The 104,778-nt window shown below is 40.1% G+C and overlaps 1 protein-coding gene across 12 annotated transcripts; it reads left to right on the top strand.

The window, feature by feature from the left end:
* The first annotated feature begins 19,573 nt into the window (after positions 1 to 19,573).
* LOC138203013 (adhesion G protein-coupled receptor L2-like) lies at positions 19,574 to 103,192 on the top strand. Of its 12 annotated transcripts, none has more exons than XM_069157489.1 (24): positions 19,574 to 20,205; positions 39,890 to 40,102; positions 54,948 to 55,161; positions 59,537 to 59,646; positions 62,108 to 62,122; positions 63,315 to 64,115; positions 72,101 to 72,400; positions 74,932 to 75,032; positions 76,636 to 76,821; positions 78,859 to 78,897; positions 82,237 to 82,420; positions 84,078 to 84,200; positions 84,947 to 85,152; positions 85,725 to 85,898; positions 87,402 to 87,611; positions 89,128 to 89,348; positions 90,110 to 90,176; positions 92,413 to 92,504; positions 93,948 to 94,116; positions 94,869 to 94,997; positions 96,067 to 96,163; positions 97,242 to 97,367; positions 100,489 to 100,542; positions 101,142 to 101,233. In XM_069157489.1, the coding sequence occupies exons 2-23, from the start codon at positions 40,027 to 40,029 to the stop codon at positions 100,524 to 100,526; spliced, it is 3,678 nt and encodes a 1,225-aa protein (XP_069013590.1). In that variant the 5' UTR covers positions 19,574 to 20,205; positions 39,890 to 40,026; the 3' UTR covers positions 100,527 to 100,542; positions 101,142 to 101,233. The 12 variants fall into 12 exon arrangements, with proteins under 12 accessions (XP_069013590.1, XP_069013591.1, XP_069013589.1 ...); XM_069157490.1 differs by having other exon boundaries at positions 100,489 to 100,527; positions 101,142 to 101,232; XM_069157488.1 differs by lacking the exon at positions 100,489 to 100,542 and having other exon boundaries at positions 101,147 to 101,327.
* The last annotated feature ends 1,586 nt before the right edge of the window (positions 103,193 to 104,778 follow it).

Here is a 104,778-nt window from a genome sequence, read left to right as displayed (position 1 = left end):
GCAATTGAATTGTAGTATCATAAACACAGGCTCTCTGGGCTTGCAGTCTGTATAAATGGGCAGAGTATAGCTTGACTGTGCTGATGATTTGGCAGGAAACAGCAGCATCAGGCAGAGGGTGGCTGAAAGACAAGTCTTCCAATGAGTGGAAAATTAAGAAACTAATTACGTTTCTGGAGAGTGGAGACCGTGAATAAAATATATTTAGAATGACTTTATGACTATCACACCAATCCTGCCATTTTATGAATACAGTAGAATTCACATGTATAACGACCCAAAGAAAAGAAAAGAATACGCAGGGTTTTGTTTTTTTTCATACATTTACTTCCGGTACAACTTATATTTCTTTCCTTAATTTATCTTGGTTCAAACAAAGACACTTGAAATCTACTGAGGTAACAACTCACAAACATTTTGCATACATTTCTTCTGTAATAGATACAAAACAAAGACGCATCAAGCAGTTATTGTTTTATATATTTGTCTAAGTCTCTGGAGGCTTCAGGAGGACTTTGCTTGGAGTCTCAGTATGGTGAGGCCGAAGTCATCCAGCAGTGGCCTCCGTCTGGCATTTTACCCAGAGCACATCCTGTGGGAGCGGGAGCTTTGGAGCCGGCTGCAAGACCACATCAAACAATGGCTTTTTGTTGTAAACAAAGCCAGGGCAGCTTGCCGGGGGCCCACTCTCTCTCTCTCTCTCTGTGTTTCCCTCTCACTCTCCTCCTGCTCACGGCCCGTATCCAGTCTGCCTACCATAATTCTGGACTGTCAGACAAATGTGCGCCAATGCACCACAAGTCTCTTTATTCTATTTGTATTTGTACACAAAGACCACAGACCTGGCAGTGCAACAGACAAATTCAAATTCATTGAAAATAGTTGAGCAAGATGAAAAGCAAAACTAGAGGTTTGCCTCAAGAGGATAGTTAAAACAAAATCACCTGAACAGTTGTTTGACTGCGCGGCATGAAACATAATGTCCTTATGTTGGTTTATTGGTAAATGTAATCGCTCCTATTGCTGCTTTTGTCCAGGGGATAGAGCACCAGTTGTGCATAAAACATTTTATGTGGCATTGTTTTCCTCAAACTTACACTTACTTATTTGAAAGATCCATGCGTAGTATCTAAGAGTTCACAGGTTCATATATATTTTCATGAGACCACAAATGTTCGTTGAGCTATTTCAGAGTTTGAACTTTTCTTAATTCTTGCAAATGACAGGCGAACCACTTTATTTCAGGAAAGCTTAAATAAAACATTTACATACACAATACTGTCAAACAGAAACACACAGCAGTATCTAAAGGAGCCGTTGAGTTGAAAAGAAAGGGGATTTAAAGTTTGAAGGTTGGCTGGAAAACTGTGTAGCATATAGAAAAGTTGTAATGCTGATTATTTTAACTATTTAATTATGTAAATCTATATATTGCTATTGAAATCTATACCCAAAATACAAACTTTCAGAAAACAAACTTTATTTTGAGTCCAGTAGTTTACAGAGTAAATGTATCTCTGTTTTGCTTGGTAAAACTTTGTCCACATGCTATTACAATTAATTCAATCTAGTATATGAGTTTACATTTGAATATTTTTGAAATATATGATTCAGTGGAGGATTAAACCCACAATATCATCTGGATTCCATTAGAGTTACGGAGAATAGCTGCTACTCGGTGTTAGCTTCAGCGACAGTTTGGCCATATAATTTCCTCCATAATAACTGGCTCTCCTGATTTGTATTGAATAGCCAAGAGCTGCCAACCCTCTCTGACATCCACACCTACAGTCTACAGAACTTTATTTCTACGGTATGCTGTGAATGGACTTTGTTTGGGGAGAGGCAGGTGAAATGACACAAAATATTGAATCTTGAAGATGTCAGTTCATGTATATTCATATTCAAATGACTCCTTTCTATGATATTTTCACACTAAAAACCAGATGTCAAAACGTCATTCTCGGGTCATAACTTGGTTTTGCTCAAATATGTTGACACAGCACTTTGCCTTTGTAGGGCAGAAAAGGTTTCCAGGTCGGGAGTTCAGTTGGCACACTGACCAGTATACTGTAACTAATAAGCCACACTCACCACGAAATTACAATTAATAGGTGCCCAAAGGTGCTGCACTACAATGTCACATAGAAAACCCATTTCAGGATAAGGAATGATTAAAAACACTACCTAATGCTGCAACACTCTGCAACCCCTGCTGTTTCATGTTAGAGCCATTACCTCTCATGCATCTAGCCTGCACTTGATCAAAGGTGACAATGCAGAGTGTTGTCACAGTAGGATTTGTGCTTTTCCCACTGATTAGCACCACGTTATCCTCAGGAGTGTTGACTTGGGTTGATATAAACCAGTGATCACACTTTAGCTATGATAATGAAAGATTTTAAACACCCTGCTAATTGAAATGCTAGTGTAAGGCGGCAGCTGCAATGCGTGCTTAGCTATTATCACTACGAATAGTTTTGATCTGAAAGGGAAACAGGAAAGGGAAAGGGACGCCTGTCTCCATGTCCCAGGAGCCCCGGAAACCCATCGAGGCTATTACAGTCTGTGTTGTTCTATTATGGCACCTATGTATATATTTTACTCAAACTGATAGTCTGTCAGCAAATCATGCAGAGTGGAATTTGGAGAGCTGGCTAATTGCAAGGTTTGCCGATAATTGTTTCATTAATTCTAGCTGGCTCCCATTGTTCCTGGCCAGGCACATGGGTCCATGCCTACGCAGAGCTTGGCAGTAGTTTTTAAACGAAGGGGAAATGGAACAACCTGCTTCACTGCCCCGGCTGATCCCTCGGGTTTCAGCTAGTCTTTTTTTCCTCATACCTGGTGTGTCAAGGGTATTCCCCATTTCCAGGCTTCTGGAAACATGCAGAGGTCAATCATTCTAAAAGCGAGTGGAGGCGCGTAGCAGGGGCCCAGATTTACGCATTCTCTCTATATTCTCTTTGACAGAATGACCAGGACGTTTGTTCTTAATAAACAGCTTTAACAGTCCTGTAAAAAAAAAAATCTCCCCTTTAAAGAAAACGTGCACTGCAATGTTCAGGCATCATTTGTTTTGTTTCTGACAAAAGGCGGATTAGCATCCTGTTAACATTTATGTTCTGATTCTGTTTCATATGAAGTGGAAATTATAATGGATTGAATTCTAACCAAGTATGTGCATACTAATCACAGGGCTTTAGCTATTTGAGATCCACATGCTGCCTGCTGAAGGGGAAAGAGGCTCCTATTGACTCTATTTGAATCTATTGGTGAGCACATGTTCCAATCTCAACACTGAGAAGTGGGGTTATAAAGTGTGGAGATGGGGAGTATACCAGAGAGCAGAGGCCAGTGGCTTTATTGCTATTTGGAGCACTGCTGTGTGTCTTTGAGGTTTGAAAAGTTTAAATTAGATTTGCTTCAGTACATCTCCAGCTGGGAACGATGTAAATTGACAGTAAGGGACCTTATCTGTGCAAGAAAAGTTAAAGCCTTAACCATTGGCTCTACAGCCATGGGGCAAGCATTTCATATCCTACACACTGAATGGGTAGTCTATAAATTGTCATGTACCAATGATTGAATAGTTTCCTCTTCTTATCTGGTGGCCATCGATAGCAAGAATGCAACCATAAGAGCATATCCTGCTGATAAAATCTATTTCTGGTCCTGTTCTTCAGGACTGAACCTTTTTTCATTTGAGGGAATTAACCCTGCATGAAAATATTTTTCAGCATCTTTTTGTTCTTGAAGAAAAACAGGATGCCCGGGCTTTTCAATGCATGGTAGTTACTCAAAATAATAGAAGACTTCAATCCCTTCAGTGTGAGGCTTAGAAGAATACATTTCAGCTTTGAATCACAGAGTAAATTCTGTGTGTGCGCTGCCACCGGGTTCATAATAGTCAGTGTGCTGGTGTAGCCTGTAGACCCTGGGCAGGGCTTTACAGTGAGACAACAATCCTCCATTAAGGCTGGTGGCCGTATTTTTCCTTGAACCACAAAAGCATGTGAGGAGCTGAAGCGCCTCTGTGTAGCAGAGAAAAAAAAAAGGGCTATCATTTATTATTCAAATGAAATGAGGTCCGGCAGATGGTGGAAGAGGGGCCGTGGGCTTGCGGCAGAAAACCTCCTGCTCTCTACCTCTGTGATTTCAGTCAGCCCGTGACGAAATAAAAAGTTCAAAGGGAATCAGCAATCGTGACGAATCTCATTAGCATATTTCCAATGAGCAACATTAGAAGCAGAGATGGGGGAGTCGGGGGTGTATCCCTTGCAGGAACTAATCAATGTATGCTGTGTATACATGATACTGCAAACTTCGCTTGCATATACATTTACTACTGAATGTACTAGAAACGTAAAACGTTACCCCATTTCAGACTGGCCTTGGTTTGAAACTAGTAAAGGCAGTGTTAGATGAATGTAAATACTCAACAAAAACAAGAAATGTCCAGATTTTTTGTGTCCGTTGCTCTTCAAAACTTTTCGCCTGAGTGATCCAGAACTGCTCCTGACCTTTAAAGTACTTTCTGCCCCCACCGGTCATAGGCTGAATTGCATGTCACAACCAAAGCTCCCAAGGCACACAGGGCATGCAAGGTGGCCATGACGGAAACACAAATGTGGAGTTAAAAACAAGTGTATCTGCGGCCAAAGTGTAAACGTTATAAAAACTTCTATTCTATTCTATTCTATTCTTTTTTTTTTTTTTTTTTTTTTTTAACTGTTTAAACATTTTGGGATAAGTGAATAGAGCCTCGAGGTTTCTGAGAAGGCAAATGATAACACATATACAGTGCAAGTGATGCTGTTACTTCCACAAAGCCAGAGTGGCTCTGTTCATTCTCGGGGCCTGATAGCATTATGGAGTGCCGTTGTGTTGTGCCATTTGCCTGAGCACTATAAAACACCACCATGTGTGGGGTGAACCAACCACGGCTGGGCTTGTAAAAGGCAGAAAACTTTTAAGCTGCCCTTCAGACACATAAGACTTCAGCACCTGTCAAGGGGTTACTTAAGTGTCAGCCTGTAACCACGTGCGCCCAGCAACACGCAGCTAACCTATCCTACATGGCGCTTCGTGTTATTTAGTGCTTTATTCAGCGAGAGGCCATTCTCCCTTCCATTCAGAACAGAGTACCACTCCATCTATGATTTGAAATATTGGGCTGGGAGATGCTCTCGCCCCCTCAGGCTCGACTGTATTTCAAAAACTGAAATTTGAGTGAGTTTTTCTGAAGTTCCCTGTGGTGCTGTTCTTTTGGACCACAACAGGCCACAAATCTGGCAGCAGTGTATTTTTCTCAGTGAAAATACAGAGAAACATCTAGCCATTAAAGCGCAAGAGGAATTTGGTTAGAGAAGGAATGCAATAAAACGTATTAAAAAAGCCAAATTTGACTTTACACAAAGGATCAGAGTACGCCGCGGAACCAAACGAGGCATATAAAGAAACAAATAGATCACAATCTTTTTTATTTATGGGATATAAAGAAAGGGGCAGTCACATCCTGCAGTAGGGTTTTGGTTATCACATAACATAGGAATGTTCTGTCTCCAGAGAAGAAAGAAATGTGCGGCACACAAAATCATGCAATTTGTTAATCCTAATTTGGAATTGATTGTGGAAACAGTAATATGTTGGCAGTTTTACCACTTGTTATTTGCATATTAGTTGATAGGATATAAAATTGTAATGTAATACCCTCCTTTTTGAAACTCTGTTATGTTAAAAGAGAATCAAAATGTAAGAAACATTTGGACATTTGGCTTGGCATCGCTTTGCTCTTTCGTTCAGCACAGATGAAAAATGGCTTTAATACATGCAGATTAATATAACAAAAATCACATTGCTGGGAAAAACTCAAATCTTGTGTTATTTGCAACAATCATGCTTATGAATGTCTGTTTTGAATATTATTGACTCAAGATTTTTAAAAGAGAAACATAGACCAAACAATAGGGTCTGGAGAAATGTGTGTCTTGATTTAGATGGGAGATCAGTGGAGGAGACATTGACTTACTTAGACCCACTTCCTGCTGCCAAATAACCCAAAGCCCTCACTGAGGCTTTTTGCAGTACACATGACATTCCAACAATATCAGTTTGTGAATCCCGTTCCTTAAACGGAAAGCACTTTGCAGTGTCACCTTGTAAATTTCTCCGCTCGTGCTTTGAATGCATTTTAGTGCTTTGAAAATCAAGGGACCACCATGTGCTTGGAGCATACCTTCGCTCACAACAGGTTCTTCTTTTTTCTGACTCCCACCCAAACACCCACTTACTCCTCTCAACTTGGTGACCAGAATAGAAGCAGCAAAGTGACATTGACGAGCCCACTGGGCCTGCAGGCTGACGTTAGCCCACCCTGGGATGGAGCTGGTGGAGGACCACCCCAGCAGTCAGCTAAGCCCAGGGTGCCTAAAACAATTTATGACACCTACACGGGGATATTGCACTGTAGACACTTTAGAAAGCAAGTGGCCAAGTCATGAACCTGCTCCACTGCTTGCTGCTTCCATTCTTCATTTTTGATAGTTTATTACTCTAACACGTCTTTGTTACCAACACCTGTGATTTTATTGCTACAGCAATCACACTTGTATTGTCTGTCATACTTATTGTTTTTGTCTGCCTTTTCTAGTCACTTCTATCTCAAAAAACTTTGATGCTACAAATAATGTTCATATTGATGCATTGAGCAATTTTAAGTAGTTTCTCTTCATTAAAGGTGCATAAAAAGCTTTGTATCTTCTGCTACAACTAAGATTATTTTCTTATTGATGACTCTGTTATAAACTATCCAGTATTGTCATACACTATATTTAAATCTTAGATATTGTAAACAGTACAAAAACCACTGATATTTCAAATATGATACACAAACTCATTATAAATACAGACAGTTTATGAGATATTGATAAAATACAATGCATTAAATAATATGAATGCCCAATCATGCCCAGTTCCATTGTATTTGTAAATATATAAATTACATTCAAATTTGAAATGACTTATGATTGCTCACTGATTAAACAGCACATCACTTTGCTCCTGTCATCCTCCTGATGAGATGTATACTGTTGACCGGTTAAATAACGCATTACTGTCTGGAGTCTGTTTGACCTCAGTTACATTCACATCTCTGTCACTGTAATTAGTGCTCACTGCGTTCACATTTAAAAACGCTCAGTGCTGCGCTGTAATCAAGGTTAATAAGGCCATTGTGATGACATGTACAGTTTATAAACATTTTTTATTATGAGTTACATAGCATGTCAGAGGCCCATGCTTTTCAAGTGTATTTGGAACTCAGCACTTGTATACAGTAGAAATAACATTTATGTCACACACTAAATTAATATGAATAAGCTCCTTATGATGGCAGCTTATGAGTAATATACAGTTTTACATTTAAGCCTAATGCTTCAGTCATTTATTGTCTCCATTGACTCCAATTGTTTCTGTAACCCAGCTGATACATTTAGGTCAATGAAATTTCAAATCATCATAAATGCTTTAAGATATAATGCCATTATTATTATTATTATTATTATTATTATTATTGTCGACTCCTGAAATTTATCAAATTGCAGCGAGCCTTCAAAGGTACAGACGGTAATCAGAAGCACCCCTCCAGTCTGACTTCACAAAAGGAGTGAAATTACGACCAGACCAGACTGTGGATGAGACTTAATCCACAGCAGATTCCCCCCTCAGCTTGAATAAAGCTTTGCAGCGTGGCTCTCCACTAGGCCTGCTTGCTCTGGTAACAAGCCTCTTCTGTGACCGGGGAAGAAAAAAACACTTCATAAGCAAGGCGAAAGGAATAGGATAACCTCCCTCCTCTTTCTCTTCAAATAGAGGCATGCTGAGCTTCACTGGAAATGCTGGTGGTAGAGGGGCACTGGGGAGCCCTTCTCCCTCTCAATCCTCAGTTTGTAACGAGCCTTTTCCACAAGCTAGTGTGCACGCAAGGCAAGCCAAAATAGATAATGAGGAATGTCTGCCTAGAAACCGAAAATCACCTCTACCAAGACCAAACTGTTCCAGAGGACTGGCTTGCATTCCACAGCAACTCTTAGTGATTTATTGCTCCCAAAAAAAAAAATTAAAAAAAATAACAAGTCAGACATCTAGCTACACAGCTGGTTAATGCCAACTGGTTGTGACTTGTGATGAGTAATGACATCCTTTTGAGTCAGTAACTTTGTTCTGCCATGTCTGGATGATGGATCATTCCTTTTAAACTCGTTCTCAAGATGTGCAGATTATTCATTTCATAATGATAATTTTTTTTTCTAACAGAGCCAAGAACTGCAAGAAGTCATTTACCCCTCCGCTAGGTCAGTTGTGTTATCACGTTTCTGCGGAGCTTGAGTTGGAGCGGTAGTTGTCCACTTTCAATGTGCTCATCAACAGTAGATCCTGGGTCCATACAAACCCAATTAAGAATCAATTTGAGCCAGTGTTAGACAGTCTGGCGCCTGGAGAGGGGTAAATGCTTTTAATATGAACATTTTATCGTTGTCTCACAGTCTTCCATCGTCTAACAGTCTGGCATGTGTAAAGTATCTGTCATGAAGCCTTATGCCTGAGTACTACCACAGTAGTGCATCCACAGACCTCAACACATGGTGTGCACATGAAAGGAAAGGTAGAAAAACTGATATGTGAAACAATCCCTCTTGAAAGGCATATATCACAAAAAACTCATGAACAACAACATTTTGTCAGTAGCCGTGATTGGCATATTTATTCCGCCTGCTGTTCAGTCTCTATTTAGTCCCAAGACAAATGTCATGGCATGAAATGTGTGCTTGAATAATGTCAAATGTGTTTGACGTGGGCCCAAATTGATGTGGTTGCCATGAAAGCTTTAAACAGCTGACACCTTAGCCACTCTTATCTTGCAAAGTAAATCCCTCCTGTGCTTCCTCCCACTTCACATCTATCACAGCACTACCATCAGTGAGACTAATAGAGTTGAGTAAACATGGATCTGCATATCTTAGCATTTGTTTGTTGTTGTTATATCGCTGTCTGAACCTTTGTCGCAAACATAATAACATAAATTTCCAGAAGCGTGTTTTATGGCTGTAGTAGGAGTCAAAAAAAAAAAATGCAGAAATGCATTATATGAGGCCAGGCAGCCATGTTGAGTGTATTTTTTACAACAGACATATGCCATAGTGGAGCTATCAGATTGGCATCATATGTAAGTTTCAATCAGTTTGCAGCATTTCAGATAACAAGAGCCTGTAATAGAGCACACAAAGCCTGAAACCTATGCTACGACAGCCTCTTTTCGCTGACATACCTGTGGCTCTGAAATGCTGTGATTATCACCTAAGGTAGCGCAGAGCACAAAGGAGCTGTGCAGAGATGATGGCTTTCTAAGAGCTGAGTGGCAGTCAACAAATGAGTGGTGTTTTCTGAACACGTTCACCTGAGCGTGAGAGTAATGTTTACACAAAGGTTCTCAAACCTTCACAGACAGTTATTGATTGAACAATTAGGGTCAGATATTGACTCGATGCATATTTTTTAGCATTATAGGTGGTCCGTGTGGTGACAGATACAACAATGGGATGACATATTTTACCCATTGTGAAATATTGATATTTCTTACATGGTGTTTACTGACATTGTTCTGAAATGTTGGTCATGTGGGAGATTCTTGATGGGTAGATACTGACAACACATTTTTGAGAATCAACATCCCAATTAACTCATTCTCCAGTAGTTTTTATTTAATAGAACTTAATCCTCTATTGAAAACTAAAGCATGATACTGGGGTTTTATGTCCATATTTAACACCAAAAAGGAGGCAATTTACTAGCGATTCAAGCTATCTACAAAAAAGAACCATTCACAAAAATTCAAAACATATTATTATGTTATCATTCAACAGCAACAACTCTGATACGAGTTTGTACCTTTTTCACAAAAGTAATTTTTGTCACATCCATGTCATAAATTAAACTGTAATTATGAGCACCTCTGTTTGGTAATTTTCTGAGGCGAAGATAGCCTACTGAACATTTCTGACAGAGATGATGTCTTGTTAAAAAGATCTACAGATATGAACACAACATGTTGGCAGAATGGCCGTCAGTCCTAACAGTTATTAATAATGCTCTGCAGCTCGGAGTTTTTACTGTCGCATTTAAAATTGAGCTGGTTAAGTCCCTTTAAAAAAAAGTATAGATCCATCTACACCCAGTAGCTACAGACCAATGTCTACTCTTCTTTTTGCCGGAAAACCTGAGATAAACTGGTACACACACTGTGTACAATAGTTACATAAACAAGAAGTTAGCTTTGTTTTTGCTTTGACATGACTCTATTTGAACTCAGATTTTGACACAACTAATGGCAAAAGTCATTTAAATAGACTGAGGTATCATAATGAACTGTCTGGAATTATTTTTAATTTTTGGCATCTTATCTTTCTGGCTGAGAGTTCTTAATCGCAATTCTTTAAGCACTCTTAACTAACTTGTGGTGTTCCTCAAGGTTCAGTTGTAGAGCCTTTACTTTTTGTTTTATACTGTTTATTTTACCTCCCTGGTGTTGTCCTCGGGAGACCTGGCATCTCTTTCCAGTTAGACAGGCTGTGTCTGCCGATGAAACGGGTCCAGTTGAATCTTAATTTAGATGTACGGATATCGCAAAACATTTTACAACCTAACCCAGATAGGTTCAGGCTCAGAGAGAAAAACTGTCACGAAGTGCAGCCATTTCTCTCTCTGAGCGACACAGAGAGATTAATGTATCCTTTTATTTCTCGAAGGCTCGACTTTTGTAAAGCTCTCCTATCTGGTCTACCCAAAAAAGATATAAATCATTTACAATTGATTCAGAACACTGCTGCCCGAGTGCTGACGAGGACCAGAAGGGGAGAACACATTGCACCTGTTCTAAAGTCCTTACATTGGTTGCCTGTCAGTTTCCGTATTGATTTTCAAATACTATACTTGTCATAACAGCAAGTTTTAGACCAGCCTACTTGTCTGACATGCCTCCAGCATATGAACAAGAACAGTGTTTCGGGTCTTCTGGCACGAGTGCTTTAGTTGTTCCAGAGCGCAGGACAAAAATATTTTTGTCCTGCTTTTAGCCTTTAGTTTTTTATTGTCTAAGCTGTTGGAACAGTCTGCCTGAGCATCTGAGAGCAGCTCAAAATGTTGAAGAAATATTTTTATATTTTAATTTTAATATTTATTTAATTCAGGTAATTCATAATATTCCCTGTCACTTGTTTTATTTATCATTATTTTATCTAATTTTTTTAATTTTTAATTTTAATTGATTCCTTTTTCATTTTTATTATTTGAGTTTGATTACTTTTTCATAATTTTTATTTCTTTTATGCATTAGGTTTAAATTGGTAGTTTAATTTTATGGTCCTATTATAAGCATCATTTTGAATTACCCCAACGTCTACAAAAGGGTCTGTACCAATAAAGCAGCTGATTGAACTGCATCAATATTAACACTTATACAATCAATTCAGCTAAATTAGAAAGTGCTGTGCACTGTTTGTATCTGGATTGACTTGGTAATGAATTGCTACAAAGATACAATACAACAAAAGATGCTAATTTAGACTATATCTTCAATGGCTTCAAGGTTAGCGCACGGGCCAATCACCATGGAATAATGTGTGAATAATGTGGAACAATGTGGGTGTGAGTAAAGAAGGAATTGTGAGGCATCCTTAAGGGTGGTATACACTACCCTTCAAATAATCACTGTCTCCTATTCACATCAGCTGAAGGCTGTTGATGAACAAATTCATGTCTCCTTATTCATTGTCATGTTTTGTGCAATATTACATCACCAGACAACAAAGGGCAGCATTGCTTTCACACACTGTTTGCAGCCTCTACTCCGATTTTGTTTCGACAAAAGGCTAATTTTATTGCATTTGTTGTAACTAGTCCCACCTCAATAGTTGCAAGAAATCTTAGCAGGAGAGTGAGGAAGATTGAAAACACCTGTGTGGGGCTTTTTGGGATTTATTTTTTATTTTTTTATCTTGATTTAAATGACAGGGTGTTGCGATTTATTCCATGCTGCCACTTTTTAAATAGATTTACAAAAGCAACCCATTTCAAGAAGTAAATTGTGGACGCTAATTGAACCGAAGCTAGCCTGGAAAGGGGGTGGATGTAGCCTCAAAGTCCCACCTCACTTCAAGGCTAGCTGTGTTCTTCTCACATCTATTCCACCATGTATTTTTGCATAATGGGTTTATTGCACCCAATTTCCCCTGTGAGCTGCTTTACAAATTATTGACTTCCAACCAACCATTGAGTGGATAATATCTTCCTGTTTGGTGGAATTATTATTTATTGCGTCTGTGTTTGTGTCAGGTTTAAAGTGTATGGTATGCGTCTCTGCTGCTGGGGACTAAAAATAGAGGCAGCCCCAGAACTCCTGCTTGAGTGACAGGATTCCTTCCACTGGCACGCAAATATGACCCATTTCCTTTTTTTCCTAAAAAGTCATAGTGCATAAAGGTATTTCAATGAATTTACTACTTTGATGGTATATAAATGATGCTGTAGCTGAATAGATTGCCTTTAGTCAGAGCAGTTATTTAAATGATTTTTTTTGTTGTATTATATAGTTTATTTTGCCGTCGGTATTTTTCCAAAGAAGTGAAAAGCTCAACAAGAAAACTCAGCTTTAATCTGCTACTGTTGAATGGAATCATTAGATGTTGTAAATCGTTTTTTTCTTCCCGTCCTTTTTTTCTCTGTCTTTTCACACTGGAACAATGAGCATCTGTTTCCATTTTTCTGTGTTTGAGCCTCTATGTGAACGAGCATCAAGTGGCTGCACAACAACATGGCAGCAACACTTACAACTACACACAAGATAAACATTCACCATTGGAAACTAAATTAAAACAAGTCTTCCCAAGTGTTCTACCAAGTGCTCAAAAATGCTTGACTGTAGGATGAGATGGCGTTTTCAGATAAGCTTGTTTTGGGGCTGAGACACAATGATATTTTTAGAGCAAATCACACAGCTGGAAAGCACTGACTCTGGTACATTACATTTATTTGTTCACTGCTTTTCCCCATATAAGAGCATTTCTACTGACGTCCCAAGGACAGAGCAATGGCACATTTCTGTGAGCCAATAAGATCTAGAGAGGACATAAGACTGGATCCATGTTGCTTGTCAGATTTGATCTATTGTGGAGAGCTGAATTTGCTTTCTATGCTTGATCTAACTTCTGTTGGCGGAGCCTCCAGTTGTCACAACTCTCATGGGGGGGGGGGGGGGGGGGGGGGGAACTGAGGACTATATGCCGTGGTTCCATCAAGAATATAACATAGTTCTGAAATTCAGAACTCCCTCCACAGCAACTTTAAGTTGATGATATATAAATGAATAGTTGTGTATGCAGTTCATATGATGACTCACAGGATGTAGCTACCAAACTGTTCTTTTTACACAAGATGCCCCAATTTTCAAGTTCAAACTTAGCATAGTTATAATATAATAAGTGTTCTCGTGGAAATTTACATAAACTAAATTGAACGTGGAGATAAGCGGTTACTAAATATTTAAACCCAATAACTGCCAGGTGTTACAAGTAGTTAGCTAATATATTGAGATAAAATGTGATCAACATATATTACCTAACAATTGCTGAAAAGCTTATAAAATATAAACTGGGACATTTTTATTTCCTTTTTTCATTTATTTATTTATGATTATTACTATTTTGGGACATTGTCATGCCTTTATTTGACAGTGGTCAGAAAATGAGGGGGAAATGACAACCAGCAAAGGTCCGCCGAGTTCAGGAATCATACCTGTGAGTTGCTGCTCAGGGCCCACTCAGTTACGTGTTATGCATCCTTATCAATCGGCCATATCTGCTTACCCAAAATTAAGGCCACTTTTAACAAAGATACTACCATAAAACAATATGCTAATAATGTCACAAATGTTGCAATATACTAAAAACAGTCACTGTTCCAAACTGCTTGAAAAGTACAAACTTGGAATGTAAATAATAAGAAGAGATACCTACATTTGTAGTCTGTAATGAAATTTACTATTTTTGCTTGATCTTTAAAAACTTATTGTTGGAAGTTGTGTAGCAAATTACTGGTGACATTTCTCAAGTCTTGGTGCAATTTCATTTAGTGGTTGTTAGAAACTTATGACTGTGCGCTCAATCTAATTAATGGATTTACAAATGTGTTGTGCAAACCAATCATTCTGGTCCTATAGTATCCACTCATGGTTGAGCCCTTTACATCACAGAAACACAACATTATCATCAAGATCACAATAATTCCCACCCGTTTTTGAAGCTGCCCTATGATTACTAAACTATAGATGGCTACTCTACCCAATAAGTGGGGAAATGGATGCCGCAAAGAATTAGTTTCTTCTCAATGCAGAAAGAACAGAGAGTGTTTCTGTCTGCATGGAAGAAAAGCATTTAACAAATCCTATTGAAAAATCCTCAAAAACTCAATTTAGATCCTTTGATTTTTCTTTTTTTCAACACATAGTTTTTCCTTTTAAGGTTTGTGATCGCCTTTGAGTTTGTGGTTTTTGATCTTAATGAGTAAAACCATCTAATAATGACTCAAGACATATCACACCACAGCATTCCCCAACTACCCTCTTATTTACCGCATGACTGTTTGTTGAAACGCCCCACATTATTACATGAGGTTTTACCCCATAATGTGAGTGGCACATTTGGAGAGGGAACACACACAATGCATGAAAGGACAAAATCAAAGACAACATGTAGAGGTGAAGGAACTTAAAGTCACAGACTGTGTCTCTCTGTGGGGTCGCTGCGGCTGCAAAACCCACAAAAACTCTACCACCAATTTTTGTTTTTATTATCACTCCTATGATCTAAAGTGACTTCTGAAGTTGGAATTCACAAGAAGTGGATATGTGTTTTAACGCATGTTGGCTGCTGTTTTCTTGAGTGTCTGCACCTAATTTCCAAGTAAATGAATCAGAAACACAAGTCAAATTTCAAAGCTGTTTACTCATTGCAGTGTGTTAGATACAGAAATTAGCTCACAACTAATTCCCCCTCCCCTCCCCCACATGTACGCAACATAACGAAAATGTATTCGTGCAAATTTTGCATGTGTTGCTGATAACTGTAAGCCAGAAGGGTGCTTGTTTCTGTCTTTGTGTTCAGCTGTATTCGACAGAAAAGCTGTAACCTAGTGATCGTGAGCAAAAGGTGATGTAATGTGTATGAATGGCTGGTAGTTATTCTCCCCGTTGCTAATTAACAAAAATTGAGCAAGCTAAATCCATGGTCAAATGTGGGAGTTAAGTTATGGCAAAAAGTGAGGGGAGTACACAGGAAAAACAACCATGTTGTTTAGGCGCTGCTACAATTTCCATGTGGCTTTCAACAGAAAGTTCATAAAGACCTATAATTTACAGCACAGACTCTGTTCTTATAATAAAGTCCGATCTCTCACAGTGAAATTTATTTGCTCACTTTAGATGAGTCAGCAGCAGCACAACTGAGTCTTACTGTTAGTCCTTTTTGTTCTATTACTTGGGGTTTTGATTGCACGCTGAACGCAAGCAAGAATGACAGGCTGCAGCGAAAATGCAAAGACAAGCATTTTCTGACAACTTCATCAGTCCTCAAAAAGAAAAAAAAAAAAAAGGAAGAGAAAACAGAGACAAGGGCCGGCTGCGTGTATTTACATATATACTGCGTTGACCACAATGAATAAAACACCAGCACGCCAAGCTCTCCTGGGTCACTTCAAATGAAATGGAGAGTTTACACTTCCAGTAGTAGTCCATACATAAACATTGTTTCTCTCAAAAAGAATATATGCCAGTGGATCAGCATCATTACATCTGTTTTCTTTTACTCGGCTATTCTTTATTATGTAAAACTACGCCTCGGAAAACATGCGAGCTCTGCACTAATCCTCTCACTTTCCACCTGGTGAATTTGACCCAAATTCACATTTCCCCTGTGCGACTGGGGGACTATTTTTTATTGAAGCCACGTGTAACGGAGACCACTGACCTGGCTATGTACTTTGGCTGCTGAGAAGAAGAGAAGAGATGTGGTATTTAGGATATTAATAATTCCATACTTGGCGATGAAATGTTTGTTCTTCGACAGACTTTTTCTCCGGCAAATATGTCCTTTGCTTGATTTTTTTTGCCATGGAGGTAGCTCTTTTATTACAATGCTGCAAAGTCAGGATCTAAAAATAGGAGTAGTGTTAGAGAGGAATGAAAGCTCCTACTAACAGTATAATATCAAGTTCAAAAGAAAGCCGCATGGGGCTGAACTTTAGAAACCTGAGGAAAATGTTACCATAAACCTGCTTCCAGCTGGGCAGATCATTTTCCTTCCAGTATATCGATTGTTGAGAAATGACAACAACACAAACTTCACATGGTATTTAGATGGAAAATGACAGAGCTCATACAGCATTTCAAAAATGGTATGTTGCCTAAGCAGAAAGGTTGCTGTGCAGAGACACCTTTGCTCACATGGAGGACACAGCTGCTAGCAGAGCACAGGTAGACATTATACAGTATATCTCATGAACCATCAGTGTGCTGTGTTGCTTTGGCTTAACATGGGTGTAATGGGCTCCTATGATAGCCTTAGTTTGGTGACTGAATAAATCGGAACATTATGAAATACATTTATGTCTTCTTTTTTTTGTTCCTGTTTTTGCGAGACAAAAATATGTAGCCTGCGGCTGGCACATCCAGACCAGTCAACAAATCAGCTCTTTCTAATTGGGGATCTGCTGTGCACAAACACACTGTTGTCCAGTTTGTCATTAAGATTATATCATTTTTGTCGGCATATGGCAGTTTAATGCTTATGTTTTGCAGTTTACTGTAAAATCCTAATGGGCTTTCAGCTTTGAAGTGTAATTTCATCGACAAAGCCGAATCATTTCCAGCCAACTCAGTCATAGTTTCATGTTTTTGGGGTGCCAAGTCAGTTACAATTCTGGTCCACATTCACGACTGTAAAATCAGGATTCAATTGGCCCCCTCTCCATTGTAACCAACAGAGTAGGCATGGTGTGCTTTAAAATATGAAGGCAGGACCAATGCAACAGAAAATTCCTGGATAATGAATAATTCTGACTTTCAGCCATGTGTCTGTGGAAACCGTCAAAATAAAACATAATATATGCATCTTCCTTTCAATTAAGGACACAATGAGAAAAGACCCAAAACATCTTTCCTAAATATTCCATGGAGGACTTGTGCTGTACTTGCAGGACAAGCTACAGAGTAAATATTCTCATTTTAGCAGCCTGAGGTGGGTTTATTTATTTATTTATTTTTTATCTCTGCTTACAATAATATAGTTACAGCATTCAAAAATGTTATTGTGCATTTTATAGACACAGTTGTTACAGACATAGTTGATCAACATAGTTGATACTTCATGCTGATACTGGCCTCTATTTAAAAAACAAATTTCAACCACTGGACATCACCCAGCTCCAGTTTCAATCCATATGATGCTTGCTGATTCAGTACATATAAAAGAGTTTGGAATGAATAGAAGCCCCAAAGAGAGGAATGTTTCTATATTTTAAATACAATAAATACTAAAGTCCAAAAAAATAGAAAACCAAGTTTCATAGTCAAAGTTTTAGTCCTTCATTGTGGACAGCAAAATTCATAACAAGAACATTTAAGAGAAACCAGATATTAATAATGAAATGATATCTTGTACAAGGATTTTGAGACAAAGTTGGCAAAAATTACTTAAACACGTTCAAATGAAACAGCCATTCTGATTTTGTTTATTAATGTGTAACGTGATGTAACACGTTTACATGTATAAATTCACATTTCACAGGTGAATATTAGGCGGTAAATATTTACCGGGCTGTAAGTTGTTTTTTCATTTGAAATTAAAGGACACCACACCAGTGCTTTTGCACTATTTGCACTATTCTACTGCAGACACAGCCTACTTTACATCAAGCCAATCAATTTGCAAACCCTACAGCTGAATGTTTGAAAATCTAAATGAATTCATATAACTGGTCGAGGCAGCCACTGACTTTCATTCAGCTCTGATAAACTCCCGTGTTATTTAAGGCTTTGCAGGCAAATTTGCATTTATTTTTCTTGCTGTAATATTGATTTTTATGCTGCAGAGAGATTATTTGAAAACATTGGCTGATTAGGACAAATACATTACAACATACCCTGGAAAATTGTCAGCAAAATTGTGAAATAAACATAACTTGTGTTTGTAAAATTAAACACACCTTTAAATTCCCATATCTAAAACAGTAAATATGTATAAAAATGAAACTGAATTGATTATTTTTGAGGAATACAAATGGCAGAAAAAATGATTTGCATATAAAAGGCTACAAAACTGAATTTAACAAGGGACGTTTTTGTAAGTGAATGTAAATTAAATTAAATAGATATGGCCATGAAGATGTTTTCATTAGTGTTATAACTCTAGCCCACGTGGAGCATTGTAACATCTCAAGGTCTGAATCCTGTTTCAGAGGTTTTTCCAATGTCAACAGGAAGAAGGGAGGCGCTGAACTGTAATTTATTTCTGTGAACATGTGGATGGATATTGAATGTTTGCACACAACGTCTGCTCTGAAGGACTGATTGAATATTGTCCAGGTGCATACCTCTAGGTGCATGTTTTTATGATTGTGGGAAGACAGGATTTATTTATTGCATGGTTGAAGGTTAAGCTAACCTCTCCTTCAGGGAGTATGTTTAAGTTTAATAATTTTGTCATATTTATTTGCACTTTACATACCTGCCTGGTGGTTATACTGCACGCAACGTAGCTAGGCATGGAGAGAACAGATAACAACTGACATATCATAGGTGCAATCATTTGTTCTGCACATTTCTTGCAAGTGGTTTATTGTCGTTTTGTGGTCTAAAAATTTCAGTTGAATTTCAGCAATAAAATCTTAAAGAACAGGTACGAGAAGAGTAGAGAGGTGCTGAAATGAGGATTTTCCTCTGAAAAAGGTGATTTTCTTCCCACTGTGGTGCATTTTGCTTTCTTATTCATTAAGTCTTTGGCCTCATCCAATTATAACAAATCTTGCTTCAGCCTCATTATTTTTGTTTTGTTGTGTTGTTTTTATTAATACCAATGATCCAGGTGAAAACTCCTGCCCACATTACTGAATTTCTAATAGGATTAAAAATAGTTTGTTATTTTTATGAACAGCTTTGACTAGCATAGATTTTGGTAATGAATGGCCGTGTACATTTTTCTTCTTTTTTTTTTTGCTTCTCTTCTCCTGGATAAACCTGGTAATGCTGATTAAAATATTGAGCTATATGGATTGTTAACCTCCACAAAATACAGCAGAACTTGTTTGTGATCTAAGACGCATGAAATCTGCACAAACACGAGATGAAGGTTTAATCAGAGCCCTAATTAGCATTGGGATCCGATCCGCGTCTTGCTGGTGATCCGCTCCAGGTTTTGCGTGCCACCTTCCAGAGCCAGCTGCTGCAGAGCAGGGGACCGGTGCGCCGTTTCTCCTCGCCTTGTTTGCTTCCAGTCCGGCTGTAGCTCCGACTGTCTGCACGGCGTGTGGATGAGGCACAGAGGGAACAACCGGGAGCGCAACGAAAGCTAGCCTAAACAAGTCCTATTATCCCTCTCCTGGCTTTCTGTGAACTGCACCGCTGAAGACTTCCAGACAGACTGCGCACTGGGGGAGACGTGCTCGGAGTTTCATTTTCCAACGAGACTGGGGCGCATCTCGTCTCCTTGAAGTGATCTTTTTTTATGCAGTCTATCCGTAGCGCTCCCGTCGGAAGGAGCCTGGGTGCACGCACAAGAGGAAAAGGAGGAGGAGGAGGAGGCGGAGGGAGTAACGATCATTACTTTTGAACAGACCCTTCGCCATGGAGCTATTCGTCCGGTCCCGGACGCCTTGGCTTGAAAAAGAACAGATACCTGCCACAGGAAACCCCGCCATCTGTCCGCTGTGAAGAAAGTGGAGCATGCAGCCGAGTCCCAGCCGTCTTTGTGCGACCCGCCGCTTAGTTTCTGGGGGCCTCTTCTGAAAAAAGGAGAGGAGAGGAGAAGAAGGGGGCTCCTGGTGTTGAGCTGAAATTCACACTCCACGCCGGGATCCATATTTTGGCACGGCGTACCCACTGTAAGTAGCCCTTTAAAGCGGATGTTTGAGTCTTTCAGGGGAGATGCTGGGTTATGCCTCACTCAATCAATACCATTTATTTACACTCCCAGGATATAGCATGAGGCAAATGTCAGAAAACGGGCCCACGGGCTCCTCGGGCAGTTTAAAACTGTTGTGATGAGATCAATACATCCCATAGCATGGTATTTTGTAGCAAGCGGAACATCAAGACTTATAATTAATATGAAGTTGCTTGGATCACTAGGACTTCACTGTCTATATTAAATGTAATTTAAATGAAGGATGCATTATATTAGTGCATTTTAAATTTAGTGAATATTTTCTTATGTTTTCACATGTTTTTAATGAGATTTTTTTTATTTATTTAAGATACACACCATGACAAGGAATTCCCTTAAAATGAACCAAAAGCCTGTAAAAAAAAACACAAACAAATGGGAGTTGGATTATTAGATATTCAGCAATAATAATCGGTGTGAAAACAGCTCACACAAACATCCCCACCCAGTCCAGGACACCATGGAGCTGAGTAGTTGGATGTCAGTTACTGTCTCCATTTACTTCTCCATTTTGCGGCTATAAAATAAGATCATTTCACAGGACATGTATAATTCACAGACCTGAGCCAGCCATGTGTGATGATGGGATACACTCACACAAACACACTAACACAGACACACACAAAGAGTTTTTACAGGCTGAAGGAACCATATCTCATTCTCACGTGAAGCTTTTAGAGATAGGGCTGCAAAGACTTCCGCAAGAAAAACACATGAGCGCACGACTGTGCTGGATTAAGTTTAAATAACATTTACACAGAATCCATACTGTCTGTGCCAAATCAGAATAGTGGTGCAACATTATATAAGCCATACTGACAAGTTAGGAAACTGAGAGCTTCCCTGGTATGTGCTTATATAACAGCTCCATGCAGGGAAGTATGGATGACTTCTAAATTCCAGCTGTTTTTGGGCATAAACACAAAGCAACAAATTTCAGTTTTGAGATAAAAAAATTTTTTTACAAAAATGCAGCATGATAAAAGCTCTATGCACAGTGCCACTAGACAAACCCACTATCCTGACCGTGGTGGAGAAGTTTTTGTGTCGTACCAGCCATTTTGGAGGACTAGACAAAAAGTCTCCTGGGCTGGGAGGATGTTCAGTGTGTGCTCACTGCTGACATACACATCGGTGGCTCCTGGAAATGAAAAGGTCACTTCACCTCCCCTGCCAATAGACTATCATAGGAGGCTTTCCTGATCAATATAGTTATTACACATATATAAAGAAAAACCTTAATTTCAGTTCTGAGTGGAACTATTTCTTGAAACAAGTGCTGGGACAGTGAATTCAAAGAGGGGGAACAAATGGTCTGTTGCCTCCCCCCTCCCTCCCCCCTCTCTCTACCTCCACTCCATCTCTCACCCACCCCAGACATGCTGGTTTGGTCCATTTGTCTGTGTTGTCTTGGGAGGAAGTGTCATCTCATCTCACATTGCGCAAATGGTTTCAGTGTATGCTAGTGTGAATTCTAGCGGGTTTTTGTAACTGCCAATTTCCATATCAAAGTGTCTGCATTTCAATAGGGAGAACTTGAGCTACCAGCCCCCTTCCTCTAAGCAGTTTTGTTCTGATAGAGCAGTGCTGCTGCTGCCGCCGCTGGTGGAGGCTTCTGACGGGATTGCTGGACACTGCAGTTGGTTATGTGTGTGTGTGTGTGTGTGTGTGTGTGTGTGTGTGTGTGTGTGTGTGTGTGTGTGTGTGTGTGTGTGTGTGTGAGAAGCAAGTGTTTGTGTTGGAAACAGATTTAGTGTGGATCGGGAGAATTTGTTGGCCATAATCTAAAACACCAAAAGCCATGTATTTAGTGGAAATTTTGGACGGCGTTCAGAGACGTGGTCATGTTAAAAAGATTTAGTCTGTTAAAACAGTTTCTCCAGTATTTCTCAGTGCGAGAGTAAAACATCAGCAAAGGTTGGTGTTTTATTTTCTAGGAGAAAGATAACCCACAGCGTTCATGGTGCGAGAGAAGAAAAAAAATGCATACATAAGTTGCTGTAAATCTATTTGCACATTTTACCTGTTTTTTTCAGCCACAGCAGTCTACATTTCAAATGCTCCAAAATATATATATATATTTAAGTGCTTTCTTGCAACATAAATGGTTTAATTCTCCATTCAGTGTGTGTAGACATGAAGACACGGAGCATTCAAGCTTTGTGTAAGACTCTTGAGTACCTAGTGATGTCTGATTGTTTTTCTGTCGCAGAGATAATATTTATTTCCAATTCTGTGCAGCTGTTGTTTGTCAGAGAAAGAATGCGGCAAGACACTGTTTATTTTGATGGATCTCTTTTTTTTTTTTCTCCTCCGTCTTTGTCTGGTGATACATGGCCTAATGTTCGCTGCAATTTTAGGCAGCTTAAATAGGTGAAAATAAACACTCTCAAATACATTTGCAGCTTGCACAAAGAGAAACAAAAAAGTGTTTTCTAGCCTTTGTGCATGCCCTTACTTTGAAAATAGGATCAGCATAGGTTAATAGTGAAAGAAGGTGCAGCGTGTGAGATGCTATTACACAGAGACAGGGAATGTAAATGCCATTGGAAGCACAGTAGGGGTCGGTGGCCCCTTCATGGTCATCGTGCTCCTGGGTAATAACATGAGCCAACTGCTCCCCAACCTGTCGGAGAGGAGAGCCCGCTCCTTCCTCCACTTCCTTTGTTCTGACAAAATAACATCACAAAACTTAGAAAGAGTGGGAGGGCAGTTTTCCGTTTTGAACCCAAAAAACAGGATGGAGGGGGGAGAAAAAAAAGCAGGACTTCACCTGCCATCTTCACTCTCAGCAGGCGGGTTTGACAGCTGTCTTGTTCAATTCTTCTGACTGGCTCGCTGTGAAAAGTTGGACGAACAAATGGACAGAGAGAGGAAAGAGGGAGTGATGAGAAATGGTAGATGAGACACTTCTGATTATATAGATCCTGGAGGAGACATACTCTTTACGTGCATGTAATGTTCTGCTTTTTCTTGTGAATGGTGTAATTCTCTTTTCCTGTTATACTGACTTCACATTCGCCTGCTTCTCCTCCCGTTAGTCATTTTTTCATGTTTCCTACAATGACTTCTGACAAAATCCAGAGAACAGGGCTCCTTGCATTGTGTATGTGTAGGAGGATAGGGCAAGAGTGATTGCACTAGCAACCGTGGTAAGTTTGTGGAGTCAAGAAAAAAGTGAGAGTGGAAAGGAAACCATGCTGTGGTGTGCTGAGCGGAGCCCGGTTGTTCAAATTATTAAAAAGCTGCTGAAGAGGAGAGGTACATACATTGTGCTCTGTTGAGGCTGCCATCACTGGAGGAGTTGGCATCAGTGCTCGAACTAAAGATGGATTTCTTCCCCGGATGAGTGTTCCTGCAAAACGGTCGAGAAACTAAGCGGTGTCTAAATCTGAGGGGATGACACCAAACCTGACACTTACTGGTGATGCTCTGAAGAGACCTCGCTTTTTTCATTTTTCTTTTGGAAACAACAATGAAGCTGCACTCTTGCTGTTCACATTTGGCCTGTTAAACGGAGGAGAAAGAAAAAAATACACAACAGAAGAGTGGGTTTAAAACAGAAAAAAAATAAAACGGCATTTTATTTATTTAGCAAAGTGCTTTGGGGTGAGTTTCTCATTCACTGCAAAAGCCCATCATTGCCATTTTGTGGCTTGCCTCAAAAATAAAGAGACAGATGACTGGAACGAATGATTATGTGTTAGGGTAGTTAACCCGATGGATGGATATACGGTCTCGCTCCTTTTTGCTAAGAAAATACATCTGAAGGAGAAAAATCCTCTCCCATGCTACCACCTCCTGCGTTTAAAATGACAGTTAACTTTTCCCCACTGGTTTAAAATGGATGTTTAATGATCAACAGAGGCTCGCTGCTCAGGTCGAGCAGTAGTCATGCTGGCTCTATATGCACTCACCGCCGAGCATCCCTCTGCTAAGAAAGCTCCCCCCTCGGTGTTGTTAAGGGACGCACCGCTCAAAAAGAAGCTACTTCTTGAGTGATGGATCATCAGAGGTCTCTTTTGGGTGTGTGTTAACCCTTTGGAGTGTGCAGATCTCTCCCAGTTGGGGAGCCGTCGGCGGCGTGTGATGGATGTGTCCCGGGTCTTTAGGCTCCATATATCAGGAGATTAGCACTGACCTGTGAGTTGTCCGGGCCGCCCTCGGAGCTTCTTCTCCAACACTGACTGACATTAGCATATGAGGACACTGCTCTGTCTCAGGGGCATACAAAGATAGTGTTCTTTATTTGGTTCTATCATAGCATAGGTCACAGGAAGTGTGCAGATTAAAGGCTGAAGGATTTGTCTTGGTATTAGGTGTGTCTGACAGGTGATCTGTCTTCAGCTGAGGAAATGCTTCTCTCTTCTTCAAATTCCTAAATAGCATCATGTAATTATCCTGGAAATGGAAGCTCGAGCCATGCTCCACTGCAGAAAAAAAATCTCTCCCCCCTGTTCCTCCTTCATGGTATTCATGAATCATATAAAAATGTAAATCAGTTGGCTGATGTGGGGTAACATTGTTATTTCTCATTGCATTGAAAAGAAAGAAATTGGAACAGGTACACACCCACATCCATGTTTTATTTTCCAAATGAGCAATCTGCAGGGCCGCCATGTGTGATGGACAGCTTAAATTCTTCTATTAAGTGCTTTCACATGAACAGAAACTTGTTATTCGGAGTATTCAAAGGCTAAATTAAATATTATACTGAGGTTCTTTCACTTACCTCACTTCTGCTGCAGATTCTCTTAAATGATCATAAAAGCCGTCCACATTTAGTGCTCATGTGTACTCTTATTTTCTGTCCAATCCTTAAATGTCACCTCCCACAGTATTGATGGCATTTGTTTTTGTTGTCTCTTTATATATGGAATGAATGCTTTAAATGCCAATTTTTCTGGGAGCTGTTTTACATGTTAAAAAAAGGCGGTGCGGGATCACCTCTGGGCCACCGTGTCTTTGTCTGCCATGTGTAATGGCTATTTGATGCCTACTTGGTGTCAATCTGCGTTTTCTCTGCCTATTTTCAAGGTGAGGAGATATTGTCAAAGCCCTTGAACATTCCCTGGGCTTTGATTGGCAGGCGTTGTCACAGAAGATGAGGAGTGGTGGGAGTCGCACAGCAAAGAGAATCTATTACCCAGGATGGCACGGCGTGCTTTCACTATGTGTCAGTGCAGTCAGCCATCTTGCTCTCTCTGTGTCTGGAATAGTCTCTCCTCGGTGCAACGAGGGACCAGGTTTCAAGTTTAATTTTAGTAGTTGCCATAAGTAATATTATTGATGTTTTATACTTGGGTTTCATACTTTGATGAAATATCTTGTAAAACCCCAAAACATTTAGCATTTATCAGTGTCAGTGAGTAATCCATTTTATGTTCATTGGCAGTCAACATAAAAAAAAAGTATTGCAATGTAAATGGCATTCTGATAATACAAAAAAGCAATATAGAATTGAAACTTCAGCTGAGCCCTTTCTTGTGGAGTTGTGCTTATTTCCGCCATTTCAAAAGCCTCCCTAATACAGAGAGAGAGGGGAGGTAGGGGGTAGGGGGAGGGTGTACAGGTTCTGTGAGTTTCAGTGAGAGAAAAAAGCTTGTTGTTGATCAGCCAAGCAAATCAGATCTTGATATTTGAAGAGTGGAGTTGTGATTGCTAATCACTTCACTGCTGAGTTTTAATTAGGAGACTCATAAGCTTTCTGTCATTTCTCAGCAGAACATAGTCAAGCATCAGTTGTACTTAAGAGAACAAATAATTAGTTGTCCTTGTATTTAGGGCCACAAAAACAATCTGTTTTTTTTCTCTTTCATTTTGTAGTACAGATTATTAAGTTTTTTTATTTTATGTAATTCCATTGATTAAACATTTCACAGTAAAACTGTTTTGTGAGAGTTTGCTTGATTTAGACATCTTCAAACATATCTTGACCTTGGTGAGGGCAAAATGGACTTGTTTTGAGCCAGACAGCCATGCAGAGACGCTTTGTGCATGTGATTATTACCAAAAGAAGCCTAAATATAATCTTAAACTATTTTCTCTGGGATATTGCTATAGATTGGACTGGGCTTGTTTTGAATGGGTAGGTTTCTGTCCTGTGCTCCTAAGACCTTTGTTAGGACATTTTAATTACAGCAGAGCTGGATGTAATTGATCTAGGCTTAGAGGGATTTCACTGTCAATGAGAATGAGCCTGGGCGTTAATACAGCCGAGCAAATGCTTCCACCTCTGTGCCGCACTAACACACACACGCCCTTACACACACTCGCAGAGGACTGGTTGAGAAGAGAGGAGATACGTCTTCTCTTTGGCTATCCCTTAATTCAGCGAGGCGTCTGTCTCTTAGGTGTAACGGTTAAATCAGCCTCGCAAGAGCGGCTGAAATGACGGTGCACACGAGTCTGCCTCCCCTTTAACATATCTGTTGCCAACATTGTTGCCACCTGGAGTGTCCTCTTACGATGCACTTTCTTCATGGTTCCATGTTGTCACCCACAATCCTTAAATTTTTATAAGGCTGTTAGATAATGCTTCCCGATGAGGGTGAATTATTGATGGTCTTGTTCGTATGAGTGGGACAGGGCATGCTTTTAACTCTCTGAGCTGCTGGTCTCTTATCCGGTAACTAAGGGACACCGCACAAACACCCAAAGGAATGATGTACTGGAGGAGGAAAAAAAGAAAGGAGGCAGGGGGCTGAAAATAAAATAAAAGAAGCATGCATCCTCTACTCTACTGTTGGACTAAGCTACAGCACAAGGGAAACTTGGCAGCAGAGAAAAGCATTGCATCTACAGAAGCCTTCTGTGTTTTTGAAGCATTGAGATATGGTATGGTGGCTGTGCATTGTTGCTTATATGTGTTGGTTTATATGGGAGGATACGCTGCACTCTGGCTGCATTTTGTCACATATGTTCAAGTTTGGTACTATTATTAACACGGGATGCTCAGACAGTCATGTGAAGATGTCAGGGGAGTGACCGATTAGGTTTTGGAGTTTATGTGGAAAAATAAAATTGAGCTGAAACAATTAGCTAATCAAAACAAAATTAATCTAACTGCAGCTATGGATTTTCTGCTTTTCGCTTCCATAGATTCAGATTTTGGATGGTTAGTTCAAACAAACAAACAAGGTCTCAATCGGCTCTGGAATTTTAGGACAAGCAGTTTTCGATATATTCTGTTGTTTTATAGAAAACAAAATTTAATCAAATAATTGGTTAAATGGACAACATATAAATCGATAATTAAATTAAAATTTAGTCATTGAAACAACACTTAACTGGCCAGATTATAATTTAGAGTCCATGTGGATTGTTTGCCTGTCGTTAAAAGGGAAGCAGATATGTCCTTTAAAGATAAGTTATTGTGGTTATATAAACTCGGTCCAAAACAGCATCAATAGAATTTATGCACATTTCTTGGAGGAAAACCACACAGCCTCGAGTCGAATGTGTTTTTCTAGTGAAACTGAGGTTTGAGCAGCTACTTTGACCCTGAATGAGAAACTTTATAACGTGCTGCACACAGATTGCTCATCTACGTCTGTGTCTGTTGCAAATGTAGCTGCATTTTAATAAAATCAGTCATTCCCTGCTAATTGTACACCCGCACACCCTGACAGCTGTCCTGATTCTTATACTACGCACTTTCATCATTGTTCCAATTCATTCTCTCTGCACTCGTATGGCCCTTGTGTTTGCATTACAATGGAGCAAGCAGAACAAACTCGTGGAAATACTGGTAGAGCGTATAATTTAGCATACAGAAATTCAGCGGTTTTGTCCTTTAAGCTACATGTTGGTTTCAACATCTATATGGAGATGATGTTCAGCCAAAAACATTACTTAGGCTACTTTGACCCTGAAACAGTCAAATGTCTCAGATTTGTTGCATTTAGGCATGAAATCTGGCCAGAGGTGCTTGTTAAATTTTGTGAAGGGCTCATTCTGAGTGGAATCTAATCTCAATCAGAAAATGTAAAATGCAGGTCTTATCCAGTTGTTTCGATGCTGTACTGTGCAATTATGCCGTATTTTTTGTCTATTCTGATGTGTTGAAGGTCACATTGCAACCTTGATGAAAAGCTGTTTTTCAGTGTAACTGCTCTGAAGGAAGAGATATTTTTGGCTCACCTGCCAACCTGCAGTGGTCCATCTTTCAAAATGAAAACGCGATGTCATTTGCAGCCAAATAAGGGATAGTTACTCTTAAATAATAACCCCGAGACACTGAGACAGTCTCAGCCAAGACCGGAAAAGCACAAGAAAGCAATTATGTACAAAGAAACAAGAAAAACAAGTTCAACCCATTCCATTTCCCACTGGAAATGCTGTAGATTGATGCCTGTGTCTTGGTTTCCAAAAGCAGAGTGTGTGGACAAATTAATAGAAACCAATACTGAGAAAAACAAACAAAACAAAACAAAAAAAACGTCCAGGCCTACAGTGTGTATGTGCATATTAAATCCGTGGCTAATTTGTAACTCGGTACAGCCAAATGGTGTGTCTGGGCAATATGGCTAAAAGATATTAAGTTGATTTTTTATTGAAGGGTGGGTGAAATACTGTATCCCTACAAAAATATTTCTCGAATCAGTGCTGTGATTCAGACTAATCAGCCTTTAATAGATGCTATTAGATCTGAACAGACCACAACAGTTCAGGATTATTAAGCATTTTAAATACATTTTCTAGACAAATTGAATTAAAATACAAATTTTGAGACAGAATAATCAAAACTGTCCCTCTGGGACATGCAGCACGTCTATGAACTTAATATTATTGTCCTGCTTTCTCACAACACTGATCGACTGTGTTTAAAACAGGACACACACCCTGACATTAGATTAAAAAAAACTAACATATCATCAATCATTATCCAGTTGTCTCTCTTGCTCTTTTGGTTTTAAACTAAAATTCAACTGAATTTCAGTTGCGTCTCTGGGACTTAAGTCACCAGTTATGGTTCAGCTTCTCAACTTCCAAGCAACTAATTTCCACAAATTAACACCAATTTAAGATACAGAGTTTAGTTACAGATCTGAACAGTCATTACCTAAATTACCATATGTTGGCCACCAAAACAAAAAAAATATTTAAATTCCTTCCAACATTAGTTGATCATTGTGCCAGGTATTTTTTTTAAATTTTTGTTATGGTAGTGAAATTATAATAACTCATTTGTGATACCAATACTCTTTTTTGATATTTTAAGGAATATAAACCTTTTTTTTAATTCAAGAAAGCCAAACAAATAAGAAATACAGGTGGCAAAATAGCTAAATTATGATTTAAACTTGCAATACTTACAAATGTCCCATTACAGCAGATAAATACATGCAATGTGCAGACAAAAACCCAAATCTTCACTTCCATTAAACTCTGCAGAGCGTTGAGCCTCTTCTAGGTGTTTACTTTGGATTCTGGGCCTGCAACTTTACTGTTTTAGTCCACTCGCACTGCTCTCGCAGCGTAATTTAAAGCTGCAGCAGACAATTGTTTTCAGCCCAAAAAAGAGTTATAAAACCAACTGCCACCACCTGCCTATCGCCAAACAGCACACAGTCAAATTTAGCGACTAGTTAATATTGGAGCATTTAGCATCTTAAGAGCTGTATATTTCCCTCAGGAGTTTTGGAGACCGCAGCAGAGCTAGAGGAGAATATCTCCTGACCAGAACTGCGACTCCAAATTAATGATAATACTGATCTTTAACTGCTGGGTGTGTAATTAGGCAGTTGTTTGCTAACGGATTGGCTGAAACAACTTGGTGATAATATGTCATTGTTGTGTTTAGAGCCTACTCTGCTGGCCCTAATCCTAAAATCGACCCGATTGAAAGAAAAATCGATGAATCTGAGCGAGTATTTGATTCAAACTTTTAATAACCGGTGCTCTGGATAGATTTTGGATGGTAACAAAAAAGCACTGAGGCTCAGTACCAGTGGAAAGTGGATTTGAATCAAAGCTCAGTGACACAGATACACAGAAATCTACACGCATATCTGGCAAATGCATTAAAGCTGTAACCTCCATAACGTATATATATGAATCACATTATATTTGAACTGATACCTCAGAAAAACATCCTCAGCTAAACACCATTGCGGTTACAAAGCAGGCATTAACGATCGTGATGTTCTTTTAGAAAACACTTTTATCCAAGGCTGAATCATAAACATGCAGTTAGTTACCTCGCACCGGGACTATGAAAAAATAAAATGGCATTAAACGTTTCTCTTGGATTCTGATGGGTTTACCTGCAGAGAAAGCCAGTGGGTGTCTGCTGTCGACTGTTAAACATGGTGGTGGGTCCCTAATAGTATTGGCAGTCTTCTCGTGGGACTCATTAGGACTGACGATTACTCCACACAGTGGTGTAATGGCCAAGGTGTATGAGGCCGTTTTACAGGACTACTGTAGCTGCACCCCGTGTTGCAGTGGTTATATGAATTAAATCAAATTCCCGGTATGGTTTCCCCTGTCACCACATCTAAAGTTCCTTTAACATCATGGAAAGTCCTGCAGAGAAGAGTGTGGAGTCAGTTTCCACTTTCTTTAGCTCTCACACACCGTGAGACTCTGCTTTTGTCAAAAAAATTACACAATTGAGGGCTTGTAGATACCCTAATCTTATTGCTCTTACTAGAATCTTGATATCTTTTCATATCAGCAGATGTTTATGTCTTCATTCACTGCAGCTCTCACTGATTTTCTTTTACAGTCTTCAATACACACCTTGAAAGGTGTTTCAATTATTTAACTCGTCTTATTTTCTTTTCCATGTAGTATTTGAGTTATATAAAATAAAATAAAACTGAAAAATCAGTCAGATTAATATTACAGGATAGCAATATAATCGGTTGACAATCTTGAGTTGCCCAAATTAATTACATCAAGCAACTTCTAATTAAAATAACAAAGAGCTGAACGGCGTTTTAATTTTCATCTGAAATTTTAGAGCTTAAAAAAATATTTCAGGGCTGCAGCTAACAATTATTTTCATCATTCTTTAATTTGCTTTTATTTTCTTGATTCATGATTTAACTGTTAATGATACAAAATAGAGGAAAATGGCATGCATGGTGAGATCTTTGTGTTTCCGCTGTTTTGTTTGACCAACTTTATAAAACCCAAAGATGACAGTTTACAGTGACATAAAATGAGCGTTTAATCCATTATTAAAATTGATGCTGCTGAGTTTTCTGCCTACCGACTCCTTGTTTCATTATTTTACATCTCATTTGACCTTTTTCACACTGAGTTGCCAGTTATTTGCCATGAATGTAGTTAACTACATTGACCCTGCTATAAATGTCACCTTCATAAAGGTTATAATGTTCAGTGTTTGTTGAAAGAAGAGCTAATTTAACTTTGTGGTCATTTTAGAGGATGAAGTATCTGCTGCAGTTTATACTGACAGCAGAAAAATATTATTGTCAATATTGTGATACTGATTTTAGCTCAATTGTTAAATTATTTGTACCTTTGTGACTGTGACATGTCTATTTTAAAATTGCACATACTAAACGTTTGCTTCAACTTTATTTAACAAAATCTGATAATGACGTGTTTCAACACTGAGGCAAAAATTCAATGTTCCTATGAAGACACATTACAGACCAGAATTAAGGTGGATTAATACATTTGAGTCACTGAAACACTGAATTAATGGAGACCACACAGTGTCCACACTCACAGACCCCAAAAGTTCACGTGAAGCAGACAGAATTTTAGGCGAAAATGCGCTAGAAATGGACAAACATGACAGTGAATCCACTTCTGGAACATGATGAAACCAGGAGGATGGATGTATCTGTGTACGTGAAGTGAGCCATGAATTTGTCATTGTGACAAAGCAGTGACTGCATTAAATTGTTCCCATGCTGAAAGCATGCATATAACTTTAAATAGCTTCAAAAATCTGTACGAACATGCAGTGAGCGCAAAGTGTAAACCAGGATGTCAGGAGAGAAGCAGCAGCTTGTTTTACTGATGTAGATTATCTGATTAACAGTTATGATCCTGTGAATAAAATAAAGTCTTACTACATGGAAACAATATACCAACTGTATAGCTAAAATACAAGAAGGGAGTGATTGCACTACTAGTCGATGTTACATGAGGTTTATTTAAAGAATGGGAACAACTTTAGAAATGGTCTGTGTTCAGTATTAATTAAACAAAATATTTAACTAGTGTAACTTAGCTAGATGACAAGGAGACATAAAATCAATGGTGTAATTTCTGTTATGCTTCTCAAAATCCTAACTCCTTCCTTTTTTATAATTTTTGCTCTCAGTCAACTCAACTACTTTCTAATTAGTGGACGTTGCACCTCAAGTACTGAAGGTACTACTTGAGGCTGGAAAAAATATTGCCATCCCCTCTGGCCAGTTTACAATACATTTTTTCTTTTACAGTCATTATTTTCCTTAAATATACTAGAATTGACCAAAGTCAAGGGAAGGTGCAAATAGTAATACTAATAAAAGTCTATATCTGTTTACCATAAATATTACATGGGGGCTGCAACTGATGATTATTTTCATTATTAATTGATCAGCACATTATTTTTTTTAATTGATCAATCACTTGGCCCACAAAATTTCCTTGAGTTATTCATGAATTAATAATGCTGGGATTTATAGAGAACTACAAACAACCAATTTTAAAATACGGCAGTGTTTTTTATTTGTGTAAATATAAAAATCCTGGAAAGCACCATTGATTTCACGTGACCCCTCAATCCTGAAACCCAAACTACGCCCTTGCTGTCATTTCAAATTCGTTTTTTCAGTTACAGCATCTACTCCTTGCTCCCCTCAAGCATTATTGGTGTTTGTTAAATTTGCATGTATTTTGCATGAAACTGCTCTTCACTTTTTGCTACAAGCGTGCCACTTCGTCATTATACCACATTGTCAGATGTCCCATTTGGATGGGATTAGTGTTAACAGTGGGGAGGTGGAGAAATGTAATCTAAAATGGAGCTTGTCTGGAAATTTTAGCCCCATCTGAATCTTGCCATGTCAGTAACTTGTGTGGATTTTAGCGCTCGGCCAAATCTGGGACCTCCCGTGCCCAGCAGAAATAACCTCCGATAAAACCTCAGCTAGTGCCATCCGAAATGACAACCCTAAATGAATAGTTTGTAAATAATGTGTCATTTCCTTTGGGGGAAGAAGGACTCTGCAGGCTTTTCTGGCTTTTACCCTAAAAGTGAGATCACTCCGGTCCAGATGCAACATTTATTCTCCTTTTCTCTTCTGTCATTGTTTAAGCACGTTGCTGTCAATTGTGGAAATTATGTTTGATTGTTATGACACAGTTTTGGTGCGATGGCAGCACATAAATGGAGCTCTGTAATGCTGGAGACTGATTACACAGATTTCTCCTCGCCTGCATGTTGTTCATTAACATCACAGATGTTATGTATTAGTAGTTACTTTACATACATTCTCCTCCAAACTAAGCAAGTGTGAATGGGACTATAGTGTGTACAAATTTAACATCGTGTCAGTGCATTTTTTTTCCCCGTAAGGTGTGAAGATCAACATATCACCCACTGGAAATGTGTTGAAAGTGAATTAATCTGTTGTGTGTGTGTGTGTGTGTGTGTGTGTGTGTGTGTGTGTGGCTCGTGTTCAGTGAGTTCAGGTGGGGCTGGCATTGCCAAGCCAATCATGGTTTCCCTTGTAAAAATGCAGTTAAACATTGGAGTGAGCTGGAGGTGAGTAGTGGTGCATGTGTGGGTGTGTTTGTGGATAAAGAGAATGCAGGGGAGTGCGAGAATTATGCGAGGAGGAGGTGAGAATTGAGGCTTTCAGTAAATTTATGAAGAGACTGATTTAAAGGAGAAACCTCTCTTTTCCATGTCAGAGTCAAGCTGCTCTCTGCTCCTCTCTGGTGACCCTACTGCTTAACCAACTGCTCTGAGGTCAGTCTGTTCATTGACGTGCCAAGGAGAAACAGCTAACGGGCTCAGAGTAGCCTGAACATTAGTGAATGAAACTGACATTTGAGTCATTTTGTCCTTGTTTCCTTTTTTTACCTTTAGTTCTTTTTTTTTTTAAATATGTTTTCATTTAATACAATGTTCAAAAATATCCAAGTCAAAACAGCCACACTCAAACAAAAAGGCCAAACACGAGCTCTTTGTAGCTTCTCCTACACCAACATGAAATATGACACACACACACACTGTCCCATAATAACCATTTCAAAGCAAATCCCCCCCCCAAAAAAAAATCACGTTGTGATTGTGTGAACACACAGTCCCCCAAACCACCCAAACAAACCATGCAATATGCAGGCAGACGAGAGCAAAACACAATTTTCTGTTACTTTTTGATGCCCTGAAATCATTCATCAAAAATAAAATGGTTTGCACTCGATATTGAAACACAGAAATGCTCTTAAGTCTATTCAGGACATGTAGAAGTCCTGACTCCTCCTGTGCATCCTGCTCCAACTCACTTGCTGCCACTTCTGTTTCATATCACTGTAAATTCAATATCTTTGTGTTTTTGTTGATCAGAACAAAAGGGCTCTTTAAAGATGTCTACTTGAACTCTGGAAGGTGTTATTTTATGGTTTTGTGGTATTTATAGACTACTAATCTGTGGATTGTACAGATATTTGACCGATGAATCAATCATGAGGAACATTTTAGTTGTTGTTATTTTTTGCCTTTGACAGAAACAGACTGAGTTCCATTAATTATTTAAGGTCGGTTTCATTATTCCGTTGACAGATGATTTCAACTACCAACACCAACAGACGCATCCACTTTTACCCTTTTTCCAAGTGTCTGTTCCCCCCTGCACGGCTCTTTTTAAAGACTACACACCGTCCTTTCTTCATTTCGCGTGACACTAACCTGGTTGTTCAGCATGGTTCGTCTTTGTTCTCTTCACTTTACTAAGCTTCTTTGCTCACCCCTCTCTGTTTCACTATGTCCATTTGCCCGCTGGCACTCTATCTTATCTCCCGCCTCAATCTTTTGGCCAAGAGCTGCTGAACACACCAACTGTTGTACGCCCTCAATAAAATAGTGAAGCATTGCACCTTTCAGGGGGTTTTCTGTTTGGGCTTTTTGAGCAGCTGAACATTTCAACTTAAAAGCATGCTTTTTCTCTAAAGTCTCCTTGTAATCTAGAGCCATTTATCCCGAAGAGAAAACAAGACATAAAAGCTGCAGCTGCCTTGAATTACAGTTTTGCATATTTGAATGTTACAGGAACACATTTTGACCCACACCTAAATGTTGTTAAAATTTCTGTGATCTACCAACATCTTAAAAAAAATACCTGTTGACATATTAATTATTTATAGGCACTGAATCAGGAAGTAAATATGATGGGATAAGTAGCGCATGCTGGCTCACAGAACCTCATCCAAAGATTGTGTTTTCCTAAAAAGAGAGAACATTTTCCCCAAAATATTCAAACACCAACCTTTTAATGTGCAAAATGGAGCAGAGCCACATAACTTTTCATTTCTATACCTTTCTTTTTATAGGTGAAAATGCCTCAAATTTTTCAAAGTCCAAGTTCAAATTGACAAATTCCCTGTTTTGTCCAACCAACAGTCAAAGTTTCAAACACATTATTTAGAAAAGAAAACAAGCAAGCGGTCACATTTAACATTCTTTAACCAGTGCAGTTTAAACTAAGTATTCTTATTACCTCAAAAGATAATAAGAATTATTGACTATTGATTAATTGATTTACTGATTCAACTCTGTTTTTTGTCATAAAACCATGAACACATTTAGGTATGGTGTTAAACTGCTCTTAAACTTAAGAAGTCCAAGTTTACATCTTTAAATATCTTGAGTTTTTTTCAAGCAGGAGTCATAAAAGACAATGAAAACCAGCAAATATCCATATTTGAAAATCTGGAACTAGTAAGGTTTTGGTGTATTTGCTCACAGAATGACTTCATTTCCTGTCAGTCCTGTAATCAATTAATCTAAGAAAGAATTAGATTCTAGTTTAGACCTCTTCTTGAGATTTGGTTTTATTATTTCAGTGTGTGGAACTGTGAACCACAGTTAACAGGCTGTTAATCCTAATAGTAGTCTATCTTATCAGCTAAGTGTTGATAAAGCACACTCGGCAGACGGCGCTCGGTGCCGGCGCATCTCTGTTTCTGGCAGTTGATGGCAACATCACTGGTGGAGCCAAGGAAATGACATCATGTCCCTGCAGGGCCTGAAAGCGCAGCCCTGACAGGACTGTCATGACAAAAGAGTTTCTTGGGAACATCAGGGTGCACCAAGGACAGAAAAAAAGTGTCTGGAGGCTGTGTTTTCTTAGTTCCTGTAGTTCCCCTCTCCCACTTCTACCCCATCAACCATTTTCTGATGTTTGAAATTCCCCTCTCACATGTGTGTCTTTTTTTGTCCTGAATGTAGGGCATGGGGGCGGGGCATAAAGTTCTCCAAATTAGTAGTTATTCAAAGAGTGGAAGACAAATCATTGTGTTGGCAAGATCCAGCTCTACAGAGCCACATCTCTATTTCACTTGTAGGTTTTCAGCTTACACTTGGACTTGCGCATTAGTTTTGTTCCAGTCTCACTTGATATGTATGTATGCGCTCTTTATCTCTCTCTTCTCCATATTGACAATTGAAAATAAATTAACATTCCTGGGCTTTATTTTTGTCTTCTCTAAGCCTGTGGAGAAAACTTGGAGGCGAACCCAGGAGGTCAGGCCATACTCACAGGCTGTCAATCCTCTGCGGTGACCCCACCGCCCCTTTCTTTCTCCCCCTTCCATTCTTCTCCTTCTCTGCTCCCCCTCTCCCATCCATTTAGTCCCTCCCGGCTTAGAAACTCTCAAACTCCCCCCTTCTCTCACTCTCTCTTTCACTGGACGCCTCTCCAGCTTGAGTGAGGCAGACACAAGCTTTGTCACAGGAGCCTCACATTCATTCAGCCGGCTGTTGCACACAGTCTTGCATTTCATGTTAAGACATGTGGGCTGTCTCCTTCTATCCATTTATTTTAATTACATTTTAATTGCATGCCGTCCTTTTTTAAATGCTTGCTTATTATTTCTATCAGGCTAATGTGAAAAATTTGCTGTGGACTGTGATTTTCTCCATTATCTTAACTGATGATAGATTTCTCTTCTTGGGTTTCCACAGTGTATGCATAGGAGACAAAAGTAAAACAGATGTCGTGAATGTTTGCGTATCATTTTTCATTTTATTGGTGGAGTTTTTGTCTCGTTTCCAGAAAGATATACTGTTAATAGAGAGAGAAAACCTGAGGGAATATATAGCCTTGAATTTTTTTCTAGAAAGAGACGCTCAAACGCAGATGAAAATGAATAACTTTTTAGTCAGTTATATTCTGGTGTGTATTAAAGGTTTGAGCTCATTAGATTTAGTGTAGGTGGTGACAGTTAGTCATAACTGTGTGCACCTTTTTTTTCTGCCTCAGTGGAACATGATGATCATTATGCACAAATCGCTGGCCAAGTAACAAGTAACCTCAATCCCGAGGCTTCAGGGGGGGTTCGGTGTAGATAATTCCTCAGCACAATCTCTGAGGGGTTAACGATGCCTCACTTACCTCTTAAAATCATTTTCTGCTTGAGAACATCTTAGCCCCCCCCACCAATCTTCACCCCCCCCGTTCCCTGATGTGAAATTATGATACGTCTGTCAGTACTTGTGTAAAGCATCTCAAATGTTAATCGCCTAATCCTTTTATCTCAAGTCCAGACCGATTCACTGCTAAAATCCCACCAAACAAAACAGCGTTTTTAGGAAGATGAGCATGGCTGTGTCCTGCATCAGCTTAAGGGAGAAAGGAGATGTTACTCAGCAGGGTGACGGCTGATCAGGAGAAAGAACCCCGGGGTGGTGAGGGCAAGACTTCATCCACGACGCCTGGCAGGCTCTCGCCCCCTGGTGTCTGGAGGGGCTGAGTGGCTCAGCAGGCCCAGCAGGCCAGAAGGGCAGGGGATGTCCCCCCAAAGAGTTTCCAATCTCCTCCTGTCAACCACCATTACGCCTCCCCCGTGGCCCTAGGGCCTCATATTTGGTGATGATAAATGGCTGCGGAAGACGTCACGTGCTCTGCCCAGTATTGAACTTGTGGCAGTCTTGTTGGAAGATTATGAGCAGCCTCAGTAGACATGGTATGAGGCTTCCCATGCAGCGCAAGTCCCCTCCAGTTTGTTCTTATCTGATCTGGTTCGGTGCCACTGGCAGATAAACAACTGGAAGACAAATAAAACCACAATTCCAATGAAGCCACCCAAGTTTAACTGATAAATTATAAGTTAGCTATATGTGTGTTTCCCTGGCACGGCCCGTGCTGCACCGCTGTTCGGCCAGAGTGACCTCAAATGAAAATAAATACTCTCAGGCTTCAACAGGCGAGGTGGAGATCCAGTGGGCTCTGATTCAAGCGTTATCCCCCCAGCAGCCATCGGTCATGTATAGAATGAATCTAATAGTGACTTAAATTATTGCTCAGTATGCTAATGTGAAAGCTTTCCATGTTTTGTGGGTTTTCATGTTGCCAAAAATATCCAGGCGCATTAGTCAGGCCCAGAGAGCGATCAGAGCTGACTGCTGTGCTGCTCAAATTTAGGTTCATTATAAAATAATCAGGGCGGTTGACGGGTGGCTCTGAAGGAGCAGCAGTCAGAAACAGGAAACATTCACTCTCCCCTGCATAGCGACGGCTACTAAGTGACCGAACCTGTGTGTGTGGATCCGTCTGTGTGTGCACCGGGGAGATGCTGGATGGCAACCACAAGGGAATAAACAAGATGCATTATCTGTGTGTGTGTGTGTGTGTGTGTGTGCGCATGCTTGAGTGGGAGTATGGATGCTTTCTCTCTGCATGTGTGTCCACATCAGAAGGAATGTGTGTGTCCTTGACTATATGTTTGTGCAGGAATGCATATATGTGTGTGTGTGTGTGTGTGTGTGTGTGTTTGTGGCATTTCACATGTGACACAACACATCCCTTCTCAGTGCTTGACTTTGGTAAGCAGCTTATCTGTCTGGTGTGTTAGTCTGTCTTAGGCGCTAACCTTTTGCTGCTTTTGCAGACAAAGGATTGTTTTTGCCACCCCTTGATAAGGAGGGACACAAAAGTAGCTCACAAAGCAGCCGTGTCTCTAATGGCGTCCTGTGTGAACGTGTTGCCGGAGCGACAGGCTTTCTCCCGCCGGGATCCAAGAGTAAATGGGGAAGGTGGAACAGGGAAAAGTGGGAGAATAAGGCAGTGTAAACATTCAGTTGTAACACGCCGCCAAGTGCTAAATGAGTGCTCAGCACCAGGCACGCTATCTCCTTTGTTTTCATGTCGGTGGCCTCATAAACACTTGAGAACAAAGTCTCAAAATTCCCGTAAAACTCGCGTTCCTAACAAAGCATTTGTTTACTCAATCAGAACACAGTCAGGGATTTTCTTTTCATGTTGTTCAGGTATTTGTTTGACTATGTTTCATAAGCAACTCGCACATGAATGCAGATTTAAAAATTACACCAATTAATCCAGCAAAGCCAAAATGATGATGATGACAATAATCCATTTCCTCCAATTTTACACTGTTTACCCTCTTCTTTTTTTTTGTTCCAGATGAAAAGATGACTGGTGACACTTCTCCGAGAACTACTGATCGTTGACATCGTTCCAGCTTTCATCTCTCCAGCTGCAATACGTTGAACCACTATTATCACCAACAGGCTCCTGCATCATTTGCATACAGCGACACAATGGCCTCTGCTCTGTTGAAGTGTCCAGTGTTTCACTGCCTCTTGCTTCTTCTCGTTTGCGTTCACTGTTCACAAGGTGAGTTACCATGGAGTTGCACAGCAAAAAGTAGCGTTAATGTGATTCGAGCCAACCTTTCAAGAAGCCACTTATTATTCAGCTTTTAAATGCGTTGAATTTATTAGCACACATTGTTGTGGCCACACTAGAGAAGTGAAGAGCTGTTATGAAGCAAGGATGCCGAGTTCTTCTTCTTTGGTTTTACCCTTGAAGTTTGAAAGAGGTGTTTCAAACACTTCGTGCTGAACTCACTGAATACTCCTCGCAACCCATGAACACCTTGAGTGACACATTTCTTCACTTTCAGAGCAACACTCAAATGGTATGTCACAGTCCTTCCCCTAAAGGCTCATAGCTTCACCTTTTCTTCACGATGAGCTTCATAATAGATTATTTGAGTGTACTTTGAGGTGCTGGAGCCGCAGAGGATATATGCATTTTTTATTCGCGCCTTAACAGGATTGTTCTGAGCAGCCAGTATACCTGTAGCCATCAAAGGCAGGGCTCTTGATTCTGCAGTGTCGAACTGGGAAACAATGTGTCAGTGTTTTTAATTGTCTGCGATGACATCTGAGGACTCTTTTTTTTTGTGGTTGCTTCCCTCACTTTTGATTAGGACATTTGGCTATAATTACAAGTATTGTCACAAAACACTCCCGTCAGTTACATGCCCATCAAAACCACTGATGTTGGTATGTCTGCCTAATGATGATCATTAAATTTTTTTCCCCTTTCAGTCCCATTGTACCAGGAAACAAAGTAACCCAAAATCACATGCTTGTGTGCCAAGCATTGATTACAGATTGATGTTGAAGCATATTATTTTGGGGGCTTCCTTTTCAATTTGCATTTTGCCTTTTTTCTCTCTCTTGCTGTTTTGTTCTGTGATAGATTTCTCTTCCAATTTTAGTTTCAGGTCTTGCTGTGGAGTACAATTTATTAACAAAGGCAGGCTGCTATGGAGCAGGCTTCCCCAGCAGTGTTTCAAGCACAGATGCATTTTTTTGTAGATTAGCAATTTTAGATAATATGGAAGAGAGTCCTACTGAGGTACTTGAAGAATAGCCCTCTGATTTGGCCTGGCTTAGAAACTGAGTTGAATAGTGCTGTTGAATATCTTAAAGAGGAATACTGCTTTGGTATGCAGAAAGTGCAGGTTTTGGGTTTCAGTTGATGTGAGGGCTCTCAAGCCTAAGAATGCATATTTGCCCATCCGTCAATAGAGGAGTGTGCGTGTGCGTGTGTGTGTGTGTGTGTGTGTGTGTGTGTGTGTGTGTGTGTGTGTGTGGTGTGTGTGTGTGTGTGTGCGTGCGCGTGCGCATGTGGGCCCATCTGAAAACAATATCTGATTCTATCCACATGCCACTCACCTTCAGCCTGTCCAGCCCTGAGGGCCTGCATCCCATCGCTTATGATCTATGTTTCCATCGGAGTCCCTGCAACGAAAACTCTACTTGATAATTGCCTCCTGTCCCTCACCGGGAGAGTGTATAATCAGGTTATGATTTTCACCTAAAACATTCCTCACGCTTTGAAATGCTCATCGACATAACCGAGAAGAAAGTTATTTCTTTCTCTCCTGGTATTGACTTTCCCGGCCAGTGGGAAGAATGAACACCAGTTGGGCTTTTGTTTTGACAAACCTTGTGCAAAATCGAATGGAATTGAAAGCTAGCAGGGATATAGTTGGAAATGCACATTGTCATCCTCAGAGGATTTCAGTATTTTCTATAAAGTGACTCTCGGTTAAAGTTATCCTTTAAAGGGGCTATAAACTATATTTTTACGATATCAATGTATCAGATGACGTGTTTAAGGTGTTTGCTCATGATAAATATAGAGAATTACCATGTGAATCTACAGCTCTGCTCTGCTTTACAGAGCTTTTATAGCAAGTTGCAAGTCATTGTTTAGCTTCGGCCACAACTTTACTGTTTTGGGTTCCCTCTCACTGCTCTCGTAGAGTCATCTTAATTTGCAGCAGGCAGCTGTTTCCAGTGAAGAAACCCTGATAAATTCACTTGTTCAGCTCCAAACAGTAAACAGGCACAGTTAGCAGTTAGTTGGTGAACATAGTGGAGCATTTAGCAGCTAAAGAGCCAGATAATTCTCAGAGGAGTAGGCAGGAACCAAAAACAGACCTAAAAGGAGAGGCAATCTTGGACTTTCGTTCTTCAGATGAGGAGGTGAGGAGATAAAATTAAAAACAGTAATGCTGGATTACATGCATGCATGCATCATTTCCTGCAAATCCTTTGTGTGTGGGAAAGCAATTTGAATCATGTGCTGGAATGGCAGACTCTCCTATTGACAATGAAAGCCACTGTACAGAGGTAATTATAGCCAATGTGAATACAAAAAAATTCCATTTGATTGATTTGATTATAAGTAATTTAAATTTGAAAAAAATCTTTTTAATGTTTAAAATGTTGTATAAAGGAGCAAAGAAAACACTGACATGTTTCTGAATTCATTCTATGCTCTTCTTTGCTATCATTGTTTGCACTTTATTTTCTCCACATCTTTGTTACATTATATAACAGATCTATAAAATTACACTCCTGCTCGAGTAAAGTAGGTCATGCAGGTATCAGATTTGTTTTAGAAGTCTCAGACCGCCCAGTCTACAGATATAAAAGAAGACGACCAGATTCAAAGGGAGCAGCCACGAAGGCGGGGCAAATGCATGGGCACATACCTGCTGTGACTGAATGGGAGTGGTTATCTGAGTCTTTAAAGTAAACAAATATAGATTTAGGGGGGTATTATGTCATGCAGTCAGTGTCAACACTTTTAGTTAGCTGCTGTGTTTGAATGCCAAAAGGAGAGCAGGCACCTTAGCGTTCATATCTGGATATTGCACAGAAGGGAAATGTAAAACATGAAGTGTTTTTTGTTTGAGAGCTGTTTCATATCTGTTGTCATATCTATCTCAGAGTAAAGAGGCAGTGTTTGTTTAGGTCCTAGAAATTGTTGCAGCATGGCCAGAGTGTGTTAATTGCAGACATTCATATGGGTTTTTTAATAATCAAGTCAGCAGACACAAGAATCATGTGTAAGCAAAATGCAAAATGGAGCGCTCGATTCCTGAAAAGAACAGTATTTCTGTTGGCTTGGAGCCCCTGCTGCTCTGCATAACACACTGTTCCCTTCTCTCTAAAGGAGATTTTTTTATGATTGTGAAATATTCCTTGGTCAAACATACCAGCATGCTTGTGTTTCTCCCCAAAAGGTTGTAAAGGTTAACATTACGTCTCAGCACAATATTTGTCTCAAGTAGTGCCATACATTGTGCTGATGGAAGATCCTCCCTCGTGCCACACTGGTATTTCCAGTCCTGGGGTTGACTGAATGGGGGAAGCTATTGTGCTCTAACTCCTCTCTGGCCCCGGGCCATAGACATCCAGTCTGTCATCCATTGATATGCTTGGCTTGCCATTTTATAATTCATATTGAATGCTGTGGGTCCATGGTAGGGCGATCATGAATTATCAGCTAAACCATGGGAGATTCACAGATGACTGGTCAATCTGTGTGGTGAGAACAAGCACAGAGGAAGAAAAAAAAAAATCAGATATATCAGTCTTGAATAAAAATTCTGCCCTACTGGAAGCATTTCAAAATAAGGCAGGGGTTCATCATCTGCATTGAATGGACTTTCCTGCATACTGGGAGCCATGCAGAGACAGATAAATTGTCACGTTTCTCAGTTTTTTCAAATTTTTTTTTTTCTAATTTACTAATGCAGTTTTTCAGCATTTTGCCACAATCCCTGCCTGCTGTGTGCAGTTTCTCAGTGTCTGTGCAGTGCACTAGATATATGTCTATGTAACATTGCGATACAGTATACTGTTTTAATAATAACTGAGGGCCTGGAAAGTTTTGAATCATAAGAGAACATGAAATTTAAATGAGCCAGAGTCACATGAATCTCTAGGATCAGGATTTCACTCAGAGGAAATGAAATACAATATCACCCTTGATGGGGTCATCCTAGATTTATTGCAACAATGATTTCCTGAGTGCGTTTTTTGGTAAAGCAGCAAGAAATGTTTCCATCCAATATGCGTATGTGAGAGCAAGTCTCCGTTCCTTCAGGAGCGAGGCATGTGTTTTATAGTGTGTTTAGACATGATTGTAAAAGTCGCTGTTATACGGCCGGCTGATGAACAAACCCTTAATTTAATGGGCTAGAAGCTACAGGTTTCTGACAGTTTGATTTCATTTGGTAAGCATGCCTTAAATCTCACTCGCTCGCAGCATCTCAGAGCTATTCAATTTACACCCCTTATGGTAACAAGTTGTATAAACATTTGACCAGATGCCTACCCCACTCTTTCCTTTCTTAAATGCTGTCTGCACATGTTTTTTTTTTTTTTAATCCCTCCAAGCAGCCTAATTCAAATAATAGATGAGTCCGGCTTACAACCACAAAGTAGTTTGCCTCAGAATCTAAACTTTTGGATTAGCTCGGTGTAAGTCGTTGCTTCACAGGAGGGTTCAGCTGCCATAACAAAGTAATTCTTTTGATCTTGAAAGGAAGCAGAAGGGTTTCAAATAAAATCAAGTCTACAATATAGAAAGCTGCAGAGGTTGTTTTTTTTTGTTCTTGCTTTTCTTGTGTGTGTGGAGGTGTGTGCCAACAATGTACAGTAAATCAGGTTTGGAACAGAGAGACAAAAAGTATTTACAGCGGCAACAAGAACCTGTCGGATTTCAGTGTGGTTCAATGTTCCCAATACTTTTAAATAGCTTGGAGGCATGTCACAAGTAATTAATTTGAACAAAAAGCACAGGAGCTAAACAAAAATGCAAAAACAAAAGCTGGCATTTTACATTTAACACCAAAGGGACATTGTGTCAAGGCAATCAAAGCATGTTGCTTCTCTGAATACCTGCAACATTTATTTTTTATTTTTTTTTAGCTCTGCCACTTCAACTGTTTTTTTCTTTAATCATGACATATTTTAAGCATTCATTTGTTAAGGAGAGCTAGATTATGTAAACACATAATGTGTGTAAAAGAACACAATGGCCATTTGAACAAAAAGCTGATCGCTGTTAGAAAAAGAAAAAGAGAGGGAGGCTACAATTATATTTACTCTTTGTGAAAATTGTTCCAGAATGATGCATTTGTCTCTACCTGTCCTCCTCGTTCCATATCAGAATTGTCATAACAGCTCAGGTGTCACATTTTTGTTGCTGCTGTTTGTGATTTACAAAGTAAGTGCTGGTGTTAAAACTGATGTTGACAGTGGGGAAAGGATAGCAATCAATAAAAGAAATTATGATGGATTCGGTAAATGTGCTTTTTGTGACTCAAATTTTCATACGTGTCCTCTGAAGTCAGATGCAGAGGGACTGATGTCTAAATATAAGATGAAACTGGTCCCACTGTGGTTTGGCTACCACTGGTTTCTATTTCACTTGCTTTTGCATGGCTAATGGAGATATAGGATGTGCATCAGTGTAATGATGTGTGTTGGGTCTCTGTATCTCTGTGTCTGCCGGCTAGCTCTCACTACAGGCCATGAATGCGGCTCTGTTGCATTCACTGTATTAGTAATCTCCTCAGGCTGAGACTCTGGGCCATAGAGCATGAACCACACATTTTTTTTGTCTTGGAATTAAATGTCACCTCAGGGTGGGTCACCTGCAAACAAAAGGCCACCAGCCGATTTGCAGGTATAAACAGTCTAAGATAAGGAGGCCCTCTCCTGCCGTGCAGGAAATTGAATATGTACGCAGCAAGAAAAAAAGTCCGAGAAACAGCGAAGCACAAAGAACGTTTTTGTTTGCCTTACGCTATCAGTATTGACCCCCTCTTGTAGCGTGTATCCCCATAGAATGTGCAGGGCACAATGGCCTCATCGAAGATGAGGGGCAGGAAACTGTCTGTCATCAAGATCTCCCCATCTCCGCATCTCTTATCAGTGCTCCTGTTTTCTGCTCACGTTGACCGGAATGCTGGTGGAAGGGAATGGGGCAAGGTCATCACGCTGAAGTCAATCAAAGTGGTCAGTGTTCCAGAGATAGCAGGGGGTTATTGCCAAGGAATGTAGTTTTTTTTTTCATTGACTTTCCTGGTAAATCTTCGAAAACAGCTGTATAAAAGCCAACAAAGGCTTTTCCCCATCGACCAGTACAGTATGTACAGTGTATGCCGATCCACTGGCTCTGTTCAAAACGTTTGTCTGGGGAAATGACAGATCACAAAGAGGTCAAAGCTCGTCATTGTATTAAATTCACAGAAAAACATATTCATCATTCGATAATTTGTACTAAAATATGTCCATTGTAACCTTTTTTTTGTTTTTGATAGATACTAATGAAACAAAGTCACTCAATCTGCAGACTGCGCAATTTATTACAGAACATTGTAATAGCTGCAATAGCAATGGTTGTCTCATGCCAGCAGATTAGCTTTGTTCTAAATTTGCTAGCTCAGCTACCCTTGTCATTTGACCCTTGTTTGGCAAATTGTAGAGGTCTGTTGAGAGTAATCCTGTATGCAAATGTCAGCTGAATTTTCCTCAAACTGGACACAAATGCAGGCACATATGGGTGTGATCAACACATTTTTTTAAATGATGCAAGTCCAGTCCTGGTGCAGAGTACACAGTCTGGAAAAAGGGCTCCTGGAGGAAGAACATTGGTAGCTGGAGCTCAGGATGTGTCCTGAAGACATGACTGATAAAAAATCATCCATTAATCTAAGCCAGCACAGAATCTGCTTTAATTGCATGAAAAAAAAAAAATTGCATTTTAATGTTCAATGAAATGTGCACTAGATGAGAAACATATGTTAAAATGAAAGAGGCTATACAAAACATGCATGAAAGGATTTTTGCGTGCATCAACAAAAGCCACAATAAATCCATGTGTTGGAATCAAACACAGAAGCACAATTTTATGCCAAAACGAGTACCAAAACTGCACTGGGGAATCTCATCTACATAAATGCAACCTCAGTTACCGCTCCATTCTTTTTGCCGCAAGTGGGTTTGTTTAGAGACATGGAAACACTGGACTTGTGACCAATGGAAGTGGCAGTGTGACGATGCGAGACTCTGCCTCTGCATTAAGATAAAGTCTGTGTCTCTTATCAGAGTTGTCTCTTCATTATCATCTCAAGGCCCTGATCTCTTTTTCCTAGTCATTGTTGTAGTCTCTGGCTCATTAGTCATGTAATCCGTGTTCCAGTTGCAGCTTCTCCTGACACCCTGTCTCCTTAACGTAACAGTAACAATAACAGTAACAGTCCTGGACTCAGCTTCAGATTCGGAGGATGAAATGGGGGAGAGTCTGCCTCAGCAAACTAGAACAGAGACACAAACATGTGATGTGATGGAGACAAATCCACATCCTCCTCCTCTCTTTTTTCCTCTCTATCCCTACCCTCAGGGAGGCACCTGACTTTTTCTTGAGACATTTCCCTGAGTGGAAAATCCAGCTGGGGTTTAAGTGCTGGGGTAAAATATGGGCTTTAAGGGGAGTTAAGCATCACTCAGGGTAGATCAAACCTGTGAAACTGTAACCCTGCTGCACTCGGGAGCGTTGCTTTAACTCACCTCTTTCTATGTGTTTCATCAACTCCCCTGAAGAGATGCAACAGTGTGTTAGACATTGAACACGCAATGAACTAATTCTGTCAAAGTAGCACTCTCTCGGGAGCATATATGTTTTTTTCATCTTCCAAGTCAAACATTTCTTTTTCATATGTTTAGCCTCAGTGACAGTTATTTGTATCTTTATGAAAAATATGTTTCTCAGTAGACTATACAAGGTGTCGAATTATACTTTTTCTTTAATCCAAGTGATGTGTCCATGGACCAAACAAAAGAAGACATTATATCTAGCAACGTCTTTTCAGCGGAACTATTCCTGTCGTGATTTATATTAAGCACTGACCCTTTGCATTTAGAGGATTATATGTATTAGTAATGTAATGATGCTCCCTCTTTCCGTGCTGGTTTTCTTTGATGTGCGCCCACAGGGTCAGGGATCATCCTACCAATCGACAGAGAAGAAAACTTTGATTTTCTTGGCCAAATTAAGACACAGTCATTATAGCCTTCACTTTCTGGCTTTTTTTTTTTTTTTTTTTTTTTTTTTTCTCTTCAGTTCTTCCTCTCATGGGAGAAATTCTTCATCTGCAGCCTTTTGCAGCTGAGCTGGCTGTTCTGGAGAGCCAAAATAATCCACCGTGTCGACTCTGCATCACTTGTGGCAAAACTTAAACATTTTCTGTGCGTTGTGTAATTCCTGAGAGGTTTCCTCAGAGATTTCAGCAGCATCAAAACAAAGCAGTCTGTTCATTTCAAGTATTTTGTGTACATAGAAGGATTGTTTGATAAAGGGGCTTGCACATTGAAAGGAAACATCCTGTGTTTTTCAATTAAATTATGGCTTTTCTGACTAATAGGGCGAATTTTGCTCTTGCTGATCAGAAAACACGAGTGCAGCAAAACAGCTTGCGGACAGTGCGAGGCCGCTACAGCTTTCCAAATAGATTTCAATTTTACACAAGATCTTTTCAAACACTTTTCTTTTAGTCCAACAGAAACACAGAAAGGAGCTCCCGAGATTAGCTGTTGTACCATCTGGCTAAGCAAACTAGCTGTTGGGGGGAAAACTACCTGCAGTACCAACAAACATGAGCCCACTTATTCTCTCATGATTCTACTGTAGGTAGGCTAAATAGAAATTACAAAAAAATGTCATACCGACTTCTGTTTTTGCTTCCAGTTATTTTGTCGAGTTAATATTTAAATAGCAAGAGCAGTTGTTTTATTAGGCGACGGTTTCCCCTAGAACTAACTACAATATCCACTTTCGGTTGGTCTCGGAGACGAGCACTTCAAGGAGTAGTTTTTGGGAAATGTTTGTTTGCTGTCATTAAACTTAAAAGGACAGAATCGACTCCACTCGTTATATATACACGATACATTGGTAGCATGGAGTCAGCAGCCATTTAGCTTAGCTATAATTATAACCACGTACATCAAATAAATAGCATCAATTAGTCACATTTGTGTTCCGTTATTAGTATCAGGTCATTTCCATATGAGGGCAGATAAAAGACTCATATAACATATTGCTGCATGGATTGTATTAGTGTTATCGGATTATGATCTTAACACATCTTCTTTTCATAAAGAGGCCACTACCATCAGTGTCGTCATCAAACATTCCAGATATCTACAACTTGGAATCAACAAGTCAGAGAGAGGCTGGCGTGAATGTTTTATCCAACTCAGCTGTTTGCAATTGTGATTTAAGCTACAAGACATGAACGCTGCGTATTTCTTGCATTTACTTGGCAATGCAGACACTTTGTGGAGTCTATTTTGCTCAGCAACCTCATAGGAATGCAAATGTAAAAAGAATTGTCAGGAAATGTCATTTTGTATGAATGTATGAATTAAGCAAATTGTCATATAGCAAAGTTATACGACGCTCATGTTTTATTGTTTTAGAGCAGGTAGGCAGATTTTGTTGTTGCACAGAGCAAGGCTTGCTGTTTTCCCCCGTTTCCAGTATTTGTACTAATTAAGCTGACTGGCTCCTAGCTTTAGAGCTTCAAAGCAGATTTACCATACACGCAAGATAGTAATCTAACTCTGAGCTTGACAGGGAATGAGTGTATCTCCAAAGTGTTGAAAATATATTGACTAACAATTTGTTTTTGTTTACTTGGAAACCTTTAGCATGCTTGTGCAGCTAGCATCAGTATACATTGTTTTGAATGAGCTGCCTTTCCAAAATCTTTACAAGGGTGGTATGTGCAAATTTTAAGAATAACTCGGTTGTCAGACTGGCCACAATTATGAGAATAAGACTCAAGTTAAAAAAAAAAATAGCACACTTTCCATCTAAGGTTTTGCTGTTCCCTCAACAGAGAAAATATTACATGCCTGCATCAGGTGTGATAGGATCTAGCTCTCTCCAAATGGACCCACCTGAGGAGTTAAGAGGTGGCAGCAGGGTCTGTCACGATTAGCCTCAGCAATATGATAAATCCTTCTCCTTAAACCCCTTCAACGAGATGTGTCAACGGGGGAGTGTGTCATTCTCTCCACCTATATACTGTTTTTTCAAGGTAAGAAAACATTTAGGAGATGAATTAGAGAAAAACCAATGGCCATGAATACAAATGACAGCTTTGGAATTTGAAGTGGCAACGATGAATTCATGTATCATTAAAGAGAAAAAGGATACGACTGAGAGCGCTTCATCTAACCACAAATGGACTCGGTCCTATATTGCCAGTTTCTATTTTAGAATACTTATATGGGAATCAAGAGTGTCTGATAGCAGTTGTCTGGGAAAGGCGGGTGTAGCCCCGGGGTTTGTGGTCTTGTCTGACACTGTCTTTAGAAACAATTCCCAGCAAAGTGGAGGAGAGCGGGGACTAAAGTGTCACGGGACATGGTGCCATATGTCCAACTTGATTTTCAGTGTTTCACCACATTTCGACAGTTGAAATGAAATGTGAGCTGTTGTGGCATAGTGAAGAGTTCTGTAGTCTATATTTGAAAAGCAGGTGTTACTTTGTAAATCCCAAATCTCATTTCTCATCTCCCACCTCACTTCGTTGTGTCTCTCACATCTGATGGGTGGCCGTGCTCTGCATTTGTGAACATTTTAGGTAGCAGCATTGGGTGCTTCACAAATTTGGGGATGTGGACATAGACATTTTGTTTGTTGTCTTTGCTGAATTCGAATTTTTACTTTTTAGTTTGCCAGTTTAGAGAAATATGTCCAGACTGAAGTGTGCTTATGTTTTATTTAATACATAAAAGGTTTACCGTAGTGCTCTTTTGATTTTTTAAGCTCATTTTTCTACTTGGCCAGCAATCAGAAAGTTCCACTGAACAGATTAGAAAAGCTGCTGTAAAGAACAAAGAGGCTGGGGGGAAAAAAAGACAAAACATTGATGAAGCTTTGTTCCTTAATGCTTAGAAATCAAATATGTTTATTATATTTTTTTTGTCCTACTTTATGAGTTCCCATTGAAAATCTTTCCTCCACTAGAGCAAAACATGCTGTATGACCAGTCAGTCACTCCGGATATTGGATTATGGAGGCATCTCCCGCTGTTGGAGGAAAAGCTTGACTCTAAGATTTGCTCATTCTTCCAAAGATGTTCGCTACCAGTAGTATAGGGAATAAAACAACATAAAAAGACAAACAATCTTGAAGTACTCCTGCTGTGACCACGGTGGGGGCACTCTTATTTGACTAAAGGCTACACCCTCCTTTATGCTGCAGAGAAAGCGTCCCTGTCAAACCAAAGCCCAGAACAATGGGGGCCAGCCTTGGGGAAACAGGGCCATTTGCATGCAGCTGTTTGCCGTTTCCAGGACCACAAAGGCCAATCAAAGGAACCTTAATGGAGGATGACAAGCGTCAACCAACGCCTTTACTTTCTGTCTGTGCCAGCCCTCGCCACTCTGTCTACCCTCCAAAAATGGCCCACTTTTTTTTTGGGGGGGGGGGATCAAACATTCCTACAGTTTTTTTCTCCCACCGTCTGATGTCCTGATGCTGTGGAGGTTGACGGGTTAAAGGTTGGTCACGACTGCACTCTTGAGCGCTAACACGCAGAGCAGCAAAGATGAACCCGAACATGTGTGTTATGGTCCACCGCTTGCAGTTGCCAAATGGCAATATCTCAACACCAAACCTCCATTATCTTTTCGTTTCATCTCCTGGGTTTTAAAAGCCACAGAGTGTAACTCTGGATGGTTTCAGATGCACCCATCTGAGCCACAGTACCACTTCCAATTTCAAGGGTGTTGATAGAAAACAAAATATGTATTATGAGGGGGATTGTCACCAGTGAATTATAGGCTGTCAACTGGAGAAGAAGAAGAAAAAGCTCCCAGAATGCAACACATTGAGAAGCGGTCCCAGCCCTTGCTTTGCTCTCTTGAGCTCAATAGACGGCTTAGCAGGCAGGTCAGGGGGAGGAATCTGAAAAGCTACTTTCCTCGCAGTCACTCACTGACCAGAATGCCTGATAAGGCTTCATGTCAACAAGGCCAGGAATAGAGATCAGAGCCAATTATAGCTAAATCAAAGTGGTTACCGTGGCAATTTGACTATATGTTCTATATAAAGCATTATTGAATTCCCTCACTGATTTTGTGATTCAATGTTCATCTGAGGTAGCTACAACTGGAACACCCTATTCTCTACACACACACACACACACACACACACACACACACACACACACACACACACACACACACACACACACACACACACACACGCAGACGGTTTATGATATGTATTTTTTCCTGCAGTTTTCTTGACACCGTTTTCCATGCAGCTGGTGCCCTTCTGTCGCAATCTTCAACTGCTGCAAAGTTGAACAGTCAAACAAAGCACAGAACGTGAGATGAAAAGCTTTTCATACCTCCCTAAGACATTGACATTTGTGCACACAAACAATCTTCCCCTCTTTCCAAAATCTCCCAAAACTTGTTTAAACTGAGAAAATCAACAGAGAAGAAAACCGGCGTCCAGAAACCTTTGTTGTCACAAGCTTTTCCTTCTTAGCATTTCCTTCTCCAGTTAAGTCGACCAAAATATATATTCCTTTGAATTCAGCACTTCTCCTCCCACTACATGGTGGAAACAAATCGCCCTTATATATGTTTTAACTTTTTAGAGAGATTTGTCATTACTTGGCCAATTACAAGTTGACAAAACAGTCATTAATGAGGCAGAGACTATCCACAGTTCAGAGAAGAAGCAATTTGTTCCTTAGGCCGCCAGTACTGTCTAGATACTCCCCCTAATTGATGTAGTGTTAGCCTATGACCAGAAAGATCTATACAGGCAAGGGAGGAGGAGACCATCAAGGCACCACCCTAATCAATCGCTAGGCTTCTGTTGACAACAGTATGCCATCATGCCATAGTGGTCTGATAGATTGCAGAATCGCGAGTCGACAGTCAGAGACAAGAGGTTACGAAATGCAGATGGCGTGCTCTTGTGTGTGTGTTCCATGAGGGTGTTTTACCGGAAAGATGGTCTCTCCGCTCAGAATTTTAAAACCCCATGAAATGCATTCTTTCTGTCTGTTCTCTGTAGCTGCCGTGATAAACCCGTCACTCCTTCCATGAGGAATGGCAGGCGGGACGATCATTAGTCTTCGCTGTAAAGCCGGCGACTTCTCTCTGTGTTTTATCATCCACCATTCTGGACAGGTTTTCTGAAAGGTTTGGGTAATTGTAGTGGTTATTGGAAAAGATGGAGTGACCCCACAGCTCTCCACTTATGGTTTGGCTACGTTGACGTCTCCTAATGAGGTGATAAACAGTCCAGCTAAGCAGAATCTACTGGCCATTAGATAGATCATGGTATTATAATGAAATGTCTAGTGGCCAAATGCCAGAGAATTTATACCATTAGTTTCATATTTTGTTCTCCTGCTACCACTACTAGTGAGTACAGAAGTGTGTCCTAATATGCAATGACTTTAACATTATATTCTCAACAGTGTATGTTTTACAGATGTTATTTTTTTTCCATTTGCCGGTATGACATGTGCAGACTGACATAGAATATCATTATGACTGAGCCAGGCACAGCGGGCTGAAATGACTAGCAGACATGTGGGTCGAGGTTTAAGGGTAGGAATTTCAAGCCGGAATCACTTCAGCTTCGAGCAGTTCAAACAATGCTAATTGCGTCAGGCCCTGACTGTCAAAAGTGTGAGGATAATTAGAGTGAGGGGGCAAAGTGAACCCGGGGTGGTAAGTGTTAGTACATGACAATGCTCGCAAGCCAATGGGAGCATGGAAAAGGTAACATGCTGAAAGGAGGGCTAATTAGGAGAGAGCAGAGCAGAAAATACAAATGGTAGCTGCCCCCTCAGGGCCCCACCATTGCCGCAAACAACGGCGATTATTGACAGTTCATGCAGCGCTCTGCTTGCACTTCTTAAATGGAACACATTTCCATGTTCTACTTAGATTTTATCTAATTGTTTTCTCAGAATTGCAGGCAGTTACATTGTTTTAGTTAGGATCATTTTATCCTCACATAATGGATTTCTCTTTCCTTCTTTCTTCAGTTTCTTTTCCCTCTATTTATAAATCATATCTGTAGTTCTACTCCAGTTGTGACATTGCATTTTATTACTTATAAAAAAAAGGACATGCAGAGGAATAACCTGTTCCAATGTAATTTGCTGAAATGGGGCACAGATTTGACTGAAATAGTTCATTTTCCTCCAAAGTAGAGCTATTTGGCTGCGCCCCCATCTGCTGTGTTCCATCTATAGATTTTTCCTCCTGTTGGACTCCAGACTGTCCCCTGTTCGATCGTCGGCACTGTAAAATGGATTATATTACACTCCATTCTGCCGGGATTCTGCTTTTTTCTCGGCCTTTCTTTACAGAGCAAGTAAAGCAAAAGAAACAAATGAGGGGGTTCGTACGACTGTAAAGCAAACTATTCTCAGTCCAGATAGGTTTGGCTTTCCGGTGGATGTCCTCTATAGGTGGAGGCCTTCCTGATCCACTGGAGCCTCTGTATTTGCTCAAGAATTTATGAGGTTACCATTGGTCTCTGCTGACTGAAGATTTGATGTCTTAGCCAACATCCAAGACCACAGAGATGGAGAGATGAATTGTTTCGTCTTTCCCCATTCCTGTATCGCGTGTAATGGCCCGTCTGTTTAAAACTGTGGTAAACATTGGACTGCTGTTGCCTATTTATTTAGTGCCAGCGGATTTTTACTGCATGATGTGTGGTCTTATTGTATCGAAGCAGTGATCCTTCTAACTCATTAATTTTTTTGTGTGCTTAAAGTTTCTTCTCTGTGTGTCTCCCCCTCCGTCAGGGTTTAGCCGTGCGGCCTTGCCTTTCGGCCTGGTCAGGAGAGAACTCTCATGCGAAGGATATGCAATTGATCTCCGCTGCCCAGGGAGTGATGTCATTATGATCGAGACGGCCAACTACGGCCGGACTGACGACAAGATCTGTGACGCTGACCCGTTCCAGATGGAGAACATCAACTGCTACCTCCCTGATGCCTACAAGATTATATCACAAAGGTAAACCGCTGGGGAGAGGAGGGATCTTATTTCACAAACATAACCAGGAGCTGGGGTGGAAAAGTATGGACCTTGTTTTTTTTCTCCGCACACAAAAGAACAGTTGAAAATATCACCCTGCTTGCTCAACCACCTACACACCGGACAATCGACATCTCGCACCTTTTAAATTTGACTTATTCCTTCATTGACTAGATTATGTAGGCGGCATTTGAAATTCAGAAAACTGGGGTGCATATTCCTTCTTGATGGGCAGGAATTGACATCCATGTGGCAGAGCTCTTCACACCAGCTGCGCGTTGTTGCTTCTGTTTGAGTCATAATTAGCGTAGCTCAGAGAGACTGGGAGTCTCATGAACACCCTCTTAATTCCCTATCTGGAACATTGGGCTTGCTTTGTTCAAACACTTGTCGTGCATTGAAGTGGCTGTGCTGCAGGTAGTGAGCAATGCCCATCATCATGCCTTTTATCCTGGTTACCCTCTCACAGGATGCTGCCTCGCTGTCAAACGACAGCACGGCAACACTTCAGCTCGACTGCTACTTACCCCAGAGCTGTGTGTATTTTTTAAAGGGCAATAGATGAACTATTCATAAATAGTAACAAGCACAGTTTATCTTCTAATGCACTGCTCCATCCTAACCGAGGGGATAGGAAAGCTGGGGGGAGGGCCTTAAACTCGCCTCCGAGCATCATCGCCCACCATCTCAGACCTCTGGGATTTCCCCTGTTTCATTCTCCTCTGTACTTTCTCCCATGAGATGCAGCACCACAGAATAGTTTCAGGAATAGATATCTAGTCCTGCTGTCTTACTCTGTCTTTCTAAATTTACACCACAGTCCCAGTGCACTCATACAGTAACACGTTGCTGACAGTGTCCATGCCCCTCGGTTTGACTCCAACCAGCTACATTGCGCACCACATCTGTTGACAAGTCAGAGTCTCACTTGCTGGAGCTGCACTTCAAACTTATCTCCATCTAAGATTCCCTGGGGGCAGTGTGCGAATGAAGGCTTTGAGAAGAGTCTGCACCACAAGCCCTTAACAAAAATTATTCTAATGATTCAGATCAGAGGAAATGGGCTCCTGACCGTAATTAAAGTCGATGTGATAACCAGGGATGTTAAAGCAGTCACAAAGCTTTGGGAGACCCTGATCAGTCCTCCTTCCCTCTGCAGCAAACTAGAACAAGGGTGTTTAAACTGCGTCACATTAAGACTGAATGCCTTGCCAATTTCGTCAAGATTAACAAAAGGAGATGGCACCACAGACGGCTAAGCAAACATATTAAACAAGATTGGGGAGACAGAAACAGTGGGACGTCTGCTGCTCAGAGTGGCACTTTTGTTGGTTTGGAAATTGCGAAAGAAAGTATTCATCAGTGGCCCGTTTTTCACAACAAAAACAACTAGACAGGAATCAAATGGCTTGATTTTCAACATTGTCTACATCAAAGTGATTTGTCAAGTAAAATGTTTGGTTGTTGACAAAAAAAAAAAGTGGCTGGATGAAATATGTATTAAGGAACTGATGGAAAGTTCAGGTTAGTGGGCCCGTTTAATATTCAGGTGATCATTCCCTCAGACCTGTACTGTAAATGGAAGATACGTCTGACTTTCTCTCTGCCTGCTTTCTTTCCTTCACTTCTGTTTTCAACTAGCGCAGGTACAAAAACTATTCACACACAAAAAAAGATCATTTAAATGCGGCTGTTCGGCTGACTTCCATTACCTTATTTCAATGGCCACATGTTACCTGACCCAGTAAAACTAACAGATGCAGCTCTTTGATAGATGCCAAGCAGGATTCAAACACTTCATTACCATGGGATAGTGTTCAGTGCAATAGAGATTACATGCAGTGATTTCAGCTGCCATTTAAAACAGAGGAAGACTGTCAAAGGGCTTAGCAACACCTCCCATTTCTCCAACGCAGGAGCGTCTAAAATAACAGCAGAATATAAGCAACAGGGATTTCTTACAGCTTGAAAGAAATGACCAGTAGTTGAATATATATTTAGATCATTTACTTGAAGGGTGTGCTTATCAATATTTTGCACTGACAATGGATCCATCATGTAGTGATGAACCCATTGAGAATCATCTTGTGACTCTCCAACTCTCCTCAGTTCTGCAAAACATCTTTTAAGTAATTGCTTTCATTTTCCAGCTTGTATCTTAAATGTTTTGATCAAGTTTCATCAAACTAGCTGCACACTACCTGCTCAACAACAGCAGACAACTATCCACTATTTATCTGGCTATTTATTTCCTCAATAGACAGATATTTCCCTCTGGAGTGGTGGAGACCAAAAACAGAGCTAAAAAAGGAGAGAGACTAATCTTCAGGTTCCCAAAAACACGACTCCCAATGAGCTCCATTATTTCTGTAGCATGTAAAGAAACTACTGTTTGCCATAGCAACTTTATAAGGTGTTTGTGTGTCGATGTTGTATTTACAGGTTGTTCTTCTGCTCACATATTACCAAAAAGATTTTAGTTTAGTTTAGTAAAAACACTTAACACCATAATGTATACAAGCATTGAAAATAAAAAAAAATAAAAAACGTATAATGAAATATGGCCCCATTTAGAGACTATATTATTCTCTGTATGTTAATAATGGATTTTTATTACTAATGCATTCATGTGTAAGCAGCACTTTATTATTGTCACTGCTAGAGGTGAAGCTAATTCTACTTATTTGATTTATTGTTGTATACTTACATCCATACCAATGCACTATATCAAATAAAGCTAATTATACTGCATATTTTGTATGTTAAATGGTAATCTTCAACGAGCTGCCATAAGTGACACCTGACCCAGGTAGAGTACATTCTGTTCCTTTGAAAATGAGTAGAAGCACAAAATGAAATATACAAGTCTATTATAAGTATGTCAAAACATTGGTACAGCACTTGACTAAATGTACTTTCCACCACTTCAAGCTGATGTCAGTCATACGTATAAACTCTTAACACTGAATTAAATAAAATATCTTGGGTGCATTTGAAGCCATTCTGTTTCTCTCGTCTGCTGTCAGTCAGTTCACATTTTGATGCAGTGACCCTTCTCCCTCACGGCAGCTCTCCTAAGTCCTCACTGCAGTGAAGCTACTAAAGCGGATCTCTTAAGTGCAGCTGGCATCGTATTGTCAATGATGTTTAAACCATTGCTGATGACGCTGATGCTGTTTGTTGTGTCCGTAACGGACTTTGCACCTTTTTCATTCATATATAATACTTAATAATCCATTAGTTTTAAGAGAAGTTTTTTTTTTTTTTTAATCAAAAGACATGGCTGGATTTTGAGTGTGGCTTTAAAAGTCAATTCTGGTTAACGTATATACATTTACCTTTGTATTCATTACTATAAAAACCCTCATAAGTGCACAGTCATGGTTTTGTGTGGTTCTTGTACAGCAGTGACAGAAAGCCTCTTGAATGTCTAATGGTTCTTTGAACAACCCTGAAATGTATGTCCAACTTGCATCTCTGCCACTGACTTTCTGAAATATTTATCTCAGGCTTGCAAATTGTTGAATGTCCTATTTCAGTGCCATTTTTTTTCTTGTTTACCTCTGTTACCACTGATATTATTCTCAATCCCTCGGCCTCAAGAGAGCTTGATTGAAGTGGAGCCAATTTCACCCTATACAGTATTTACACAAACTCAGTCCTCTGCTGGTCTTTTTTTCCCCCTCTCTTTCTTCGCTTGAACTTTTTTAGCACCCAGAAACATCTGCGGACACACACACACACACACACACACACACACACACACACACACACACACACACACACACACACACACACACACACACACACACACACACACGTACAAGTGAAGACATGCAAGCTATCTTTGCAGTTCACACATCACACTCTTAATTCACTGAGGGACACCATTTCATACTGGAAGGCAAATAACCTGTCATAGAAATGACACAGTCATGTCTTGTTTGTTGCGTACATGCAGAGGAGCCGCTCCGTTTCACTAGAGGCCACCCATTCCAGTCCACTGCGTGTCACCGCCACCTGTCGCACGTGTGTGTGTGTTTTAATGAATGTCTTCTTTTTCAATAGCGGTATGAAGACACTAATACCTAACATGCCTTTAGCTGCCCTCTCTCACTCTCTCATTCAGCACATCACATTCGTTTACTCTTCCTTAATGTTTTCATTCCTCTCTCTGTTTGCAAAGGCTTAAACTAGAATGCATATGTGACAGTCCGGGCTGGGATTTCATCAATTTCAGTGTAGCTGTAACGATGAACTTTTCCCCCCTCTGTGTTATTAATGTTGTCTTTGCGGAGTACTCTTGCTGTGGGTAGTCATGATGAAATCTCTGGTCAATCTTTTTTTTTTCTAGGTGCAACAACCGTACGCAGTGTGTGGTTGTCACTGGCTCTGATGTCTTTCCTGATCCATGCCCTGGCACCTACAAGTACTTAGAGGTCCAGTATGAGTGTGTTCCCTATAGTAAGTATCACCATACAAATCTCATACTGAAATCTTATTGTATGTCATTAAAGTGTGTGATGCAACTGCAGTCTCTCTTGATTTGCAAGTACTTTGCAGTTTGTCTTACAGATGATACTCCAACTCTTGTATTTGTAACAAGATTGCAGCATTAATAATTATACATTCTGTTGAAATGTGAAGTGTTTCAGTCATTTAAAGGTTCAGTTCACCCCTATTATGAAAAAAAAAAAAAAAAAAACAGGCAACATATTTTTTCAATCACCTCTAATGGAATCCAGCCATGCAGAACATTTTAGCGGTTTTATTTGCTCTATTTGAGATATCTGTGTTTAGGGTTTGGTTCTATTATGGAAAACAAACAAACAAACAAATATCTTAGTGAACTATTTATCTCTCTTTGCTCTTATTTCGAAAACATTCAGCTAACATTCTTTGCATTTTTAGGTGATGCTGCCCACCCACTGCAGTGAAAATGCCAAATGTGATTGGTGATAGATTAGCTTTAACTAATTAATTTAAAATCTCTGCTGCTCTCCATTTACTGTGCTTTCTGTGTGTAAATGTATTTGTAATTCAACAAGATACATTTTGATACATATCAGCATTTTAAACTCATCAGCCAACTTCTGTTACGGGGTCAACATCACCATTTATGTCTCTTCAGGTTGTTGTGAACATTAATTGCCTATAAATAAAAACTGTAGTGTTTTTTAGTTTACTTTAGTTATTTGCTGATATAAATCTTTCAGTTTTAGGTATCTACAGTATAATTTTGGATACAAATACTGAAAAAACGAATTAGATTCAAAAAGATTACAAATGATTTGAATTCTACAAGCAGATTGGATTCTGGATTTGATCTGATATATTGGCTGTTAAACCCCATCCCTGTCTGTCTGAGTCTTCTGCCACAACAGCAGTAAATATATCTTTGGTTGGTAGTTTGTCGTGCTCACAGCATTGACATTTTTTTTTAGAGTGTCTCAAAAGCAAAATCTTTTTCAGAAACAGAATTGCTGTTTCTCTAGATAATTTACAGGCCTCTAAACAGGTTTCATAGAAACTACTTTCTACAGAACAAATAGACCACATAAAATGTTTTTTTCTTTTAACTGTCTTGTATGTGGGTGGTAGCAGAGATAGATATTTCCACACCTAGGCAAATAAAACCAAAACTATCTGCATGCTTAAATACAATGAGGAAGGGTAAAGGAGAAAATATGTTTTGTGAACTGAGCTTTTAATTTTTTCTGTAAGCTTTAACTTCAAATTTACTGTCCCTCTGAAATATTGCAAAACAATGGGGTACACTAGTTTAAAATAAGTAGAGTGCATTCACTTATTTATTGTGGAAAATATTAAAGAAGATATTGGTGTAGAAATCCAAAGATTTTGAGACAATTCTGTATTTTTTCTTAGATTAAACAAATTCCTGTATTCAGTCATAGATTGTCTCTGGTCCTGCAGTGTAAATATGGTTTAATTAAATGTACTGCAGAGTTGGTTAAGTCTAGCAATATCACAAACTGTGTCTGGCATCTGATTTGAATTCATCTACCTTAAAAGGGTGTTTTAGATTAGTTTATAAAATCAGCTGCAGGGTTTATCCCTGCCTGTGAAAGTACTTAGTATTTAAATTGATGAAATGTAAACATTTTCAGAAATGGTCACTCTTTTTTCTTCTTCTTTCAAACAGACCTTCCTTTCACCTCTGGTCTCATTCCCTCCCGACTAAACTCTTTGCTCTCACTTTTTTTTAACTTCCAATCTTTCACATATTGTCTCCAGCCTCTCCCCTCCTCCGCCCAGTTTATGCAGCTTCAACAGTCGACTAAAGAAACTCCATATTAGACCGACTACCCATCAGTCATCTCATGTGCTGTTGCTCTCTTCGGCTCATTTAAGAATTTGGTCTGTAACATTAGCACCGTGTCATGTTTTACGTGTGTGGGCGAGCAAGTTTGGAATCGAGTTGTGATTTGTGTTTATAAAGTTTGAACAGATCCCACCCTCAGTCAATACATGCCAAGAATAATTTTCTGTGCTGTTTCTCTGAGAATGTTATCTATCTATATATGACCAGGGCTTTGAGATTTTTTTTCTCTCCTGCCACTTAGGAGAAGCATTTTTAGAGGGATTAATTCTGCTTTTACAGTGGGCAATGCATTATTTTGTTGGCAGATAAAGACGGTAAGAATGAAAAGTTGAATGCGCTGGAAAGCATGGCACATAGCTTGTCCCTAGTCATAACGTGTCTGTTTTCATATCCTAGGATGAGAGGCCGCTTCACTAACACACAGCCTTTTTTTCCCTTCTAGCTCTTCCTCCTCAGACTGCAGTTCATCTCATGGTCATACCCTCCAACTAATTCTTCTCTTTGTACCTGGTAGTTGACTCATGATAACCTTTCTCTCCCTTTTGCACTCTTTTTTGCTTTCTTTTCCAATGCCTGAAATAGAAGTGGAGCAAAAAGGTAAATGAGTGGTCTGGTCCTTCCCTCCCCCTCCTTCGGCTCCTTGTTCTGTGGTGTTGAGTACAGCTCCCCCTCACGTTTCCCCTTCCCTTCCTGATTGCCTCTCCTGTCAAATGCTAAACCCATAGGAGGATTGTTTGCACCCACGGAGTCAAAAAGATTTTCAGAGCAGAATTTCAAATGACATCCACAGTCATCAAACGTAGTTTTTTTTCCTCACAATGTGAAAGAAAACACCAACTGTTCGGTGCTGATTTGTTCCAGGGACTCTTGCTTAGCACCGTGTTAACCTTCGAAGAATGACTAGTTGTGTATATATATTCTTATTTGGCTCAGTCTTAGTTTGCTTGGCCCAAATTCTGCTGCACCCATAGCACGTGATGTGAAATAGCAGTGATGGCTGAGTGAGATTGGCACAGACTGGGGAAAAAAAAAGGTTGAAAAGAAAACAAGAATTCACTGTGTCCCTTTTCATCCAGAACCAATTAATTTAAAACCGTCTAAATGGGAACGTTGCCATGGCCTCCCTCACCCATCAGTGGTTACTCTTGTCTTTTGCCACAGAAGTAGTGAAAATCCTTTACCACTGTTGTTCAATCTTCTCCCCAACCTCCACTTTCATTTTACTTCTGCTTTGCTGCCGCCACCACCATCAACAACCTGTTGTTCACTTTTATCACAAGATTTTCAGTCTGTGTCCTTATCATTTTGGTTCATGACCTCAGTCATGTCAGTATGCATGAGTAGTGTGTCCATATACCCAGCTGTTCATGTGGCATTTGACATCAGAGACAGGCTGGTATTTGGAAAAAAACAACAACACTGTGAACTCTACTTCCTCCATTTCCCCATGTCTTTCATTTGCAGGATTTTTATATTTTTTTGTTCACATTTTATTTTGTTTTGTCCTTGTTAGGATGTAGCAGCAGACCCTTTGAGATGAAAGTCCTCTTGACTTCACATTTCGAATTCTGAATAATCATGATGACACATCCATTTGTTTTCCTCCCCATTCATTAGCTGTAGTACAAAAACACTAGTTAAAAGATTCCTCCAAATTCACAGTCCCTGATCTTTTTGTCCTGCACTTGACTCATACAGCAGCGAGAATGATGCCTGTCAAACGTGTCAAGTATGTTTTCTTAATATTTTTCCTTATTGTATTTTGTTTCACTCTCTTCTCTGTCACTAGTTTTCATTTGTCCCGGGACTCTGAAGGGTGTAGGAGCCGCCACCTTCCTGTTTGAGGCCGAGCAGCAAGCGGGGTCATGGTGCAAAGACCCTCTGCAGGCTGGAGACAAAGTCTTCTTCATGCCCTGGACGCCATACCGCACTGACACCCTCATTGAGTACGCCTCCCTGGAGGACTTCAAAAACGGTCGCCAGACGACCACCTACAAACTGCCACACCGTGTTGACGGGACAGGCTTTGTAGCTTATGACGGTGCCATCTTCTTTAACAAGGAACGCACACGCAACATCGTCAAGTTTGACCTGCGCACACGCATCAAAAGCGGTGAGGCTATTGTTAATAATGCAAACTATCACGACACCTCACCGTACCGCTGGGGGGGCAAGACGGACATTGACCTCGCCGTAGATGAAAGGGGCTTATGGGTAATTTATGCCACGGAGCAGAACAATGGGCGCATAGTGGTGAGCCAGCTCAACCCATACACACTCCGCTTTGAAGCAACCTGGGAAACAGCGTACGACAAGCGCTCTGCCTCCAACGCCTTCATGGTGTGCGGCGTGTTACATGTAGTGCGCTCGACCTATGAAGAGAACGAGAGCGAGGCCAGCCGGAGCCAAATCGATTACATCTACAATACCAAGCTGAGCCAGGGCGAGTACACCGACATCCTCTTCCCCAACCAGTACCAGTACATCACCGCTGTGGATTACAACCCCAGGGACAACCAGCTGTACGTGTGGAATAACTTTTACATCCTGCGCTACGACCTGGACTTCGGGCCACCGGATCCTGCGGAAGGTGAGCGCTGATCCAGTTTTTTGATTTAGTTCATTGTCTTTGTGTAATTCCTCTATTGTTTGGCTGCAGCGTGGGATGTCACAGATGGCTGCCTTTTAATTTTGGATGCAATTCAGGTGTGATAAAGGAAAGAGGGTTGTGTTAGTCTTGGGGAAAGGGCTCATTTGCAGACAGAAATTACAGATTCACCTTGGAATGAGGGATCGCTCCCGGAGGGATAGCGCCACTGCAAAAAACTGCTTCTTTATTACCATGAGGCAAGCTGAGGCACTCGCTCCAGCTGAAGCTTGGACCCTATCAAATTCTTTAATCTCAGGCCTTATCCAAAACCATTATGAACACTGGCCCCCTGAACTTCCCTCTAATGCTGAGAATATGTTTGAGAAGTATTGTGCACAGTATTACAGAGGTTATCCACTCCTCCTTACAGCAGAATTTCAAGTTGTGTTGCCATGGTTACCACATCAACTTCGCCCGAGCTCTTTTTTGGAAAAGATCAGGAGATAATCGCCATCCTATTGTGGTATAATGTTTTTGAAACCACCAGGCTGAAGTGTGTGTGAGTTATGTACCACATTGTGAATCAGGGTTGAAGAATGACTGGAAAGAGAGATCAATTACAGTGAAGAATCTTGTCAGGCGGTTAGAGGGCTTAAATTAATCTGTGAAGTGTTGAGAGGCGACATACGTGTCATCAGACAGGGACCTTACATCAAGCTTATAATGGGTTTAATTACCTGACTGCAGCCATCTTATCCCACAGGGCCCTGCTAAGTCTGCCGTATAAAGTGGGGAAACAAGAATCTTGACCTGACTCAACAATATGCGAGAGGCTCAGGTTTCCCCCGAGCACTGGTCCAGATTAGGTTATGATTTTTAACTTCTGGATATTCGGGAGGGGTTGCCAGGGGTGAAATCTGATTCTTGACCTAAGCTGTTGAAGGGGGGTTGGCGTTGATGTCTCAATGGAGGCTGTGTGCTCCTGAACCCTGGCCTCTTGTCAACACGTCTGTTTGTTTTCCTGCTGTTCCCTGGAATCTCCCCCGCATGATAACTCGACACCCGACGGGGGCTTTTGAGTTTGTGTCTGTTTTGCTGAACAACCAAAGCCTCAATTAAGAGTATGTTGGAGGAGATATGAAAAATACTCAAACTTTAATGAGTTCGCCATGCAAGCAAACTGCCTCCTCAACTGTTCACGTCCTGATGTATGTAAATGTAATTAACAACTAAATTATCGTAATTATCCTCCTTGTCTCAAAAGAGTCTCAGCGAGAGGAGGAAAGTGGCCATCACAGAGCATTTTCAATGAAGGGTTTAATGTGCTCTCTCAGCTACTGTAATGCCTCGGTAAACATAAATGCCATATAGGCTTGGTGTTGCCACTTGCTGCAGGAACAGTACATTTAATCAACATAGTCGTTGATTTGGCTCATTATTCAAAGTATCCTGCCATTGTTCTGTTATTGGGATCCAACCAGAAATGTGTCTTTGCAGCAGAACTTGTCATTGTAGATTATTAAGTGTGTTTTAAGGCAACATTTTGAAATGTTGTGAGCTCAAGAAAGGAGGTGAGCGGAGACGCCTCAAGTTGCCAAAGCCAGCAACAGCACCCAGGGTTCGTGAGTGGCACTTGAAAATAATTGGTTCTTGTTTATTAGATTTTTTTTTCAGATCTGCACCTTTAACTTCTTTACTGTGTAGCTATTAGGATTTATTGCTGCCCATGATATGCCGTTGAATTAAACAACCCATTCTGTAGGGTAATCTAATGGCGCTGAAATAATGTCTCTCTCTCTCTGAAACTGAGGGGCACTTGAGGCGTAAAGGAAATTAATTGTGCCCATTAAGATTCATCGACCACAGAGTGAAGTTACCTCGAACACCAAACCCGATGTATCTCTCTCCTTTTTAGAACTCACGTAACACAATGAGCGTCGGTGTCCTTTTCTGTCAAAAGCATCAACCTTGGCTGTAATGCTCATGCCAGAGAAGCGCTGAAATGGCAGCAGGATTAGGGGTTTATATAAGGGAGTTTTAGCAAAGTGATCAAAGCTGAAAATAATTGACCTTAGCAACTTGTCGGTATTTCCTTTACCTTGTGAAGGGTGTTTGTAACACTTTGGGTTTCTAAATTCTAGCGCTGGTTGAAGTGATTACCTCAGATCATTCCCCATATTGATCTTTCCGCTTATTGTTCCGAACAATTCACCGCGATTTAGAGAAAACATCTGTGCTTTGCTAATGCATTGTGATCACAAATAAGGTATGGTCAATACACAGAGAGTCCACCTCCTCAGAGGTCTCTCTCTGAAAGAGGTGCATGCCGATAAAAAGCACATCTAAGCGTTGGTATAGTTACAAAATGTAAAGGGACACCGGTGATGTATTCTGTGATGTGCAAAGACGTTAAGCGAGTTCAGTGCAAGGAATTAAAAAAAACAATCAGAAGAGCCAGTAATTGCAGAGAGCATTTCAAACTAACAAGGACAGAAAGGAGAAAATTAATTTGTCTTTGAGGTAGTATTGATTTGAGGCCTTAAAGACGAGAGGCATAAAATTAATGGCTTTGTCCGAAAGGCTTAGCTACTTGAAGTAATCTGGTAGCATTGAACTCAAGTGGGCTGTGCACTGACTTACAAAGCAATTATTTCATATCTTGCATGCCACTCACATTTATCAAAACAAAGTTGATGCTCTTTTTTTTTATTTATTTTTAGCTCAGCCATTTGTTGGCTTAGCCCAGCTGTGCACCTCGCTGCACTTTGGTTTGGTTTTATATCCCTGAATGACGCCTCCAGGTGAGCCTTCAAGACGGAGGACATTTATAGATGTATCATGCACTAAGCCTGTGTTCCATCCTCTGAACCATGATGTTTGGCAACAAAAATAGAGGCTGAAGTAAAGGAGTCAGGGGATTTGGAAGAGCTCTAATTGTTCTGCTTGCTGGATTACGTCTGGAAACTATTTAAGTGGACCTTAAAGGTGGATATGAGAGAGAGAGCAAGACTGAGCGAGAGTTTGGAGTGTTTTTGCTCCGAGTATATTTCTGTCTGCACATATATCTTCCTTACTGCATGCATGTGTCTTTATTGTGAGCTGCTTTGCCATCTTCTGACTGAGACGGTCTAGTTGTGACTGTGCTATGTCTGTTACTCCACAGTATTTAGTTTCAGGCCTCGTAAATTACCCCACACAGACACAAGATATGTTGGGCAGAGCTTTTTCTGTCTACTGCTCTTTAAAGAACAAGTGTCAGTAAAGCAGTCAGCCCTGCAACAATTTCTATAACAACTTGAGTTTTTTTTTTATTTAACAGGGATAATGACCAACATTTTTTAGAATTGGAGTAGAAAATGCACGAGTTGTCTTGCAGCTTCTTAACTTCCATGCCAAGCTCCCGTCACGTAAGCTTGAATCAAGCGGAGCAGCATGAGTGCATATAAACAGCCTAATGTAAAATTCATGTCTTGTGGGATTTGTTTCTCTGTGATTAATTACCAGCACTGGCTGTAGGTAAAGAGGCAAAAGACCAACTGTAGCCTCGACACAGTTCTTTAAAAAAAAAAAAAAAAAAAAAAAAAAAAGTCCTGTTATTGAGTCAGGAGAAAGCAAACCACACAGGGATATATGAAGACCCACACACACATACATGGAGTCACTAAGCGCTAAGCTAAGCTAACCAGCTGTTGGCTGTAGCTGTGTATTTATGGGGCCATAAAGTATATTTACTGTGCTCTCTTCATGAATTTGATGTCCACAGTGTGAGGAACAATAGGATATGTATTCAACATGTTACATGGCTTAGAATTGGATTTCTGCTCATGTAGGGATGATTTTTTTTTTTAATTTTTTTTTTTTTTAAAAGCTTTATGGGTCTATTTGTTAGTATGCTGGCAGGATTAAGTGATTCAGCTTCAAAACCGACACCATTTAAAACTGCTTGATTTTACAGCCAGTTGTCATTGCTCTTCCCTTGATAGCAGGCATTAGGCAGTTTATGATCCATTTATTCTGGTGTCTGAATTTACAGGTATATAGTTTTTACTGCTCCCACTGTTTGTGTAATTTGAGATTAAAAAAAAAAAAATGCTTTTTTAGTGCAGAAGTGTAATCCATAAAAACAAGGACAAACAGAATATCCAGACCTTTGATCATCTGATTACGGACTAATATTTTTTGTCATCTTCCTCTCAGATACGTAAATGACTCGTGGGGGCTATAAAGTGGTGAAACTAATTCTGCTTCATCTTTAGTGCCTGATTGATGATAATGGATAATAGTCTTTCTTCCTTTTAGCTCTGTGTTAATTTACACACTCTGTTTTGACACTGGTGACAGTCATTTTTCAAGTGTCCAATCTCAAACTCTTCCATTATTTATAAGAGGTATTATTCACCACATGGCAACAGTATGCCTTTGGTGTCAGATTGCCCATAAAGAGTGACTTCAGCGCCTCTTGAGAGAAATGGTAGCTAATTGGTGCAGCCCTCTCTTGGTTGAGTGTGATCAGAGGACACAGGGCTCTTACTGGACGGGGATTTGCTCTTCGCAATCAAAGAAAATTGTAGCGGGCATGGTGCAGAGACATCAAAATAAGCCCACAGATGCATCGACATCTGACAAGCACATCACTTGATGTACTATTGAATAGATATGTTGGATAGTTGACATTCTTGATGTTATTCACAGTCACACTCTGATATGAAACCCAAGACATGATGTCTATAAACACCCACAAAGATGGTATCATGTCTTTGATTTGCAAAAATCACTCAGTTGACATCTAAGTGCCCCTTCTAATTAAAGCGATCTGACTCCATGATTCTGTCTGAAAGTGGGAACAAGAGAGACAATGACCAAGTGTCTAATAGCGTGAAAAAAGAACAGTTGGGGATGCCAGTTGATTTAGAGTTATAAAAAATTTACTTTACTTTAGGCTGGATAATTATTTGAAAATGTATTACAACAAACAAATTCAAATGTCACTTTTCAGTTAAAACAATATCTGGATGAAGCTTCATTAATGTGAGGATGTACTGCTTTTTTGTTTTATATCATTTTACAGTGAATATTTTAAACTTTTAGACTCTTAGTTGGACAAAACAACACATTTCAGAATGTCATCTTGGGGTCAGTGCAACTGAGACGGACCTCTTTCAGCATTCATAGACTAACATTTAAGTTATTGACAGATTAATCAATAGTGAAAATAATCAGCCCTATACAGAAATACCAAACACAACATGTACATTGCTACTTAGAAAGTTTTTTGACTCGGATGGCAAAGCTGAAGATGAATGTTGAGTCAAATAATCAAATCTGAAGTATTTCTCAGTAACGTTAAATATTTATGACAAAATAAGAAGAAATAAAAAATAATTTCAAACATTTATTTATCAAGATTTTAACACTCAAAATTCAGCTGATCAGCAGGACTGTGTTTGTGTGGTTTGATCACATTTGATTGACAGTGACCACACAAACCACCATCTGTCTTCAAATTCCGATTGATGCAAGATTTGAGAAAAGAAAAAACAAAACAAAATCTCTGAGGTAAAATTACCAAGACTGTTCAATATTTGTCAGAAAGCAGTGTGGTAATATTGGAAATGATTAGTCACAGAAGTTAATTGACCAAACACAGTTCTACATTTTCAGGGTCTTTAAAGTTGAATTAAACCAAAAATGCCCCCCAGAAATTCCATTGTGCTTCAAAATGTGAAAATTAAAAAAAAAATTCTTAACCTTCAATTATAATAAAATAAATGTTTTCGGATTCTGTTTGTTCATACATAAATTTTTTTGTTTTTCAAATGTTGGCTCAACAAAACAGTTTGAAGGCTCTGGACATTTCTAACATTCAATTTTTAATAAACTCCTCACAACTGAATGATTAATGAAGAAAATAACTGGTAAATTAATTGATAATTAAAATGTAACCATCACATGCAATAGAAACAGAACATGCAGACATATTTGGGCTTTTTCCTCTTTACATTGAAATTTATATTCAAATTTTTTTCATCTAAATTGATTGAAATGACAACATGCTATTAAAATCCATGTGCATTTACCAAGATGTCAAAGAAACATTAGAAAAATGACAAAACAATCCAAAATACTTTGTGCTAATTTGTGCAAAAATATGTGATGCAGGTGTTTTGGACTCTTGAGTTTGTGAAATATGGTCTCAGGAGCAGGTTAATAAGGTGATGCAAGCATGCTGTTACAGGCAGATGCATATTAGGGCTTATATCAGCCTGTAGAAAAGTAGAAGTTTGCTCAGGTATGGAGAAGTTTAATATTGCGAAACGTAATTACACTTGCCCTTGTATTGAATTATATGCATTTATTGAATCAACCAAGTCAGCCTATGAATCATCTCACTTTTCCTGAGTCAATAAAAAATTCTTCACCCGCAATACATCATGTATTTGAATCACTTCTTTATTGTTATTTTTATGCAGTATTCTATACCCTTATGTTAGAGCTGCAGAGTTATTTGTCTGTTTAGGAGTAAATACAATTTTATGTTCATAATATTATCTTTACTGCAGTGCACTCTAAATATCTTCCTTTTTTGGATTGCTTTGGCTATTCAGTATTTCCTTCATTTTATCTGGTGGTAATGGAAACCGCACATCAGCTGTTACTTGTGCAGTCATACTAGCCAGGCCGACCTGTGACAGACACATGATGACTGAATGAGTGTAAGTTAAGACAGGACTCCTGTCAAGGGAAAAGGTCATGCAGTGAAATGTCACAATTCAGCTGCATTATAAGGTGTTTTTTTATTTATTTTATTTTTTTATTGAGCATCTCAGGAACACCGCTCGTTACCTGCTGCGGCCTCCTTACCACATCACCAGATATCAGCTTTGTAATAAACTCAAATACTTTACTGGAATGAAAAAGCAAAGATTGCCCTGACCGGCTGATTAGTGTGAAACATGAAATGTGGGCTTTGTCACCATTCCCTCTCAGGAAATAGAGATATGCGTCTGATGATGGAGTGTCAGATAGCATGATATTACATTTTTCCTAGATGCACCCGGGGAACCCGAAGACAACACTATATAGTGCCTTTCACAACGGCAGACCTCATTGTGGGAAGCTGCTTTTATCTCAGAATACAATCAGGTGTTTGTGGGTAAAAATGTATGATCATTCATGCGGGAGACAAGTAGCCTAGTATATCCATGTAGACACACGCACACATACACACAAATTCACACAGTTTTTTTCTCTTTTATTCATATTGGCTATTCATACTGTATAAAATTTATAGATTTCCCATTTCTGCTCTCATTTCCCAGTTTTCTCCAGGCTCTGCAGCAGATATCCGTCTGTGCGCACGCTGTGAATTTAAGCAGGGACACACCTGAGTAATGGAGCAAACACAAGCGCACTTGCACACGTGCATGTGCCTATTCACACTTAGTTTTGCTTCGCAGGGTAGGCGTGGACTGAATACAGTGGAATCGCATTATCGCTGATGTATGGTTTTTGCTCGGAGCAGTGCAGTCCACTCACCAGCTTTATCAAAGTGAGAGAGATGAACAGGGCAGAAAAAAGGTAAAATGCAGGCAGGCTTTGTCTTCATTGTTGACATTTAATCAGCCCAAGGTACTGACTCTGCCATGAAAAACGCACTGCTATGTCAAAGGATGCCCCAATGCCATTGCCTGTCTTATTTATGTACTTAAGTAAACTATAAATAGAAAGAGATAAATACTGTCATGTTGGCAGGTTTGTCTTTATTTTATTTAGTGAAGGAGCAGAAAACAGGTGGAGTTAGGAGTGAAACCTGCACGATGCTTATGTTCCCAGGAATTATGGGCAGCAGGAAGGAGTTCCTTCAATACCAACAAGCCATGGGACTTAAAACAGTTGCAGGTCCCCCACTGCTAGAAACAACAGGAGTTCAAAGAGAGGACATTTATGACTCAAGCTCTAACGGCCTCAATGTTATTTCTCTCCAGTGCCAACCATAGAAGATTTCTCCGTCTCACCATCCATTCCCAAGACCACCACTGTCTTCACCACCACCGCTGTGTCCACCCTGAAGGGGCAAAGTGATACGACGGTAGTGGGAGCAGATCCGAGAGATGGAAGAGATCCGTTTGAGGATACACGTGGCTCGGGTACGGCTGAGCCCACTGTCCCCGAGCTGCCTCCGACACCCAGACGCTTCTGCGAGGCGACCAGGAGGAGAGCCATCGACTGGCCCCAGACCCACACTGGAACCACTATCGAGAGGCCCTGCCCGAAAGGAACCAGAGGTACGCCAGGAGTTTGACACTTTTCTTTAAATTCACACAAACATTTTTTAATTTTTAATTTTTAATAATCTGTCTGTCTTCGAGACCAGAGAGGTAGATGCTCCTCGTTTTGTAATTTTAGTCAGAAAAAAAGGCTTGTCATAAAAAGCTATAGGCTATAACTGAAACCTTAAAAATGTGATTACGTATTTTTCAAAGGATTGACATTTTAGGAAATACTTATTCGCTTGCCGAAATTTAGGCAAAGAGCAATGCCACTCACACTTTTGTGTGTCAAATTTAGAGCTTAATTAGTTTAGGTTAGCACATAGGTTGGGAACAGTGGAAACTTAGATAGCGAGCTTAAAAATCCAACTATTGGCATGTCTAAAGTTCTCTAATTAATGTTGCATCTTGTTTTGTTTAATTTGTTTACAAACAGAAATGTAGAATAAAAATGAGTTAAGTATTGGTGTAATCCTAAACTTCCTCTGCTTACACTTTGGTCGAGCTAAAGCTATGCCAGGCTAATTGTCTCAATGCTTTAGGTTTATTTTTTTAGCCTACATGCATGATATTGGTCTTGTCTCATCTAACTTGCTGGAAAAACACAATCAAGATTATTCCCATATCCAATTATTTTTTTCAAGGCTTAATCACACAAGTGTCACAGCAACAATATTTTGGATTACACTGCTTAATCCGATTGGCCTGCAACTAGAAATGTTTATTAAATCTTCAATTCTGTACAATAGCCCGATTTACAATATGATCGAAGTGATATCCAAAGGTAACTTGACTTGCTTAAAATTCTTGAAGACCTTTCACCTCTCATCCTTCACTTCTGTGAGCTGAAGAAGCCTTTTGGATTTCAAGTAATTCCAGTTGCCTTTGGATAACACTGAAATTGACCATGACCTGAATGAATGAAATTCTTCACAGATATTTTGCAATTCGATGTAATTCATTGCAGCTACATTGCAAACTACAGCCTTAAAAATTGCAACAGATGTGTATCAACAATTCTCTGTCCAAGACTGCTCATTTTCCAGTTTATCAAAAGTAAAATTTACCTAAAGGTTAGCTTATAAGTATTCCTGTTATTTTGTGACAAACCCATTTTGACTCATTTTAATTAGTCCTTAGCGTGTAGGGGGTTAAACAGGGATAACCTTTTTATGTTTTTCTCTTGAAATTAGACCCTGACTGAAATGGCCATTATTGGCCTGTCACAGATATATCAGTATCAACATAGGCTATCATTTATTTTGTTACAGAACATAATGCACAGGAAATGCTTGGGGTAATTTAGAAATTAATATATTGGTGTGTGTTGTTTTTTAAAGTTATTTATAAGTATTGAATTCTCAGTGAAAACTTCAGTTTTGTACACTGATGACAATATGGATAAAACACAGTTTATTGTTACACAGTAAAATATTCCATCTCCGTTACATATCTTTGTGTTTGATGCCCACATTTGAAAAATAAATGCAAATAATGTGTGTTCAGAAACACGTTAATATCAAAAACCCAGAATCGTTCAGGCTCTACTTTACATTAACAATTAAGTCTGACAGGCAATCAGAAAAGGTAAAATTACTCTGTTAATATATTTGTGCCTATTTAGGTGTTATTTCCATCTTTGCTTCAATGTGCTGAATCTGTAACATTTCAAATAGAAGTCATTTTTTAAAATAAATTCATAATGTACATTGTTCTGTTTGTGTGCAATTTTAAAACCCATTTCTTTTTTAGATGAGACAGAGAGAAAAAAAAACAACCTGTTGCCTGTTTCCACTCTAACAGAACTCTATAAACCAGTGAAAATGATGGACATTATATGGAAATTTCTAAAATAAAAGCCCTTCAAAAGTTCTCGTGTTTTGACAATAAATGAACAGTTGCTTATTGCAGTTAAAATCCTTACTCAGGAAGCTCAGGAAGTCCACATTCAACAGACATTTTGCTGATGGTCGTCATGTGAGTCCAGGAGACAGTGATACTGCAACAGAAATCTCGCAGAAGTTACCTTCACACCCCATCACAGAGACTGACAGAGCTGTCAAAATACAAAGCAGGGCTATCGGAAAATGACAGCAACAAAGAGACAATTTTGAAAAGAGAAAGGCTCTTAGATTTCATGCGTTGTTGCTGTTGTCAGAGAAGCAGCATGTTATGTGGAGTCATTGTGTGTTTTATTTATACATGCATAAGAAAGAGGCATATAAAATGTTAAAAGTTGTGAAAAAGTGTCTGTTTACAAGCAGGAAGAAACCACTGTTTGCCCACTGTTATGTCTTCCTGTCAGTTTTGTCTGAGCTATGTAGGAACCTGATAGTCTTTTAGTATCCTTTCTATACTTTTTTTTTTCATACAGACTGTCTACAAAGCTTTGAGGCTTTTAAATTGTTTGGAATTCTTTGTTCCTGCTGAACAGTTACTTTCCTGCACCAGAGAGTCTGTATGAATGAAGGATCAGCAAAAGAAACTGTATCTGAGGAAGGTTTTGGATTTCGTCCAACTGTTGTGTTTGTTTTGTGGCACTGCAGGCATCGCTTCATTCCTCTGCACAGTGGCAGGGACCTGGTGCTCCAAAGGGCCAGACCTCAGCAACTGCACCTCCCACTGGGTGACTCAAGTGGCACAAAAGGTAAAAGGAGAAAATGTCAGTTGCAAAACATAGCAGCAAACAAGCATGTAACATGGCTAAAATCAAACATCTCGTAGAAATTTCTGACCCCTTTTGTTTGCTTGGTTTATTTTCAGTTTTCCAGCAGAGAACTGGTCAAGTGTGCTTATCTTGAAAGTACTTATTTTCAAGGGTAGCTTAAATACAGCGTGGAAGCAGAAAGAAAGAAGCTAATACAGTACATCAGGGGTATATGCCAAGAGCTGCAGTCTGTTTCTGAGAATCAAAGAGCCATGACTTCTCTCTTCAGTGACTTCTATGCTTTGATGTTGTGCAGGTAGAAACGTAATGGAGAGTTACAGATAACAGATAACACAGGAATGCAAGACAAACACAAGACACACTGCATTGTAAGGGACGGATTATTGTCTCTTGTGACTGGAAAAGAAACGACTACAGAACCCCGCTGGTTCAGGCAGGGTTAACGCAAGGCATTTTGGGAAATGTAGACATTTCTAATTGAAGAGCTGTGTCCTAATACCATACTGCTGGTTTTAACAGTTTGGAATATAATCTAAACACGACACAAGTTATGTTCACTTGACAGTATTTTTCCTAAAAGACAATATGCAAAGAATACAGACGACAAAAATTTGAATCAAAATTGCGGGAGCACGTTTCTGCTGCATCCACGTAGTATTGCTGGAATGGGACGAAGTGAAAAACCTTCAGTTATTCCACTTTAGGATCTGTGATGGTTATACCCACCATTAGTCAAATTTGTTATATAGGATAAGCAGAGGCCTTTGTTATCTATTTAAAAAAAAATCATATTTGCCTATTTAAATGTAAAACCAAATACAAACAGTCTATAATTGGCTGAATTTAGTGCGTTTGTACTGACATTTCAATTTTATTTAGATATATTTGTCAACGATGGCGGTTCTACAGCCATTATGCCTTCTGTAATTCTTTTAACCATTTGGGGGATATTGTAGTACAGCGATAAGGCATTAATGATACCTCTGAATTACACCTTCAAACCTGCATGACTCAAGGATGGAGGGATATGAAGGTTTTTCCCCACTCGTAATTGTGGTCTGAATTATAAGCATTAGCTTTCTGTATGTTAAGTTTAATTGGCAGTGGTGTTCCTAAGTAGCATTTTTAATGATGTCCTTGCATGCATTACCCCATTTCATCTTGGTACAAAATGGGCTGATTTCTTGTACACTAAAAGGATCAAACCCTGAAGATTTGTATATAGTCAGTGTATAAAATGTGTATGCAGTGTACGTATGACAGTGGGTGCCTCCTCTGTCAAGGTAGGTTTTAAGGGGGTATGTGCCCTTCAAAGAAAGAGCAAACTAGAAAGATAAAAAAAAAACTAATTCTTTACTTTCGCCTGTGTCTCAGTCATCGTACAATGTTCTCTGCTGAACATGCAAGCCCTGTCATTCAATATGCACACAAAGGGTTTCTCCCTCTGAACAAGCCTTGTTGCAGTGATTGAGGTGTATGTGAGGTGCATTATTTCAGGTTCACCTTGCATCACCATCATCCCTGGTCTCCAATATTGACACTTCACTGGACCCCCCCCTGTTTTCCCTGTTGCTGTTTTTAGATTCGAAGTGGCGAAAATGCTGCTAATTTAGCCAATGAGCTGGCACACCACACCCAGGGTCCGGTGTTTGCCGGAGACGTCAGCTCCTCGGTGCGCCTGATGGAGCAGCTCGTGGACATCCTGGATGCTCAGCTACAGGAGCTCAGGCCCAGCGAGAAGGACTCAGCTGGACGCAGTTTCAACAAGGTGCTGTGAAAACCCTGTCTGGCTTATCGTAACCTCTCATGAAACTTTGTCCCTCTTATGCCCCAATTCGGTGTCAGCATGACTCAGGACATTCATTAGCAGAACACCTAACACAAACCTGCTTGTGCACTTTCCTACATGCGCGCGCACACACGCACACACACACACACACACACACACACACACACACACACACACACACACACACACACACACACACACACACACACACACACACACACACACACACACACACACACACCTTCATGGGCACACACAGTCTCAGGTGAGGGGGCTTGGGAGGCAGATTCTGGCCCTGAGGGGAAGCTCATTCCTCTGGAGCTCCTTGGTAATTACCAGCTTTGAAAACATAGGCTCACCTGGCAGTTCCACCTTATAGAAGCTAATGGCCATGAGCCCCCCCACCAACACAAAGAATAACTCTTCATTGCTGACAAGTGTGGAGCTGCTCTCTGCTGGAGCTTCTGCAGGCGCTCAGTGAGAAAAGAGTAAGCCCAAGACATACCTACATCTCTCAGCTGCCGGCAGTCCCATAGAGATGAGTGACAGTTTGAAAAATGACATTGTTATTCAGACTTTGGAGACAGCAGTTGCTCTCTAAACATGGTGATTTTCACCAAAATGACGGCAGTTGTTTGTGTTCGTATGTTCAGACAGCTACATTGCTATTACACATTGAAAGAGAAGAGATAGCAGGTTTCTCACCACAGCGGCAAGGCAATAGCTTGCAGTAATTGGAACATCACATCAACAACACCATGTGACTTAAACCTCTGCTGATTACCGGTGATTTAACCTCTGTGCAGTGTTGTGCCGCTGTACCCCTGGAACCTGCGACATCACTGTTTAGTGCATTTACTGCTGCAACGAAACACACTTCCAACCACATTCAAACACACCATAGGTGAAACAGAGGACAGCGAAAAACTGCTTTCAGCTTGATATCACTTTACTTTGAGCTGTGAATTTAATGATTTAATCATCCTTCATTTGATCTTTTAAGCAGAAGTTCTTTCCCTGTCTGAGCACTTTTGTCCTGAATATGTGTACTTATAAGACTTAGATACATGGCCAAGAAATCTTTGCCCAAATCAGGTTTCCATTATTGAAACTGGGTTTCTTGTTTACTTGATTCAAGAAATCAGGTTAGTGCAGAAAGCAGACCGTAACCTTATATGTATGTAAACACATATGAAGCTTAAGTTAAGTCGGACAAGTTTCAAGAGTCTGCCAACTGATTTCCATGACATTCAGAGATTAATACAAACCTGCAACAGAAGAAAAATACTGTACAGCTGAACATCTGAAAGGACACACATTAACGTATTGTATACATGATTTATATTCATGAAGCTAAAACTACAAAACCATGGTATAGTCCTTTTTAGTTGCATGCAGCCCTCTCCCACAAATCAACAAGTTGTGTCCAAGGCAGCAATCTGGACTGTGTTGGAAAAACAGTTTTGGTTTTCTGGAGTTATTTATGATGCAGAGGTTGTAAGCATTATATCTCTTTGTTTTCCAATTCTGTCTCAGAGCTACAATATGTGATTTTCCTCGGTTTGACTCAATTAGGGTGAGCCGGTGACTTATTTAATGTCAAGAGACTAACAAAGGGTTTTAGACAGAGCTAGTACTATATTATTTTCTCAATGACATGAAATACAAATGACCTCATCCTACATTGTTTATCGTCTCAATGTATCTTAAAGCATCACTAATGGGGAGCATCAGAATCTGGTCTCAGCATCTTTTCCTCCCTACTGCTGCGCATTTCTCATCTCTGCCTCACAATAATGTGATCCATATTCATGTTTAGAATTCAAACACCGTTCCTCCTGAAAGGCATTTAGAGCTGTCGTATTATTCATGTTACAGTTCATAGACCTGTTCCTTTTCTTCTTTTCATTAATTCTGTAATTGATGGTAAGTGGCATGATTTAATGCTTCCTGTTTTCTTACCACCTCTTTCTACAATCTGTCTCTTGTGCTTGAATCTCTTGTTTTGTGGAAAAGCTTCAAAAAAGAGAGAAGACATGCAGAGCGTACATGAAGGTATAACTGCCAGGCTTTCCACGTTGCTTTTCTACCCCTGATCCCTAACGCCCGACCAGCAGCATGCAGCACTGTCTGTCTCTATGTCTTTGATTGTCATGTTACAGTATGTGCCTGGTGACCTGCTTGTATGAAATATGGCTACTTCCTTATCTGACTCTGCTGTCTGTTCTCCTGTCATTCTGTCCATCTGAGGATACCGCCATCAGTATCGCTGTTTTGGTCCTATTTTTCCCCTCCTCTGTGTCCTGTCATTTCTACATCCTTTTCTCATTTTTTTTTCTCTCCCCCTTTCCTTCCTCCCCCACTCTTTCCCTCTCTTTCTCTCTCCGTCCTTCTTGTCGGCTTTTTATACGTTGTGTGAATAATTGCCTTCCCACGGTCGTAATTGCACCTCCCTGTCAGCCAGAAGTGTGATCAAAGTGGCAGTGTGCTCAATTTTCACTTGCTTACATTGTACAATTTCTAGTCTCACTTGTCCCAATAGAAAAAAAAAAAAAAAAAAAAAAATCTCTTCTCCCACCACAGTTGTGTTTTATCTGAGGGATTAATTTCTGAGCCCATTAATATGTTTGTGTTCCAGTCAGATATTTCAGTCTCTCCCCGAGACGTTTTACTTTCTGAGTTCATTTTCTCGGGTAGACTCTGCTGAAAGACAAGGACATGGTGTAATAACACAGCCTTGCATGGCATAAAGCAAGTGATCAGATTTTGTATTTCTCTGTGGGTTCCCTGTAGGCCAGGTTGTTTTTTACCAGAGGTCTAATTTTACAAAGAGAAAAGGGTCATGCATTTCCCTCAACTGATTTAGAAATATATGTTTAGCCATGCTACCGGCACGGCTTAAGGCAGCATTGAAATATCAGTATTTGGTCGGTCAGTCGAACCACACTGAAGCTGCTCAACATCTACTGAATGAATTGGGATAAAAATTTGGTACTGACATTTATGGTGCCCAGACGATATATCCCAGTTTTTCTCTCGTGCAAGGTTTTTCAAATTCTTATATCATGGGCCTCTCATGATGAAAAAATAACTACCTCTCCAACACCTCTTAAAAAACGTCCATCTGCCAGTAGTGTTTTACATTTTGGCAACTTTGCTTTATTAAAAGAATGCCGAATTAGCTATTAGTTCTTCCTTTTTGTAATATATCCACTGACGCATAGATAGTTTCCACTGACTTTGTCTTGTACTATAGAAAACTTTTGAATATGAAGAGCATGCTTTTTCTATTATTTCTAGAGTGCATGCTTCTATGTGGATATAATGATGAGTCACAGATTATCTACAATGTGTATCAGATGTGCTGCGAATTTACAGAGCTAGGATTCGCAATGCAGCAATCAGATGCTTAGAGTTTTAAAGCGCTCCATTTTCCATATTGGTCAGCAAGAAAAAACTCAGCAAAGGAAATTTCTTTCAAATTTGGGACAAACATTCAGTTGGACTCAAGGATGAACAGAGTTTAGTGGTCAAAGGTCAAAGGTTTGTGGCCATAACTCAATGCAGTAAATATGACATAATTTAACACATATGTCTAATAGGATAAAATGATTAAGAGATGACATTTTATATCCAAAAAGCGATTTCACTGTGACATTATACTGATCTGCAAAAACAACCGCGGGGTGGTAATTCTAGTTTTATGTGTACGTTTATGGCATTCATGGCTGCTGGCTTGTTTTTTTTTTTGGTCACCTTTCATCATCTAGCTTCAATGTTCAGTGTCTTGTTCACTGAACTTTTACTATATGATACGTTTCTCTAGCTATATTGAGCCACAGGGGCTCCCTTGGTAGCACCCTAGTGATTTGTAAATTGACCTCCACCCAGGCGAGAATTAAAGAGGATTCAATCAAAAGACAGATTCTTTCTCTGCTACACAAATTAGAGACAGACAATTTTTTTTTCTCCTTTTAGATTTCATGGGTCCTTTGAGGATGGCTTACCAGGGGGCTGGGGAAGACCATTTATTGTCTGTCTGGTGGCTGTAATGGCTCCAACCCCATAATCGCAACTTCTCTCTCTCCTGCTCTCTCTCTGTCTTTCTCTTTCTCACACACACACACACACACACACACACACACACACACACACACACACACACACACACACACACACACACACACACACACAAGCCCTGTCATATTCATAGTTTTCAAGCTTCCAGTTGCCTGTAAGGTCAGGGCCACAGAGATTGATTTTTGTGCTTGGACCCGAGATATAGAAAGACATGCAAAGAGCTCTGTGTCTGGATACAGCCGTCACTGCTGTGGTTAATATGAGCTCTGTGGTTAAATGTTGCGGTTAATCATATATTGGTGCACACTGTGGTTGATCCCCTTTCTTGTTATTCCAGGCAAATGGATAATCCTGTCTGTGGTCAATTAGTCTTGTGGATAATCACAGCTGTGACTAATTGGTACAGTGAGCAAAGGCTTGTTGTGGTTAATTACCGTTATTGTGGTGGGTCTTGCGGTGGTTAATGGCACCTATGGTTAAATTGTCACTCTGATTTATCACATCGAGGGCTGCTCTAGATCTTTGTACCACTGTCCGCATTTGGTGGGATTTCAGGAAGTTTGTGGTGATGTTTCTTGATTGTGCCTGGCAGGAGTCATGAACTCACCCTGCCAGGGTCAAAGGAAACTCTTGTTTTATCAACATATGATACTTGTGTGGGTTTTGTGGAATGTTTTGCTTACTTACTGCTTATCAGAAAGCAGGAAATGAAAAGATTGCTATTGAAAACAAGCAGAACCCCCCTCCCCGCACCCCCCATTTTGACTTATACTATCACTCTGGACATGGATTTCATGATAAGGCCTCCTTTCCTCCAGGAAAATAGCATTTAAGCCATTATGGGGCAGATCCTTGTTATGGAAATAAGACTGTTGTCCACGAAGATGATTGAGCTTTTGGAAAATAGCTGCTTAAAACCAGGAATAGAGAATTCAGCATGGTAGGCAGCTTAATTCAACCATGAGAAAATAAACATTTGGTTTGTATTTCGTTATACCCTCAAGCTTTTTTACATTATTATTCAATACAGAAATTGGTCCACAAGAGACTTCCTCAGATCGGACCTATTTTTAATAAACAGAATTTTAAATAAAACATACTAAATTGTTTACCGTCATTATTATTTCAGTTACCCCTTGAACCCTTGTGCCTTTAGTCGGAGTGATCTTGATTTTTCAGTTGCAGTCTGTCACTGTTGGCCATGCATGCCTTTTTTTTATCATTTGCTTCCCAGACCCTGCTCTTTGTTATTAAACTCAAGTTATGATGGGAGGAAACAGAAACCTGACATTTCACTTGTCTCCATGGATACAGGCAATTGTGGACACTGTTGACAACCTCCTGAGGCCCGAAGCTCTGAAATCCTGGAAAGACATGAATTCAACAGAACAAACGCACGCCGCCACAATGCTACTGGATACCCTGGAGGAAGGGGCGTTTGTCCTTGCGGAAAACCTCATCGAACCGGCGATCGTAAAAGTGCCTGCAGAGAATATCAGTAAGTTCCTCTCCAGTAACTATAAAACAGCAACAACTACATGTACACATCCGTCAGTCAAGGTTTATGATGCTGATAGTTTTTTATTTTTTGGCTGTCCACCACGTCTCAGTAAAATTGCTTCAAACAGAGTGGTACAAATGAATGCAGGTTTATTTTTTTTATTATTATTTCTGGGCAGCTATTCCCCAAGGAGAATGTGATTATAAAAATGGCCACATCTCATCTTGCTGACGTCACAGTAAAAGATTTGATTGAACTAAAAAAAAAGAAAAAGAAAAATGAAGCAAATTCTTCCTCACGGGCAGTTTATTAGAACCATGACCTCATTCATTTAAGTCAGCTTTGTGCAGTGAACTGTTATATTTCTACTCATAGCCCTTTGTTGCTACGGTTATAGTCCCCCCACTCACTGTTTTTGTCTTATACCTCATTGATTTTTAATCTTTTTCTTGCATTGTAAAGTCACATTGAGTGTGTGCTGCAAGATGAACTGTCCAGACCTCTGGGGGAAAACAAAGAAACCAATTGAATGGCACTGTTCCATTCAGACAGCACTCTCAGACAGATCTGCGCTCTCCAAGCCTTTCCAATTAAGTAGTAGTTAGCTAAGCTGATAAGGACTAGTTGCTCTGCCTACCAAAAGCACTGATTAATACATTGTGTAATATGCCATATATTGGCTATTTAATCACAGCATTAAGACAGTTTTTATGAGCTTGTCAACCTCCCACTTATCTGCACAATAAAGATAATATTCCAGTGAAGAAACTAAATAAATACAACTGTATGAAGAAAAACACAGCCTTTGAGAGCAGCTTACCTGACTTCCTGGGAAGAGTTGAAAAAGGTTTAAAATGACTGTTGATTCTAATTAGCAGTTTGTCAAAAGCCCAAATGGCACCTCCAGGCGAGCATCAAGGCCAAGACGGGGGGGGGGGGGAAAGGGAGGGAGAGAGGGAGCTAAAAGCTACACTGAGGGGAGAGCAACTAGAGAACAATTCCTCATCTCCGTCTGTCAGAAGCCATCTATCTGAGGAAGTGAGGCCGTTTCTGATGGGAGGGAGTGTGCTGATACGTGTGTCCTCCTGACCCTTTAGTAATTTCACACATCAAAGGGAGCACCACCCGGCAGCTGGCATACCAGAGAGAGGGGCTGCAGGAATTTGGAGGATTTTCAGAGATTTGCTCGTCAAGCCCAGAGTTATCTGAACCCACAGGGGAAAGAAAAAGTTAAAGTAAAACCTCAATGATATTTTTGATCCTATGAATATTTGACATTCATGCTGCAGCAGGCTGTGTGCTCGCATTTGCTCATCCTCTATCGTCAACCTTGTTGTTATTTTTTTTTTTTTAGCTCTTGCCTCGGAGGCGTTCACAATGCCAGCCAACAGCTTAGTGACATGTTTTTTTAAGCAAATGACACTCAACAGCATCTTGCCAATAAGATTGGATTCTGTAACTGGTACAATGAACCTGGAGTCTTTACACTTACCCCACTGGGCCTTAACGTTAGAGCTCTGTTAAACACCATGTAATGCTTTTCAAATGTTGCGTGTGAATAGTACATCTCTCTCTCTCTCTCTCTCTCTCTCTCTCTCTCTCTCTCTCTCTCTCTCTCTCTCTCTCTTTCTCCTCACCCCCTGCCATCCCTCAGTGTTGGATGTGTACGTGTTAAGCACCGACGGTCAGGTGCAAGACTTCAGATTTCCACAGACCAGCAAGGGTGGAACCTCTCTTCAGCTTTCCGCCAACACGGTGAAAGTCAACAGCAAAAATGGTGAGAAAACTCTCCCTTCGCAGACACATATAATCATTGTTAAAGGTTAGCTGATGATTTAAAATCACCTCACATTAAAGAATACTTTTCAAAAAATTCTTCATACTCTGGTCTTTATTTTTAAGGAACAGTATTTTTTTTTTTTTTTTTCAAATTTCTTTCACTAAAATGTGATATCCCCCCCCAAAAAAAGAGCTGCATGACCTTGAATAAATTGTGGACATTTTGGGCTAAGGGTTGAGAGTTTTCTATTAAGATTATTCGATGTATCTTTAAAACAACTCCAAAAATATTATTTTTATACAACAGTAAAAAAAGACCAAAAGCCAAGCGAGCTCAGATGTCTTTTTTTTTTTTCAGTATCTCAATTGACTTCTGACAAAACATACAAAAGGGGGAAAAAAAGGCAAACCATTTTGTCAGATATAAATGTTTGGAAAATGATGTGTACCACAGTCAAAATAGGTTTTAGTGAATTAAAACACAGTTAAATTTTACAACAGTTGTCTGCACCTTGTCTGCATTAGAAAAAGCAAAGCAGGTTGATTCTCTTTTAATTCCTCCATAGTGCAAATTGGGATTTTGTTCAATAATGTTTTTGGTTTGTATTTATACACACCCACAAGGGCAGCAATAAGCCCCTTGATGCTTGGGATATTCCTACAACAAGAGTAAATGAATATTGTATGTCTCTTTCCATTGTTAATTTGCTGTAAGCCTGATGATTTTCTTATTGCTGGTTGCAGGTGTGGCTAAGCTGGTATTTGTGCTCTACAAACACCTGGGTCAGTTCCTCAGCACAGAAAATGCCACGCTGAGGGGAATGGGGGACCTGAACAAACACAACCTCTCTCTCACCGTCAACTCCCACATCCTGTCAGCCTCTATTACAAAAGAGTCCAGCCGTGTGTTTGTGGCCGACCCCGTGATCTTCACACTGGAGCACCTGGATGTAAGGCTCCTCCTGAGATTCCCCCAGACTACAGCATAGAGCCCCACTGTGAAAAATACTGAACTGGTTGTGCTGGTTTTTACAATGAAGGGCAAATCCAGCACTTTCTGTGTATTATTGTTGGAAAAAAAATTTTTATATCCAAGATGAAACATCCATATTATGCCAGTGTGTCATGGATGGTGATTGGCACTAATCAGACATGGACACGAGAGAAGTTAGAGAAGCAAGTCATGCTTTTTCTGTTTTGTGTTTATGCCTTGTGCTTGAAAATTGCCATGGTAACCTTGTCACATCTCACCATATTAAGATTCTGTTTTACTTTTCTGTTTTGACCCCCCCCCCCCCAAAAAAAAACAAACAAAAAAAACAATCAATACCATTTAAATAATCTTAATTGTGCAGATTCTAACTGGCAAAAGAAGCACACATATACATTGTCTACACATGACACTGACTTTCAGTTAAAGATATGAAATATACAAGGTGTGTTTGTGTACATTAATGCATATTGCAGTGCACGTTCATTTATATTTAATCATTTTTTTTCTCTCTGTGTTTGTGTTTTGTAGAAGGAACACTACTACAATCCCAACTGTTCCTTCTGGAATTACTCAGAGCGGAGCATGATGGGATACTGGTCCACTCAGGGCTGTAAACTGCTGGAAACCAATAAGAGCCACACCACTTGCTCCTGTAGTCACTTGACCAACTTCGCCATCCTCATGGCTCATCGGGGAAATGTGGTAAGTGGCCCTCGCCATGTGGTGTGCATGAGCTGTTTTTCTGTCTCAATTAGTTGTCCCTCTTCTGTCTCGCTGAAAGATTTGTGCACACACGGCAAGAACAAGAATGGCATTTCAGTGGAGATAATTAGATTATATCTGGAGGAGAAGGGGAGGGGTGGATGGAAGCCAGTGGGCTGTCACTTTAAAATAGCGAGATTGTGGATCAGGATAGGAAAGTGCCATACCATTATCAAAAGTAATTATGTTTTACCTGTGGTCCGTGTCTAATATTCCTCCATGCATATGTCCCTCAGAGTCATTCAGCATAACCTCAGCTTTAACTTATGTTTCCACCCCTCTTGAAGTGGTGTAGGATCCATTTGGTCGCAAAATGCAATTACAATCCAATTACATGATAAATAGTATGTGTAGCAAGGACCTAGCCAGTAATAAATGTAGAGGATACGTTTGTGGTTTGTTTAATAATATGTCCCAACTCATGAACTCTGTGCCTGTCATCTGTCTTAACCTCAACCTTAACCACAGCTTGAAACCAGAGCCCTGAGGCTACGCTTAGCCTCACACCAATTCCCTACACGTCACCTCAACTGCAACTCCTGCCCTCAATAAAATTACAAATATCACAGGATTGCCTCACTCTCAGGCCACCATGTCCTTGAGTGATATTTTATATGGTTAAGTCTGCTGTTTTCACATTTGCCAGGTGCCCGTCTTGAAACATGCTCGGTTTTAGATCTCCTGAAACACTGTTATTCAACCTCAAAAACTGAAAACCCACATGTGGACGTCACATGGTTCTTGCTCCTCGTGGCAGTTTTATGTGACTCTCTGCAACATGGGCTACATAATGTGATCTAAGCATGTTCAGTTTGATAGTCAGACAACATCAGAACCAATTAGCTTAAAAGATGTGTTTTTTTTAATCTGTTTTACATGAATCAGTCAAATGCACATATGAACAGTGAAATGTGTTTTGCTTGCTGTAGTCATTTCTCCTATTCATACTAGCTATTAAGTTTTCCTCTCCTGTCAGAATTTATTGCAAAGTTAATCTTACTCGGATATCAGGCTAAAGTTGCAGAGCTTTTGCTTGTTTTTGTTACCATCCCTCCACAGCAGGGAATTTTTTTATTAAAAAGTCTGTATTTTGGATGATATTTACCTGATTTTGAGTCTTATTGGCTTCAGAAATTTAGATTTAGGAGGTGAAGAAGCTTTAGAAAGGGATTTATAATGTTGTTGTTGATGCTGTTGTTTTGACATTCATGATCGGAACATGACTATTTCTTTAAGACAGACAAAGACAGAAAAGTTATTAATGTATCCTACAGGGATTGAGACCTTCAGAAATTTCCATTTTCATAACACCATATATTCATGTTACCATCAGGCCAGTGTCTACACTTCAACAAATAGAGATACAAACACTATGTGCTTAAATGCCACCCATTGTAATGATAAGCGCAAAGCTGACGGTGAGTTTGTGTTGTCTCTCTGCAGAGGGACGGAAGCGTGCACGAGGTTCTTCTCACTGTCATCACCAGGATGGGTATTGCCGTGTCTCTCGTCTGCCTGGCCATCAGCCTCTTTACCTTCTGCTTCTTCAGAGGTCTGCAAAGTGACCGCAATACCATCCACAAAAACCTCTGCCTCAACCTCTTCATCGGCGAGCTCCTCTTTCTCGTGGGCATCAACATGACCGAGCCAAAGGTACAGAGGAAATGATACCGCAGAGGGTCTTAACTTTCATACTGCTGATGAATGGTCCTATCTGCTGTGATTGACCTTTATACTTCAACTCCTTTAATGTCAGTCCACCATATGTCATACAGATGGATCGAAAAAACTGTTTCTCACAGTCCCACTGTGTGCAAAATAAATAGACAAAACAAGAAAAGCATAAATATCCAACAACAACAAAAATTGTAAAACAGACAATGTTGTGCAAATATGGGTCCACAGTGCAAAAGTTCAGAGTTTATGGGGCAAGGGGGAGAGAGGGGAGAGCGTTCAGCATCCTGACAGCATCCTGACAGCATCTTGACAGCCTATACGCCTGAACAGACTTTTTTCTCAGCAGACATTTTCACTTGTCATTGAAGGGAAAGCGCAGGTGTATTAATGATGGCTGCATTCCACCTAAAGGATCCTGCTTTTGTGCATGTGGGTTCATTGTCATGGCTTACTGGGACACTGAGCCATCATTAATACACCTGTGCTTTCCCTACAATGACAAGTCTAAATGTCTGTGGTGAAAAAGGTCGTTTTCCATTTATATTTTCCTGGATGTTGCTAACAAAGAAATCCACATTAGATTAAAATATATTTTTTTTTCTCTCTGCTTGTTCTAACACTTAAACGCAATATTTTAAACATGGGATTTTTTTTTATTTTTTTTTATTACACTTCTATATTATTTGTATCTATATAAACTTTGGGATCTATGGGGTCAGTAATGTTTACGGCAGGAAGATTAATCTTCTCTAATTCTCAAATGAGTGTTTGTGCTAAAGTTAATGATTTTCCCAAATATGCATTTTAACAAACACATAATCTTATACAGAGAAAATAATGATGTTTACAAAAATTTGACCAGAAATCCATCTTTAATATCGAAACAGGCATCATGTTTCCAATTTCCAACATGCATTAATAGTATTGTTTGCTACTTGGGGGCATTTTAGTGAACAGTCCACTGAGCAACATTAGCATTAGTTTGCTGTATTTTGTTAGCTCCTTTTTGTTCTCCACCAACACCTGAAATATGTAGCTGCTACATGCTCCACATCACCACCTAACTTTTTTTTCCATGCAGGTCGCGTAGAGCTCTGTTTATTAAAGGCTTTTACTAAAACAGCTGTCCTTTATGGCTAGAAACCAAAACATTCAAGTTGCAAACTGAAAATTTTAATATTTATGTCAAACATGCAAAAAAGTTCAAGCGTCCCATTCTGCAGTACATGTTGTCACTTTATCCTCTCCTAATATATATAATAAAAAAAAAAAAAATACTTAAAACAGCGTTAAGTACTGTCGTTTTTTAATGTGTAAGCAAAAACATACAAAGGATATGTATACAAAGTATTTCTCAGTAATTAGGAAAAAGTAAACAGATCTTATTTTAAGCTCTGGTTAAAGTCATTTTTGGTAATTAGGAAAAATAAGAATAATCCTTTTAGCGTCCTCTTACTTTTGTGTGAACCCTCTTCTTGTGTCTTCCCGTCAGCTGGTCTGCTCCATCATCGCCGGCGTTCTCCACTTCTGTTTCCTGGCTGCGTTTGCCTGGATGTGTTTGGAGGGCGTGCAGCTGTACCTCATGCTGGTTGAGGTGTTTGAGAGCGAGTTCTCACGCAGGAAGTATTATTACATCTCCGGGTACCTCATCCCAGCTGTGGTGGTGGGCATCTCAGCGGCCATCGACTACAGAAGCTACGGCACACAGCGGGCGTAAGTGTTTGTTGAGGCTCTTTTCTTTTTGTGATATAAAAATCACGAGTATTAGTCCTCCCTTCTCCCCATCGGGACACACCCACACGGCATGTGCGGTATGTGTTAATGATAGTAATATCACGAAGAGTAGTCCACCTCTGCCCCCTGGTAAATTTACAGCCTGTCACTGCTAAAAGAAGAGGCTTTGAGCAAAGCGGCAACATTAATGAATGCGCTGGCTAGTTGCAATGGGTTGCTGGGTTTTTATTCTCTGCATGTGGATAATTGCCGCCCTTGTCAGTTAAAAGTTTATGCACTTCACTGTTGGTCTTCATCCAAGCAGTAAGCTTTATGATTTGTAAGACTGCAATCCTCTAATTTATGGGATTTAAGTAACCTGCCTTTTTCAGACTCTTTCCGACTTTTTTATTGGAGGAGTCTTCACTTCATTTCTGTTTTCTGGTGATAAACACAGACCGAGATGCAGTCTACAATCCATTGTTTACTGTTCAAAGTCTTGGGTACACACAGACATCCCCCATTTGTAGACATTTCCAGACTGTGAAGTCATGAGTCCAATAACCACTGCCTTTTGGACTGCAGCGTCTCTTGGCAACAGGCCAACGCTCCCTTAAGGTCGGGTTTTCTTCTCTGCGGTCAGAGGAGTCTCTATTCTGTTGCATCCAGTCAGCTCTGCTGTGCCGTGATCGATGAAACACAACTTTGTTTTGGCAAGAGGATGATTTAATGAACTGAACATGATCTTTTTCACCCCATAGATGCTGGTTGAGGGTTGATAACCACTTCATCTGGAGCTTCATTGGACCTGTAACCTTCATAATTGTGGTAAGTTGTAAATTTAAGCACGTGTGATAACTTTTTCTTTCTTTCAAAGAAAAGCTTTGAAAACGGTTTATAGATTTTCTCTTTTTGTGTGCTGGGTGCCTCTTAGCTTTTCTTTCTCAGATCAATTTGCATGAAAGGAAAGTGGTCCCATTATAGCTGACATGAAGACATCAGTGTCCACTCAGCTATGAAATCCTCTGAAATCAGAATTGGTGAGCGGCAACAACTTAAAGATGTTTGCTCCTTGCTGTACATCTAGAGAATACTCACCTCCGCAATCAGGAGGAGAAATCATTTCAGGCATGAAGGTCATTTGCTCAGTGGGAAATCGAGGGTGATGGTAGTGGGGGGTGAACATGGAAGTAATGAGTGTGTGAGCCAGACAACCATTACCACAGCTCATAGCCCTGCTGAGGATCATGACACATCCCCGGCCAATCCCCGCGCACGGACATCTCCATCTTCACCCTTCAATATTTAATGCAGAGCACTGGGTGTGCACAATGCAAACAGACACACAGACACACACGACGGGTGTGCACGCATGCATTCAAAAATGCATGCATACAGCCCTGAACAAACACACGACGCATATCCAAACGGGCGCATGTGGAAACGCACATGTAAATCTGTCCATAGGCTGTAAATACATGCAAAACCTGGAGGAGCACTGCATCGGCAGCGCTGGTTTCATGTGCATTATTTGGCAGAGAAGTGAGAGACCTGAACATTGTAGCGGACGTCCCCTTGGAGACCGAACATGAGGAGGGGGGGAGTCCATATGCAGTTTGCCTCAGCTTTCTGCAGAGTGCCTACCCAGCTCCTCGTCTCGCTGTCCGTCCATCCGTCCGTCCGTCTCATTGGATCTGTGTCATCACTTACAGCCGTGTTAAATGCATGTCCCGCCACTCGACTCATGCGCACGTAAATCGGCCCGTGAGGCTGGGAGACGAAACTCTGCATTACTCTAAGCTGTGATCTAAAAGCCTCTTTCTGTCTTCTTAGCCACTCCTTTTTCTTCCATCTTTCTCCCTGCTGTTGTTGGTTTCCATCTGTTTTCCACTCACACTCTCTTTGTTTCCATCTAAAGACCATTCTCTGCTGTCTTGCGGTGTTTCAGAGTACATCCATATGGGATAATAATGAAAATCTTGGTGCTTATTTGTGAATGAAGAATTGAAAATGACGTATTTGATAAACTGAGAATATTAAATCTGCATCATTATGGTTTGTTTTCTCGCAGACTCATGCTTTTTATTTTCCTTCATGAACAGTAGATTGGTCACGCTTTAAAAATGCACGCTCGAAGCAGATATGGGATCAAAGTTTGTAATGACATAAAAATTCGGATATATCCTGAATATTTACAGAAGAACATTTTAAAGGTTAAATATGGTACTGGGCCAAATTGAAGCACATCTCCTCCCTCTTCCTCTGTGGCTACAGGCCCCGCAGTGCTTACATCCTGAGAGCATGGAAATCTTTCTGGATGTATGGCTTGAATCACTTAAATGTTTTTCCTGGCCTCAGTAAAATTTGTTTCAAAAATATGGCATTCACCTCCATACTTTCCCGTCTGGGTTTTTCTGGAGCTTTTGTCTGCAGCACATCAGATCTGTTTGAACTTCACCATATACACATATTGTGGATTTGTTTGGGATCGACTGTAATGACAAACACGATCGAGGAAAAGACATTTTGAACGTAGCTTATGATGACGACTGGAGCTGTGTGAAGCAGACCAAAGCGATAACCTCTCACTGTTGTTTTTCCTCTTTGAAAGTGAGTGTACTTTGCGATCTGCACAGAGGCATTAAATTTTCATATTCCTCTTGGTAAAGGCATGTTTGTGTTGATGCTCACTGCAAAGACAACACTACAATATTTTTAGCAATAGTCGGTGTGAAAAGTAAAATGTTCTTTACACATAAATATATTGGTAATAATAATTTAAAGATGTATATAATCGAATATAATAGTCACGTGGCCATTTTTTGTACTGAATATTTTCACTTTTAATATGTATAATACCTTTTCCTAACGCTACTTATATACTTTAATTTAAGTAATATTTAAATACGAGGTTTTTACCTACAATGGAGTGTTTATGCAGTGTGGCAATAGTACTTGTGCGTAAGTAAAGAATCTGAATACTTCCTTCTCCTTTGGTAACAAGAGGAATCAGACTCCTTCCTAAGTGCAGTCTGTTAACCCCGAGACGCGTCTGTTTTGACAGGTCAATGTCATCTTCCTGGTGGTGACGATGTACAAGATGGTGAAGCATTCCACCTCCATGAAACCCGACTCATCTAGGCTGGGGGGTATCAGGTGAGAGGTGTCACTCAGGGAGATTGGGAGGCTGGTCTGTGGTTGCTTGCTGTGAGGCTGTGTGTGTGTGTGTGTGTGTGTGTGTGTGTGTGTGTGTGTGTGTGTGTGTGTGTGTGTGTGTGTGTGTGTGAGGGCGGTCACATGTGTGAAAAGAAAAATAATATGCACCATTACTGCTTTGCCTTCCTCCTGAAATTTCAAAAGCCGCGTTTGACCTACACGTTTATTTGATTTTCTCTTCTCTTAAACTCGACCAGACCAATAATTTTCCCTTTCAGATTTTATTTCAGTCCGTAGGTGGTGCATTTTAGTTCATTTCATGATTTCAGTATTTGCAGGACGCAGGGCTATATTGCCTTTTTTATTTCTTCATAACTGCTTTTCTGACCTTTGGTATCTTTTTGCTCCTGTGCTGGCATATTTTATAGGTTTCTTTGGAAGATGGATTCAACACATCCTTTGTAGATTTCAAGATGGTTAAAACAGAAAAAGGGCCCTCCATCTTTTTGCTTCTAGTGGGCTGCAATTGGTCCATAAAAAATACAAGTCCCTCACCGTTTCTTTGCCTGGATTCTTGTTCTACAATATGTTTGAGGGCAGGCCTACATATGTTGTGTGGGCGTTTGATTTTTGGGCAACCCTTCTGATTTTGATCCAAACCAAAAAAAAAAGGCATTAAAAAGGCTTTCAGGTTTGTGTTTAGCACTTAGAAAGTCCATATTTGTGGATGATGTATTTCACACACTATAATACATTAAAAAAAAAACTAATTAACTGTCATTAATTAGGGTCTACTTCAAATCTGCATGTATTTAGTTTCTATGTCGAATGTGGTAACTTTCAAAAGAACAGTGAAATAATTGGGGCCATTTTCTGTGATTATTCAGACGAGAAAATCATATTGTCGCACAAAAGGCACAAGCAGGCGGACAGCGAGTCTAATCAGGCGTCATTCTCAGCACTGCCTTTTGTTTTTCTGTGGGTCGTCTCTCAGCGTCATGCTGTTGTCCCATTTCTTGTAGGCTCCCTGTATCTCTCTTGGGGTGGCTCACTTCTCTCTCGTGTATCAGTAAACGACCAGCCATCATCACTGAAACTGACTAAGTTATCTTATTTTCTCTCTGCTTTCCTGGAAGCCACCAAGGACAAACCTGCTGTGTTTGCAGTCTCTTTAGCCAACAACTCTGAGGAGGACCAATGAAAAAAAAAATGTTTTTCCTCGGTGTTAAATACTGAGTGTGCACTCATTCCAAAACTTTGTATCAGCATTTATAGAATATGCCGCTGCCAGTGCAACATGTCCAAAAGCCACTAGGCAAATGAGAATTGTTTTTTGTCTTTTAAAAAGGTGCCATCCAGGAGAAGGGACACACCAAGCAAAGATGCAGTGAGTGCAGTTTTTCTGTTTCACTAGTTAATATTGCTCTTCCTTCTCTTCCCCAGATCATGGGTGTTGGGAGCGTTTGCGCTGCTATGTCTGTTGGGGCTCACATGGTCCTTTGGCTTGCTTTTCCTCAATGAATCCTCCATTGTGATGGCTTACCTCTTCACCATCTTCAACACCCTGCAAGGGATGTTCATCTTCATCTTCCACTGCCTACTCCAGAAAAAAGTAAGATTTTGCCCTTAATGACTCAAACAAGAAGTCGTTTATGAAGCCAAAATGGCAAACGTTTGTGTTTTCATGCTCTTTAAATTTGAGAATGTGAGGATTTATATCTTTGAATTGAATATTCGTTGTTTTCTGGGCTGTTTGTGAGACAAAACAAGACATCTTCTCAGAAAAGATGGTAGTTTTAACAGCTAATCTTTTAATGTTTTAAAGACTAAAGATTGATTGAAACAATGAGTCTATTAACTGATCAGCTGATCAACCGAAGGTTCAGTAATTAGTAACTGTTTAGATAGTAGATTTAAAGTCACTTTTCAGGAACAAATACCGATTGCTAGTTTCATATTCCCAAATGTGAGGACTTGTTGTTTTTCTTTGTCTTAAATGACAGTAAATTCATTGAAGTTTAGACTATTAGTCAGACAAAACAAAACAGGAGATTAATTGATGGTGAAATTGTAATTTTCCGGCACCTTTACTTTAATGAAATTCAAACAATGCCTATTTCTTTATTAATCTAAGTTGTATTGCAGTTTTGAGTCATTTGTTGCAACATTTTTTTAAATTTCCATTGACATTTTAGACATTCATACTTAGCTGCAAACATCTCAATGTGCTTCTTCGCTGTAATATTGCCATATGTTACACAGTTTTTGTTATCCCTGTCCTCACAGATATGGCATTTAAACTGCAGGCAGCTAGATGGCATTTGATAAAGATTTGAGGGGGGCTGATCTTTTATTCCTCCGCAGGTCCGCAAAGAGTACAGCAAATGTTTCCGTCAGTCACAGTGCTGTGGCACACTGCCACCCGAGGGTTCCCACAGTTCAGCCAAGACGGCCACGTCTCGATCCACGGCCCGCTACTCATCCGCAACTCAGGTACACCACCAGGTACCTAATGTATCGGGGTTCAGGCAAAATATGCAGATTCATTTCAATTAATTATAGGTCTGAATATGTTATGCTGCTCTCGGCAATATAGGCATTTTTATGTCTTTGATGGATATGTTTGGTGATATTGTTTAATTTTCTATGTCAACAAATCTAATAAAAAGACCAAAACAAAAAGTGCAAGTATTTTACCTTTTTTTTTATAAGAAAAATGTGTCTATTTGTGACCTGGTTTTGAATATTTAAATGACCTTCACGCTGAGGGCCTCAGACGGGTTAGAGATCATTTTTTTCTTTTCAACAGAGTTGTCGACAAAAGCAGACAGAATATTTTCAAACCTTCAGTACCTTTTAATAAGGACTTGAGAGAAGTGAAAAGGATTCTAAAAAGCCACATTTTCTGTTTATTTTGAAGCCAATCTTCAGATTTTTTTCCAACTTAATACAGAGGTTAGCCAATGAAATAGAAATGTCATTGTGGTACAGTGAAGGTTATATGAAGGAATGGGAATGGAGGTTTCTTAGGTTAAGAAATGTTACAGTAGAGTGTTGCTCATAAACAGAGAATCAGAATAATCAAATCTTCCTTTTAAATCAGTGAAAATAGACTTTCACTAAAATAATGCTCTCTTATTCTGTGTGTGTTATCACGGTCGGAAGGTAGATCCTTTTGAAAATAGAAAAACAAAATATCGTTGAATTGGTCTTGTAATATCTCCTATAGTGACTGTGAGATCTATCTTAAGACCACCTCTGGGAATTCTGCTTCTGCACTTACTATCGAGAGAGAAAAGGAGCTGCTGAGGGCCGATCTCTCGAATTACAAACTGTAAGATTGTCAGCGTATCCATTTTTGGCATCGGCGGGATCAATAGCACGTGTGGGGCTTTGTTGTTCCCTCGCATGAACATGTCATCAAGCAGTGTGTGACTCCTGCGTGTAGGTTTCAGTCGCAAGCCCACGTACTGCAGCCACTCAATCCTCACGGCCAAAACCTTTGAATAAGAGCAGCACCATGTTGAGTCCTGATCAGTGGCTGCTTTTTTCTCAACCTCAGAGCCGCATCAGGCGGATGTGGAACGACACTGTGAGAAAGCAGTCGGAGTCCTCCTTCATCTCAGGAGACATAAACAGCACCTCAACACTCAACCAGGGTGAGAAACCATTTCTTCCTCCACCACCACCAGACAAAACACATACGCTATTCTCTTTGTGATGAAGTTCTGGATTGACAATAAACACTTCAATGGATGCAGCCTACATAGCTCTGTGGCAGCTGGGGGGAAAAACAGAAGAAGATAAGACCTGATTTCATGTTGCACTTCTCTTAGCAATCAAAACAGTGCATTAAATGCAGCCTGTGTATCGTAAGTTCACATCCTTTTCCTGCATGTTTCTGCTTGCTCAGATCATCTAAAAGGAGAGAAATAGAGACAGAAAAAAGCTGTGACATTTAGTTTGGTATAAAATGTTATCAACAAGGACTCCAGTTCAAGTGTAGACCCTGACTGAAGGGACTGACTGTGCGGCAGCCTTCTAAATCATCTTCATCCTGCAGTGAGTGTCAGGATGAAAGTAGGGGAGTGAAACGAGCAAAGTCAGACTGAGGTCAGAGCAGGTTTTGGGAGTGATTCAGACTCCAGAGTGTGCCAGTGCAGATTTGGCTGTGGCTTTGAATTAGTTTAGATTTTTTATTTTTTTTAGACAAAAACGACGAATTTCAACACTGACTTTTCAGCGATGCATCCACATGACTGAGGATAGTTATTACATCGCTATGGATTTACATGAGCATGCTGAGGAAGATGGGTATACTGTATTATTCATGGAGGCCACTTAGACATGTTTTGTCTGCTGTCTCGACTCAATGAGTTTGTTTAGATGAATTTGTTTTACATAAACACTGCAGAGGATCGGTTGCTATGCTTTTGGTCAACACTTGTTACAATAATATTGTTTGTCAGTTACATCAGTTGACTGTTTGGATAATGGCTTGCATTGACCAGCGTTTCTATGGCAGCCTTGTCCATAATAGAAGGCAGACATATCGCAAGTCATAAATCTTTTCCATTGTCAGATTCTAGACAGCGAAGGCCTGTGTTTGTTTATGTGGACAGCTCCCTCCGACACACCACCACAGACCATGAAGTGAAAGTACCTCGAGCGCTCTTCCTCAACTGTTTTTCCCTTCCTAATTTGTCTCCCTCTCTGTTTCTCTTCCTGTTATTTCAGGGATGACTGGCAACTACCTCCTAACTAACCCTCTCCTCCGAACCCACGACACTAACCCTTATAACAACCTGCTGGCAGAAACGGTGGTGTGCAACACCCCCTCTCCACCGGCCTTTCACTCCCCAGGTGCACATCCACCCTCCACCTTTTATTCTTACAGAGATTTGTAGTTGTTTTAAAGCACAAGTGCAACATTTTGAGAAATACGCTCGTTCACTTTTTAGAGGAGAGACAGATGAATGGATTGTAACCACTCTACAACCAACAGCCTAGCGTGGTATAGCACGAACAGCGAAAACAAGTCAACCTGGCGTTGTAAAATGGGAACAAAATCTAGCTACCAGACCTTCTAAAGCTCACTAATTAACATGTTTTATCATGTTTTCTGAATTTGCACCAAAATTGATATGTAAAAAAAACAAAAACAGACGCTTGTGGTTTCATGGGAAACAGTAACAAAATCCACCTTTCAGCACCTTAAAAGCCCACTAATTATCACTTTATTTGTCTAATCCATACAAAAAGAACAATCTTCCAATTTAGAGCGGGTTATCTGCCAAACTACTTCTTGGATTTGAGCAGTTTCCAGGCAACCAGCGGAGAAAGGAACTTACCGGTCATGGTTATGAGCACTTGAACCCCACTAACAATAAAGTATCATTTTTACACATCAGTTCTTGTGTTTGTAATAAACAAATCACATATAATGTGTTAATTAGCCTGCTTTCAACAGGCTTGTAGCTGGATACGGTTTTATTTTGACAGAGCCAATTGACCCCTTCTTCCACTCATAATGCTATTCTAAGCTAAACCTCCCTTGGCTGTAGCTTCACATTTAACAGACAGTTATTGAGAGTGATATCAGTCTTCTCATCTAACGCTCTACCAGAAAGCAAATAAACATATTTCTCAAAATGCCGAACTATTCCATTAAGTGTGTTAGATTTACTGGAAGCATGAAAACTCTTGAGGTTGTGGCTGTGGCACAGCATGAATGGATATGTTGAGAATAATTACACAAGATTTTACCTTTTTGCTCTACTTCATTCACACCAGCTCTTTATTTTCAGTTCTTCTTATCTACGCAAGTTTCTCCTTTGTAAATACAGAAGGAGATAAACACAGAGACGTCAATGCCATCTTATCTCGTCTACTTAGCAGTCATATGGGAATTCCTCTGTGTCGTGCACAAGCTCTGCATGTTTGCCCAGATCATTTATGCCACTACCCTGTACTCCCGATTGATATATTTACAACATGTCAAAATCTTTACGTTTACCTTAGCTCACTTTAGATTAGATGCAGTTTAAATCATGTTTATGGTGACCTAGTTCCTCGCTGGCAGAGCAAAAGAAACCCAATCAAAGGAGAAAAAAAACAGAAGCACATGACGCAATGCGGGCAGAGTCACAGCCCTCAGATATTCAAAGGCGTTCGATGATAAAAGGGAATATACGAAAACAGCAGTATGGTGAACGTGGGTACGGAGCGGTAATGCAGTAGCATATAGCGTTAACCCACCGCAGTAATCACAGTGTTGTTTTGTGCCGAGAGGTGGCTTACAGCACAATGAGAGCACTTTACACTTAGAGATAACGAAGCACGGTTGGGACCAAACAATGTCTGCACAGAAAATCAAAGACATTTTGTCTTTCTTTTTCACCCCTTTTCTCAGCAGCAGCCGAGCAGCTCAAACGCAGAGCTCGGTGTGTGTGCAGACGGCTTGTGCTTTATTGCCCTAAAATGTTTACCTGCTTAATCAGTGTAGGATAATTGCATGTTAACACTGGAGCACAGGAGACAGATAAAAAGTTGGCGATATTTAATTAGCAGATCATTGTAAGCGTGAGCATAAACCCCTCTTTTACCTGTGGAAACACCGTCTCCACCCCGTCTGAGGCGAGCTGCTGTGCTCAAACAGCAGAGGAAATACCACCCATAGGACATACTAAACAGCAGCTCCAAAAGCAGTGACAAATAGGAAAAATTCAAGTATTTAACATATGGAAACTAGTTTGAAGAGAGGAGGCAGTGATGTGACACACAAATGTCAAAACCTGGTGTGAAGATCACCAGCCAAGTATGAAATACATGCAGTGAGACTGTCAAGTTTAACACAAGCTTTCTCAAAATTTTGCCTGCTATAGTTATTACATTTAGCTTCTCCAAAAGGCTGAGCGTGTACTCTATTATAAGTGTATTAATACGAAGTAATACTGTGCAGATGTTTATCTGATGCAGTAAACTTGGTAAGGAGAACATCTTGGATGAATCTCTGCTGGAACGGTTCCAAGAGTGCAGCTGTCGCCGTGTCCAGTTGAATTCTGTTCACATCATTTACCCACCTCTCCCGGTAGACAATACCTGTATGCAATAAATTCATTCCCTGCGCATAAACAAATGCAAATGTGGAAGAGGGTTGTATTCAAAGAAGTGTCTAATAGTCGCTCCACCACCACCATCTCTTTTTTGCCCTTTTGCTCTCTGGCTCCTTTCACTCATTTTAGAAATGTCTTTGATGTTGTTTTAGAGCTTCTTTTTTTTTTCATTTGCAATCATTCGTTTTCTTTTTTTTTTTACATGCATGTTTGAAACCTCTGACTAGTTTTCCCTTTTTTTGTGTGAAAAGACTGCCTGTGACGACACCACCCTCACCCGACAAAATGTCAGCCTATCACTAACAGATTCGCAATGTACCCAGTAAAAATAGTTTTCATCAAATCATACCAGCCCTTTCCTTTTTCATCCTGCTATTTGAGCTCAGTCATAGGGGTACACAAAATTAGAGTGATCTGTTGTATGTGTGTGGGTGTGTGTGTGTGTGTGTGTATTTTGTTCACATAAAATTGATAGACGTACACTTCAAAAGGTAAAAACACATAATGTGTCATTCAAAAAGAAATGGTTTCATCAGGAAATGTATCTTCTTTTATTGTCGACTTTTAAAAAAAGACTGTGCTTGCTGCTGAACCCTTTCACCTGCTGAGTCCAGGATTCAGTTGTCCTTGATTTGTCCTTTAGCGCTCTCAAACTGGTAATCACGTAATTTCATTCTCCATTCAACTACAACAATTGGAGCAAGGCATCACACAGAGCAAATTACGGTTAATTGCAAGGACACGATTGGAGTTGGATCGACTGAATCCGGACTGGATGTTACGAGCTTCCACTTTGTCTTATTTCACTGATTTTGTTGTTTCTGCTGCAATTGAAAAAAAGCATCTGTTTTACTTTTTTTGCAAATCAGCTGTTCTTAGGCCAGATAGCCTGAGCAGACACACTTGATGTGAGTGGTGGCAAAGTGAGTCATTGCACCGTGCCTGTCTGTCGTGGTGTGTGGGGGTTGTTGCTGTGCTTGTGGGGCCCCAGTGCAGAGAGGTGGCTAGCCATCTGTGTTTGACATTACTCTTTTGTCTTGCCTTCTTTTAACAGGTGTAATGTTTTATTCATTGTTAATGTCACAACACGTTCTCATCAGCTTGTATTTTTTTTTTATTATTTATTTTACCCCCATCCTTTGCTGTTTTTATCCTGCTGCTGTGTTGTTACCTGGTCATGAGCTACTTTATAATGTGTTGCTGTTTAATATTTTTCAAATTGTAAGTCATCGTATGTTCTCATTTCTTCAATATTGTTCAGGATAATCTCTTAGATTGGCATTACTGATATTCAGCTATAATGAGGATGGACATGGTTGGAAGATAATTGGGTTTTTCTTTGAATTATAAAAGTTTTTGGACTTGTATGAAATTAAAATTAACCCAGAGATCAAAGAGCACAAGAGTGAAGTGTCCTGAGCAGTATCAAGTGTATGTGGATGGTGTAGTGGAGAGTGTTTTGTGCTGGAAAACAAAAGCTGAAAAATTATATCTCACCTGCTCTTTTTACCTTTCCTTGCAGGACAGCACTCTCTGAGCAACAGCAGGGACATCAGTGCCATGGACACCCTGCCCCTCAATGGCAATTTCAACAACAGCTACTCCCTGCGAGACGACGACTATGAGGCCGTGGGCGTTCGAGCCCCGGGTGACCTGGGGGGCCTCAACCTGGACGATGCCGCCTTTGAGAAGATGATCATATCTGAGATTGTCCACAACAACCTCAGGCCCCGAGGGGCGGCCAAAGGTCGCGACACCCCGAGGGAGAGGGACAGAGCCTTGCCTCCGCAGACCAGGGTTATAGTCGACCGAGGCGGGGGTGGGAGCGGCAGTGAGGATGACGCCATTGTGGCAGATCATGCCGAGGCCTCATCCCCCCAGAGAGAAAGTGGAAGAGGAGGCCACGCCACCCTGGAGCTGCTCCTGCACCCCCACCACAAGGAGGCGCTGGAGGCCCCCCTCCTGCCCCAGAGGACTCACTCCCTGCTCTACAGCGCCCAGAAGGCCCCCAGGCGCCTGGAGGGGCAGAACGACCATGGCTCCGAGACTGTTACCGCAGTGGAGGACATGGGCTCCCATTCACCCAACAATAATAGAGACTCCCTTTATACCAGCATGCCAAACTTGAGAGACTCTCCCTCGCCCTCAGCTTCGCCGTACCCCCCGGAGGAGGAGGAGGAGCTCTCCCCCTCACCCCAAAGCGAGAGCGAGGACACATATCATAAAAGCATGCCTGAGCTCGGCGATGCACCGCAGCCACTGTCCTATTACCACATAAACCGAGGCACCAGCGACGGGTGCATCATCCCACCCAACAATGAAGACTGTGCGCAGGAGGGAGAGGCGCCCAGCGACGGACAAATGCAGCTCATTACCAGCCTCTGAGCGGGTCGTCCTTGTTTGCACATGTTCTAACAGATGGGTGCTTTCAGTTGATGTCAAGAGAGCCGGCGAGCCTGGCTCCGCACTCCACATGCCCTTCCTGTTAGGACAGGAAGTGAAAAGTTTTTTGGGTGGGAAAAGGAATGAATAAATAACTTTTGCACACAGATCTCATTAACACACAAAAGACATCCATCTGGGGCCGGGCGAATGTGGGCTGTGAAAGCTCTGCTGTTGGACTAAAGAGGTGCAGAGAATAACACACGGGCCGTTGTGTCCGAGATACGTCTGGCATTTCTGTTGTACTGAGAGAGGAATCGAAGAATGAAGGATAAAAAAAAATACTCCAAGCAAAGAACTATGAAACTCCTGTCATATTCCTGGGGGACTTTGCAGAACCAGGGTCTTTGTAGTCAAGAAGTACAGAACTAGAACTAGTGTGGCTCCACTATACAGTCAGGACTGTAAGGTTAAGAAACCACTAATTCAGACTCAGGCCTTATATTTTCTCTATTGCACATTTAACTGTTGTCAAAGTAACAGCTGAAGAAAATATATTTTGCTGTACCACTAGTGTAATAAGTAAAACAAAACAAAAAACTGAAAAAAAATACAAAAAAAAAAAGAAATGGCAACCATTCAGTAGTTGTGCCCTTTCAATGTTAATAAGACTCTTCAGACAAGGTTAATCAAAATGGTGGAAATGTGCTTTTTCCTCTCACACTTGACTTGTTGTAGTATGTTTGAATATGAAAAAAAAAAAAAAAAGTTTTGAGAGATATCAATCCATATGAAATCATGCTCACGTCTCTGCTTGTGAAGTGCTTTTGCTTTCATGAATGATGAGTTTTTGCCAGTAGTATATTTGTTAACACCGGGCCATGCACAGATTTGGAGTGAATTGGATACTTGTGTAATTTATTTTACTTGAAGGAAATTGTCAGGTTTAAAGACTTATGTTCATGTCAATGCGGTATTGCAGTTTTTGCCATGGACATGTTTCATCCTTTGACACTAATTAATTTATTAACTATTCAGAAAAAAACAAAAAAAAGAACATGGTTGGAAAGCGTGAAAAGTTGTTGCAGCACTGATTAGGTTCATTTTATTTCTTTTGGAAGAGCCCATCATCAGCTGATATTTAATTCAACTCCTGTTTGATATCAAATAAATGTGAAATTTTTTCTTGTTCGCAGACGTCTGGTTGCTTATTCATACGTTGCCTAATAAATCTGCAACGATCCATCCACATAGCAAAAAGACAAATAGAGGATAAGGCTGGGAAAATATTCCAGATTTTTGTTCTGGTCAGTGAATCCTGCAAAAAAAAAAAAAAAAACAGTCAACAGATGTTCTTCTTTAAAGACTTGTCATCAATGTATAGTTTAATTTTCCCAAAAGTTTTAATAATTTACTTAAACAGCTGAAAATGATAGTTCTTTTTTAATCAGGGATAGGTTGTAGAATGAGAGTTTACTGGGGTCTATTTTCAACTGCGGATTGATACACATTTTGTATGCTGGTGTAGTGTGGCAGGAGGACTGAATGTTAGGTATGGGTCATGATTTTCACATTTTTCAAATAGCTATGAAATCATAAAAAATATATCATTGAGTAGTTTCTGGGAATACATATTTTAATGTTTTATTTTACAAATATATTTGTCCATGTTTTCACTGGTACCTGGTGGTAAGGCGTTACTCCGATCAAAAGGTGGCGCTAGCGCCCCTCAACGCCTGTTGCCAACTGCCGTTCGGCAACAAAAGAAGAAGAAGCCGTTGCTGCAGTAATACGTGTGTGTGGTGCTGTCAGATTAGATGATACTGTCCAAACTACAGTCTATGTTCCAACACACAAATAGGCCCTCATCTCAAAGATGATAGAAGTGCTTCACAAGCTTGATGTCGTTTGTATATTTTACGATGTGAGTAAATCTGACTTTTGTGTGTGTGTGTGTGTGTGTGTGTGTGTGTGTGTGTGTGTGTGTGTGTGTGTGTGTCTGTGTGTGTGTTTGGGGGAGTGCTCCCAGACAATATACAATCGTTTTTGTGCTTAAAATGACCATCCCTTACATAAAAATAAACTACAGTGCTACATTAATCATGATGAAGGAACTTACTTGCAGTTCCAAAAACACTTCACTTGTCTAACTAATGTGTGAAAGACAGATAAATTTAGTTCATGATTTAATCCCTTGTCAAAATAGTTTTTTTATGATTTCATAAAATTTCTCCTTGAGGAAAATACCCACGCAGTAACTCAAATATTATTTACAGCAGATAAATGATGTCATGAGATACACAAGTTTCAACAGACTCTTCACAGGCTCTGATTTTTCACCTTTTGTTCACCTCTCTTGTAAGTCCCCTATTCACAGTAAAAAAAAATATTATGCTGTATGTGACTGTATGGAGCAAAATAGAAGAAAAAGGAATAACAGAAACCTACAAATGTTGTACTATATTTGATTCATACAAACAAGAAACTATTTAGAAATGAAAAACAAAATGTAAATCCAACTTTCAGACAGCATCCCTCTGGCTGTCTGAACATTACCATTTATCTGGAAACAACATTTCCTCTGATTTTGGCCTCTCAGTTGCACCAAAAACATCTTTTGTGTTCTCGCAGCAACATGTCGTCTCTGTCCTCATTCTGTCTTATCCTCTGTGAACGTTCGCATCTTCTCTTGTGTCTGAGATGTTTGTGGTCCCCCTGTAATGGCTGTCTGCTCCATGTCCAGTAACAGTGCTACTTTTGTAAAACTCCCCCTGTGG

This window comes from Embiotoca jacksoni, unplaced genomic scaffold (assembly GCF_022577435.1).
Source record: "Embiotoca jacksoni isolate LCO1_2020_lvr unplaced genomic scaffold, fEmbJac1.0.p SCAF_22, whole genome shotgun sequence".
Classification (NCBI taxonomy): domain Eukaryota; kingdom Metazoa; phylum Chordata; class Actinopteri; family Embiotocidae; genus Embiotoca; species Embiotoca jacksoni.
This window is presented reverse-complemented; position numbering and strand designations above follow the sequence as displayed.

What these genes read in the sequence shown, in the direction of transcription:
- LOC138203013 (XM_069157481.1), top strand. Translation starts at nt 40,027, where the DNA reads ATGGCCTCTGCTCTGTTGAAGTGTCCAGTGTTTCACTGCCTCTTGCTT. An exon ending in CATGCAGAGCGTACATGAAG is followed by an intron (nt 78,898 to 82,236) that starts GTATAACTGCCA and finishes CCATGGATACAG; the next exon opens with GCAATTGTGGACACTGTTGA. An exon ending in AGCTACGGCACACAGCGGGC is followed by an intron (nt 89,349 to 90,109) that starts GTAAGTGTTTGT and finishes TTCACCCCATAG; the next exon opens with ATGCTGGTTGAGGGTTGATA.